Raw genomic sequence first — 133,573 nt, forward strand, 5'->3', positions numbered from 1 at the left:
CTGAATACAACACAGATGGTAAAACAACGGTTTTTAAGGAAAGGCATGTAACGCTGCTTATAGAGCACTGCACTTTACGTTGCACATCTAGGCTCTGTTCCTCTGAAATAGGCCAGCCTCACATTTTAGGGTTCAGACACTTGAATCATTTTTTTGCAACGTCAGTCTTTTTAATGGCCATTGCAAACTATTTTTAAAGTTTTTGTCACCCCCCCTTTAGAAAGTTGTTTGAAAAATCGGGGAGCAAAAAATAATTTGTAGGATATACGTCAAATTTTTTTATTAAATCAGTTGCTTGTGGGCTCTACAGCCTAAAAAACTCGAAAAATGAGTGAAAAAGTGGAGTTAACGCTTCTAACACGAAACAGAAATGGAAATTCGAGCAATGGAATTTCTGAAAATCGGCAAAAAAAATTCTTTCAATTTTATCTATCCTTTTGTAGGATTTCGCAAAGAAAATAATAACGTCTATATGAAAAGCAAGACAAGATTTGGTTTTCATATTTAAACTTTGAGAAAAAATGCATGTTTTTGTTGGTCCAATAAGAAAATCACTATGTTTATCTTTTCGAACCCCCCCCCCCCCCCCTTTCCAGTTGCCCAACACCGGAAGGACAAAGACTTTATAAAATATTTGTAATGGCCTAAGCAAAAGATATGGTACAAGAAAATACTGAAATTTAGATGATCCCTAGTATTTCCAGGACGGAATAAGACGTAACGGGGAATTGTGAGCGTTGAACGCCTCTAGTACAGAATACAGCATATCCTAGCGTCAGAACATGCCTAGCGCAATACACCAACTCGGTAGTGATACACTGTGCTGTTGTTGCGACGAACGGTTTGAATAAATCGTCATCGTGCCGGTAATCATCGGTGTCGTCTAGATTCCGACCACGTTCACCTGATTCGACGATTGTGTTGATTGTGAAAAAATGACTCGGTGAAACGGTTCCATACAACCGTTGAACAAATGACCTGGTGTCAATTTGAAATGGTCTAGTACAACCGTTGTATTCAGGGGCTCGGTGGCTGATACAAAAATAAGTCTTGGAAAATATTTCGGTACGATCATACAATGAAGTACATGGTTCGGTACAACCATAGATAATTTGAATGATTCGGTACGACAATACCTGTGTGCAAAATAATAGCAGTGGTGGGTTTAACATTAGAGTTTATAAAAAAATGCAACGTGGAAATTTAGATATTTAATCATCATTTATTGTTTAATTAAGAATATGTTTTAGTCTTAAATTCTTATGAACAACGTTTAGGCGACCCTTTTTGGTTGATTATACGTATATACCAAAAGTGAACATACTTTTATAAAATGAAAACAGATAATATTTCTATCCTAATTCATTTCCTCCCAGCGTTGCGAAAACGCAACGTGTAGCGTTCAGGGTTATTAAATCGGTTTGCTCTTGTAGTTTCGATAAGCTTAGCAACCTGAACGCTACAAACGCACCCTGCTCTCGATTCTAGAGAAGGCTAGGTATGAGATATCAACTTAGACCCTAACAAAACAATGAAAGATTGGGAAATAATCTAATCGACCTGTTTTGCTCAAAACATAAATGTTACATATAACAAAATTACAGCCGTGTAAAAATAAGAGGTCTTGCTTATTTCCAGTCTGCCCAAACTAGTAACGTTGCCCTCGGATGGCAAAGGTGAAAGCGAAAACGTCAATTACAGTATTTTTGGATTCGAATCTTATGTTTTAAGCTCTCCGGAAGGATAACGCCATACAAAAACAGCACCCCCTGTTAGTCCCTGGGTTTGCATTTTTTCAGGGTTCCGTTGCGGGACATAGGGACGAAATTAAAAATACATCTCTGCGGGTGTTTCTTAGCTGATCTAAATGAAACTTTCAGGCTTTTATCTCTACTGGAAACAGTGTGGGGCTTAATGGCTTAAAAGGTTTATTTCAACGAGTATTTTATAGTTCCTTCGAAAATTCTAATGGAATTGCGATTATTTTAGCATAACACAGGATTAATAGATTGACAAACAAACTCTGCTCTGCTCAATAATGGCAGTGCGACAGACATATTCATGAAACATATTGTTCGGTTCGGTCATAGGTGAATTAAATGATTCGGTACGATCATTGTTGAATGAAATATATGATTCAGTACGACCACAGATGAATTAAATGATTCGGTGCGATCATTTTTGAACGATGTATGTAGTTCGGTACGACCATAGATAAGTTTTTAGTTTGTGAAGCATGAATTTAAATTGTAATTTTCGTCATGTCAATTATTTTCAATTTGTTAAGTGTATGCCTTTCATTGTCGATAGTGAATGTATGTTTTGCAATGACCTCACTTTAAAAATTCATTTAAGAAGCTTAAATCAGCCAACAAGTTAGGGTGCTCATTATGCCGCTAATAGCCCTAATTTATAATATATTTGAGAATCATCATCAATTTTCTCGCACATCAAAACAAATTAATGGTCGCTGCTCGACTTTTTCTAAAATAATCCACGGAAACATTTCTTACGGAAACCACATCAAATAGTCGCAGTTTTTTTAAAATGTGGTGTTGTGGTGCTTCATAATAGGTTTTTCCAACCCCAAATTAGCGACTTTCTCAATGCCGTTTCAGAAAAAGTTCAAATTAGCCAAAATACGACTCCACCTCTAAAAGCAGTACATCCTTTATTCGAAAACAATTGAGCTCATTTTCCCGGCATAAAGCAGCCGTGTTTATAGTCCAAACCGGGACCTCCTGCTTGCAACTTTCCATGCTCAACTCATCTGACCATAGGAGGAGCTGAGACGGCAAAACAGTTTAATTACTTTTGCAAACATTACCCGCAAGACAGACTAGTTTTCGGCTACCTGGCTTGGTGACTTGGTTCGAGAAATAATTATGACATTCAACAGCAGCCGAGGCCGAATCGCCTGACACCGTCCGCTTATATGCAGGGTCTAGGATCTGAGCGTGAAAGAAAAAAAACTACCAGGACCGACCGCCCGATATCGGGCAATATGGACTGCCGTTTAATGAACTCCGTTCTATGTCAAAACAGACAAGGGAGAGAGAGTCCGTCAGCAAAAGAGAACAGCACAACTGCACGAGACCCTAATATGTGGTGTGTTGTGAGTCAAATCATTGCTGTAATAAAATCATAATTTTCTTCTCCCCCTTTTTCCATTCGGCACACAGCCTTTCTGCTAGAGCACGCAGGGTCACGCACACAAACATCGGAGGAGCACAGAGCATATCCTCTGGCTAGGGGAAGAGCTAATGCTGATCCTGATGAACCGAGAACAAAACTGTACGTCAATTTGTCAGCTTTTATTCCATGTGCATTCATTTCGGACAAAAGCGTAAACAGTCGAAAATGATGAGGATTATCTTCTAAGCTTCATTCTGGAAAAATATGTGCCAATCTGGCACGGCACACGGAAACTAGCACAGATCTGGTGAAACGAAAACTGTTTTGCACAGTATTGTGTACTCTGCAGTAGAATGTTCTTCGACGATTTCTTTAGAACCAAATTAGGGGAATTGTGTATAACGTGCCCCCCCTGGCCAATGTGCCCCCCCTTCGTTTTTCGCTAAACAAGCGAAATCAAAATGCAAAACCACCCAGAAACCATAGTATTTGATGGAACTAGCCTACTATGCAAGTATGACAGTTGTCACATGCTGTAAAAACAAAACAAAAATAAATTTGTTTTTGAGCTGCTTCCGATGTAACTTTTGGCGTCATTTCCATAAGCTATTTTCTTGTCAAAATCTGTAAATAACCGGTTGTTGTGATTCGATTGCGTAAAGTGAACTTCAAGTAGACATCCCTGCCAAAAATAACGGTATGAAACGCTTGATTTGCTTTAGCATTTAATATTTTTTCAAATAAGTAAAAGCAGGCCAAAATGCCCCACTTGCGGTGGTGCAATTTGCCCCCCTTGCAAATGTGGCTATAAACATAGGTAAACAGATCTAAGTTGAAGCCAATTGCCATTATTTAATTCAATTAGTATTGTAGAGCAACCGTGGTGGGAATAATTTGTTACCAACGTCCTAATTCTAGGTAATTCAACTACCCGGTACAAAACGCCACAGCTGCAGTATAATGTGCCCCATGCAGAAAAGAAAAACTGCACTAGAAGGCCGAAACTAGGTTTATTTTACATAAAATAACGATATTTTGCAAAACAAAGGAATTAGTTTTACTTTCTACAAAATAGAGTTGGTCTGTCACTGATAGAAATACTCAAATTACCGCATTGGGCATATTATACCGCAGGTGGGGCATTTTACCCCGCGCAAACGAGAAACACAACATTTAGGTGCTTTTATTAAATAATTCCTAGCATGTTTATTCCACAATACTAAATGAAATAAACAATTGCAATTGGTTGTCAGCTTAAATACCAACATATACACGTAGTTGTAACGTTAATTTGGGGAAGTATAACGGAGATATATCCTTTTATTCTTAGGGGGGGCACATTATACACATTTCCCCTAATAGAAATTCAACAGCCGCATATGCCGAACTGGGAAGTGAAAGGTATGGAAAGATGTGATCTATTTTTCAAGTTTACTTCAATTTAGGTTAAACATTCAGGCAGTGTTGATTGTACCCCACGAAACTCTAAGCTCACGTAGCCTTCCATTCTTCGAGATTGGTTGAGTTTTTCGCATGAAAGCCAAAAGCGGTCTAAACGGACCGGATTCCATACAGATATGTGCCTTGCAAAAAGATTATTGGAATGTGCGAACCTGAGAAAACGTAATCGAAGAAGGTCCTACAAATCAACTAGTCAGATCCACACTTCCGTCAGGGGAAAATGCTGAAGTCAGTAACCGAACACCTACCTATGGCATGTGAGGTATACCTTTCAACCGAGGATAGTGAGTGACTGAAGTCGCATCCGTTGGGCCCACTATGGCAACGCCATTCAATCTTGATGATGCGTAAATTTGATACATTTCGAGGATCATCTCGTGCATACGATGCGATACTTTTGGCGATTGCAGGGGGTCGATAAGCCGACGACGATTTGCTGGCATCATGGTGAAAGCCAGAGTGAAAAGGCAATTGATTCCTGCCTGCAACACGACACGTCCGTCGCTCGAAGTCAACGCAACGGAAGCGACCGAGAAAAATCAGCTGCAAAACGACCGGCATTTGGACTGACTGGTGTCTGGTGGTGGTGGGAAAAGTGAAAAGTGACGAAAGTCGGACTTCCGAACGATTAAGGGTAAAATCGGTACAGCTGTTCTTATTCGTCTCATATCAGGCACATTGATGATCTTATTTTGTTCTGTAAAGTAAAAATGGGTTTTTACACTAATTATAGTAGTCGAAGAAAAGATGATTTTGCGTGAAAAACGTTTGGAGATGGAGAAAATTCTACAGGAAAAACGCCAACAAATGGAAAAAGCATTCCGCGAGAAATAATTGCAGGAATAGCGCGAACTTAAAGAGCACCAGCTACAGAAGGAGCATAAGATGCTGGTAAAGGAGTTCGTAGGGAAAGCCGAGTTTCAAGAACGGCGAAAAAAATGTTCGACGAGTTTCAGAAGGCAAAAGATGCCGTCGCTGAGCCGGCTGCCAATGAAGAAAACGTCGAAGTTGATGCCGAAGAGGAAAATGAATTTTCCTTTAAGAGGAAAGTCAAGTTCTGGTTGAAAAGGCAGTCGGTCGGGAAAAATTCTCCGCCGACCAAAGCGAAGCAGGATAACCAGATAGCGTGTTCGTCGAAACAGGTAGTGCAGAATGTTTTGTACCAGCAAGAAGCAAGAGCAAGAGGAAGAAGAAACGAATGAAAGTGACGATGAAGAAGAAGAAAGCAGCGGTGACGTCCGAGAAGAAGAAGAAGAAAGCAGCGATGATGTTCAAGAGGAAAACAAAGAAGATTATGAAAAGTTCCAGCTATCTGAAGAGGAAAGGAAGCTACTCGCTCGCCTGCTAGCCGGCAAGAAACCGAAGAAGTCATCGATGCAGAAGCAGCAGCCTTCGGAGAAAAAGAAACAGCAGCAGCAACAGTTGACAAATGAGCAGCAATACCAACAGAAACACTTGCCGGAGCAAGCTCGCACAGTCGTGCCGAAGCTGTCCAAGGAACAGATTGCTGCACGCCAAGCTCTCTCCAAAAACCTTCCAATATTTAAAGGTGAACCAGAGGAATTCTTCCGGAATCTGTTCCTGACGTTATCAGCGATCTTCGACGACTCTTCGGGAAACCGGAAAAGCTACTCAAGACTCTATTGACGAAGGTCCGTGGCGCACAAGCTCCGAGAGCTGATCGGCTTGACACGTTTATCCAGTTCGGAATAACGGTGAAGCAGCTCTGCGATCACCTCGAGGCAGCTCACCTGTCGGATCATCTCAGTAATCCGATGTTGGCGAATGAACTGGTGGACAAACTTTCGCCTAATTACTAGTTGAACTGGGTCCGATAAAAACGGGGAAAATAGGAACCCCGCTGCGGGTCTTCACGAACTTTATGAACAGCATCGTTTCCGATGTGTCGGAAGTTTCCGAGTTTTCTGCGTTCGGTTTGAGTGAAGCTCCATTTTCGGAAAAGGAAAGCCAAGCAAAAAGGAGTTCATAAATGTTCACAGTTCTACCCCGAGCAAAATTGAGTCTGCGGTGGAAATAAACGGATCGCTACTGAAGCACCTGCCGGTGATGAGTTACGCGCTGCAGGAACCTCGCATAATTATCGGCTTAGATAACCTGCTCGTCTTCGCCCCATTGGAAACCCGTGTAGGTGAACCTGGTCAACCGATCGCTGTGATGTCGAAGCTAGGGTGGACCATTTATGGACCGGAAAATTGCACTGCAGTCGTGGAGAGTTTCGTCAAGGTTCATTCCGTTGAACCAATAATCAACGAGAACCTTCATGAGATGCGGCGTACCCGGTATTCATTGGAGGACACCGGTACTCTCTGCAATGTGGAATTAGCATCGACGGAAAATCTGCGCGCTCGTAATATTCTGCAAGCGACGACGACGCAGATCGGCAACAGATTCGAGACAGATGTACTGTGGCGTGAAGATGAAAAGTGGCATCCAAACAGTTATTCGATGGCGGTCCGGTAGATGAAAGCGCTGGAAAGAAAACTGGAGAAGAATCCGGAGCTCCTGCAATGTGTTCATCATCTGATAGCACTATAGCAGAGTACGAGGCGAAGGGCTACGAGCTTAAAATCACGAAGGAGGAACTAGCAAAAGCGGAAAAGAGTGCGAATCTTGCTGATGTTCCAACAGTGTTCGTCATGGGCGCAGGAATTGTCGGGTCTACCTGTTCCCCCTATTCTGCGCAGTTCTTGAAAAGCTGGAATGCTGCCAAGTTTACAAACGAGATCCACGAGCATCGAATGCGGTAGTTAAAAAGAGCTACGTAGACTACTATTACGGTAGCGCGGACTCCATCGACGATCACATAAAGTTGGCGAACGAGAAAAAACGCATTTTCTCATGACGAGGCTTTCGGATCAGGAACAGAGTGTCCAACTCCCAGCAGTTTCTGGAAGCGATGGACAAGCAGAAGAAGCTTGTCGTCCACTTCAGCAGGGACAAGAACACGCAAATCTAGCGAGTTTCTGGAATCGGCTAGAAGCCAGGAAAAGATGTCTTCATACTTTCGACCGCTGGACGAGAGGAGTATCAACCGGTTCTGCAAGGGGTTAAATGGATAACAAAAAGGATCGTGTTGAGCTGCGGTAGGACGATGTTCGACCCGCAAGGTTAGCTTTCTCCGTTTACTATTTTCGTGGAGAACCCGCTGGGACTGGGACGAGGAAAACGACGTTCCAGAAGTGGATCTGTTGGACGAAAGTACTGCCGATGACTGAAGAAATCAGAATTCCTGGGAGTTACTTCGGAAACGCTGGAATCGACCAGATCAAAGACCTTCAGCATTATCAAACGGTGGTAGGAGATACAGTCTGGTGTGTATTGGTGACGGGACGAGTTAAGGTGACTCCGCTGAAACCGGTATCAGCTGCGGGATTTGAGCTGCAGTCAGTAGTGCTACGGGCCAGGATAGTTTCTGCGGTACGAGATGGTTATGGTTGTTAGAGATCACGCAGCAGTTCGTCTGGACGGACTCGACGATTGTGCTCTCGTGGATCACGTCAGATCAACTCACGAAAGCGGGTGCGGTAGTCTACATCGTTGATGGGGATGGGCAGAAATGCTGGAAACGTGGAGTCTTCGAGGAGCCGATAGTTGCTGGAGATGAAAGAGTACTCCAAGCCTAGGTTCGTACCCACAGTGGAGTGCTGAAACGAGCGACAGCGAAGCTTGTGGTGCTAAAGATTAGTAAAGGTGACGCTGGACCGGATGTACTCACCGGACCAGGTTCACGGGCCGGGGTATGTTGCGGTAGAAACCGCAGGGCAGAAAACGCTGTTGCAACAAAAATAAATAAATAACACAAAATTACATGCAAGTAACAGACAGTGAGTGAAGAGTTGCTCTTAAAAGTAATTTGTAAACCCGCCCAAGCAACCAAAAGTTCGAATTTCACTTAAGGAACAAACTTGAAAGTTCATATTTGGTTCAAATTTAGTTTCGCAGAACTTTCTTGCTGAACAACCAGACACTACATTTGTAAACCGAACTTCATTCTCATTAAAGTACCGTTAATATCTGTAGCAGCTTGAAAGTCCAACATGCAGCTTGAAAGTGCAACACTCAGCTTGAAAGTAACTTAGAGCTCGGATAATGGTGTTTAAGGAAGGTTAACAAGCTTTATGTCTATGGAGCTATAGCTTGCTAAGCAGCTTTATTTGTAATTAACCCAACTTCAAAGTTGCTTCGAGTTCGCTGCATAGAGCGCTAACCAGCTTACGAAGGAACTTTGGCAAAAGTTTATAAAACAGCACTTGTAAGTTCTATTTTTATACTTTTCCATTTTCTACTTCCGCCTCCTCCAAACTTTAGTAAAGTCAGTTCATGCGATTAAGGCGGAACCGAAAGTGGCTAACGTTATTGTGTTAGTGCGACAAACACTGTACTGTACATCTCATGTGTTCGTTAAAAACCTAAACGTTTATTTGAATATTACATTAGTATTGGTAATATATGTCAAATAGCGGAGCTTGCAAACATAAACAGCTGATCCGCAGCCAACCGCACTGACTACAAACATCCCGAAAAAGGGTTTGTTTTCTTATCAAGACCTTCCGATTCAATCAAAATGAACAGCAGCAACTGAATAATGCGTAGGATCACTAGGATGTTTAATTAATCCGCTTGCATCGGATTGCGTTTTTGATTCCTGCTTTTGCGTTTTGTTTGTTTACTTCACTCTAAGCTCATTGATGCGGCGAAAGTTGAAAGCTCTTTAAAAGCTCATTGATGTGACGAAAGTTTGATACTGTGTTGCTGCTTTTTCGGAAATCGCTAGTTCAACGAAATATGCGCGCAACCAAATATCTATTAACTAATTCCAAATTATACATTGGTCGCTTTTATGAACACGTAACGATTATAGTTACTATATATATAGTTCGGCGGATAGAAAATCGGGAGCCAAATAAACGTCAAAAGCGGAGCCAAAAGCTTTTCAAAATCCAAAATGCAGGAGTAATGTTAAAAAAACACACTTTATTTTCATAGAACTAGTCATTTTCAACACCCGCCAGTGATTATTTTTCGTAAAAACCTGCACATTTCACCATAATTTCAAATTTAATTTCATAAATCAGGGATGCAAATTCGCCTGGTTTTCTATCCGCCGAACTATATATATAGTAACTATAGTAACGATCGATATGATCAGTAAAATTTATTTTCCATTAGCAATTATGTTTTACTTAGAGTGACTATATACAGAGTGGCGACAATGTCAAAATTGGAATGATAATTATCTGTCAGTGTCATTCCAATCGAGCAGACGACCTATCCAACGCGCATGCAGGAAAGAGAAAGAAAAACCTTGGAAAAACCGCATTGCATACATTTGGGATGACTTGTCGCCACTCTGTATATAGTCACTCTAGTTTTACTGTGCGTTTATTGATACATAGCAGATCGATAAATTGAACTACAAGTTTTAGGAAATTATAACAGCACTGGAAGCACTGATTACGTGGCGAAAGCGTGCTCTGCCAATACAAATGCATTTTTAAGGCGCAAAACAATACATGCTTCGAATGGTAGCCATTTATCCATCCAGCCATCTTTGAGCCACTTTCGGTTTCCCCTTAAGATAGACCATTTAAAAAAAAGCCTAACTAACACCGACCGCTACTGGATTTGAACCCGAGCGTTCCTCGTTGCAAGCCTATCCTAATGCATTGCGCCATCTCTGACGCCGCTAGTGACATTAATTTTGCCGATGAGTTGTTCTTAAGTGTAAGTTCGTTTCGGGGCTGTGATAAATGAGAAATTAGCACATCGAGTAAAAACGATGCAAATCGCATATTCCAGCAACGGAGCAGTGGTATGCGTCTAAGTCACCGAAAAGAAAGTACTCGAGTTCAAATCCCCGAGGTTTATGTTGGTGGTGTGTGGTAAGTTACAATAAATTAACAGTAATAAAAAAAACAGTCGATTATTAACCGAAATTAAATACCTTAGTTAATTAGAAATGTCAAAACAGGAAGAAGTGGAAATATTCCCCCAATCTTTTTTAATTTGAAAGTTATTGGAGTTTCTTTTTGGGCTGAACAGTGTTCTATATAGCGACTTAAGTGAACTTTTTGCGAACTTTCTAGTTCTGTTAGAAGTTACTTTGCATTCCCTTCGAAGTTTAAACATCAAATACGAACTTGAAAGTACGGTTAATTACTTAAAAATGAAGTTGAATAGAGTTCTATTCATGATCAGTTCGTTGGCTGATTAAGCCAAAAAATCCCCTTTTATCGGAACTTTTGGTTACTTGGGCGATTATTTAAAAACAGAAATAGCAAGTAAGTCATTAAAAATATATTCCTAAATCTATCTACATACTAAATACAGTTAAAATTATGTACAGGCAGGCTATGTAATGGCCATTTGTGCAAAGAAAAAGGAATCCGATCTGCAGGAGGTAACCCGGATTGCGATACTAAATTTGTAGGTTAAAAACCAACGTGTAATATTATGATACAAACTATATACAAAATACATACAATTTCAGCTTTGATCATTCCAAAAATATTGGCTGATTCTTCAAAGAGTTAGTGACTGAAATTCTAACAATAGTATAAAATCAAAACTTCAATGAAGGTGAAATTTGAGATACAATGTATACACTCAAAAAAATTGACACGACGCATCCACGTGAAAAATCATGTAAAATTCTGTACAGCAACTCACGTGAACTTCATGTACTAGTTAATGGGAAAATTGATAAAATTTACCGGGATTGCACGTAAACTGGTTAGTATGAGTGCGAGTTACCAACAATTCACGTGAATGTTACATGAAAAGTGTAGAGAGATTTGTTTGACCAACGATACTAATTTTGGTTTTAGTGATGGCGTTTTGGTCATCGGGTTACTAGTAAACTAGTTTATTTGCTGTCTAGGCCAACGTTTCAAGGACTTTATTTCCTCTTCATCAGGGCAACTACGAAGATACAGTTTACATTTACATTAAGTTACTGTGAAAAGTGTGATGGATGAGAATTACCTATGTTTTCACGTAAACTTGACGTGCTGATTTTTTTGAGTGTAAATCATGTTGCAGTGTGCACTTGATAGTTTAAAGTTTAAGATATTTAAATGATCATAAAAGCTTATTTGGTAGTGCTCCAAAATTATAATTTTTTCAGCGTTTGAGTTGATTTTTTCCATTAGATCCACAATCAAACTGAAAATAATTTGCGATATTGTACGCAAGATGGCTTTTCACTACAAGAAGGAATCAAAGAAGAACATTTAAAACAAAGGCTGCAGATATAATGGCTCACCATGAAACAAAGCCTAATGCGTAAGATTGTTCAAGAACGGATGAAATCCGTCTACTGTTTTACCACTTTTCGCGATCAGTTCAGAAGATAATGGACGTTTTCGACACTGACAACAAATATGTTACACAGCTAGCAAAGCAATCATAGGTAACTGCAGAACGAGAACTAGTCGCTATTCGACACATTAGGCAAATCAGGCAATCGAGCCATACCAGGAAGGACAATAGGATTACGTGTCTGTGAACAACTGTGGCAAGTGTCAGCCAATATAAAAACGGCTTTTGTTATTCTCGCTTCGAAGAAATTTTCAACCGGCTTAACAAAGTTAGTGCAAGCATAAAATTGGATTCAGTGCATTTGCATCATTGAGATCGAAGCATTGTGTAAAATGTAATGTTTCAAGTTTTCATGTTTTTGCACAATTCGAAACAAAACATTGAATTATTACAAGCATAGGCTCAAACAAATACTCATTCAAGACTGATTGTAAACAGCGTTTCGGGAGGTTGATTTGCAATTCGTCATGAAGATTGAGTCAATTCAATTCAAACTCAATTTGTTATGTATTTCGCATAATAATATGAATGTCGTTGCCGGGATTAACATATGAAAGGGCACTAGGTAATTTCAAAAATGGCTAATTTTAGGAAGTTAGTCACTAAGAGAATTTTAAATTAAAATAAACTGTTGATTTCATGTGTTATTTTATACAAATAAATTGAATTGCCTAAATAGTTTTTGCTCTGATAACCTATTTTACTAAAACCTATTTTACCTATGAACTAAAGGAAAAATCTGACTATTGAAAAGAGTTGAAGGTTTAGTTTCAATTTTTTCCGGTAATTCACAATCCCCTTTGATAATATTTTTGCAAAAATCTTTTAGCGAAGGGCAAAACAAATTCAAGAAATTGAATAAATGAACGGAAATAAATCCAAATAAATTCGTTACAATGAAACAGTAATATCATTATTACAATATGCCGAGAGTCAACTTTAGAACAAAACAAAACGATTGGATTGTAGCAGCGAAGGAATCCATTATTCGCTGCCAGATCATTAATTTCCCAGATAACTTTTGTCTGGCATTGATCCTACAAATTACATTTCGCAACTTTTGCAACGACTTTAACCGAAAGCCACGACATCAATTTGTCAGTTGCAATAATAAAACACGGAACTCTTCGGAACATCTGCTCGTTCACCTCGGGCGGGACACGGCGGGAAGACGGATTGACGTTTCATACGCAGTCATATGCAGAGAGAAAAGCATCTTTGTTTGTAAATCACTGTAAAAACCACTCGAAATCAATTTGTCCTTTCATACTCGTCGTCATCATCGTTATTATGCCGATCTTTATTTCCGTTTCTCCCTGTTTCCCGGAACGCACCCTAAAGCACTCCAGCGTTCCCGAGGTGCTCAAGTACCCTATAATTTAATATTAAATATAAATATTATTTTTAATATTTAAAGTGATCTGCACTGATGCTGCTTACCTGAAGGCCTGCATTCGTACATACATTAGGGAAGAGCAGATATGATAATTCTGCTAAACACTGCTAAAGCCGAGCCGTTATGCCGGCAAATAAGAAAAGGCAGCCCATTCCTTTCACTTGGGATTATTGGCAATTTTCCACCGTAAATGATAATAATTGCATTTTTAAGTACCCTGATGGCACTTGCTCCCAGAGTTGAACGGTTTCGAAGTACCTGGCCGTATTAGCATGCCGCAAATTGGAACACAGCCGGCGAAAAGGATGACACTGTATGCAGTCAGTGGTTCCTAGCCCTTCCTTCCCGATGGGAAAAGCGAGAAAGAACCTCGGAACGAACAGGGATTACGGGCTCTGTGTCATGTCCGCCGCTGCTGGCAGTAGGCTGCCGAATTTGCAGCGCACAATGGAAACACGGATGGTTCACGAAGAAAAGGAAGAATTATTTTCCACCGTTAAATAGCTACAACAAAGTCAGCCCATTTGTTGGCTTTAAGCTTCTGCTTCGAACCGACCGACCGAGTGATTTCTTTGAAAAGCAGATGAGCCCCCGGAAAGCGAGGACCGCAAACGCAAAATACCTCACAAGATAAAGAGATGTCAAAACGATGATAAACAACGAAACTGTGGCTCTTTTTACCGCCTTAATTATTTTCAATCCGATCTCTCTGTTAGCTCAAGGATTTGTTTGTGTCGAATGCCATCAATAGGTTCGTTTCTTCTGCGCGATGACTGGTAGCAGCCTATTTTCAGCTAGGTTAGCTGGCCCGACTGACTGATCGGTTCACTTGTTTTGACTCAGCTAAGGAATGTTTTATTCGTAAAGACGCAAAGTATTTTTACGTCGTTAGAATTGCAAAGTTAGCCATTGCATGTCAAAAGTGCATGAATCAAAAATGTCAGTTACGTACCATTAATTGGGCTTTCAGAATATCATAAAATGTCATTTGTCTTTTTTTGTAGTTTTATTGAATTGGTAAAAGGACTTTCAATCTGAATTGCAAGCGGGAATTTGTTAAAGACATTAAAGTTGTTGCTGTTGAATAATTGAATTCGCTTCAACGAGCAAATATGGAATAAGTGCTGTATAGAAGCAATCGGTACTGAATAAACAATCCAATTTTTCATGACTACGGCTAGGGCTAGGGCCTTAACCGGCCTCATGACTATGGCTAGGGCTAGGGCTAGGGCTAGGGCTAGGGCTAGGGCTAGGGCTAGGGCTAGGGCTAGGGCTAGGGCTAGGGCTAGGGCTAGGGCTAGGGCTAGGGCTAGGGCTAGGGCTAGGGCTAGGGCTAGGGCTAGGGCTAGGGCTAGGGCTAGGGCTAGGGCTAGGGCTAGGGCTAGGGCTAGGGCTAGGGCTAGGGCTAGGGCTAGGGCTAGGGCTAGGGCTAGGGCTAGGGCTAGGGCTAGGGCTAGGGCTAGGGCTAGGGCTAGGGCTAGGGCTAGGGCTAGGGCTAGGGCTAGGGCTAGGGCTAGGGCTAGGGCTAGGGCTAGGGCTAGGGCTAGGGCTAGGGCTAGGGCTAGGGCTAGGGCTAGGGCTAGGGCTAGGGCTAGGGCTAGGGCTAGGGCTAGGGCTAGGGCTAGGGCTAGGGCTAGGGCTAGGGCTAGGGCTAGGGCTAGGGCTAGGGCTAGGGCTAGGGCTAGGGCTAGGGCTAGGGCTAGGGCTAGGGCTAGGGCTAGGGCTAGGGCTAGGGCTAGGGCTAGGGCTAGGGCTAGGGCTAGGGCTAGGGCTAGGGCTAGGGCTAGGGCTAGGGCTAGGGCTAGGGCTAGGGCTAGGGCTAGGGCTAGGGCTAGGGCTAGGGCTAGGGCTAGGGCTAGGGCTAGGGCTAGGGCTAGGGCTAGGGCTAGGGCTAGGGCTAGGGCTAGGGCTAGGGCTAGGGCTAGGGCTAGGGCTAGGGCTAGGGCTAGGGCTAGGGCTAGGGCTAGGGCTAGGGCTAGGGCTAGGGCTAGGGCTGGGGCTAGGGCGTTTTACGTGCAGCATCGTAAAAAGATGCGTTCAAGGTAATGACTATTTTTTCATGAAAGTACACTCAAAAGAAGCTCACGTTTTGACTTTGATTGATATAATCATCTTGAGCAACGCTAGGTAAGAAATAGTCTAACTTCCCTTTTTCGTTTTTCATGTCTAACAAACCCAGATATTTTTTAATTCAGATGTATTATAAAATTAAAATAAAGCATGTAAATTACTCATAGATACTTTTTGAGGTCCATCATTTTATTCTAGATGTCCTTTTTCTTCAGAAATAAAAAACGGAATATACGCACAATAACTTTTTTCGGAATTTTCATGGATTTGTTTTGTTGAATGATAATAACGCAAGGTCAGAAAGTTTTGATATTAATATTAAAATATCTAGAAATCTGTTCTACATTCATTTTTCGTACTGTCATTTCAAAACTTATTTCGTATTCAAGGGGGTTAATACCAGCGTAGTGGTTAGCATTCACGCCTCTCACGCCGAGGACCCGGGTTCAAATCCTAACACCGCAGAAGTCACGAATGACATAAGGGGCCATCCAGATACCACGTGGACAGAAAAATACCAATTTTCAACCCCCCCGTCATTTTTACATTATGAAAATTTTGGTTTTCAACTTCATTTATGCAATATTTATTGAAAAAGCTTACGTGAAAGGAAGCTCCAGTCTAAAGTCACCGACACAATGCATACGAATTTTTAGTCGTTGCGGAAATTTGAGTTTTTCCATGGTTTTTCCGTCAATTTTCCTCAGCGTCCTAAAATCCGTATGTAAGGTGTTTGGATCTTAATTCATGTTCTACTGCAAATTATTATTATCGATTGCAAGAAAGTCCGTTTCAGCTTAACTTTCGCTTGACGATTCTTCTTTGTCCAGAGCATCCCCTACTAGCACGGTTGGTACAAAGTTGTTGTGGTAGCCGAAATATGACAAATTTCAGTCTTAATTCGGTTGCTTCAACTAAATGGACCTAAAGTGTGCTACTGGGGTCTTTGTCTAACCAGAGCACTTCAGCTTGGCCGTCTACTTCAACGCAACACGAGATCTTTCCGACACGATGTGATTCGTAAAATTTTCTGAAGGCGAATCCTTTTGGAAATACGTTGCCCATGGATACCTTTTTTGTGGTGAGCTGCATTTGATGTTGAGGCAAAATGCCATCCACATTTGGTACAAGCGATGCAATATTCGTGGATTCATCCAGGCTAGGCAGTCAACATCTAAGTATACTAACGCAGGCTTAATCTTTTCAACAAGATTTATGCCAGATATGTGCTCTCGTAATGCTCGGTTCATGTATTTAGGTCAACATATGCCTCAGAAGATAAAATTTTATTTAAGGTGTAATTAGTCGTCATCGATTCTGCCAATTTCAAAACAAGTTTTTTGTTTGAAACAAAAATTCTGTCCATGAAAATTAATTCACTGTGTTCAGATTGGCAAGAAGAATGCAGTATTTAAGTTTTTATAAACAGAATCCCGCTTTTGGGCCCAAAAACTGCTTCCGAAATTGGGCTCTCCGACGAAAAGCTAATGACTGCTAATTTCCCGTTAAGCTCAAAAACAATCACTGATCAATGGTTAATGTTTTTAATTTCTATTTTTTGTAGGAAAAAAAACTTGTCCACGTGGACATTTTCCATACCCCCTCCCCCCCTTCCGTGGACAAGCGTGGACATTTTTATACTCCCCACCCCCCTCTAAGCTGTCCACGTGGAATATGGATGGCCCCTAAGCTGTTAAAGTGACTATAATCAAACAACAACAAAAAATCGTATGTGGCTGTGAAGCTCCAAAAGCAAAGGCCATAGATCTCAAGTCGTACTTATCTTCAATAAACCAAAAACAAAAATTGAAATAAAAATCGTATTTTATTTTTATTCACGGAGAGATGTTGCTAAAGACTTTTCGATACAGTCCTTATTACGTACCCTCGATACAACGTCGCTCGAAATAACGTACAAATTACCTCGATATAACGTACATATTTTCCAATGTTGCAGAGCTCTTCGGAAACTGTATTTAAAGTTTCTTTTATAATAATTCTTACAGATTCACAATGGTCATCTAGTGCCTCGGTTAAGGTTCCTGAGTTCCAAGGAGGGCATTTCACAGCACAGTGGTGCCGAGTGTCAAAAATGCGACCATTAGCTATTACATAAAAAATGCGTAATTCTTCAAGGGTGATCTTTTTGAGAAGTTTTTTATTAAAATAGTTCACATCTTATTACGCTATTAGTGTGACCGTGAATCTACCTATTAGGATGATACAAAATTTTGTTTTTTTTAAAAAGCATTAGAAAAATGTTTTCATCGAAAAAAATATATAACATACCAGAATCAGCAACTTTGCTGAATAAAGTAACTATCTATATACTTACCATTTGCAAAATATAATGATATCTTTAAAAAGAGTAAGTATACAGGAAAAACACCGAAAAGGTTGCTACACCCTTCTAGTTGGATTATATCATCGTTATTCACTGAACGTAGTCAAGCAGTAATAAAATAAAATAATATGAGCTATATTATTAAGTCCTTTTAGTGTTCTTTGATCAGGGCCGTCGCAAGCCAATTTGTCGCTCCACGCAAATTCTCAAAATGACGTCCTCAGAACAAACGAAAAACAGCCGGCGCTGCTGTGTGCAGACATTTTACTACCTACACACTCGTAAACGCACAGTCTCTTAGCGGCTTTCTGCATAACCACTCACGAGGCAAACAACACATGAGCAGCCAGCTGCCCGTGAGGGCTAGCGTTTTCTTCTTCATCTTACGCCCTCGATTTTACACGCGGACGGGAGTTCGAGTCCTCGCGAGCAGGGATGGAAGATCAGTGATTTTGATAAAATCTATGAGTTATCGCTACAAACACAGAGCACGATCCGTACAGACATGACATGACGTGACATGACAAACAGTGAATCTTTACCGTTTATCATAAGATTTTGTTCTCTAAACAGTGTCAGCAGTCGATCACAGTGTTACACCTTACCTAGCTGCGAGAAAAAAGATCTCACATGTTGTTTGTATTGTGATTCATTCGATGCACACAACCAATCATCTGTATCTGTTATATTTCTCAACGCAATCATGCAATGAACATGATCTGACATAAGATTTGTCATAATCTGTACGGATCGCGACAAAGTGTCTATCGCTTACAAGTAGTGATGTCAATAAATCTGAATCTGATCGCTTCTATGATCTTGATCGCTAGAAGCGATTTTTTTCCATCCCTGCTTGCGAGTGATCGGTATCAGTTGCTCAGGCTGTAATGACATGCGAGAGCGACGACCGTGGCTATTAGCTAAATACACACTCGCAAAAGTCGTTACAATGCCTGAATAAATAAAACAAGAGCGGGAGTCCGAAAGGAATGCTTATGTCGGCCTGTTCATTAGAAGGAGTACGCATGTGTGAGAAAATTAGCCCACACGAGTGTAGGCTTCGCAACGCTGGTCACAGTCAACCGCAATTTCTTTTGAATAATTGTCGGTTTCTTGAAACCCATTATTAGAATGATAATCCTTCAAAAACGAAAAAGTTCGGTTCATATTTCCTGTTACTTCAGAAACTTCGTCCTCATACTTCGCTACTTCATCGAAGAGGAATCTGCTGATTGCGGATTCTGAAGATATTCGAAAATCTCTCCCGAAATATTTCTAAATAATTTAGTATCATCAATGCCACTTTCCCACCACGTTTATCTGAATGTTTTGTGTTGTTGTGTCTTGTTGCGAAAAGATTTTCATCAGAAGGAGGTGGAGCGCAAACGGAAAGCGAAGAATGGCGTAGGCGTATGAACCATGCACTGCAGGCACTACTTGGAATGATTCTCAAAGTACACTCGTCGAAAGTAGGGAGAGTGAATCTGTTCTCTTCTAGACCTTCATCGGCCTTAAGGGCCCCATACACGTACGTATATGTTGGGTTGGAAACGAATAAAATGTTGTTGGGTCATTCCGGTCGAGCAACAAACCCAACATCTTCTTTTGCCTGCTTGGTTCGTGGCGCTCATACACAGGTGAGAATGTTGAACGAACATGAATTCACCAACATTTTCGGCCAGCATGTTCATATTAATAATCAGTTATATGCATAATTTATCAATTAAGCTTTAGTAGCAATGCGCTCTCATCATTTTTTCGTTTACGCTGGTTTATAGAACAATTATTTTGCTATTTTTATAAATTATTCTATTCTAACACTTCGGTAGCTGGTGCGTCTTAGCTATTTTCAGAGAGCGAAATAAGGCGCTATAACCTTGGCCTATTGTAGCCTGGCTTATGGTTGAAATGCCATAAGTTCATCCTCGAGGGTCCGGAGTATTATTTAATCTTTACTAGTTGAATACTCCCAACGAGCATTAAAACTAATCAATAACAATTGAACAGAAACGGTTGGTACGAGACGTCCCCGTTTCTTCCTCCCCTGATGATTCAGAAATGTATTTATGTATGAATAAATTATTCACACAAGATTCATTTCACAGAATCGCCTTTGCGGCAATACCTCACAGTTGGCCTGGCCGATTTGATTTTTGTGATATATCTGGGATATTTTACAAATGTCAATACTGACAAGAAAATAGTTTGAAATATTTCTATGTTAAGAAATAATTTAAATTATTTCCAGGAATCCTTTATTGTGGCTGTGACAGTATTAATGAGTAATGAGTAATGAGAGATGGAGAGGAAATAAATCCTTGAAATGTTGGCCTAGACAGTAAATAAACTAGTTTACTAGTAACCCGATGACCAAAACGCTATCATTAAAACCAGAATTAGTAACGTTGGTCAAAATAGTCGCTCTATTCGATATAACGTACAGCTTGAAAATCGAAATGTACGTTATATCGAAGCTACCCTGTATAACAAAAAGAAATAGAAAAATAAGCAAACTGAAATAGAAAAAGAGGAAAATGGAAGGAAGAAGAAGAAAAGTGAGAGCAAAAGCCAAAAGAACAGGAAAGAAGAGAAACAGAACTAGAAAAGAGAAAAAATGTGTGAGAGAGTAAGACGCAAAATATTAGTCTCAATTTCAAGTAAAACTTCGTATCTAATTTCGTGTTCAAGTCCAATTTCAAGCCATATTTAATTTCACTTAATTGAATTTAAACAATTTGAAGTCAAATCTAAAGTCTGAAGTCAAATTTTTAATACAATTTGTGTTCCAATTTCAAGTCTAATTTCACATCTAATTCTATTCTCTAACCTCTTCTAAGCCTAACCTCAAGTCAAATTTAAATCCAATTTCAATTCCAATGTTAAGTTTAATCTCGAGCTTAACTTGAAATCCAATTACATTTCAACTCAACTTCAATTCAATTTCAACTTCAAGTCCAATACCAGTTCAAATACATATTCAAATAATAACTTCAAATTCTGTTTTAAGCCCGATCTCATGTCTAATACCAAGTAAAACTTCCAGTCCAAATTACTCCAAATTTAAGACAAATTTCCTGTTCAATTTGAAGTAAAACTTGTAATCCAAATTCAAGTCTAATTCAATGTCCTATGTGAAGTCCGATTTCAAGTCTAATTTCCCGCCCTAATATGTACTCTAATTTCTAGTCCAAATTCCGAAGGTAGCAGCACAACCTCCATCTGTTAGGAGAATTTAGGAAGACGTTCCAAACACCTTTCATACACCTTCCTTAGGGTTTTCAACGTATTACATGGACGATACCTTATTTGTTCTGTTCTGATTAAGTTTTCCTACCCAGACGGACGAAGTTGGCGTTCCTATAACAGGCAGTAAATTTTCCTATCCATTCATTCAGAAAATTCACATCCAACTTGATGAACCGCCAACAACAACTTTCAAACCATCTACCCGCGTGCGTAAAGCAAGGTCGTATTAGCTAAAAACCTGTCTTGAATCGTTTTTCTTTATTTTTTCTTTAATTTGTTTTCACGCTAGATCGTTCCACGCCGGCATCCACCAAACATGCGGAACCAACCTGCGTGCATACGCGCGTGTAACGACCGCGTGCATTCACATGCCTTTGCAAGATCGAATAAAATAGCCACAGCCACTACTGGCGGGCTACAGCTTGGCAAAAGCCGGCACCGGGAAGTATAGCAGACAATGTTGTTTACTCAATTTTCAATATGACTTAATAATTCATTCAGTCATTTTTTTTCTCTTTTGGCTAAATCGTTTAGCAAATTTTGTCCACTATTGCTTGCTTGCAGGCTGTGTGAAGGTTAATCGTTATTGTTTACCGCAAAAGTCCGTTTACAGCACTAAGCCGTTCTACTTCTCAACGTTGGCTGGTCGCCGGAGGCGATGCCAGGCTAGTCAGTTGTAGCTAGTAGGTTGATAGGTGTTATGCGATGATGAAACATGAAACATAGACGTATGTACAAAGTGCGGAGGGGGACGTACTGCGCCCTGATCAAGTGGGCAGAATTGGTCGGTTCTTCGTGTTACCGTTCGATGGCATGCGGCTGTTGTGGTTTCGTTTGATGGGATCACTTAATCGATGGTCGGTAAATATTTCTCTAGACGTGAAGAAATTACATCCGCAACTTTTTGGGTTTTCCATAAAATCTGCTAAAATTTCACGGTGTTTTAGTGTCCCAACCTAATCCACTGTACGGTATAATAAACCGCGATTGCACATATATTGAAAGCGAGAGTGAATATATAATTTTGTGTAGATTTTTTTTATTTGTCGTTACTGATGCGGACAAAGTCAGTGCAAAGAGACCGAGGGAGGAAAACAAGTTTTCTCGCTTGTTACACCATTGGAATCGTTCGTTTGTTCAAGACATTTCCTTGTTGCCCTCGTGGCTCCAGTCGACCTGCGGAGCTGCGCGGGTACGATGGGTGGCAAACGGGGAGGGGATCCAGTGGAGGGTTGCTCGACGAAAGAACGATCATGCGCACCAGCACCAGCACCCGAGAACCCGCACCCTCTGGGAGAAATGACAAGGCGCGGAGTCGGGTGGATTTTGTAAGCTTCCGTTTCAGGAAATCGTTCCACGGTGAACCATTTCGACACTCTATTTTTGGTTAGTCATGACTGATCTGTTCAGTTCAATTTGGCGAGGGGTAGGTTGAGCGGCAGGTAAAAGGTAGGTAAAGCCAACCGATTGAGAAAATTGCTCACCATCATCGGACGGACGCTCTAATTAATGCAATTGGCTGGGTGCTAATTAGTGAAGGGGTGCTGCTGGTGCTTCGTGATTAAATGGTTTCTTTTACATAAATTATTGAAAGTGGAGCTGGTATGAGTATTTTTTTTTTTCATTTACTGTTTTCCTTTCAATTGGTTCGTAGTTTGAAAATTTTCCGGATATTTAATTCAGAGAAAACTATAATGAGAGTATCGTATTCAAAATAGAGATTAATGGACGATTAAATAAAATCTAGCTAAAGCAGTGTAGACGTTATTCAATGGTTAAGTATCTCCTACGTACTTATATCACAACAGGCAGTATCTCTTACTCGACTACTAAAACAAACAGTGAACAGAACACGCGCGCTAATCTGAAAGGAGGTTGGTGGGGAATTCCGAAGGATCTGTGGCAGTGGAGGTGAATGGAATCCTTTACGTTTCACGCGTTCTCTCTCTATCTGTCGCTCGCTTGCTCACACACGCGATCACACCGTCTCTCTTTCAATCTCTTTGACTTGCTTTCAGTATCGATTACTTAGACTTTGTTAAAAGAGTAACTGAAGCCGTCAGGGGTTCTGTTCAGCTGCAGTTTGCCCGGAGGCTGGAACCGATGTGGGGCCTGAGTAGTCCATTCCTGATGAGGTTGTGGGGCAGCCGGGGCGTGGTTGTAGTGATTGTACTGCGGAGCAGGAGCAGCTGGTGCTGGTGCAGGGCGATAGTTGTGGACAGGTGCTGGGGCTGGAGCTGGGATGGGAGCGGGAGCTTGACGGGAATGTTGATCGCTGAAAGATGGGTCGTTCCAGCGGGGATCGTACTGTCCATCGTCATAACCCTGGTTATCGAAGCTACGGCCTCCGCTGCTGAATTGGGGCTGGTACTGTGGCTGCGGCTGGTATTGCGGCTGAGGCTGGTACTGCGGCTGGGATTGGTACTGAGGTTGGGGTTGGTACTGAGGCTGAGGCGCAGCATGAGCCGGAGCAGCAGGGGCTACTGGCAGGTGGTCACCAGAAGCTTGGAATCTGAAAGTTTAAGAATGAGAATTAGAATACCAACCATCGATGACGATTTCACTACAAGCTCACCCATTCTTTCCAGCAACGTAGGAAACAGTTCTTCTTTGTCCAGAAGGATCGACGTAGCTGTATGATCCACGACGGTTACCATCGGCATCCGTTTCCTCCTTGAAGTTTGTTCCATCTTCCTGATCGTAGGCAGCGCCAAACTTGCCGTCCCCGGCCAGATAGCGCTGTTCACTCAGGATAGCAGCGGTCTTCGGATCCCGGTTGTATCCGCCTTGGTACTGGGCGGTCGCTGCCACCAGCAACGTCGATAACAAAATCTTCGAAACACAACAAAAAACAAATCATTATTGCATTATTTCAACCACCAACAACAGGCACTCGGTGTCTCCACGACCCGGAAGTGGGATTCCATTAATATCCATCAAATAATTCGCACATCCGGGACAGTTCGTGACACCTGCTTTAAACATTAATCACCAAGCCACATATAAAATATGACACTCACAAATCGAAACATAATGAAAGCTTCTGCCTTTTATTTTCCGTCGAGGTTTCCTTGTGTGGTAAACTGCTTTTCTTCCGGAAAGCCTTTACTCTCAAGCTACACACGCACACTCGCGGACTAGAAGACGACACGCACAGATCCTGATCCGTCGGGCGGGAGGACCAAGATTAGGTTAGCACTGCACTGCAAAGTAAGAACTAACTCTGGTCGGGACTAACTAGTGGCTTTTATACGAGGAACCACCGCCGGCTGCCAGGCGAACCTTGGGAACCAGCAAATAGGGCCGCCCGAGCTCGCATTCGCAACTCGCGAGCGAATGTAGGTACTAGCTAAGTAGAGTCAAAAACCGCCCGGCCCGGTTTCCAGCCTCACCCTCCGCTGCCCTGGTCGGTCGTATCGTTGTTGCCAGTTGCCCTCTCACTGTGGGGAGCCACAGCTTCTTTTGCGCCGCGATGTTGCTTCGCGATAGCCATCGGCTACGGGCTTGAGTCGCGCGAAACTAAAAAGCATTCACATATTTCCGAGCACGACGAGAGAACCACGGAAAAGCACCAACTATCCACATCGTCGGCTCTCGTTGCGCCGGGCGAACCGCGGAGTGGGCAGTTAGTATGAGCTATTAGCTGGTAGTGTGCGGAGGGACAACGGAACATTTTGGCTGTAGTATGCAGATGCATCTAGGATGCAAATATCCAAGTGATTCGACGTTTGATATAGTTGAAGAAAAATTACACTCCGTTACCATCGGAAATCGAAATCGAAATTGATTTTCTTCGGGGCGTTTGATCTTTTTGTTTGTTTCGTTAGTTCAGTTTTAGCAACAAAATTGTGTGCATTTGACTTCGAAAGAGCATGTAATGATGCAAGAAATATTGAAGTTAATTTGATAAATGATTTACTCGCAATATTTACTAAGAAAAGAAATACTTTTTAGCAAATATTTTCACTCTAAAATAGCTATGTCATTAACGTGACTCAGAATAATGACTTGTTTATTTTCAAAGTGTGGAAAAAAAATTCCTTATTACATGAAAACAAGATAAGCATAAATCCTTAGAATTACTGAAGAAAAGTAGACGTTATACAAATCTTAGCTCATGTATAAATGAGTAAATTTTAAAACACTGTTACGTGGTTCTTCTATATTGAATGGTTGAAAATGGTTTAAAACGAGAATTACAAACAGTGAATCTTCCCGATCAGATGCTTCTAACAAAAATATTACAGCATTGTACCTCAACTTGATATTTCTATCAATTTGTGACACACATATTGTTCTATAAAGATTCTATCTCGTTTTGTTACTTATAACACGCTTTGTTACAATTTTGTTATAAAGCAGGGCAGAATGCTGAGTTTTGTAACTCATCTTGATATAAACTGGATCAAATTTTATCATAATTTGATACATTTGTGATATGCCTTGAGCAGATTTTGTTACAATTTTTGTTATTTTAACTACCAGCGAGACCAAATTTATAACAAAATACAAAGAAAATTTCATGAAAATACTTGTTATTTAGAACTCATCCTGTTATAAATTTGATATTTTCATTTAATCGGGTTTCCTTTACCAAGGGACTAGATAACTTTCAAAAAAGTTAAGATTTTATTCCTGTGGTTCCTTAATTTGGTATGGAATAAATAACAAATGATTGATAGGGTAAACGCACCATTAGTGGTGGTAGTACCTGTAGTGGTGGAAACTGGAATTATTCCATTATTTTTGCAGATTTTGGTACAAGTTTGATATTTATCAAATAATACTGTTACTGGTGGTTCGATACTTATCAAGCATGTACCAAAATCTGCAAAAATAAGGGAATAATTCAAGTTTCCACCACTACTGGTACTACCACCACTAATGGTGCGTCTACCCTATATAGAGAGAAAGGTGATGGTTTCAATTATTTTGAACATTTGGCCATCTTTGATTTGCCTATCATATTGGCTTTTAACAAAAAATGTGTACACAAACACAACATTGCTAAAATTTTAGATTTTCTAGTTTACTCTCGGAACTCTTCGATTACCGTTCAACTCTCAGTAGGTACATACTCTTCCTGCGCGAAATACAATGAAAATTTTGTATTTTCTTGGAACTTTCTATTCTATTTCTATTCGAATTTTAAGTTTAGTCAAAACTGCTCATAAATGGCTTGTTCTATAGGAACAACAATAGCATCTAGTTACGTAGCGAATTATGAAGCAGCCTTGTACTCAACCAAGGTCATAATTTCCAAAATTATAATCGTGGTGCACTGAAGTGTTTTCTTTCGTGTGATGCAACAACTTGACCAAATTGCTACGACATTACCGGTCTGTTGTTTGTAAATCAACTTTTTGCGCTATCTCCCGATATCGATCATGTTACTCACTGATTCCTATTTTTATTTCAGGTTCTTAACTTATTATAGAGGAATTTTGTTCTCCCTGATTAGTCAATTGTCATTTGCTTTCAATAGAGTAAGGCGGGGCAAAAGTGCGATGTTTGAAGTTTTCAACAATTTTCACGAGATGTACACTGAGAAAACTTTTCGTATAGTTTTTATGTGTCCACCATAGATTTTTGCAATGTGCCCTGTAAATGATCTTTATGTGCCAAACAGTGCACGCGAAAACTTTGCACATACTACTCATCTGCGTATTATTTTTATGTGTATTTCTGGATTGTGGAGGATTATGTTTATATGCGGCACATAATAATCATATGGGATTTCATATGGAAATCTACTATTAGTTATATGCAGAATATTTATGCAATAATTCAATATCTTCATATTTAACTATAAATCAACTGCAATAATAGTGTTATGAAAAATAAATTCTTCATTTTTCTGATCTAGTGCCGAATCGCTCTTTTGCTCCACTAGCGGGGTAAAAGTGCGAATACCGCGGTAGCTAACAAAACTATAGTATCTTCAATCTGCGATATGTTTCGGTAAGGAATATTCTCAATTTGCACCTTTCCTGTTTTCCGCAGGCGTTTTTTTTTTGTTTCATCCGCGAATAGACACTGTTTTCCTTCGGCCAGCATCCGTAGAGCACATAGTTTTCGGCAGATCTTCCATTTCTAGTCGCTGTAATACACCGTAGCGCAGGATGGTCGGCCTCCTTGCCGAACATCCAAAGTAACGTGGGCGACGGCGGTTTAGAGATCGGGGAGGAAGCGACGGTTACGAACGAGGAACTCATTGAGATCGCTAAATCTCTAAAGGTGAGCAAGGTACCGGGGCCAGACGGAATCCCGAATATGGCCATTAAAGCGGCTATTCTAGAGGCTCCCGAATTATTCGGGGCAGTAATGAGTAGATGCCTGGAAGCGGTCCACTTTCCGGACATATGGAAGCGACAGAACCTGGTCCTATTGCCAAAGCCGAGAAAACCTCCGGGTGTCCCCTCGTCATATAAGCCGATCTGTCTGCTCGATACTACTGGCAAGGTGCTGGAAAGGGTTATCCTTAACAGACTCGTACAGTACACTGAGGGTACAAACGGTCTGTCAAGGAACCAATTCGGCTTCCGAAAAGACAAATCTACGGTGGATGCCTTCTTGTCTGTTACTAAGACAGCCGAGGTGGCAATCCAGCGCAAGAGGACAGGTATCCGCTATTGCGCAGTTGTCACGCTCGATGTGAGAAATGCGTAATAGCGCTAGCTGGGACTCCATAGCCAACTCGCTTCGGAACGTCCAAGTGCCGGTGTCGCTGAACAGGATTCTGGAAAATTATTCCCAGAATCGTGTGCTATGCTACAACACTGAGGAGGGTCAGAAGTGCGTTCCAATCACCGCAGGGGTTCCGCAAGGTTCCATACTGGGCCCGGTGTTGTGGAACGTCATGTATGACGAGGTGTTGAGGCTAAAGTTCCCGGTAGGGGTGGTGATTGTCGGCTTTGCGGACGACATCACCTTGGAAGTCTACGGTGAATCTATCACAGAGGTTGAGTTGACGGCTGCCCACTCTATAAGCATTGTTGAAGATTGGATGCGATCTAAGAAACTGGAGTTAGTGCATCTTAAAACGGAGGTTATCGTGGTGAACAACCACAAGTCGGTTCAGCAAGCAAATATGAGCGTCGGGGACTGCACTATTTCGTCAACGCGGTTCTTAAAACTCCTGGGAGTCATGGTCGACGACAAGCTCAAATTCGGGAGCCACTTCGACTATGCCTGCAAGAAGGCTTCCACAGTTATTTTGGGCATTGTCTCGTATCTAATAGCTCTCGTATGTCTCGTGTCTAATAGCTCTGCGGTATATGGCACCAAGCGAAAGCTATTAGCCAACGCGGTTCAGTCCATACTCAGGAATGGCGGGCCGGTGTGGTCATCAGCGTTAGGTACCAAAAGCCATCTAGCCAAGCTGGAAAGCACCTATCGTCTCATGTGCTTGAGAGTGTCGAGTGCGTATCGCACAGTTTCATATGACGCAATCTGCGTCTTAGCGGGTATGATGCCTATTGGCATCATCATCAGCGAGGACGTAGAGTGATTCAACCAACGTGGAACTAGAGGCATACGGAGTGCTACAAGATCGACCTCGATGACAACATGGCAGCGGGCATGGTCTAACTCCATAAAAAGCCGGTGGACACATCGGCTTATCCCGGAGCTATCCGGGTGGGTCAACAGGCTCCACGGCGAAGTCAACTTCCACCTGACACAGATTCTGTCAGGGCTTGGTTGTTTTAGACAGTATCTGCACAAGTTTGGGCATGCGGACAGGACACTACTCCGGATAACTTACACCAAAGGATGTGTTCCAGCTCGAACGTCTGGGGATCGGTCATTGCGGCTGCTACCCAGATTGTACTTGTGCTACAAAACCGCTGGAGAGCTGATCAACGTCGAATAAACAGCCTAACTACCATAGTCCAGTAGTTATCTAACTGACTGCGTTAAACACAATTGCCCCTCCCTGAAATAATACCATTAAGGTGGTGCCAGGGGGGATTGAGGCTGGAGACTCTAGTAGGGTTTAAGTGGGTGCGGATCCTCACGCCCCATTAGAGGGGTCGGGGTACCAAACCCCACTCCCTGAGTTGTCTTCTCAGGTGTCTGATAGTACCGCATCTTCTAAGGTGTTCAGCTCAGCAGATTTCCCTACTCGTATAAAAAAGTTGCTGTTATAGTGCCAAAAACTGTATATAATTACCTATGCATTTTTACCTCTTCCATTCTTCGCACTTTTGCCCCGTCCGTGAATCGCACTTTTGCCCCGCTAGGCGCTCGTATATAATTACCTATGCATTTTTACCTCTTCCATTCTTCGCACTTTTGCCCCGTCCGTGAATCGCACTTTTGCCCCGCTAGGCGCTCGACGGGCTTTATTCAAATTATGGAGGGGGAATTATTTGTTGTAAATTCTTCTCACAGCATTTTCCAGAGAGATATATGAGTGTTGTAAAACGGTGCTACAATTTTTCAACAAGTAATATCCTCCTGTTGTTATCGAAATATTACATCAAAATCACTCTAAAATAACAATACCAGCAACCATACTTCGCAAACAACAAATGTTTACAAATGTTATGTAGTTGATTTACTCGGAATCTGCACTGATAAATCATTGAATCGCACTTTTACCCCCACCGCACTTTTGCCCCTCCTTACTCTATAGCTAAAGAAAAACAAATAAATGAGCCATCCTATCACGCCTTAACAAATCAATATTCTGCATGATCTAAGCGATAACCATTAAGCATCCCCAATTCAATTGAAATGCAAGTCAATAATGATTAAAACCACCGTAAATCCTACTTAAAAACTACTTTGACAAAAAATACGGCTACTTTATTGCAGACAATGCTTATTTGCAGCTGATTACTGACAAGAAGAATTTGAATATAAAGCAAATAAACAGCAGCGTGCAGTCAAAACTGCCGGAAATGCCAGTAAACGATTTATTTACAGCCTATATTATTGCTTATTGGTGACCTTGTACCATTCTGATTCAAACTTCGAACACTTAAGCTATGCTGCAAGTTTGTTCAAAGTAAAATCTTCAAACACAATTTTATTTTAGTTCCCTAAGTGGCTTAACAGTATTATAATTGATTTATGTTTGTGCGAAAAAGTGTTAAAAATTAAGATAAAATATTACAGTACCACCCCGCTAATCCGACAAATTCATATCCGGATTATAGAATTTTGACTCGATAATCCGACAGTCAAACTAATTAATACTTTACTTTATTTATTTAGTCCTTTAATGGTACTATTGTTCTATTCTTTCCAAATAATTTTATCATTCATTGTTTTTGAGAAATCATTAGTGTCCGCGCATAGAGACCTGTCCGGCCATACAGGACTTCCCCCTAAATACTTCTATAGTGGGAATGCTAATAGTTATTTCTATTTACGTATATCGCCTTCAAAATAATACGAATATGCCAGTTTTTTCGTATCAAATACGATTTATTAGCATGTATATTTGAGCGTAATGTTAATTTTTATCTTTTATACACACATGAAAATGCTTCAATTATTCTCCCCAATATAATTTTCCGCTCTTTTCCCTTCACGACTTGTCAAGCGCTGAAGATATTATCAACACCTTTGTTTCATTACTTTCTTCTTCAATTGCCTTTCTTTCTTAGAAAGAAACTTGTGTATGTTACTTTGCTGCTTTGATACATTTTTACATTAAGGAGACACCGAAAGACAGGAGACAGGACATCAAAATCGCCATCGGGGATATGAATGCCCAGATCGGCAGGGAAGCAATGTATAGTCCGGTGATCGGACCCCATAGCCTGCGCACCGATACGAACGATAACTGGCAGCGATGCATAAACTACCCGAGTAACAATTTGGGTTTTATTACACTCTTATGATGGCATTTAAGACCAAAATTGATCTTGAAGACCATCATAAGAGTGCAATAAAACTCACATTGTTGCTTGGGTATGCAGTGCCCCGAAGCTTAGTGATCAGAAACATTTTGTTTCCCAACAAAGATATCCACAAAGTTCCCTGGAGACCACCTGACCAACGAACTTCGAACCAAATCGACCATATTCTCATCGAGGACCGGTTTTCTCGAGCATCACCAACGTACGCTCCCTACGGGGTGCGGATATCGACTCGGACCATTACCTACCTTCTATCAGTATATGTGCGCTCAAAACTATCGACGGTTTATAGGTACATCGCGACAAAGCCGCCCTCCTCGGTTAAACATTCGGCAGTTTAGCCAGTTCCCGACACCATTACTAGAAACCTTGGGACGACGGAGGCAATCTACGCCAGACTAAAAACGGAGGGTAGAAGGATAGGGTTACAAATCAATGCGTTGAAACCCAAATAAGTATATGGTAGGAAGAGGCTCCAGAGAAAGCAACGTTTATCTCCCACGGACAGTGACTATTGACGGCGATGAACTGGAAGTCTGGTCACCGCCGACAATAATACGAGTAAGAAGAGCCAACGACGCATTCAAGCTGGAAATCTGGCTTACTTTTCCCTCCGCAAGACGCTTCGATCAAGAGCCATACGCCGTCGTACAAAACGCTAATCAGAGCAGCAGTCCTCTAGAGACTCAAGATAGTAACTTTACTTATGGAAGACATACATTCACTTGCCGTATTTGAACGAAAGGAGGTTGCGGACTATTTATGGTAGAGTACAAACGAATAGCGAAGAGTGGCGTAGGTGTATGAACCACCTTGGAAAGATTCCCATCGTACACCTGGCGAAAGTTGGGAGACTACGGTTGGCCGGCCACGTCGCACCGTGGGATGAAACCGTCCTCGTTCGTCCTAGATATATAGTATCTTCGGAGAAAATTTGTTATTTCAACTTCCGCATTTTTTAGTGTTTATGACATTAGGATGGCCATCATAGTAAGCGAGTCCAAAATATAAACTTTTTTATGGCTTAAGTTAGCTGAATAAATTGTTCAGCAAAGTTAAAGAACATTAAATTTTGAGTAACTTTGTCGAGGAAATTAAAATTCTATCTCTTATCGCTGATAGGCTGGAGCGAATTAAAGTTTTTTGGTCGGGGTAGACCTAAAAAATCCGGTTTTTCTTTGTATCTCCTTTCGTGTTTATTTATAACAAATCATGCGTTCTCAGCACTTGCATATCCATCAAAAACGCACATTTTGTTTCAAGGAATCAAGTCGCTATCTCCTTCGGTTCTGAAGCTACAGGTATTTTTTCTAAAAAAAAGGCTTTTTTCAAATGTCAATAACCTAAAAACTGTCAAAAGCAGTCAAAAGCAGCAAATCAAATTTTGTACGGATGTTTGGGGTACCATAGAAATTCATTAAGATCGTATCGGTCTAGGTCAGCCCTAATTTGCTAGACCGTATTGAATATTGAAGTAAAAATTACTGTTTTACTCCTAAAATCATAATTTTTTAAATACGAAAATAAGTCTTTTGTCGATTTTGTAACTGTTATGTAATGTCATAAGTTAAAGTTATATTGTTCATGCCCGTGTACAAACATTTTTAAAATTCTGAGAACCTTCTGCCCATTTTATGGAAAAAAAATTAATAAATGCCCAGCTCAGGGATAAGAAAGCGGACAGGACAGACCACACACCTGGATTAGACAACATCGAGTATTGCATACTGTCGTACGTCTACGTGGAATGCCACAAAAGCATAATTCATCATTCTTTTTTAATACGATGCCATGGAAAATAGACAGGACATACTACGTTTGGACGGAACAGAACAGAATTGGAAAGCATCACAATGATGAGCTTAAAGTTATTTGATTTTTCTTGAAGTTTTCATTAAAATTCCGGTTATTTGAAGTTTTCTTTGTTATTTTTTCCATGGTTTCTGTACTTCCAAAACATAGACAACACATGCATACATGGGCCGCATTCGTTTACAATAACACGTAATAGTTCATCTACTAAATGTACGGCAAAATGCCAATCATTTTCGCATTTTTCGCAAGAAAAAAACATGCAATAGAAAAAGTCACAGCAGTTTTTTCTGTTTTCACTTATTTTATGAAATCAAATTGCGATCATAATAAAAGTCGCCATAAATTACACATTTTTGTTTCGATGAAAAATTTGCATAAAAACTTTAATTAAAATGTAGGAATTGCCATTTTGGGCTGCCAGCATGTGATACACATTTTAATTAAAAAAAAGTCAAGCCAAAATTTCCACTGCCTGAACAGAATCATTAAAGCTTTCGGTGATGTAGATAAGCTGCAATTATACAGGTCTTACGTGTTCGGCAGCATCGAACCGGAATTATCTAATTGAATCTTGCTCCAAATCGCAATAGTTAATGGAATTTTACTTCATTTAGATCAACGTTCCTATTTAATCTTGCTAATTTATTTCTATTTTGCTGTTCCTAGTCGGACACTTACATATGTTCGATGAACGATGGATCACCGATGGTTGCCGTCGCCAGGAGAACAATTCACCTTGACACAGTAAAAATCGCATTTCTGGTTCATGCAATAGCCTCTACATATAGTGACTGGTAGATGAAGCATTGGGTGGCAAGCATAACGAAGCTAAGCTCATGTGGAATGCAGGTTTTCGATGCATTTTTAATCGTTTCGATTTGTAATGGAATTGGACGAACTTACGCAGACCAGTGGAACGAAAAATGGACACACCATAAATTTTAATTAGCTTTGCGGGAGGGAAAACAGTAAGCAATTCGATGTTTCGATTCGAATTCGAATCAGAACTTATTATTGCAACAGCATTACTGAGCGTAAAAAAAAAGTCCCTGGAAAAAAGAACTGAAAGCAGGATGCGGAAGTATTTTATGATAAAAATAACATTGATAGTAATAATCGTTTTAGTCAGCACCCGTTCGTTGCTTAAACAAATGAACTTCATAGTTATTTTTTCCTACGGAATTTCAACCTGATCGTAGAGTATTACAACTTGGTTGTTATTGAACAATAACAATTAGCCTATGACCACCGGTGCAAACTGCGGTCCATCGAACCGTACACCCGTACAACTGGACGGGACGGACAGCTGGAAAAACGACACGAAAAACCTGTTCAACCAGAAAAGTAGATACTTTGTGCACAGTGAGTAACTCGACTAAAGTATACTTATTGATACACATTGGGGGTAGCAATACCACTAATTTGCCATATTGCAGCCCGACTGTTGCGGGCAGATTAGTAACTTGATAGCAGTAATGATAATTGATATTCTATTAGTAGTTCCTACTCGTAGGCTAATTATCATTTCACATTTCTTCAAAACTAGAGTAACAAGCTGTTACGGGGGGTTGCTTTGGGTTACCTTAGGCTAAACATAGCTGAGAGAAGTTATTCTATGAGACTCCATTCCTTTGCTGCTGATTTTCGTATCTGGAGAAAACTAGTGTCACATAAAAACTACGCCTTTCTAATGGTCAACGCAACACCTGCTAACAGTTTGATAAATGATCTATAATTACGTTAATTATAAAGTGTACACTTTGTCATTTTGATTAGTAAATGGTGCACATGTGGGCATTGCATGTTCTTGTACTATTTAAACTTGAATATTTGTATAGTAAATTATTTTGTCGTTAACGCTTTCGAGTCAGGAAAAGAACTCTGCGATAAGCAACGATTGTCATAGTTTTATTCACTTTTGCCCGCGCATAAAAGCCGCGTACTAAGCGTATTTCAGTTTGGTACCGAAGAAAAAACTCTTAGTAATTACGGAACACAAATTTTCGATCGCTGCTACGAGTGGTGTGTGGAAGTCCGAAATGCACCAATCAACTGTGTGCGACTTGTGCAGCGAAAAATGCGGAGGAAACGAACCTAGTTTTGGCTTTACTTCGGTGTTCCACTCATAAAGACACAACTAGGATCAATGAGGTCCTAACCAAAGATCCAGTTACCTTACCCGATCGCTTCCTTGTACGAATGGCGCATATTTTAATAGTATATCGAACTCGTTCTGAGTCAGAACTCGTGAGACAGCTAGGCTTTCATTACCGCACCTACGATACGAGTGTGCGAAAGGGAACTTGTTTTATTTCGGGCTCTGAAATCATACGCCGGTCGCACGAGTAGTTTAAACATACAAATTCAGAGCAGTACGCGCGGATTTCGAAACGTGGGATAGGGTGAAGCATCGATTCATGGCCAAGAAGTACAAATTCTTGAGTATCATTATGCTAGTAATTTTGACCAATCCGGTAAGAAATTCAGTTCGAATCAACCTGACGAGAAGATGTGAAGAAAACATCGACATTGGGCCCTGAACCTTAAGTAAAAAAAAGCTGGCATCAATCCTGTAACATTCTGAACTGAAACTCTAGTTTTTGCACGCTTTTTAAATTTTATCCTTGACATTTACAGCATAAGCACCCTTTTATGCCAGCACTGGACGTGCTTTGCAAGACTCGATTGCACAGATGGATTGCAATAATTCGTTTATGATTCGCTTCCTGTCCATGATTGAAAACAAGTTCGGTGGAGCCTGTTGCCAGTACCTCCAGCAACAGTAGTTAACTACATAAAATATTCCGAGTTTAGTTGCTGACTGAAACTGGCTCGCTGTTCGTTTTGGTTATCAGAACGAGTTGGATTCGAGGTTGACATTTAGAGCGTAGGATTCAAAATACAATGTATAACTATCGCATTGATAATGCAACGGACGAATGGTCTTACTTTCATTTAAAATTTTAACAATTATTTTATTGGAATTCGAATTACTTTAACGCTTTAACGCTATAACGGGTAAGATCGGAAAAGCGATACGCACAAGCTAATAACTATTTTTTCATGAAAAAACACCTAAAAGAAGCTCAAGTGTTAAGTTTCGGACTGAAAGTAGTGATTTGTCCATTCTACAAAAAGGGTGATCGGCTCGCCTGCTGCAACTACATCCTTTTTAAAGAGCATTACTGCTCACTAAGGATGCAATGTATTGTTTGTTAAAAGATGGAGGTTTTTATGCCCTGATTGAGACAAGAAATTAATAGTCCTATTTCTATCTCAATCTAAGTGCTTTTTGCCTCCCACGATACAAGAGAAATAAATAAATTAATAATTCTCAACTAACTGTCGCGGCATAACTAAAGGCCGCCTACAAGGTACTTTCCCAGATCTTGTGACGCCGGCTGTCACCGATACCACAGAGTTACGTAGGGAATTACCAGGTGGGTTTCATGGGGCCAAATTTTCACCATCCGACAGATGTTGCAGAAATATCGGGAGTATAATTTGCACACGCATCACATCTTTATTGACTTCAAAGCACCATACGATACAGTCGCTCGAGACCAGCTATGGCAGATAATGCACGAGCACGGTTTTCCGGATAAATTGACGTGATTAATCAGGATTACATTGGATCGAGTGATGGTTTTCGTGCGCATCTCGGGGACACTCCCGAGTTCCCCCGTGACGCGGTAAGGGTTGAGACAAGGTGACAGCTTAGCCTACATGCTGTTCAACATTGTTTTTGTGGGGATCGAAACGAGAGACACTATTTTCACCAAAGGTAGCCAACTCTTAGACTTTGCAGATGACTTTTATATCATAGCCATGGTTTACGACGGCGGAAGCAATCTAGTGGAGCATAGGAGGATTGGGCTAAAAATAAATGCGTCGAAGACCAAATACATGAAAGGAAGCAGCTCGAAGAAAACAAATGCGTGCCTCCCACGGACGGTAACCATTTTAAATTAGTATTTTCCAATGTACTAGTTCTATTTATTAATGACTATCGATAAAAAAATAAAAAAAAACAGTCGAACGTGTGTTTAATGGATAGTTATTTAATTATAAGTTTAATGTTAATGTTAATTTCTCATTTCCGATGACCCTTGTCGCTTCCGTATAAACTTTTTTTTGTAAAATTTTTTACACTTATTATTTCTTCGTTTCGAGTCATTTTATAACCGCCGAATTCCCATAGCTGTCAAAGCAAACAACAAAACAAAACCGATCTGCATTGAGGAAGCAATCCTTTCGCACATTTCACAAGTGGAATTCAAGCATTTTAGACGTCCAAAGTTGTACAATTTGATACTTTTTGCATGCCTGATTTCTCGCATTCATTCTTTAGTCTACTTTGATTTTTTTTCGTTTATTGATGCTCTAAAACCAATGTTACAAATCGAGTGAGAAGCAAACGATGCCACGAGCAAATATGAGAAGCAAAGCATACAACGCTTACGCCACTGAGGCAAGCATACGACAAACAACAGTCGGTGCTGTGTGCTTATTTTCTGCCACCTACACACTCGCTAACGCACAGCCTTGTAGCATCATTCTGCACAGCCCGCTCACGAGGCGCACAACTTCACAATTCACGGCGACAACGAGATCTGCCATGATCCGGGATAAAATCGATACGTTCAGTGAGGGTAAACCTGACACTGGCAATATGCCTCTAAATGGCACGTGATTTAAGTTTGATACGTTTATTTTTATTTTTTGGATGTTATAAACTAAAGAGTCTAAACCGAAAAACAAATGAAAAATACACCAACCTCGTGCTTTTGTCTTGACTTTTATAATTAGGTCAGGTATTAAATTAATTTTTCTTAATGATAGTTTTTACAACCGACGAAGAGGACGGTAGAATAAAGTAATGAAACAAAGGTGTTTATAGTATCCAAACAGAATGGGACAAACCGTGAAGTAGGAAGAGCAAAAAATTAGGTAAGAAAGAGTTATTAAAGCAACGTTTATCTAAGTATGTCTACCGTTCCTCTTTACCTCAGCTAGGAAATGCTGGCTCAATTATTGACAGCCGCCAAACGGACTCGCTGTACGAAAAAATACAGCAAAAAAGCTTAACGAACTCACCACCAGTTGATGGAGATTGGTATTAAGAAACGTCAAGTATTGCAGATGCTCAGCATTCCGTGAAAAATTATCAAATTGATCAGCAGTTTTCCAAAAATGCTGATCAAATCTGTAAAATAAATTACCAAATATTTAAATAAAAAATAAGTAGGTATGCATGGATAATGGGGTATTACCGTATAAATACTGATAATCATCACATGAACCATTCCCGTGTGACGTTAAATTTTCTACCCATTTTCCAATAGTGGATTTTCAAAAAAATATTATTTTCACTATTTATTATTTCATAGCAAAAATCGGCTTGGCAATTTTTTTTAATTTGTCAACCAGCTTTTTATTGTTTCCAACCGCAGTACCGACCACCCAAATTCTGACTCCTAGAGACCAACAGCTTCCTCTTCCGTGCGCTCAGTGAATGGCCAATGAGAACAGAAAAAAAACGGCGACGATATGTAGCTGTTGTGCTGCACTGACTGTATCCAGGTTCAGGTCCACCCATGCCGGACTAACTGGCATGTCAGGTTTGTTGATTTCTTCACCACGGCCAGTAGATTGCTAGCCAGCTATGAAAACAGGTATTTGCGATCTAGGTACCTACATACTTTCAACTCCGGAATAGGAACCAAACCGAACAAGCAGCAATTTTATTGGCTTTAGATCATTCGGCCCGCGCTTGTGTGATCTGATCTCGCCCAAGGTCACTTGTTTCCGATTAGACGTGTTAATGACTCAGTACGCCTAGTAGCAAGGCGAGCGCAATTGGTGTCCAATTACAATTACGACCACTCTTACAATTGTTTGTGGAACATGGCTTCAAACGGAACCGGTTTCTAAAGTCACAAAGTTCCTTTTTACCAGAAAGAGAGACGTTCGGCAACTTACGAGTCTATTTTTAGCCTAGTTTCCCTTGTCGTTCGCCAGAAAGGCACTGCTTAGTGGCATATTGGCAGTTTCGGGATTAATTTCCATTCTCTTCATGCGTCGCTGACGTTTTATCTGAACGTTCCGATCGGATTTGATCCGTATTAAACGTAGTACACTGTAATTTTGAACACAGGCTGTGCAGAAAACGTGTAATATATTGCTTGTGTCTACGCTCACGCCAGAGTGTACATTAGCTGCAATTTACAGCTGCACATAAAATCGACTGAACAAAAAAAAAACAGAGCAGACAAGAGATCATCATCTATGTAAGAGGGTCCTTATTTGCTCTACATATTACGCTTTTTCTATTGCCCGAACCATACAAAGCGCGCCCGACAGGATAGCAGGGAGCTCCTATCATTTCAACATAGATAGGTACGTTGCGTTGAAAATACAGCACCAAAGCGTTCTGCTTCAGCGAACTTCAATGAGGGAATATTTAGCGATGAGTAAAATAAAGGAATCATCGCTGCCGGGGGAAACACAGAAAAAAAAACAACCGCCACCAGCCAGCGGGTTCCGTTCCGTTCTGATCTTTTGGCCGTGGAATCAACACCAAATGTTGAGTTTGAAAAGTCGGATGCGCAAATCACTGCAAACGGAATAGGAAGAAGAACGATGCAAAACGTTAGGCTATGATAGTTATGCAGTCAGTTGCTGTTAGGATGAATCCGGAATATAGCAGTAATGCATAAGGCAAATGATTTAAAGTGGACCCTAGTGGAATTTTGATCTACAGTGACCCTATCTTAAAACTAATGCTTTACCATATTTTTATCGAGGCTTCTTTTTATTGCAGCTATCTTTGTCATAAATATTAAAATAAAAATTAAGGTATAGTTAAAACAAATTCATTACTGTGAATTTAGAAAATGCCTTCTTGCTCTTACTAAATAGTATTCTACTGATTCCATTTTATCTAGAAAGTTGTTGTTTTTGAACGAAAAAACAATTCAAAAATACTGTACGACACATGTAGGACAAATGAAACTCATACATTTCGCAAAAAGTCTCCGCGCTATTTCGATCTAAAGTAGCCCTAGCATTAATTTAAAGTGACTCTGATAACCCTTTTACGGAGACGATAATAAATCCTGATAGCCTTCGAATGGATGCGGATAAACTAATCAGATACCAATTGAAATGCTTTTGCTATTGACCTAAATTTGAAAAGCGGAAATTCATGATTTTTCTATGTTTATTATCAGACTTAAGCTCGAGCAGTTCTCTAAAGAGAATTTTTAAACTCGCAGCACAACGGTTTGACAAACAACCATGCGTACTCTTTAATTCTGGGCTCGACGGTAGTGCCTTGTGCCTTGCAGTTAGATCAATCGTTTTCGACATTTGTTTTGACTCTTTGACTCTTTGACTCTTTGACTCTTTGACTCTTTGACTCTTTGACTCTTTGACTCTTTGACTCTTTGACTCTTTGACTCTTTGACTCTTTGACTCTTTGACTCTTTGACTCTTTGACTCTTTGACTCTTTGACTCTTTGACTCTTTGACTCTTTGACTCTTTGACTCTTTGACTCTTTGACTCTTTGACTCTTTGACTCTTTGACTCTTTGACTCTTTGACTCTTTGACTCTTTGACTCTTTGACTCTTTGACTCTTTGACTCTTTGACTCTTTGACTCTTTGACTCTTTGACTCTTTGACTCTTTGACTCTTTGACTCTTTGACTCTTTGACTCTTTGACTCTTTGACTCTTTGACTCTTTGACTCTTTGACTCTTTGACTCTTTGACTCTTTGACTCTTTGACTCTTTGACTCTTTGACTCTTTGACTCTTTGACTCTTTGACTCTTTGACTCTTTGACTCTTTGACTCTTTGACTCTTTGACTCTTTGACTCTTTGACTCTTTGACTCTTTGACTCTTTGACTCTTTGACTCTTTGACTCTTTGACTCTTTGACTCTTTGACTCTTTGACTCTTTGACTCTTTGACTCTTTGACTCTTTGACTCTTTGACTCTTTGACTCTTTGACTCTTTGACTCTTTGACTCTTTGACTCTTTGACTCTTTGACCCTTTGACTCTTTGACTCTTTGATTCTTTGACTCTTCAATTCCTTGACTCTTCAATTCCTTGACTCTTCAATTCCTTGACTCTTCAATTCCTTGACTCTTCAATTCCTTGACTCTTCAATTCCTTGACTCTTCAATTCCTTGACTCTTCAATTCCTTGACTCTTCAATTCCTTGACTCTTCAATTCCTTGACTCTTCAATTCCTTGACTCTTCAATTCCTTGACTCTTCAATTCCTTGACTCTTCAATTCCTTGACTCTTCAATTCCTTGACTCTTCAATTCCTTGACTCTTCAATTCCTTGACTCTTCAATTCCTTGACTCTTCAATTCCTTGACTCTTCAATTCCTTGACTCTTCAATTCCTTGACTCTTCAATTCCTTGACTCTTCAATTCCTTGACTCTTCAATTCCTTGACTCTTCAATTCCTTGACTCTTCAATTCCTTGACTCTTCAATTCCTTGACTCTTCAATTCCTTGACTCTTCAATTCCTTGACTCTTCAATTCCTTGACTCTTCAATTCCTTGACTCTTCAATTCCTTGACTCTTCAATTCCTTGACTCTTCAATTCCTTGACTCTTCAATTCCTTGACTCTTCAATTCCTTGACTCTTCAATTCCTTGACTCTTCAATTCCTTGACTCTTCAATTCCTTGACTCTTCAATTCCTTGACTCTTCAATTCCTTGACTCTTCAATTCCTTGACTCTTCAATTCCTTGACTCTTCAATTCCTTGACTCTTCAATTCCTTGACTCTTCAATTCCTTGACTCTTCAATTCCTTGACTCTTCAATTCCTTGACTCTTCAATTCCTTGACTCTTCAATTCCTTGACTCTTCAATTCCTTGACTCTTCAATTCCTTGACTCTTCAATTCCTTGACTCTTCAATTCCTTGACTCTTCAATTCCTTGACTCTTCAATTCCTTGACTCTTCAATTCCTTGACTCTTCAATTCCTTGACTCTTCAATTCCTTGACTCTTCAATTCCTTGACTCTTCAATTCCTTGACTCTTCAATTCCTTGACTATTCAATTCCTTGACTCTTCAATTCCTTGACTCTTCAATTCCTTGACTCTTCAATTCCTTGACTCTTCAATTCCTTGACTCTTCAATTCCTTGACTCTTCAATTCCTTGACTCTTCAATTCCTTGACTCTTCGATCCCTTGACTCTTCAATTCCTTGACTCTTCAATTCCTTGACTCTTCTCTTCCTTGACTCTTCAATTCCTTGACTCTTCAATTCCTTGACTCTTTGATTCCATACTCTTTGATTCCATACTCTTTGATTCCATACTCTTTGATTGCATACTATTTGACTATTTTACTCTTAAATTTTTGAACTATTGGACTCTTTCTTTGACTTCTTCTCTGACTTTTTCTTTGACTTTTTCTTTGATTTTTTCTTTGTCCTTTTCGTCGGGGTTTTCTATGGCCTTTTCTTTGACCTTTTTTGACCTTTTCTTTGAGTTTTCTATAACTTTTCTTTGACGTTTTATTTGACTTTTTCTTTAACTCATTCTTCAATTTTGTTTCTTTGACTGTTTCTTGGACATTTCTTTGATTCTTTCTATAAATCTTTCTTTTACTCTTTCTTGGACCTTTTCTTTGGCATTTTCTATTATCTATTCGTTGACTTTTTCATTGATTTTTGCATTATCTTTTTCTTTGACTTTTTATAAGACTTTTCCTTTGACTTTTTCTTTGACATGTTCTTTGACTTTTTCTTTGTCTTTTTCTTAGACCTTTCCATGACATTTTCTATGACTTTTTTCTGACTAATTCCTTGATTTTTTCTCTGACCACTCTTTGAGTTTTTCTTTAACTCTTCCTTAGATTTTTTTTACTTTTGCTTAAATTTCTGCTATGACTTTTCTTTTGTCTTTTTCTTGCACTTTTTCTTTGATCTTTTCTTTAGCTTTTTCTTTGACTTTTTTGTCTTTTTCTTTAACCTTTCCATGGTTTTTTCACAGACTAACAGACGTAAGAGTGGAGCCTCATTCCATCGTCAATAAAAACGATCATTTCAAATTTTCGCTTAAGTCAAGACTCAAACAATAGTCGCTGCGCGAAGACTGCACCAGGTGATGCTAATGTGTTTTCCAAGTTTTAGGGGTGTCAATGTAACGATGTTTTGTTAGAAAATTTGTTCGAGGTGTTACGTCTGTTGATCTGTGGTTTTTTCTTTGACTTTTTTTGACTATTTCCATGACTTTTTGTCTGAGCTTCAGTTTTTCTTTGACTTTTTCTTTGAATTTTTGTTATGACTTTTTCTTTGTCTCATTCTTTGGCCTTACCACGACTTTTTCTTTGACTTTTTTTTGCTATTTCCTTGACTTTTTTTCTGACTTTTCTTTAAGTTTTTCTTAGACTTTTTATTTGAGTTTTTCTTTGAATTTTTCTTTAACTTTTTCTTAGACTTTTTTTGACTTTTCCTTAAATTAGAAAAGATCAAAGAAAAAGTCCATGAAAAAGTCATAGTAAGACTTTTTCATGGACTTTTTCTTTGATCTTTTCTTTAATTTTTTCTTTGACTTTTTCTTTGTCTTTTTCTTTAACCTTTGCATGGTTTTTTCTTTGACTTTTTTTACTATTTCCTTGACTTTTTGTCTGAGCTTTCTTTGAGTTTTTCTTTGACTTTTTCTTTGAGCTTTTCTTTGAATTCTTGCTATGACTTTTCCTTTGGCTTTTTCTTGGACTTTTTCTTAGACTTTTTTCTGACTTTTCCTTTGACTTTTTCTTTGACTTTTTCTTTGTCTTATTCTTTGGCCTTTCCATGGCTTTTTCTTTGACTTTTTTTGCTATTTCCTTGACTTTTTCTCTGACTTTTCTTAGATTTTTTGTTTGAGTTTTTCTTTGAATTTTTCTTCAACTTTTTCTTAGACTTTTTTTGACTTTTCCTTAAATTTTTGCTATGACTTTTCTTTTGACCTTTTCCTTAACTTTTTCTTTGTCTTTTTCTTCAACCTTTCCATGGTTTTTTCTTTGACTTTTTTGACTATTTCCTTGACTTTTTGTCTGAGCTTTTTTGAGTTTTTCTTTGACTTTTTCTTTGAATTTTTGCTATGACTTTTCTTTTGACTTTTTCTTAGACTTTTCTCTGACTTTTTCTTTGACTTTTTCTTTGACTTTTTCTTCGACTTTTTCGTTTCTTTGGCTTTTTTTCACTGAAACAATAAAAAAGAAGAAAACAAAAAGTTATTTATTTGTTTTCTTCTTTTTTATTGTTTCAGGTATTCTACTAAGACGCTCAAATAAACATTAGTTAATTTTTTTCACTGTTTCTTCGCCTATTTCTTCGACTTTTTCTTTCAATCTTTTTTTGATTTTTTCTTTAACTTGTTCTTAAACTTTTGCTTTGACTGTTTTCATTGAAACTTTCTTAGAATTTTTGTTTGACTTTTTCTTCGGCTCTTTCGTAAAAAATTATCTTTAACTTTGTTAAGATATTTTATATATTTATTGAAATTTCACGGCTTTCCTATTGTTAGTCAGTTTTCTCTTCTCTGTGGCAATTCGTGGATGCAAACACAAAAGAACTGTTCCTCTTTCGAAACAAATCATTCATCTATCCATTTTTCCATATTTTCGTAACAATTGCTGAGGGCAAGTTCCTGTTGCATCGATGAAAATCGGTGGTATTCAAAAGGAGCCAAGTTTGGAGAGAATACAAGCCGCATGTGAAAAAACTTCCGACCCAATGACCTAATGACCATTTCACTGACCGGTCTTGTAGTATGTGATGGAGCAATGTCATGCAGCAAAATCACTTCGTGTCGCCTTTGTTTGATATTGATCATTTGCTGTCGGTTGCGTCCAGTATTATTGGTTTCTCCGCAGTTTTAATAGCTTATACTGTTTGTCTTTCGTCCATAGAGATTTGGCCGTGCAACATGGTTAATGGTTTTCCTGGATATACCCACGATCTTTGTCGTTTAGCAAAAGTTGGCAAGAGTCAATAGCATCGTAGCATTACCCCTCAATTGTTTTGCAGTCTGTTAGAATAAAAACAAAAGATTAAGTCCCGAAAGCGGAATGTAACACCAGCTATGCAGTCGAACAAACAATATCGTAATACAGTAATGATCCGATTTTGTCAGCCCCATGTTGAATTTTGGGCTGACAAAATGGGAAAACTGACAAAATCGGGAAATATTTATTTCGATTTTTTTTTCAAAATTCAAGACTTAAGACCTTGCAATATCGAAGACTTCTACTAAAAACTAAATTTTAACCCTCAATTGGTCAACCGATAAGCTCAATGAACCGGGCACAGCACACTGGTCCAGAACCTTTATTGGTGCGCATTAGCTTTGAGCGGGAAAACTTGGTTTTAGCTTTATGGAACCTTTGAAAGAGTTTCTTAAAATTAAAAGTTCTATCGTTCAGCGGAATTCAAATTTTGATTAATCCCCCTAAAAGTGCAATAAAAAATTTATTTTTCTTCAGTTTCAATATAACACATTAATGTGTTCTGTAACGCTTTACAGCACATTATTACAAGAAATTTGACTGAAGACAGTAACCTTCTATCTCTTCAGCGAAGATAGAAAAATCCTAGTAAAAATCGTTAAAATCAGTTTTTCTATTTTAGCTGTTTTTGTAGTTGTTGTATGACTTTTTCCTGTTTTACAAAGTTGTACAAATAGTAAAAATACACAACATTGATGAATATAGTCTACTTCTATCTTTGCTTGTTTAGGAACTATAGAACTTTTACTATAAAAATACCCTAATTTTGACCCCGAATTACTCGCAAGAAGGCATCATTTCATTCAAAAACTCTTCCCAGAGAATCAGAATAGTTTCAAGCAGGCTGAAAAGTTTTATAAATCATGTTTAAAAGCACAAAAGTTAAACAAAATTTATAGGCTGATAAAATCGGGACAAAAAGCTGATAAAATCGGGGGTAGACAAAATCGGAGTAGACAAAATCGGGAGCTGACAAAATCGGAACGTTACTGTATTAATATTATCCATTATAGCATCGAATATTTAATATCTGCAGCAACTGTTACAAATCTCCGACACAAGAAAGACTGCTCCGCAAGCAGAACGTCAATACAAACATTATTCAATTTACTTCTCAAATCTTGCCATACCATCCAGCGTAAATAAGAAAAAAATATTGTTTTTATTTTATGGCACATTTAGACAGAATCAACAAGCACAATCGCTACGTTAAAATAACAGTAGGTAAGTGAGATGGGAACAACTATTGCAGGCATTTGGCATGTAAATTTGATCGAAAAAAAATGAACATAGAGATATTTCCAATTAATCAACAATGCGGCAAGGAAGGAGTAGATGCCAATCTAGAGTAACCCTAGAACGGCATCATGCAACTTGCTAGCAAAAACACTTATCGAAATCATTTCACGACGTAAAGTGACAGCCGCGGGCACTGACTATTGTCTACAGTACGGACAGAGTAATCGTTCTGTGCTGTCTGCGTCAAAGGACTGTTGTACCTCGCGATGTTTATGTATATAGAAGGAGGGGTTCCAAAAGCACATTAAACCGTTACGCTCTTCACCATTGGCCGGATTAAAGTGACTGGATATTCACAAAGACACGAACGGAACGACGGTGTCATGCAGCCGCCGCCGAAACTAGACCTAGCCGGAAAGCTGACATTTTTATTGATAAAATATGGTCGGTTTGCACAGGGCACTTTAGGGGACGGGGATGATTTACAGCAGCAACCGCTCGGGTTTCTGGATTTGGCGAAAGAAGTGGAAACATATCTATCCATCCATCCAGCATCTGCAGTGGCAGAGGAAAAAAGGAATGAGCGAAACGAGAAACGAGCTATATTGTCCTGCATGACACTGCCCTGATAGTGATTTATGACAAAAATGGAGTTTGACTTTTTGTCGAGAACTGTTCTACAGCTAGGAGGAAGCGGCCATACGTAGAGTAAACATAATATTCGGAAACACGATCCTATAGGTCACTGCTCGAGACAAGACAACCTCCCTTATTTATCTGTTTTCGGTGATTTGTTTACGTGGCGTTAGACTTCAAAGTAAAATTTCAGTTTTCACTTTTCAGAAACCTAATGATCAAATTGTTTTAATTTTTTTATTGAAGAAAAAGTGCATTACATGTATTTTATTGTAATCGGCACAGGAAACTGTCACGAAGGCGCTAATCAAAATTACTTGTTATCTTTTACCATAAGCATTTACTCTCGTTAAACAATTTTGCTGCATGGGATCCGGAGGTTTCCGGATGAGGATTGGAGATTTATCGATAAGAATTGATTTTGAGATCAAAAAGGGACATTTGGGGAGCTACTGGGAAGAGCCAACTTATTAGGTCTTTTTCACCAAGGACACTGGACTTACGCTTCCGCCTAGTGTTGGCGGAAAAAGAGGTTTGCCATTGTGGAGCTTCTGTGCTCATTTCCGGGAAGTCTTCTGTGTGTTTTTTACATCGTTTGCCTCAGGTTTCGTACAACAATTTAAAGATCCTTTCACCGAGCTCCCGTCGTCAACTCCTTGAGCTACCAAATAATAAAGTTCAAAACGCACTGCTTCTCGCGCAAATGTTCTAAAGCAGATCATTCGAGTTGATTCTTAACCTAGAGTTTCACACTTGCGGAGAATGACGATCCTTAATCAAGTAATAATTCAAAATTACCATGGATTTGAGTAAAAGCTAAACCATTACACTTTTTTAAAATAAGTCTCGAAGAAAGGCTCAAACAATTAGAATGAATATGTATTTTAATAACAGTCTGTAGAATTTGGAGAAAACAATTCTGTATTATTTGCCCTTCCTAAACTCTAACTGTAAATTAAATTAGCGCAAATATATTTTTACCAAATTTATTTCTCAAAACAAGCGGTACGAAAAGCCAATAGTTTTTTGTTCAAAAAGTAAAATGTTTTTGTTTTCAGCCAAACGACCGAAAAATTGCACATTACCAATCGCCCGTCAGCAGCAGAAGAATGAAACTTCAAGTGTGTGTACGCAGTATGATGCACACGGCGTTCGCAATTCCCATCCTTTCATAGCCTCTAGGGTGCGGGCCACAATGTGAAAAGTAATTATTGCCAAATTGCCTTTAAAACTTTCTAATCCTCACCGGAGCAGAATGCCCGAGATCGTTTCGACGAGTTTGAATAAAAGAGAAACATTAATTAGCTTAATCTTCTCTAACAAATATATTTCGGTATATCTCCGTTTAGCTTTTCGAACGTTGCATTCTTCAAACGTGTCTTGCGGCAGGAAAATTGCCTCAGGTAAATCAATCTGGGTGCTTATCCGGGTGCACGGTCGCCCCTTCTAACCAGCCCGCAGCAGAGCGTCTTGAAGCTAGAATCAGAAGTAGCTGCAAAATAACGATTGCATTCATGTTCATTACCGCAGCAAATGATATGAAATCACCCATAAAACATTCCCACCTGTTAATAGTCAAATGTCGGATATTTTCCCACAGTTAGGCCGTTCTCATGCAATATCGAAATGCCGAAACAACTGACGGATCGGATGGAGTGCCCATGTTCATCACGATGCGATGATGCGATGTTGAAGATTGTTGCACGCATCGCTGCCACCACCCCCGAACGAGAGGGAGAGTAGGGTAAGGTGGTGCAGAATGCACCGCTTAAGCAAAACATCATTTTGCAGAACAACGGCGTGTTTGTTCCACTTTTTTCAACTTCTAGAAGACTTTGGGATCTTTTTTACACTCACTCCTGGTGAAATTTCCTAACAAAAACCAGTATTATTTGCTATTTTTGACGATTTTTGGCAAGAGTCAAAATCATTATGTGAGGCAGAACGCCAAAGGCCGTGGACAAAACGCTCCAAGTTTGCCCAGTTAGGCGTTAAACGCAACCAAAAAATTTACCATTCAATCACGTGTTGGATAAACTCCTAAACCTAGGCTGCCGAAAGGCGAAAGCGTTCGTTATAGCGTTTGTTGCAAACGCTTGTTTGCTGTGACATAATGGGTTCATATCTCAACATAATTGGCAATAAAATTTAATCATCTACTTTTCTCCAACTGGTGTGTGATGAAATATTGTAAGTTAAACAATGTACAATTAGGTTTAAGGCAAATTCTAAGTCCTATACAATACATAATATTGCTACATTTTTAATAAATAATCCGAAACAAAAGATGTACTGCTAATTAAAAATATTTTATAACTGTTCGATCCCGCTGTGATGCATTCTGCCCCTGTTTTGTATTTTGAAGTTTTTTGCAATATATGTGAAAAATATGCATAGTTAATGCCGTTTTTGTGATGAATGATCGAGTATGACAGTATATCAATTAGATAGACTGTATTTATTATGAAATTTGCATACCGACTAGTGGTAAAAGCTTAAGAGAAAACCGTGATTTCTTACATGTGGAATGAGATCGCGGATAATCGCTTGATTTTATTGGATGTGGCTATGTTTGATGCTTTTACATGCTACATAATTATGAATTAGCGTGTTTTACACCAAAATAAAATGCGCATTCATAATTTTACCAAATAGTTTCCACGTTTTTAAGCAATTAATAGCATGGGCCATTCTACCCCCACGGTGCGTTTTGGACACTCTTACCCTACAAACTTCCGATGATGATATTGCCACCGACGCCGCAATACCACCCTCAGAATCTGTATGATGTTTTTGTAGTCAGTTCTATGCTACGGTTCGATGCTTTCACGGGATAAGGGATGAGAATGTTTCGATTTCGCTGCAAGTTGGGGTTCACTTTTGATTGCACTGTTTTAAATCAACTGGCTGTCATTCCGATGCTCTCACGCATTCAACTACAAAATGCTGCTTTACTTTACTGCTGAAACAGATGACCATTAATGACACTTTAGCATCACCTTTTAGCTCAGGCTCAAACGAGCTCAATGACACTCGAACTTCTTTTGAGGTTGCACGGCTGTGAGAAACCTGAAGCCACCAAGCCCCTCTCCTGCCAGGTAGTCTAATAAATTTGCAGAGGTCTGCCACACTTGAGTGAATGTGTCGATTCTTTCAAGAGACGCGTTTAATAAAATCTTAAGATGTATATATTTTCTACCCTGCGTCAATTGGAAGGGTCGCGCTTTGAATTGGCGGATTGGAACTTACGGGCGCGTGAAGTTTCTATTTTTCCACAGCCAAAATCTGGTGGACCACCAAGAGGTGAGAAAAAATTTGACCCGCGAAAATTGCAGGATGTTGGTTGGCAGCTTCGGCTGGTGTGCAGTGTTGCAGCCAAGTTGCGTAAACTTTTGACAAATAGCTTCTGTGACATTGTCCCACTGAACTGATCGAAGGCGCTGATGCTTTGTTTCTTGTGAGGTCTCGGAGTAGTGTCGAGAGCTGATCGGTAGGAAAAGGTTGAAACTCATTGAACTGTGTCGTCGAACCCGCATCCGTACGATGCAGTACGATAGCATCCCTTTGTTAGCTACCGAGCACGGGCTAGTGCCTCTGATGTCACAGGAAAACCCACCAACGATGATCGGGTGCTGGAGATAGTGAATGTTTGGGAACATTCCGGAGATTTTTATAATCTTTTGTCCTGACATGCTCTACAAAGTAATCGGGTCCATTGTTGAAAGCAAAAGCAGATGGTGGTATTTACACTAAATGAATTGTTGATTCAGGAGTATGTGTCGAACAGATCGATTCTTTATATTGCGATATTGCAATTCCTACCTATCAGTCATGCGATGTGTATTGTATAACTAAATGACTTACTTTAATTTTTATTAGCATTTTATAAACTCAGAAGAAATCACACGTAGTCTTTCCATATATCGTTTAAACGGTATTGCAATCATCTTATAAAAAAGAGATGGTATCTGTATATAATGTGCAATTTTTGTTCAACTCTAATACTTTCGATTTCGATTTTAGAAAACAGCATTTTTTCAAATTCAAAAGGTACCTAAGTTAATATTGTTTTGACCATTTAGATTCATTCTTGTTAGATTTTGGGGTAAAACCAAAACCCTGACACTAGATTCTGTTCGTAATTTGGATTTTTTGTTCAACAGGCTTGTTCAACAGTCGGGATTCTGAGATTGTTTTGTTGTTTATTAAAAAAACGACGGTTCGTCCATATTTTACCAAAAAAATGCATAGCCTTGGACTTAAACATCTTTCTAAGACTTTCTAAGACCGGCTGTTAGAGTACAGGACTATTACGGGGCTAGTAGGATCGTTGCCATTGGCGTAGCCTCCAGAATTCTGCAGGCCCCTCCAGAAATTTTCCTCATTGAAATCGGAAACCGGGAAAAAAAACTCAGTGTATATGTTCCTGCTGTGTAGATATTTTCTTTTTCACCAGGCATCGCAAAAGCGTAGTTGTCGTCGTCGTCAGTAGCTTAGTAGGCACTCCGGCTCATGCTGTTTCAAGTGTTCGACTCCATTCAGCTACATCTTGGGCCACTCGTCGCAAATTTCCCACTCACAGAAGTCGCAAATCACTTTCGACCTGGTCGATCCATCACTTTGAGCGTCCCTGTTCCTGATGCTGGTACAGTTGTTAAAGAGAACTATTTTCGTCGCACTGTAGCCTACTGACTTTCGCCAGATGACGATGACAATCTCTCCAAACAGTGCTTGTAGCTCATGATTCATACGTCTCCGTTACTCTCCGCTTTCAGTTTGTACTCCGCCAAATATCGTCCGCAGTACCTTCCGCTCGAAAATAGCGTATGCCTGGCGTTTTGCGAAGGGTTAAGGAAGCCTAATTTCCCGCTTAAATGCGCAACTAGATCTTCTTACTAGTGTTGTTGTCCGTGTGCACCAGCAATCCCAAATACACGAACCCATCTGCCACTTCTACTTCGTCGCCATTAACAGTTACTGTCCGCGAGAGGCACGCGTTTGTTTCCTTTGAGTCTGGGCCGCATTTACGTTTAGAACACCTGTCCTAGATTCCGATTTCGTCGGATCACCCCTTCAAGTGCGATGTTGAATAGCATGCAAAATAAGCCGTCACCTTGTTTAAACTTTAGCCGCGTCTCAAGGTAACTCGAAAGTATCGCCGAGATGCACACGAAACACAACACTCTCTCCTATGTAGCTCTGCTCATTTGCATCAGTTTATTCGGAAGACCGTGATCGTGCATTATCTTCCATAGCTGGTCTCGATCGACTGTATCGTATGTTGCTTTGAAATCAATAAAGATGTGATGCGCGGACAGGTTGTACTCCCGATATATCGGGTAATTGCGCGGACACTCATCAAGCCCGCCTGGTATTTCCCTACAAAACCTTGTGCTATCGGTGACAGCCAGAGTAACAAGATCATAATCAAAATTTTTTTGGAAGGCGCCCCCTAGGCCCCCTCCAGGGAAAGTTCCTAGCTACGCCAATGATCGTTGCAACGATCCTACTGACTCTATTAGCAACATCGCCTAGCCGAGATTCGAACATATGGCGACTGGCTTGTTAGACCAGCATCTAGCATCATACCTCAAAGCTAACTGGGCGGGCCATATTTTACCTACTTTACACATAAACATAATATCAGAAACTAACTTTCGCTTAGTTTTTTTTCTAATTTATATTCAAAAACAATATGTGACATATGCCATTGCAATGCGTGAAATTGTTCATCAGCCTATTTCTCAAGATGACAAACTAACTAAGCGAGGTGACATTGCCTAGTATCAAACATATTTATTCAAATCTAGTTGAAACTATATAACTTACCTATGGGGAAAATTCAAAAACTTCTAAGCATGAACCATTCTTCAAAGCATGGAGAGAAAATAAGCACCCGTGAAACGCTTTCAAAAAAAAATGTGAAATATTTCCCAAAAGCACACTGCATACTAGCATGCAACATACGAACATTGCATGCAACTTCCAAGCACAACTCGCGTAGAAGTAACCTAAAGCTTTTCAAGCAGTTAACTTCACCTCTAACTGCTTTAACGCTACCGTACCATCTGCAAGGTTCCAGTTTCGGGAAATAACGGAAAAATTGACTAAAGGGACAGCGCGGGTAAACCCGGCACCTCTTGAGTTTTACTAGCAAACATTGATTAACTGGATTAAATGTGTTTTTAAACAGTGAACATATTAGTATTTATTGTTTCAGATATTTTAAAACAGATCGAAACAACCGTTGCTTGTCAAAATGTCAAAATAATGAGCAAAACAGACGCGAGTGCCGCCAATACGCGAGTAGTTTATAAGCTTCAATTCCCAGAAAAAGTCTCTAGAGAATTGACGTAAAAAATTTATTTCGCAAAAAATAGTAATTTTGTGCCAAATAGTGGATGAAAATTAATAAAGGAGCAACTACGGAGAATCTTTAGGAAAAATGACAAAGGCAGCGGTATGGTTTACGATGGTTTCATGGTGAATTTTGCCGGCACGTCGCGACAGTATAATCAATATATGATGTTTACCACGAGCCCTGCATCGACACTGGCATTCTATGTATATTGATTCTACTGTCGCGACCGATGATTCTTTAAGTAATTTGCCGGTAATCGTCTATCCATTGGCGTAGCTAGGAAATTTCCCTGGAGGGGGCCTAGGGGGTGCCTTCCAAAAAATTTTTGATTATGGTCTTGTTTCTCTGGCTGTCATCGATAGCACAAGGTTTTGAAGGGAAATACCAGGCGGGCTTGATGAGGGTCCGCGTAATTACCAGAAACGTCGGGAGTACAACCTGTCCGCGCGTCACATCTTTATTGATTTCAAAGCAACATACGATACAGTCGATCAAGACCCGCTATGGCAGATAATGCACGAACACGGTTTTCCGAATAAACTGACGCAACTGTGCAGAGCTACATTGGAGAGAGTGTTGTGTTTCGTGTGCATCTCGGAGATACTTTCGAGTATCAAAACAAACAAACGCGTGCCTCTCGCGGACGGAGACTGTTGATGACGACGAACTATAAGTGACAGATGGGTTCGTGTATTTGGGATTGCTGGTGCACACGGACAACAACACTAGTAAGGGGATCTAGTTACGCATTTAAGCTGGAAATTAGGCTTCCTTAGCCCTTCGCAAAACGCTACGCATACGCAATGTTCGAGCGGAAGGTACTGCGGACGATATTTGGCGGAGTACAAACTGAAAGCGGAGAGCAACGGAGACGTATGAAAGTCAGTAGGCTACAGTGCGACGAAAACAGTTCTCAGGCTCAACGTGCAAGATAGCTCGACCACGTTGAAAGTGATTTACGACTTCTGTGACTGGGAAATTTGCGACGAGTGGCCCAACATGTAGCTAAATGGAGACGAACACTTGAAACAGCATGAGCCGGAGTGGCTACTAAGCTACTGACGACGACGACAACTACGCTTTTGTGATTCCTAGTGAAAAATAAAATATCTACACAGCGGGAACATATACACTGAGTTTTTTTCCGGTTTCCAATTCCGATGAGGAAAATTTCTGGAGGGGGCCTGCAGAATTCTGGAGGGGGCCTGGTACCCCAGGCACCCCCTCTAGCTACGCCAATGCGTCTATCCAGCTTTTTACGAGCCATACTGGCGGACGTGTTCGTAATATTTGGATAGCATTTTTGACATTTCCCTAATACATCGCACGTTTTCTTTCCGCGCGTTCACGGTAAAACTAAAGGAATGTACGGAAAGAAAACGTGCGATGTATTAGGGAAATGTCAAAAATGCTGTTCAAATATTACGAACACGTCCGCCATTATGTCGTAAAATGCTGGATAAAGCATTGCACGCAGATGTCAGTGCGTTTTTTTCGTCTCAGGTTTGACAGTGTTGTGGGGTTTGTTTTGATTACTTATTTTATTCGCAAGACTCAGAAGCAAAAAAACTGCAAAAATCCAGCTTTTTACGAGCCATAATGGCGGACGTGTTCGTAATATTTGAACAGCATTTTTGACATTTCCCCAATACATCGCACGTTTTCTTTCCGCGTGTTCACGGTAAAACTAAAGGAACGTACGGAAAAAAATGTGCGATGTATTAGGGAAATGTCAAAAATGCTGTTGAAATACTACGAACACGTCCGCCATTATGGCTCGTAAAAAGCTGGATATATGTTGTACAGAACTGCAGACTGGAATGCCCGTCTTCAAAGAATCATTGATGGTGCAACTAATAGCAGTTAAAACCATAAAATCTAGCGCAAGAATAGATGAGAACTTTCTAGTTTTCATATTATTCTGGATATTGTGGATGACTTAAGGAAGATTTAATTTCGTGGTATTTATGGTCGCAGATTGAGTCCTTATATCCAGCTTTTCACGAGCCATAATGGCGGACGTGTTCGTAATATTTGAACAGCATTTTTGACATTTCTCTAATACATCGCACGTTTTCTTTCCGAGCGTTCACGGTCAAACTAAAGGAATGTACGAAAAGAAAACGTGCGATGTATTAAGGAAATGTCAAAAATGCTGTTCAAATATTACGAACTCGTCCGCCATAAAAATCCCATAAAAAGTTTCCAAGAATAATTATAAAAATTCTAACCAGTATTATTTGTCATCAATGAGAATCGAGTTGAGCTAAGTTAAAACAACAAATATAAAAGCGTCATCTCAAAACATTTGTGCTATACGACCCCTTTCAGGGTAAGGGTAACACAAGCATGCTTTCGGGTTTATTGGATGGTACTGAAACCGAATTGTCACCTCTTTTAGATGCGCTGTTACGGTAGAAGAAAAACTAGGCGTGGAAATTGGACATAGGGAAATCTTGCGCTCTTGCGTTCTGGACCAGTGTGCTGTGCCCGGTTCATTGAGCTTTCGGTTGACCAATTGAGGGTTGAAATTTAATTTTTAGTAGAAGTCTTCGATATTGCAAGGTCTTAAGTTTTGAATTTTCGGCAAGGTCTTAAGTCTTGAAATTTTGAAAAAAAATTCAAAAATTTTTTTCCCGATTTTGTCAGTTTCCCCATTTTCCTTCTTTTGTTAGGTACTCTTACCACTCATATGTAGGATAAACGTATTTCGCACATCCATTCTTTTCACATGACAACTAGATTTTGTAGTTATCTGTTCGTATAAAGCGGAAGAAAAACATTTTTCCCCTAAAGAAAGAGAGTTGATAATATTTCGTTTCATTTTTCCCTGAATTAGGGAAATGGATTGGGGGTTTATCCATTCAAGTTTTTACATAATAGCTATGGATAACAGCTATTAAAACCATCCTCCTTATTAGGGGCTTTGGACCCTCTGCTTTGGTTCTTAGTAGTCTTACCTCCTACAAGAACCGTCTTGCAGGCGGAGAGTTTACACTCATCCTTCGCATGAGTGCCCCCTTCTCTATCCGCATACGACCCTAGTTTCCACCGGTTGTTCGATTTCCACTAAGGAACGTCTCCCGATTGGTACCACGAGGAGGTAGAGATAGGAGTTGCTGAATAAGAGGCTGTGGAACTTCGTGGTAGTTCTGGAGCGCATTATTCAACCATTTACCATTCCCCATTTTGTCGGCCCAACAAAATCTGGGCTGACAAAATCGGAACATTACTGTATTAGGGTATAAATATATTAAGGTTGAAAAAATATTTCCATAGGGAAAAGTAATATATTTTCAACAATGTCTTGCCCCTCGATTCCCAACTTTTTACCTATGGCACGATTTGATAGATTTGTATTTTCGATGAATTTGTGCAAATTTTTTTCGCGAACAAACTATTCTTTTTCAGATTCAGGCGCCCTTTTTCAGATCTCTGCGCACCTAATGAAAAAACTCATACAGTATAAACAATACACTTTGAACGTTCTCCACGCGAAATTTCAACTAATTTTACAGGACGGTACAAAAGTTAGAGCAATTTGAGTGTGTTGCACTTGCACCGTGTCCTTCGCAACTGCAAAATTTAAAACAATTATCCTTCTGTTTCCAATTAAGACACAAAAGAAAATAGCGAGAACCAATACCAACATTTTAAACCTAAACTAGCTAACAGTACAAACTGTTTGGAAAATGATGCATCTTATGCCTATTGAATGGGATTCTACTGTTTCCAACTCACGATAGTAAACACTAGCACCTGCGCGATGCCATGCATAACGATAATCGAAATACGTACCTTCAAAAGGATCGTAATGCTCGTTTAGGTAGAATTAAATCGTATTTATGTCTTTTTCAATGAAACCGCTTTCTTGTGACGATTTTCCACGAAACAGTATGTGTTTAATTTAGTTGAGGAATGCAAGTTAAAAATAAATATAGACAAGAATCCGTCTTTAATTATATTTAAAGAACAATATCATAACTTCTAACGGTGCTAATGTGATGGCTGTAGGCCAATTACGAACAAGTGAATAAAAATAAAGGCCAATAACTATTTTTATGAACCCTAGCTCGGATTCTCCAACGCAAAGGCCAAGTTCAATGATAGCAACAGTATCCCGGCGATTCTAGATAACATTCATTCTTCTTCCTGTATTCTAAACTTTATGTCACGTTCGTTTGCTGCGTTTGCTGCTGCTGCACCCTTCGACGTAGTCATTTGTTAATTTAGTGTTAACATCAGTTAGACTACCATCATCTGCGTCACAAGTGCAGTCAGCGAACGATCCGTAAAACACTGCCATTATGCCCGCATGGCAAACGCATCTCCCCGGGATGCACTTTAGAGAGCCGTGCCGACTCCTCATCACAGTGCTCACACAGTTGTGCGGTTGTGGTTAGGCGTTTTTAATGACAAACGAACTAGCAGTTTCCGGAAAATTCATCTCCACAGGCTGCACCAGCAGCCGCAGCATCCAGCCACGAGACGAGAATCAATCAGACAAGTTAAAACAAATTATCGCTAATTTGTCTCTATGCCTCACGTGCCTCACTCGGGGCAGAGTGCTTTGAATGACTTGAATGGTAACCAATGCGTTGTCATGTAGTAATTATTGTTCCAAACATTAGCCATTGGAAGAGAATGATCGCGTCAAAATTCTTGTTCATCAAATAAAAGGTCGTGATTCACAAATACAAAACTACATAAAGATAAAGTTTACTACGAGCTCAAGGATAAGTTTTATCTTCCTAATTAGTTAGAATGGCTCTTAAAACTACATCTATGTCATTTGCTAGGTTCTAGGTAAACGTGGACGGATGGTTTGGTGAAGCAGAAAGCAGCATCACCATCGCAGCCTTTGCCTCTAATCGCTCGGCTGATCGAGATTCTCTAACTCAACCGGGCGAAGATTGGCTTCTGAGATTATATACTCTAGATTAAAATCTACAACAGAGATTCAGCGTACTTTTGCTTCACTTTGTCAGCTTTACACCACGGTGAACAACACCGATATTGAAGGTTGAACACTCATTACTTAATAATGGCACTTAATTTTTACCAAAGAATTCTTGCGCGAAGCGAAGCGATTTACATCCTCTCCACTACTGGCGATAAACAAGCTTGTTATTTTAGACGAATGTGTTATTTTAATTTGTTTATCCACATGCTGGCTGTTGCTGACCGTTGTTGGTGTTGCTGATGGCTAGAAAAATCTACTTTGCCGCGATGAGGCTTCAACTGTGGTGGCATCAATCATTAAATCTGTGAATCGCGTTTGATTCGCCGTCGTAGATCGAACCTTTCCGATGTGGTTACCTCAGCGTAATATTTATTTTTATGTGGTGCTAATAACTACCAATTGAAGTCGAACGACGACGACGACGACCGTGCAACGGCTTCTCCACCTGTTCTATTGCTCGTTGAAGTGCACATCTCAATCAATTGCTTCGGTGAAATCTGTCGGCCAGAAACAGACATTAATTGTTAATGAACAAATAATGATCAATCTTTATTAATGACGGAATTATAATTCAATTATAGTAGCTAACGACTTGACATGTGATTTTTGTAAGTTGTAAATATAGGTACATACTTGCTTGGTTCGCACTGCATCCCAGTTATAATCTTTGTACAGCGCGATGCGCTGCAACTGCAAAACCGAACGAAGCCGGTATTGAGGTTTCGTTTCCAGCAGTCGCCTTAGTAGGTCCTGTTCTTCTGGCGGAAGGGCCGAAACCGATTCAGGCAACAGCTTTGTTGATTCGGTTTGCTTACGACGGGCATTGCCACCCTGGATAAGTTTGTCGATTTCGTTGGATTTGTTCAAAAACATTTCCAAATCGAGCTCCGGATACTGGAAAACATAGATAGGAAATATCACGTAAATGTCTTTAGTTTACAGAAATGTATCTATCGAAAAGGTATAACAACCTGCAAGTGAAGGGCATATGAAAAATCATTTGGTAGTGGATTCATTATAGCTCAATAGTTATATAAAGGCTAAGCTCCGAAAGCCCAGCAAAGCAAAAGAGGTTTGTTTTAATACGTTGCGTTGTTTAGGTTCCGAGAAAAAGCTTGAGAATTAAGAATTTTACAGAATCGGCATTTTATTCCGTCGGGTTTGTTCCGCTTGACACTGAAATACTTTAGCTTACAGAAAACCTTCGAATAAGGCGACTGGTGGTGCTGTAAACCCAAGCAACAATTAGGGTTTTATGCTCTTATGAACGGTCATAAAACTAAAATTGGTCGTGCAAACCACAATAATAGTGTAATAAAACTCCAATTGTTACTTGGTCACCCAGCGCGATCTCACCTGTCCATTAACTAATAAAGTAGATTTTTGGTAGTTGACTAGGTATAATAGATTCTAACTAGCTTCCAAAATTCAGTTTTATTATTTTTCATTTACTTTCCGTGATTGTATCCTTAAAAAATTAGCACCAAAAATAAGCGGAAAACTCTAAAGAATCGAAATTTAAGGTAAAAAAATATCGACTATTTAAAAAAATCGGTCATGACCGCTTAATAGTAAGCAAAGCAAAGCCTAGGTGCTACGAAACTTGACCTTCTGTTTTTATACGACATACTTCACAGCCAACTAAAAGAGTTCAGGACAACTGCGCAGCTAGTGCTACGATCCTATTAACTCTTACAGCCTCTCTTAGTCGAGATTCGAACATGCGACCACTAGTTTGTTAGACTAGTGTTGTATCTCGAAGCCAACCGGATGATCTCTTAACAGTATTTAACCTAAAAGGGCTTCAGCATGACGTAATCCACGGGTTTCTTCTGTTGCTAATCATTTGTTTCTAAAAGTCTTAATAATATTCGCCTCGATTCTACATACCGATCAAACCCGTCCCAATCAACCAAAGTTTCCTTAATTAGCGCCTCAGTAGAATACGAAAATTAAAGAAAAAACTTGATTTAATCCACCTAGTGGTGAAAGGAACCTTTGTTATACGGTCTTACTTGCTATTTGAGATAGAAATCGACACGTTTGGTTTACATGAAATTTTTGGAAATTGAATAAGTTTACAAAATTTGAAACAAATAGAAGCACTTATAAATTTTGATGGTTTCTTTTCTCATGAAATTGCTGAGTAAGTTGTTACTAATGAGGGTAAGTGCAAGTAAAAGTAAGTTATAAGATAAAATATTATTCTTTAACATATACATTGCGTAGTAAAGGTTTAGTTAATAGGTTTTTGAACTATGCATAATTTCCTGCAACGGCATTCTATTTGATTCACAACAATAAGGTTTTCTTGAATAAATTTCATCAATTTTTGAACCTTCGGTTAGTCACGTTGTTGTATTTTGTACACCATATGTAGGTTTTTGAATGCCATATTGTTATATAGTTACAAATCGTATATTACATATATACTAACGTATATTCTTCAATAAACTTGTTATGAGCAAAATGTCAGAATTATTCAATGCATTATTACTTTAAACTGTTAAGAAAATAGATTAGCACAAACCGACATCACATAAACGAAGCAAGTAGCATGTGAGGTGTACCGCAATTGGCCCCAACTGGAATTTTCTTTCGTTTCTTCATATGGAAATATGGTGTCTGTGTGCAGCAAAACTACCAGCAAATGTAAAATGTTTAAAATGTATCCGTCTGTTGGTAGTCGAGTAATTTGGGGTCAAAATCAGGGTATTTTTTATAATCAAAGTTCTACAGTTCGTAAACAAGGAAACATAGACGTATACTATGTTCAGCAAAGTTGTGTATTTTTATTAATTATACAACTTTGTAATGCATGAAAAAGTCATACAACAATTACAAAAAGAGCTAAAATAGAAAAATTGATTTTTCAAATTCATATACAATAAATAAGATCTCTTCGTTGAAGAGTTAGAAGGTTACTGTGCTCAGCAAAATTTCTTGTAATAATATGCTCTAAAACTTTGCAGAACACATATATTGAAACTGAAGGAAAATAATTTTTTAATTTCACTTTTAGGGGGATTAATCAAAATTCAAATTTTACGAGACGATAGAACTTTCAATTTCAAGAAACTCTTCCAAAGGTTTGATAAACTTAAAACCAAGTTTTCCTAGTCAAAACTCTAGTGCGCACGTTTTCTTTGGTTTTGGGCTATTGTGCGCGCGAGTAACTGTGTTATAAAAGTTGGCGCGAGTGTTTGAGGGTTAATATCTTTTGACCGGTAAAACCAATTCTTATGAAATTTTACATATATATTCGTAGTGTGAAAACCTCTCGTTTGATATTAAAATAATTGAAATTAGGTTATTTTTCTTGGTTAAAATCATTATAAATTATTGTTAATTTTGGTGTGGTGTATTGAATTACTCATAACTTTCAAATTAAACATCCAATCAAAAAACCATTCAATAGTGATCTATCCGGCTATATTACCTGCCAAATGAAACTAATAGCACGTAAATCGGTTTGGCCATCTCTGAGAAACAGGCGATCATTTGAACCTTGTCAAAACTGGTTTTTTAAGCATAACTTTTAAACCATTTGTTTGTTTTCAATAAAAATTGGCGTGAAATTTAGCAATAGTAAGAGCTTTTATTTGGTACTAAGATCGATGAAATCGGTTATGTGGTTCCGGAGAAAATCGTGTCACGTAATTTTCACATTTTTGCTTATAACTTTTAAACTAAAAGTCAGACCACGAAACCATTTAATGGTGATATACTAGGTAAAAATACCTTTCAAATAAAAGTTATAACAGACGAATCGGTTTAGCCATCTCCGAGAAATAGGCGATTGAAAATTGAAGCGCACACACATACACACATACACACACACACACACACACACAGACATTGCTCATTCGTCGAACCTGATCGATTGGTATATGTGACACGGCCCTCCGGGCCTCAGATCGACTTCGTGTTTTTCGACCAGTTCCTAAACCTTTGTTATATTGTATAACAAAGGTAAAAACAAATATTTTTTTACTTAAAATCCACTATTTATCTTATTATGACAGATACGTATTTCACCTACGACTTGCAGCCTGTTTAACCGGAAACTTTCTCTTTCTTAACGGTTTAAGAATCAGTAATTATATTCCGATCTGTATAACAACAATTTTAATCGAAACCCAATAACGTGCACAAAAACGGCTCGAAAATCATTTGAAGATGCATTTGAATCGCATCAATGTAAGTATGTTAATTCACTCACTGGTCACGATTTTCGCTAATACGATAAGTAAAATTAAAATAAATCAATATTCGTGAGCAGCAATAATTAAAAGCAAATTCCTTTCAAATGTGCATTTGAATTAATTAAACATTGACGCTATTGCAGTGTCTGATGGCACTCGATGAATCCGATACAATTCTAAAGGCCATAAATTTGGTTTGTAAAATAATTTTAATTTATTTGAAAGTGCACAATGTATGAAAACTACAACCACAGACAAACAGACAAGACACTCGCGATAATTCCGTCGTCCAATCAAAAACCACTCATTTTCCAAAAAAGCATGTTTCGCAACATGGCCACATCGCGGCGCGCGTGTGTTGCTTTGAGTTTTCAGTATAAAACCATTCAAATGTACAAAACCCTACAGCATAAAACCCTGTAAATGCAAGCTACTTCGCAACATGCATAACAGAGGGTGCTAGTGTGCAAGCAAAATGCGCAGGACGATGGTTTTTAAAGGATTTTCTTCTATGTGTCCTGTCAGTTCGTCAGTGCTACAACTAAAATATGGATACTTCGATATTACCCGATACCAAAACCCGATGTAGGGAAACCAATGTATTTTGGACCCCATTAGCAGCTGTACATAATTAGTACACTTACAGCAAAATCAAACAAAAGTGTCCAAATTATGTACCATGTGCTGATGGGTTCTCAGTAGATTGGTTTCCCTATTTCAGAGGCTTCAGAGACGGTTTATTGTAAGCCCAGCGGTGTAGAACAAATATCAAGCACTGGGTATTTACGTCTTTCAAACTCGCTGTTTACAATCCAGTAGTATCAGGGAAACCGTCTTCCGTTGATGTTTTTCGAATCATTGCTCATAAAGATCATAGCATGCATTGGATTTGTAAATTTAAATCGCGCGCTTTTGAACTGTAATGCATAAAGATATTTAAGGTGAAATTAGTCGTCATCGATTCTGCAAATTTTAAAAGCATTTTTTTTTATTTAAAACAAAAATTCTATCCATGAAAATATGCTCGCTGTATTCAGATTGGCAAGAAGAATGTAGTGAATACATTTCTATAAAGAGAACCCCGCATTTGGGCCTAAAAACTGCTTCTGAAATTGGGCTTTTCGACGAAAAGTTAATGACTGCTAATTTCCCGTTAAACCAAACCAGGAGAAAATATCATAGTTTCCCTGGCGACACTGTGCATTTGGAAACAGTTCAACAAAGTCAAGAGCAAAACTACTGCTGTCCTGTTACACTCAAATCTCGCTTTACGTCCACTATTGGGGGGAGGTAAAAAAAATCGATCGTAAAAAAAGTGGACGTTAATTCATTTTTCAAATTTTGGACGTAAAACAAGAAGACGTTGATTCAAATTTTGGACGTAATAAAAGTGGACGTTAATTCAAATTTTGGACGTAAAAAGAAAAGATGTAATTTCTAATTTTCCTAATGATTTTTGATGACGACGTTAAATCAAATTTGGGACGTAAAACGAAAGGACGTTAATTCAAATTTCCGACGTAAAAAAGGTGACGTAAAACGAAATCACGCAAAACGAATTGACGTAAAAAGAGATTCTAGTGTACCTTAAGAGCCAAACAGAATGCTGCGTGAACGCGTCCGTCAGCGTTATTCTGATAGTTTTTCCATTAAATTGTTAACTTCACGCTGGCGGATGCATTGACGCAGCCTTCTGTTTGGTCACCCCATCGCGATGGCAACCATGTCTTTGCCGCCAACATCTTGTAATGTACGAAAATGAAATAGCATTTTACCGCTGTATTTCACTAGACTGTCAGCAACTTGATTTGGGCCGCTGTCAAATTTTGAGCTAATGACATGTGGACGCTGTGGTGTCATTCGCTGGCAGCTTGATATAAAGATATCAATAAAGTGTGTTTGGCCCTTTAAAGAAAACAAAGATTGTGATTATTACCAATTCTTCCTCGCGTTAAAGACATTTTACCAATTCGATCCCATTTTATCAGTAGCACATCGTTGCCGTAATCGATTACCGATTAATCGGTGAACATTGTCCGTACAAATCGATTACTTCAACGCAAAATAGCTCACTTCTCCAACACAGATATAAAATTGGCCTGAGAGGAGAGGGCTTTGTCACTCATTCTGGAGTACTTCCCAAGCACGGACTTCAAAATGGTCTAGGTTTAATCGCGCTATTAAGAAATCTTGTTGAGACGAGGAAACTTTGTCACTAGTTTTGGCGTACTTCCCAAGCACAGATATCAAATTGGTATAGGTTTACAGAATCTTCGACCTGTTGGGACGGGGAAGTTTTGTCACTTTTTTCTAAAATCACGTTAAAACTATGATAGCGTCGAATCCAACCAATCACGAAGCAAGGCTTTCCAGTTAGACAATGTTTCATTGTTTTCAATTTTTCAAAAGTACGTACTTTGAAATCAATAGGTTTTAATATTGGTGGTGATGCGTAGATTTTCCGATCGATTGGCGTAAAAATATTTAAAATCGATCTGGAAACCGCTAAGCTATTAGCGCTCAAAATCTTTCATTTTTTCGAGACGCTCGCGTTTTTCGATTTTCTGGAATGACACCAAACCTTGCCGTAAGACGTAGTCTTCAACCTGTTGAGACGAGTGATTTAAAAAAAAAAAATTATCACTATTTCTGGCGTACTTCCCAAGCCGAGACATCAAATTTATCTAGGTTTAATCATCGATCTGTTAGGACGAAGAAATTGTCACTTTTATTCTAAAAATACGTTAAAAATTTGATAGCGTCTTTTCTAACCAATCATGAAACAAGGATTGGACAATGCTTCATAATTTTCACATAATCATATTTTTTTTGTGCGCTCCTACAGATAATTATTTTTGCATGAAAATCAAAACTTAAGCTGCTTTTGAGTGTAAAGCAAAGCAAAACCTAGGTGCTACATTTCGTTATCGAAACTTGACCCTCTGTTTTTATACGAAAGATTTCGCAGCCAGCTGTTAGAGTACAGGATAATTGCAGGACCAGTTGCTACGATCCTATTGACTCTAATAGTCTTTTGAATGCAGTTTTATAAAAAAAATAGTCATTAGCTTAATCGCGTCGTTTTTACGGTGCTATCCGTTAGAAAGTTAACAGATTAACGTACGTTCGTAAGTGGTGTAATCACTGTGATTACACTCTAAGCTAGTCGAAATTCCATCAATTTCACTCGAAAAAGTTACAAATCATTCAATGAGTCTCGCTTCTTTCGAGTACATTCTTTGTTGGTCCTAGCTTTACATAAATTTGCCTTGGTCGAATCCCAAAACATAACAAATATACGTTCCTTATCGAAACTAGAACAGCCTTGACTCACCATTTTGCATTATCATTACGACTAATCCAAAAACTGTAAGCATTGCGTATACAACTGATTAGCATATTGCGAAACTAGTAGTTGATAGAAGTGAACAGTAGAGTAGAGTAGAGCAGAGTAGTGAACAGAATATTGCTGACAAAGTTATCAGTTCAGAATCAACACCGTAGGGTAAATAACCGATTAATCAGCAGTCGCCTATTTTAATCAGCTGAAAATAAATAAACGTAAAATGCCGTATTTTGTTCTTAATTTTAGAATGTTTTGATCATCAGAAGAACATCATCTTGAATCACTTAACCATAGATGTAATTCATTCAAACACAATTTTCTATGTTTTCGACAAGAATTATGATGAATTATAAATCGTTGTCAAAAAACTTACATTTTTCCAGCTGCTGAAGAGAATCGCCACTTCGCTACTTTGAGCACTGATTACAGCATTTCTGATAATCAAGCACTCATTTTTCACATACTATATTGTAGTAGACATGTGAGTGCTTGCGTCATTTGACACCAAAGTCCGAAGCTTATTACAGCGATAATTTGGGATTATTTTGCAATACGTCAGTAAAATCCAGCAGTCGCACCTGCTGAAAGCACCTTGATGGTTAAAATGCGTTCGGGCTGATTAAATTAGTACCGGCGCCTTAATTTTCCATGTAAAATATCGGAAGCATATAAGTAGTAACAGCTTGAAGCACTAAAGTCAACAAGAAGATTGATATGCTGATATTCCTCACTTAGTCAACCCATCGCTTAGAATAAGGTAAAATAATCAGTGATCTGATTACTGCGTAAAGTAGGTTCCCTACCCTATTTGAAATAATGTTTTTATTCCACTAAAGTGTTCAAATTACATTACCCTGTGACCGCAAAATTCGCAGAAAAATATAATTTGCACTTTCCTATCGATAAAGCGCAATTAACAATCCAAAGTGCAGAGGAATTCTTCACAGCCAAGGATCAACTTTCGAGCAGACATCCACCGCTGCTACCGTCGTCGACTGCTAATCAACCTAAACAACCGGAAATTCTAAATTGTTAAATTTCATTTCATGCCGCAGGCAGAGGTGCATACGACGAGTCACACACGTTCCTAACTTCTTCTACCTTTCCACCTATACCTGACGTTGCTTCTCGCAACCCGGGAGCATAAGAGTATCCCGGAGGGATACTCGGTGGCAAGCTAATCATGGTTTTATATATTTGATTTATTGCGGTCATATTATTCGCTCGTTGTTGGTCGGTCTTCAGCCGAACCGTCCCAGACTGCTGCTGGATGCAGTTCGAGTCACATACACAGTCACACAGCTGCCTGGCAGGACGCTTCCGTGTAAGAACCTGATGCACGGACAGATTCAGGCCCCAGCGAACGGAACAACTGTGGGTAGCGGAATAGAGGAGTTATTCGGCGAGTTGCATTGGGCTGGTCAAGAGCAACGCTTTCGAAACCCGGGCAGATAAAAAAGTGCCACATAATGAGATAAATGCTGTCTAGCTGACTGTTTGAAAATTTTTTATGAATTTTTGTTAACATAAATTTCATTTTTTTTATTAGAACAGAGTTCGTTTCGTGCTTCTTTTGTGCAGTTGAATATTGATTATCACTTCAAGTAGCGCACAATGGACACAAATGCATTCGTTATCTTAATCGATGAGTGGATGCGATGGTTGCTGATCGATCACTTCCTCGCAAAATTGCATTCCAATCACATAGCAAGGAACCATGGCAAGACACGTACTTTTTTCGAATAGATAAGAGCAGACACAGACGGCAAAACGGTAAAGCGAGTGAGTGTAGGTAAGTTCCGGGCTCGATCTTCCTCGATCGGCGAACGACGGACAATATGCGTTCACCGTCGACGGACGGACGAACGATGCAATAATGGTCCGTTCAGTAAATTGAGCTAGAACTTGAAAATTGTCAAGTTCTCGTTGTTGGTGCCGACGACTCACGGCGAATTATCCAATTTATCGCGGGCATTGTGCAAATCACATTATGCCTACGTATGTATGTGGTGCGTAGAGAGTGATTGAGTTAAGTGACTCCGCCGCTCGATCTAGCAACAGAGGGGTGGTTTCTGGAATGTTGGCTGCTTCTTCAATCAATTGCCAGTGCAGTAAAGTGACGAAAGAAAAGTTTCCGCTGCTACTTACCGGGCATTTATAGTTTATTATGGAGATTTTATAGACGCTACGGTTCAACTTGCGGAAGACACGAACAGGGCAATTTGAATGGTTACGTGTTGTGCAATATTATAATGTTGTATTAAACGAAAATTCAGACTGGTTGAACTACACTTATGCAAGTGTCATGACTATCAAAATGTCACCATTAATAATTTGATTAAACGACAACTAAAATTTCTCAACGACAATCGGACAAGAGATCGCAGCCGGAGTTCCGACCTTGCCGGCTTTGGACGTCACATCGGCCCAAGATCTTTACATGCGTCAACATCATGCTGAAACCGGGTAGCGCGTTTCGCGCAAAAGTGTTGACAGCAATGACTCATTCGATTCTGATCGGGCGCCGGACGCAATAAATAGCGAATGCCGCCCTGCCTAGTCATGTTGCGATCCGGTGCGGCGCACCGTTCGCGGTTCGGTTGTTTATTGTTTCAACCAGATTAGAATAATAATGCAACTGTCCGATTCTGGAGTGAGTAACCATTCAAAATTACGATCTTGTGTGATATGAAACCATTCGGACACTTGTTGTTTGAAATGGTAAACATTTAAAAACCAAACCTAGACCAATGCTGTTCCCACGAAAAATCACGGACGATTACATATGCAGAATAACAGCCAGAAGACTATTATTGTGATTTATGCGCTGGAAATATGCGAATGATTCACATGGCTCCAGGTACTAATTAAACAATTTATTTCACATCTTGCTAATTGCTATCAGTCGCGATAAGAAAGCCCAAACGAGAAAACACTTCTCCGTATTCTAAATTTACAAATATATTGTACAGAACCCCCGACACCGGTGATGATGAAGATGATGATGCCTGCTGTTTGCGAATTGCGCGAATTAATATGTAGATTCTCAGTATTGTACTGGCTAGAGTTAGATCGGAAGAGCACTTCCAACAACCAGCCCGGCAGACGATCGTTTGTGGTTGCATTAGAAAGTCTAATAACATCGTCATCGCTAAGGTCCAGCAAATCATCACTAGCAGCCGAATAAAATTTCACCCTGAACTTGAGAGCTGAAGGTGAATATGCATTCCCTTCATGAAAAATTACCGTTTAATCAAACACATTGTTACAAATACGGTTCGGGGCTCGGGATTTTGATACTTTAGAATTCAACATGCGGATTCTACTAAGACCCTCTTGGAAGGAACATTAAACGAAATAACATAAAACAGATACAAACATACATCGCGACTGACTGACACACAAATTACACATAAGTATCCAAATGACACCTCAGCAAACAATTTGGTTTGTATATTTCGGTTGCAACTGAGAAATACGAAATAATATACGCACGAAAAAGTTATATTTCATACCACATAAGAACATATAAGTACCAATGTGGAGGCAATATACGCGCATAAATTTTGATAATCCTATCTTGCATTCTATACAACAATTTTCGGAACACGCAACTTAATACTCCTTAATATACGATTAAGATATACCTAGATGTTACAATCAACTATACTACTTTATAACTCACAGCCATAAGTAGTATATGACGACACGCATGACTGCAAAACAACTTATTGTACACTTCTCTTTGACATACTCTAATCATTATGCAATTCCAATGTAAAATTGACATTTATACGGCTTAATGTGAACTTTTTATTACGATCTTGTGATATCTGGGACGCAAACGTCATATAATTGTAACTATATTAAGCCAAAACTAGCACCAGAATGATACAAAAATGACAGAAAAAAGATTTTTAAATGATACAAAAATTACCCGAAATGATACAAGAAATGTGGTATGAAATGGCAAGCGTTACCTGTAAGGAGCGTCAAATATAACTACGGTTCTTTCAAACCCCTACTTAGTGCCGCCTCGCAGATCAAAGTCAAACGATGATGATCGATGGCCGTCCCTGAAAATGCTTCAAATGCATACTGAAGCAGCTAAGCGCCTGTTCTCCATGCGAAGGGCGGTTCAAACAGCGTCTGTTTTGCAGCGAACAGCTGAATATGAAACGCATCATCCCGCAAGCTATACCTAAGAAGCCAGTCCCATCAGCGAGACATAGATATCGGGAACCCAGCAAGATAGTATACCAAAACTCTCATCTATCACGAACAACGAAAATGGAATCACGGAACGGATCAATCGGTAAAGGACACGGCAAAGAACAAGCAAATGATTGTTGATAACGTCTGGAAACTTGGTACCTGGAATGTCCGAACTCTCCTTGAACCGGCCCAAGTTGGCTCTCTTGCTCGAGAGCTACATCGATTCTGGCAATACAGGCGATCGCTGCTATTCAGGAAGTTCGGTGGCCAAATTCCAGAGAAAGGGATTTCCGTAAACCCTATTGCAGGCACTTCTTTCATGTACCATATCTACTACAGTAGTGGTAGTGAGGCAGAACATAGAGACGGTTTCGCAGTGTTGTGGAAAGCAAACGCAACGAGCTATTCGGAGAAACCCCGTAAATGTACGATTTTTTCGGGGACCGAATATCGACTCTTACCAGAACAGCAGGAAAAAAGGGAAGAAGATATAAGTGGACTGTCGCGAAAGGCCCATTAGAAGAACCAAGCTAGGAGTCAACTCCCGTAGCCTGTTCTGTAAACAGAGCCCGTTAGCGGAGTCCTTCGATGGTGAGCACCAACCTAGTTTTCGTGAGGGTCGCTGTTTGTGGACTTTAAGGTGGCGTGCAATCCAGTCAAATAAAATGAGCTGTGGCAAATAATGCTAGAATATAGTTTTCCGACGAAACTAGTAAAGTTGATTCATGACACGCTTTTCGACTGATCAAATTCATGCGTCAGAATAGTGGGCGATATATTCTTCGACCGCTTTCATAACCTGTTGTTCAACATTGCCTTGGATGGTACAATACTAACGGCAATTGTGAAAAGGAATCAGGGTTGCCACATGCACAGATTATTCTGTGTTTAACAGATATTTGAAATAAATCGCTTGTACAGAATCTGCATGCATAGAATACAGTTTTTCACCAAATTTCACAGATTAAACAGATTTTTGAGCTTTTACATGAGGGTGAAAGAGAAGGAAATAGTTAGCAAAATGGTACTCCGTATGCGTTTTGCACAGATATTTTTCCTTGCTGTACATATTGCCAGATTTTTTCAACAAAAAACACAGTAGACTAATCTCAAGTTTTTAGTCTTGACCTACCCCGTAACAAAGTGACAGTTATTAACAGTTTTCCATAACACCCGCCAGTGTCAAAAATGTCGCGACGATCGTTTTTACGTGCCGGTCAAAATTGACGCACCTTCGATTTCCAAAGAAAATGTTCACTTTTGTTACATTAAATGTGAACGCAAAAAGCTGTCTGGACAACGATTCGAAAAGTGCGTACTAATTCGGCATTATTTCATGTTTTCGGCAAAACTGTTTGAATTCTTAGTGAGTTGCTTGATTAATTTTTTACAAGATAAAAAGCGGTATTTATTACAAGATTGTTACTCTTGTGTACGAGTTGTCTGGTCTAAAGTATTTAAATATTGCGTGTTTCATTGAAAGTTATCCGCTGCGCAATTCAAAATGAGCAAGTTAAACAAAATTCAAGAATAGATCCAAGCTATAGAGATTGTTTCAGTTGTATAAAAAACACTCTGTTACATGACAGAACCAAATAGACCATTTTATTATGACAGAAGAACCAGTTATGCTGCTATTGTCATTACCACGGAAACGTTTTGGTACTTGACGTAATGTTGTCAGTTCGTAAAATGCTCTATTGAAATAATAAACCAATTCAGTTCTTATATGCACAAGAGATTTTTTGCCAAAAAAATGATAATAAGCTCTTTCTTTGATTTTTACGCCGCTTTCAAATATCTGTCGTGAACCATGAACCAGCAGTTTTAGGTACGTTTGATTTGTATGGGAGCTGTCACATTGTTACCGGGTTGGTCTTGACCTTGAAATGCGGTCATACATATATATTAATATTTTTTGAAACGATGGTTCTACAATTGATGAAAAGAAGGTAGGGTAAAGAAATGAAAATTTTTGGTGAAGGAGGGGAAGAGCAGAAAGGAAGGGGGGTGGGGGTATACGTGGCATCCCTAAAAGGAACGGGACTACATATAATGGCGAAATCTCTCATGCTTCTTTAGGCCTTTTAAATTGGAAACAGTGCGATTAGTAGGCTGACATAACGCCTCTCTCTCTCTCTCTCTCTCTCTCTCTCTCTCTCTCTCTCTCTCTCTCTCTCTCTCTCTCTCTCTCTCTCTCTCTCTCTCTCTCTCTCTCTCTCTCTCTCTCTCTCTCTCTCTCTCTCTTTCTCTCTCTCTTTCTATCTGTCTGTCTTACGTTCTGTATTTCTTTCTCGCTCGTTCTTTCTCTCTTTCTCTCTCATTATTTATCACTTTATTTCTCTGTGTATCTCTGTATTTATACTCTTTTTCTCCTTCGTTTATTCACTCTATCTCTTCCTGTCTCTACATTTCTATTTCTCTTTGTATCCATCTTTCTATTCCTGAGTAATTCTCGTTCAAACGATGTCACTACTAACACAAAATCTTCAAAGTGTTGTGCTTGATTGGTTGAAAATAGTCTCATTCACCAAGGGGCCAGACACTCGGACAGTTCTAAAAAAGTTGAATTTGACCAAACCTTGATGTTTTTATCATATGATATTTGCCATTGGAACTAATAACAAGTGACATGGTTCTGGAGAGTTGAGAAAAAATGCTATAAAATGCATTTACCAAATTAGGAGTGCATTACTAAATATTAACAAAATGAAAGTGCTTTCCAATGGCGATCTTAAAATGAAAATCGGTTGGTGCGCTCTTGGAGAGAAAGGCGATTGTCTGATAAAATTCAGTATCGCGACCATATCCAAGATGGTCGCCAAAAAAGTTTAACTTCGTTGGAAAACCGGAACCACGTCATTTCTTATTAGGTTCATTGCCAATTTAGGAAATATCATATGATAAAGATATCAAGGTGTGCTAAAAATTCAACTTTTTTTCAAATTTGGTGAACGAGAGATATATAGATGTTTGATGTATTAAAAGTGTAATTCTCATTTTTAAACCATTTTCAACCAATCAAGTTAAACTTTCAATATTTGAAGACCGCGGGTCAGTAGCAATCCCGTTTCTACGAGAATTACGCTTCTGTTTCTCTTTCTGAGTCTGTTTCCCTTTTTATTCGTCTGTATTCCTCTGCCCTTCTCTCATTCTTTTAAACTCTCTTACTTTTTCGTTGTGTCTCTTTCTCTTTCGTTGTATCTCTCTTTCTCTTTTTGACTCACTATCTCATTATATCTGGATGTCTCTTTCTATCTTACATTCTTTTATATTCTATATATCTCTTTGTATCTCGCTTTCTCTTTCTATTTCTCTTTCGTTTTCTACCTGTCTTACTCTTTCTATCTATTCTCAGTCTCCTATCTCTTTTTATTTCTCTCATTTTCTTTCGCTCTGTTTTTATGTCTCTCTCTCTCTCTCTCTCTCTCTCTCTCTCTCTCTCTCTCTCTCTCTCTTTCTCTCTCTCTCTCTCTCTTTTCCTACGGTGAAACATGCTATTTGCAACAATTTTTCTAACGCAATTCTTCATTATCAACTAAAGAAATTCAACTAATAAATACTCAAGCAGCATTGAAGGTTTTATGACGGATTTTATTACTAAATTGGTCATAACTACCGTCACAAAAGAGCAATAAAACTCAAAGTGTTACTTAGGTATAACAAATAAATTTAATAATTCCTTCAGTTTTTGTGTATTATTACTTCCATCGAGGACTTACACTATCGAGGAATTACATTGCTCAATTCTGCCTACAAGGTGCTTTCCCGTATCCTGTTCTGCAGACTGAGACCGTTAGCGGAGTCCTTCGTCGGCGAGTACCAAGCGGGTTTTCGTGAGGGTCGCTCCACGACGGATCAGATGTTTACCCTGCGCCAGTTGCTAGACAAGTTCCGGGAGTACAACTTGCAGACACACCATCTGTTTGTGGATTTTAAAGCGGCGTACGATTCAGTTAAACGAAATGAGCTGTGGCAGATAATGCTAGAACATGGTTTTCCGACGAAACTAGTTACGCTGATTCGTGCGACGCTGGATGGATCCAAATCATGCGTTAGAATAGCGGGTGAGACCTCAGCTGCTTTTGTGACGTTGGATGGACTGAAGCAAGGGGACGCACTCTCTAACCTGCTATTCAACATTGCCTTGGAAGGTGCATTACGAAGAGCAAACGTGGAAAGGAATGGAACTATCATCACGAAATCTCACATGCTTCTTGGTTTTGCGGATGACGTCGATATCATCGGAATCAACCGTAGAGCAGTAGAAGAGGCCTTTAGGCCCTTTAAAAGGGAAGCAGCGAGATTGGGACTTACCATTAATACCGCCAAAACGAAGTACATGGTTGCTGGTAGGGAACGTGGGAGCTCAAGTGGTGTTGGTGCCGAGGTGGAGTTAGATGGGGAACGATATGAAGTAGTGGAGGAATTTATATACCTTGGTACACTCGTGACATGTGACAACGATGTAAACCGCGAAGTGAAACGACGAGTTGCAGCCGCGAATCGGGCTTTCTACGGATTACGTAGCCAGCTGAAGTCCCGTAGTTTGCAAATTCGCACAAAACTGGCGCTCTACAGAACACTAATCCTCCCGGTGGCCCTTTACGGACACGAATCATGGACGCTAAAGGAAGCTGATCGGCGAGTGCTTGGGGTTTTTGAGCGTAAAATTCTGCGATCTATACTTGGTGGCAAAATGGAAAATGGAGTGTGGCGCAGACGCATGAATCACGAGCTGTACCAAGTATACAAATATGCTGATATAGTGAAGGTAGTGCAATGTGGCAGGCTGCGGTGGGCTGGACACGTGGCCAGAATGCCCGATGAAAGAGTAGCCAAAACTATTTTCAGCAGAGAACCAGGAAGAGGCCGTAGACTCCGAGGCAGACCCCGCACCCGGTGGGTGTGTGCTGTCGAAGACGATGCACGTTCAGCTGGTGTTCGTGAGGATTGGAGAACGGCAGCCCAGGACCGACGGTACTGGAGGACTATAATTCGTTCGGCGCAGGATCGGTAACGGACCGTTGCCACTAAAGTAAAACTAAAGTAAAGTAAGTACTTCCATTTTATATTCTTTTTAAAATCAACTTATACTAATGTTGTTGGTAGTGGGTGTTTTTATTTATTTTCAGAGAGCAAAATAATGCCTCATAATCATGGTCTATTGTAACCACTCCTTGGTCTATTGCTCTAAATGCCATAAATTCAACCCTGAGGGTCAGAGTATCTCTGAATCGTGATATGCAATGATCCCAAGCGTTCAAGATTAATTTTCTTTCAAAAACATCTTTCAGATTCACAAAAATTGCAAAAAAAAAATTGGTGTATTTCTTACTTCTGAAGAAAAAGAACTTTGAAATTTTTCTTTGATTAGTTTACTTGCTTTATTTGAATTTTGTAGAGGGGTGATTCTATATATAAGTGTTAAGTATGTAAGTGTTTGGTACGGGAGGTCCCGGCTTACTTCAGCATCCCATGTTCAAACTATTACAGATGGCGGCACTTGACTTCTAATAACCATCCTAACATTTCAATTCCCAGAAAATCACTCTTTTAGGTAAACACGATCATTTCGATCGTTTACCTTAGTCAATCACGAATAAGTTTTTCTTTACATAACTAAGAGAGTTGTTGTCAGTAGGTGGAGCAAAATATGGGCTTTTCCTTATATTATCTATAGAAAAATGATTTGCTAAAAACGAACCGAAAATCGAGAAGTTTGACTTAGAGCCTTTGTAGTCCAATATGGCTGTGCGGTCTGATTAAAGATGATGATAGAGAAATCAGTTCCCAAGTAACGTTTTGGGTTTTATTACACTCTTATGAAGGCATTTAAGACCAAAATTAGTCATGAAAACCGCCATAAGCGTACAGTAAAACTTACATTGTTGCTTAGATTGGAATGTGGGTGACTTGTATTATATTTGAAGGCATCACCTGGCCATTACGAACGAACTGACCCTAAACCGTGCCCAGTCAGGATGAGCTAACATAATTATAACAGGTTATGAACTGTTTTGTTACCAATTTTTGTAACAACGGTAGTTGTAAATTAGATAAATTACGAATCATAATATGTTATAAAACTGATATAACCCTGTTATGATCGCCTGATCGGGTCTGAGCAAATCGATCATGTGTATGACCTATGTAGAATTTTACAAACCCTTGTGAAAAGGGATAAATTAAACAAGTTAAACCGTAACAAAGCACGGTTTACCGTCCAGTTACACCCGTATCATGATGAATTAAATTTCATTGAGAATAGCGCAGACCGTATGCTCGAATCCCAACGAGTACAGCAAAGTAGCATACCATAAACTTTCAAGCTGCCCGCATATAAGACCGCCCGGAAAAAAAATCACCCACTTTGAACAACTGTTTCGAACGTGTTTTATCTCTTGGTTCGAGGCGAGAAATCAGGACTCAAACGGTCGTCCAATATTGTATACGTTACGGGATTCTCGCACAGTTCTCCTGCAAAGCACCTTACACTTACATACGTACCGTGCAATGAAATCAGTTAAATTAAACAAAGCCAACCTGCTTTCCGCACGACTGCATCTTTTATACGCAGTGAACTTTTGACCTCCAGTCAACGCAATCGCGGCTCTCAGTGCGCATATATATTTATATTGAGACACGCACCAAAATTATTAACGTGAATAATGAACACCGAGAACCGATTTATGCGTCTCGCAATTATCATCCTTTTCAGGACATATTGCCATATATTAACAACCCGTGTCGGGACCATAGGACACTACATAGCAAAGACGCATAAATACCTGCATATAGATTTAAGCACAGCAAAAAGTGCAATTCTCACCAAACCACCGACCGTCACGGTGTGCAGCAGCACCAGCATCAGCCGGCAGCACGAAATTGGCAGCAGAATGATAAACTTAAGCTGGTTTTGCTGTTCGCCACGAGCCACACCACGGCCGGCAAACTCAACGTCTGGCATGCAGCACAAATTCCCCGTATAAATCAGCCATCTCATTTGGCATTCTTTCCAGGCAGACTTGCTATCCTGCCGATTTGTCTACGACAACGACGACGATCCTCCTTTGCATAGCAGTTTGTCCATATCCGCCGCCCCGGGGCGGACGCAGCAAATTATCTTACCTTTTCCGGGTAGTTCTGCTCTTTTCTACGGCATGCATGCGGAGATGGGACAAACAGCAAATCGATACAGGCTGATAACCGCACTGATTATCTTGTCCGGTTGTAACTGATACAACTGGTCATATAGTTCTTCACTGAACGCTTTCTCTCTTAGGGACGCTAAAAAGTCTCGTTCCTGTTCGAAGACTCTATATTTTCATTTTTTATTTCCTCTTTCTCAAACGGAAAAGGCTATTCTCAAGGCTCATACAATATTACAACTGCGAACGGACCGATGCTATTTTTAGTGCCAACCACAGTTGGAACAACAAGTTCAAGTTCGTAATTGAGTTTCACTGAACTTTGACCATCGTTACCGGCCCGGCCCGATACGGGCCCGATAAGTATCCTACCGCGTTGTGTTCATGTTGCCAGCATGTTCTTCCTTCTTCTACGTGATTTGTCGCACGTGGAATGCCGTTTAGAACCTAAGGTATATTACATTTCAATTAAATTTATTTCGGTTCACGGTATGGATTCCCTTCTCCTCATGTAATAAAATTTGTATTGAATGAATTGAAATAACTTCTGCCACGTACTGAATTATTGAATAAAATTGTATGAAACAGCTGTACAATTCGCAACAGATTTTTCGACGACGTGTAAAGTGCATCGTACATCATCATGTAGGTAAATGAACAGTAATCCTCCAGCATATGTAGATCTATGTACCAAATAGATTTTAGCTTTCGCAAAATACGTCATTAAAACCTATGTTCACACAAAAGCAAGCAGCCTGCATCATCTTCATCATCGTTTCCACTAATTACTGAAGAGCTCGTTCTTCTGAACCGCCACCACCCCACTACAGGAATTCCCTTTATAATGAGTTTATTTTGCGCATAGTAACTGCGAGCTATTCTTTTAATACCATTTGCAACAGGTATCAAACAAGTCGTCATTCTGCCGATAGAATGGATGCTACAAAAACTGAAACTCTGGTCCACAATGGCTGCTGCGCGTCGAGTTGGCAAGATAAACACACGATGGTAAGCGCCAACTTAGAGACGAGGATGAATCATTATGCAGCGGCAAGGAAGATGCAGAAGCCAGCAAGCTCGCAATAACAATCTAAATGCGCTTCGGGACAAGCTATGGAATGTGGAATAGAAAAGACTATTTCCATTCACATTCACATTCTTTCATGTTACGTAAATTATTCCACCCCTGGTGGAAAAAAAGGAAACACAAACGATAAGAGCTATGCAGGATGTAACCTAGCGCCTATCGCTTTCAAAACAATCTAACAAATGCGATGCTTACATATTGTTAAGTGGATCGTTTGATCGCGGGGAGCCTAGCCTAGCCATTACCAAAATTGAAACTTTTAACGTAATTTGGTACCGTATCATTATATAACATAGACGCTTCTCGGTGAAGATTTTAAACTAACAAAGACAATACGTGTGAAGTATTGCACAACAGGTCTACCGCTAGTTATTTTACCATACACACGAAACAATTGAAGCCCAAAGTATGCAACTTAAACATTAAAGTTGAAAAGGTCTACACCGTGCTACCGCGGCGGCAGCAGCAGCAGTAGCAGCGAGCGATAATGATGCTGTGGGGCATAATTTCCACTCGACATATAGCTAGAATCGTACAACCGCCGAGTGGGCCTCAGTCAGAACAACCGAGCATCGAACGAAACCCATAAAGCATGATTGGCGCATGAGAGCGCAGAGAAAAAGGATCCTCGCGAAACGCGAGAGAGTCAATCAATTACAAACAGCATGCAGCAGCACCCGCACCCGCCGCGGTCGTATGAGCAGCCGAATGGGCACCTCCATCACCAACGCAGGGTAGCCAGATTTGTGAATATCAGCTGAGGCTTATTGTTTTAATGTCATGAAATGATCTGCATAGAAAAAGTTATCAGCCGAGTGGAGACTTCTTTTTATATTACAAGCGCTCAGCGTAAAATGGCGTCGAAAGAAGAGCAGGTGCGAAAAGCAATTGTGTGCGGTCGCAATGAAAATCCGGATCTCTCGTTAAGGAAACTTGCCAAAAAGCTTGGATTTCCACCAAGCACTGTTCACAGTGTTTTAAAATGGTTCGATACTTGCTTGACAACAGCTAGGAAGAAGGGAAGTGGAACAAAAATGGATCTGAGGAACCACCTAGAGATGGTCGGGTAGCGGAAAATTTGCCCGAAACCCGCACCCGTACCCGTACCCGCCGGATTCGGGTCGGGTTCGGGTATTGAAAACAAAAATTTGCGGGTTCGGGTCGGGTACGGGTTCTTAATTTTTGTTTTTGAAACCGGGTACGGGTCGGGTCGGGTAACTCTATTGACCTTTTTAACACTAAAGATGGTCGGGTACCCGGGACCGTCCCGTACCCGTCGGGTTGCGGTCGGGTTCGGGTATCAAAAATAATAAACTTGCGGGTTCGGGTTTTTAATTTTTTTCTTGATCGGGTACGGGTCGGGTTCGGGTATTCAAATTTTCATACCCGACCATCTCTAGAACCACCACAAGGATGCGAAGGTAAAACAAATATTACCGAGGAAACCAGATCTTTCTGTACGTACCGTTGCTCGTAAAATAAAAATGTCGCCAACATTCGTGCACACTTCTGAGCAACAACAAGGCATGAAGTCTTGCAAGGTGAGGACTGTGCCAAACCGTAATGATAAGCAAAATACGACGGCCAAAACACGCGCTCGTAAACTTTATCGCGAATATTTAACGAAGTAGTTTCCATGCGTTATAATGGACGATGAAACGTATGTCCTAGAAGACTTTAAACAGCTTCCTGGTATGTCTTTTTACACTTCCATGAAACGGAATAGCGTTGCAGAGCATTTTAGGACAAAGAATTTCTTCCAAGTTCCCCAAAAAATATTTAGTATGGCAGGCCATTTGCAGCTGTGGTCGAGCAAACAAAAGTTACATCACTACAGGAACGGTTAACAAGGAAATATACCTTGAAGAATGCCTGCAGAAACGATTGTTACCGTTCCTACACAGACAGGATGTACCCTCACTGTTTTGGCCTGATTTGGCATCCTGTCACTACGCCAAAGATGTTTTGGAATGGTATGATGCTAATGGAGTCCATATTGTACCGAAGGAGGCGAATCCACCTAACTGTCCAGAGTTACGCCCCATCGAGCGGTATTGGGCTTTGGTGAAGAGAGAGCTTTGGTCCCAGCACAAACAACAAGCAGCAACTATAGATAAATTTCGAAAATCTTGGATAAACGCAGCTAAATTGGTTGCCAACAAGTCTGCACTCACTTTCGCCAAAGTTCGCCAATTTCTCATGCAGACCAAATAAGTACCTAATGTTAATTTGCTTGATAATTATTAACGATACACACATAAATGATATGAAATTGTTTCATGGATTAAACTTCTAGCAAATTTGTTTGTTTGTAAAATTGAGGTATCCAGATTTTTTCGCGAACAAGCCTTATATGCAGCAAAGTTGCTTATTTTAGTGTGTTCTACAATTTTTGTAAAGATGTGATATTTTGTGGGTGCATTTAAAATAACAAAAATTTGGTCCACTCTATTAGGTGGATTCACGGTCACCCTAATAGTATAACAAATTGTGGTATATTTTATGAATTAAACTCCGAAGAAACACATTTTTACGTTATAGTAAACTAGCTGACCCGACAAACTTCGTATTGCCACAAATTAACCTGTGTTGTACATAAATCATGAAACTCGGATGATCTTTGTCACAATCTCGAGTTTTGCAAGCCCCCAGTGGGCGGCGCTTCCGACGGCGGGTCACCGGCAACACTCGCGACCGTCTCGTCCTGAATGATCTAGTGTTACTATAGATAGTTTTTGTGGTCTTGTATTGACTAATGTTTTATGGAAGAGTCTCGAATTTCTCGAGTTCGATTAGTTTTTGAGTTTCGCAAAAATTTCTGTTTTATTTGTATGAGAGTCCATATCCCCCTACCACAGGGGTGAGAGGTCTCTAACTATCGTAAAATAAATTCAAGACTCCAAAATCTCCCACATGCCAAATTTGGTTCCATTTGCTTGATTAGTTCTCAAGTTATAAGGAAATTTGAATTTCATTTGTATGGGAGCTCCCCTCTTAAAAGGGGAAGGGGTCGTATTTCACCATAGAAAAAATTTCTGCCATCTAAAACTGCCACATGCCAAATTTGGTTCCATTTGATTGATTAGTTCTCGAAATAAGAGGAAATTTGCATTTCATTTGTATGGAAGCCCACCCTCTTAAAGGGGAGATGGGCCATAACTCGCTTTCTAAAGAAGAGAGGGGTCTCAATTCACCATAGAAAAAAATCTTGCGTCCAAAACCACTTACATGTCAAATTGGGTTCCATTTGCTTGATTAGTTCTCGAGTTATGAGGAAATTTGTTTTCCATTAGTATAGGAGCCCCCCCTCTTAAAGTGGGGAAATCCATAGAAAATATACCATAGAAAATATTCTTGCCTACAAAAACACCCACATGATAAATTTGGTTCCATTTGCTTGATTAGTTCTAGAGTTATGAGGAAATTTGTATTTCGTTTGTATGAGAGCCCCCCCTCTTAAAAAGGTAAGAGGTCCTAATTCATTATAGAAAAAATGGTTGCCTCCAAAAACACCCACATGCCAAATATGGTTCCATTTGCTTGATTAGTTCTCGAATCATGAGGAAATTTGTATTTCATTTGTGTAGAAGCACCCCCTCTTAAAGTTGGGAGGGGTCATAATTCACCATAGAAAATATTTTTGCCTCCAGAAACCTCCACATGCCAAATTTGGTTCTATTTGCTTGATTGGTTCTCGAGTTATGAGGAAATTTGAATTTCATTTGTATAGGAGCCCCCCTCCTAAAGTGGGAAGGGGTCCCAATTCATCATAGAAAAAATTGTTGTCTCCAAAAACACCCACGTGCCAAATTTGGTTCCATTTGCTTGATTAGTTCTCGAGTTATGAGGAAATTTGTATTTCGTTTCTATAGGAGCCCCCCCTCTTAGAGTTGGGAGGGGTCCTAATTCACCATAGAAAATATTCTTGCCCTCGAAAACTTTCACATGGCAAATTTGGTTTCATTTCCTTGATTAGCTCTCGAGTTATGAGGAAATTTGTATTTCATTTGTATAGGAGCCCCCCCTCCTAAAGTGAGGAGGGGTCCCAGTTCACCATAGAAAAATTTTTTGTCTCCAAAAACACCCACGTGTCAAATTTGGTTCCAATTGCTTGATTAGTTCTCGAGTTATGAGGAAATTTGTATTTCTTTTGTATAGGAGCCCACCCTCTTAAAGTGGGGAGGGGTTCTAATTCACCATAGAAAATATTCATGCCCTAGAAAACTTTCACATGCCAAATTTGGTTCCATTTGCTTGATTAATTCTCGAGTTATGAGGAAATTTGCATTTCATTTGTATAGGAGCCCCCTTCCTAAAGTGGGGAGGGGTCCCAATTCATCATAGAAAAAAAATTTGTCTCGAAAAACACCCACGTGCCAAATTTTGTTCCATTTGCTTGATTAGTTCTCGAGTTATGAGGAAATTTGTATTTAGTTTGTATAGGAGCCCCCCCCCCTCTTAAAGTGGGGAGGGGTCCTTATTCACCATAGAAAATATTCTTGCCCTCGACAACTTTCACATGCCAAATTTTGTTCCATTTGCTTGATTAGTTCTTCAGTTATGAGGAAATTTGTATTTCATGTGTATAGGATCCCCCCTCTTAAAACGGGGAGGGGTCCCAATTCATCATAGAAAAAATTTTTGTCTCCAAAAACACCCACATGCCAAATTTGGTTCCATTTGCTTGATTAGTTCTCGATTTATGAGGGAAATTGAGTTTCTTTGGTACAGGAGCCCCCCCTCTTAAAGTGGGGAGGGGTCCTAATTTACTATAGAAAATATTCTTGCCCTCGAAAACCTTCACATGCCAAATTTGGTTCCATTTGCTTGATTAGTTCTCGAGTTATGAGGAAATTCGTATGGAACCCCCCCCCCCTTTTAAAGAGGAGAGGAGTTATAATTCCCCTTATAAAGAGGGGAGGGGTCTCAATTTACCATAGAATAAATTCTTGTCACCGAAAACACCCGCATGCGAAATTTTGTTCTATTTGCTTGATGAGTTGTCGAGTTATGCAGAAATTTGTGTTTCATTTGTATGGGAGCCCCCCCCCTCTTAGTGGGGGGAGGGGTTTCTAACCATCACTAAAACCTTTCCTGGCCCCTAAAAACCTCTACATTAGAGTGTCCCAAAATAGCACTATGTCAGAAAACCCGGAGGCTCAACCCTCAAATGATAGCTTAGGGTGTCACAACAAAACTTTTATATGACGTCAACATTGGTTGCCGCGATTTAGGGGTCGCACATTAGAGTTTTATGAAAAAATGGCATTTTTCAGGAGTAAATTCAGAAAAATATTTTTAGAAATGGTAAAGTGGGTAAAAAAAGATACTTAAATATTTTTTTTCACAATCATTGGGATCTGATACATTCATAAAAAAGTTATGGTGGCATGTCTGGAGTCATATTTGGTTACAAAAATTTATTGAATTTGGCAAAAATTTAAAATTTTTGAAATTTCATTTAAATAAACGTCAAAACAGGGTATCGAACAGTATATCAGAGTAACGTACGTATACTGTATAGATGAGAAATTTTATGACAAACAACTTTGCCGAAGAAAATACGGACGTATGTTCAAATCTCGCTGAGGTATTCACGTTTTTCTGAAGGCGGGACCAAACATATTTCCGAAATTTTCAAATTTTAGTAGTTCCACGTGAAAAAGGTAAATGATAAAACGTATTTATTCTAAACGTTACCTACGTGTTTGATAGGAAGAAATATGCACCTTCCACAGAATTTAGCACCATTTAGGATCAAGAATCACTTTAAAAAGGACGTACTTATTTTTAAAGGTACTATGTTTGAAAAATCTTATCTCCCGAAACTAGGGTTGCTCCAAAGTGATGCCTAAGCGTGAGTTGTAGAAAGTTGATTTTTAAACCTGAAAAAATAAACACTGAAATTTTTTTGACCCTTTTTGTACTATCAGTAGATGGTAGAATCAGCAAGGTGTATTCAGACAAATTGAAAGGTAATATTTATTCTAGTTGCTAACTTGGTAATATAACACGGATAACATAGGAAAAGGGCACGTTTAAAATAAAAAAATAAAATCTTATATATCAAATATCTTAAATCAAATATCTTAAATACGGCTGCATTTAGAAGCTAATCATTATTTTGAACACATGTTGTCAAGCACATACGAAGTTGTTCTTCAAATTCACATTACATATATGTATAACGAGAAATATAAGAATAGTAATAAGAAATATAATAATAATCTTAGGTTACAAAATATTCATAAAGGTCATTGTTCTACAAAATCCTTTGATAAATGTTGCACCATTTCAGAAAAAGTCTCAAAATGCATCAAATCACCACTATTTTTCCAAAAAAAAATCGAAGTTACCATTTCCTGTATATTTTAATTTTACATTTTTACCTGACGTTAGAACACAGTGAATTTTTTTCAGTGTTTATTTTTTCATGTTTAAAACTCAATTTTCACAAACTGACGCTTAGGCTTCATTATGGAGCAAACCTAGTGTCAGGGGATACAATTTCTCAAACATAGTACCTATTAAAATAATTACGCCCTTTTTAAAAATGATTCTTGAGCCTTAATGGTGCCAAATTCTTTGGATGGTGCATGTTTCCTCTTATCAAAAACACAAGTGACGTTTAGAGTAAATAGTTTTTTCATTTACCTCTTTCACATGAAACTGCTAAAATTTAAAAATTACAGAAATGTGTTTTGTTCCGCCTTCAGAAAACAGTAAATATCTCTACGAGATTTAAAAAGACGTCCTTACTTTCTTCGGCAAAGTTATTCGTCATAAAATTTCCCATCTATACAGTATAGCTACGTTGCCCTGGGACACTGTTCGATACCCTGTTTTGATATTTATTTAAATGAAATTTCGAAAATTTTAAATTTTTCCCGAACTCAATCAATTTTTGTAACCAAATATGACTCCAGACATGTCATCATAACTTTTTTATGAATGTATCAGATCCCAATGATTATGAAAAAATAGTTAAGTACCTTTTTTCACCTACTTTAACATCTCTAAAAATATTTTTTTTGAATTTACTCCTGAAAAATGCCATTTTTTCATAAAACTCAAATGTGCGACCCCTAAATCGCGGTACCCATTGTTGACGTCATATAAAAGTTTTGTTGTGACACCCTAAGCTATCATTTGAGGGGTGAGCCCCCGGGTTTTCTGACATAGTGCTATTTTGGGACACTCTACTCTACATGCATATTTTCATGCCGATTGGTTCAGTAGTTTTCGATTCTATAAGGAACATACGGACAGACAGACAGACAGACAGAAATCGTTCTTTATAGGTATAGATTATCGCGTTTTTGAGGTTTGGTCCTACTGATTCACATCAGTAAAGTTTTCTTGATGATGATGATGATGATGATGATGCTGATGATGATGATGATGATGATGATCTTGAATAAACTTCATCAGTCATTTTTACATATCTTTTGACCGGTAAAACCAATTGTTATGAAATTTTGCAGATATATTCGCAGTGTTATAATCACTCGATCAATATTAAAAGGATTGAAACTAGTTAAATTATTTTGGCTAAAATCATTATAAATTAATGTTAATTTTGATGTTTTGTACACGATTGCTCATAACTTTCAAATTAAGCGTCCAATAAAAAAACAATTCAGTAGTAATCTATTAGGCTACGTTAATTTTCAAATGAGACTAATTGCACATAAATCGGTTTTGCCATCTCTGAGAAACAGGCGATAACTATTACCTTGTCAAAAACCGTATTTTAAGCATAGCTTTTAAACTACTTATTTGTTTTCAATAAAACCTGCTGAAAATTTGTATGATAGCAAAAGCTTTCGTTTGGTACTAAGATTGTTGAAATCGGTTGCGTGGTTCCGGAGAAAACCGTGTCACGTTGTTTTCACATATTTGCTATTACTGAGGAATTTGGCTCGCATTTTCATCAAAATATTTGTTTTACGATGCTTGTTTATATATTTTTTTAAATGCAATGTCCGAGAAGATCGGAAAATTTTCTTTGGAGTTTTTTAGGAAAATAGGACCTCTAATTCTTTAATATTGTTCTCGTCCATAAGTCCTCTATTCCGGCGTACCACATTTCGTGAAATTCTGGGAATCTTTGTCCTGTGAAGCCTACAGGCTTTGAAAAATGTTCTTTTGTAATATAGGGTAACGGCACAAGTTTTCGCCAGTTTAGCGATTCTAGAGTATTAAATAGATATTTAGTTGATGCTATATTCAATAATTTAAACATAGTTATGTATTGAAGCAATATAATACGACTCCAAACCCTTAATGGTTATATAAATCAAATTGGCATTGTGTTTAGTTGGTGTCGTCAGATTGAGATGATTTGAACGTGATCCACTTTTCGCCAACTATGGTTTCCATAGTTTTCAATTTAACAACGGTTGCCTTCATGGTGACTTTTCTCAGATGTTCCGCCCTAAGTTATACATGGTGAGATACAGCAGAATTTGATTGACAAAAAATAAGTGAGATTAGCTGCTCATAGTTGAGCTAGATAAAAAAACTGTTTTTAAGAGTGTCCCTAAGAGTTTGGCTCTATAACTTCTTTCATTTAAGAGGTAGCAATCTTCAGTATTCAACGAAGTTTCTCAAGAATAGTTTAGCTACAACTTTTCGGTAGGTAGCAATCATTTCTGACTTAAAATAGAGAAAATATTTTTTGTATCTGATTAAGTACACCCTAATTTCCGAATATTTTATCACCACTAAAAAGTGCTTTTTGAATGAAGAAACTTCTCTGAAGCAACTATTACGCTATGTCTTAAGGTTTCGATGCTATTATTTATGTCTCACTACTTTTGAAACCGTCCCACTGTGCGGTGTCTTGTCCGACCCCATAAGGGTTACTGCTGGCGTGAGACAGAGCTGCATTTTATCACCGCTTCGGTTTCTCATCGTTATGGCTGAGATATTAGTTGGAGCAATTGACAGTAGACCAAATCGAGGATTGCCTTGGAATCCTCTAACGATGGAGCAGCTAAATGACCTCGACCTAGCCGACGACATTGTCCTGCTCGCAAAACGCCGAACTAATATGCAGAGCAAGTTAGATGACCCCTCCGAGAGCTCCCTGGCAGCAGGTCTCACAGTCAATGTAGCAAAAACTAAATCTATGGTAGTGAACACTGACAATTCCACCAACTTCACAGTAGCGGGACAACAAGTTGAGCAGGTAGACGCCTTTCAACAGCTTGGTAACCAGACAACGCCCGATGGTGGTACCAAGACTGATCAGGAAGGCCAGGGATGCCTTTGTACAGTACACTGAGGGTACAAACGGTCTGTCAAGGAACCAATTCGGCTTCCGAAAAGGCAGATCTACGGTGGATGTCATCTAGTCTGTCACTAAGACAGCCAAGGTGGCAATCCAGCGCAAGAGGACAGGTATCCGCTATTGCGCAATTGTCACGCTCGACTCCATTGCCAATTCGCTTCAGAATGTTCAAGTGTCCGGTGTCGCTGTACAAGATTCTGGAAAATTATTTCCAGAATCGTGTGCTATGCTACAACACGGACGAGGGTCAGAAGTGCGTTCCAATCACCGCAGGGGTTCCGCAAGGTTCCATACTGGGCCCGGTGTTGTGGAACATAATGTATGACGAGGTGTTGAAGCTAAAGTTCCCGGTAGGGGTTGTGATTGTCGGCTTTGCGAAGCTAGCGCATCATATAACGGAGGTTATCGTGGTAAACAACCGCAAGTCGGTGCAGCAAGCAAATATCAGCGTCGGGGACTGCACTATTTCGTCGACGCGGTCCTTAAAACTCTTGGGAGTTATGGTCGACGACAAGCTAAAGTTCGGGAGTGGGTCGACAGGCGCCAAGGCGAAGTTAACTTCCACCTGTCACAGATTCTGTCAGGGCATGGTTGTTTTAGACAGTATCGGCACAAGTTCGGGCATGCGGAGTCCCACGCGTGTCCCGAATGCGTCGATGTAGAAGAAACTGCAGAACATGTTTTCTTTATATTCCCTCGTTTCGTGGGGGCGAGAAGCATGCAGGCAGTGATCGGACAAGACACTACTCCGGATAACTTAGTCCAAAGGATGTGTTCTAGCTCGGACGTCTGGGGAGCGGTCAATGCGTCTGCTACCCAGATTGTACTTGAGCTACAAAACCGCTGGAGAACCGATCAACGGCGAGTAAATAGCCTAACTACCATAGTCCAGTAGTTATCTAAGAGGGTGCGTTAAGCACAATAGCCCCTCCCTGAAGTAATACCAATAAGGTGGTGCCAGGGGGGATTGAGGCTGGAGACTCGAGTAGGGTTTTAGTGGGTCTGGATCTTCACGCCCCATTAGGGGGGTCGGGATACCAAACACCACTTCCTGAGTTGTCTTCTCATGTGTCTGATAGTACCATATCTTCTAAGGTGCTGAGCAGATTTAGATCACTCTACGTACGAAAACCCGAATGGTTAGTTCAAACGTTAAATCCGTACTGCTGTATGCCTGCGAAACGTGGTGCGTCTCAGCGGAGACAACGCAAAAACTGCAGATATTCATTAACCGGTGCCTGCGATAAGTCATTCGTGCCTGGTGGCCTGTTAACTGGATATCCAATGAGGAACTCCATCGTCGGTGTCATCGACGGCCGATAGCCTCAGAAATTCGTGAACGTAGGTGGAAGTGGATCGGACACACCTTGAGGAAAGGAGCGAACGACGTCTGGAGAGAAGCACTCGACTGGAATTCGCAAGGACAACGTAGAAGCGGCAGACCCAAAAGCTCATGGCGACGCAGCTTAGCCAACGACATCCGGGCTGTAGACGAGAATCTGTCCTGGCGACAGGTAAAAGCCATGGCGGGTAACCGTCAGCAGTGGAGATCTCTGATTTCATCCCTTTGCAGTCACCATTCAAACGCAATAATCACGAAATTGTGATAAACAGTAAAAATAGTATCGCAAGCAGCGGTGAGTGACCGGCTGACTAGATAATAATGCTATTGTTTATCGATATACACACACATTCGACAGATTAATGAGATTTCTTTGCTTGCTTTTAGGGACAAACAGCGTTCTATCTCCTAACCAAAACGTTTGTTTAAAAATTATTAATGAAGTTTAGTTGTACATAAGGTAAAAAATATATAATAAGGTAAAATAAGTTTCATGAAACCGATTTTGTATGACATTGCTCAATACAAGTTGACAAAACTATCCAACACGGTAGAAGAATTTATCACCGATGTCTTCAAAGCATGTATGATTCAGAGCGCACGTAAGGTACCTGAAAGCCTATCTTTTCCGGACAAGGTTTATTTTTTACTTACTTTCGAAAATAGACTTCATTATCTATACCGCTGGACAGAAACTTTTGCCACATCCGGACTGCCAGCACTGTTGCTGCTCTCACTCGCGCCGGAGTAGATTCTGCAGGCAGAATATAATAAATGCTGGCTGGCGCTGGTACGGCTTCAAACAGAAAACATGACGAAAATTTTCCATTCAACATGACGACGAGAGAGAACGCCGAACCGACTGCCACGGTCTCATAATAAGTTAAGGGTAGGCAGCAAGAGCAGGCAGGCAGCCGCCCGGCCCGAGTGCAGTTCTTCAATTTCGACCAGCACCAGCAGGAGCGTACCGTACCGAAACCTATAAAAGCAATGGAGAGTGCTGGGGTACGCGTCAAACTCTTCCTCGTTATCAAAGCGCAAAGAAGGTGATTGTCGTTCTCTGGTGGAGATTTATTTTTTTGGTGTGTGATTTTTGTCCTGATTCTAGTGGTGAGATTTTTTTTCTGTTGTTCGCTAGTTATGTGCTAAATCTAAACATTTGCTTTACTGTCCTGTGCGGCTGCAGTTAAGCTTAGCAAGAGAAAAAAAAACCAGACGTTTTGTGTTTAGTGAAATTGCACAAAAGAACGAAGCAGTGATTCTAATCAGTATTTTTTCCCCTTTTTGTTTTCTCGGAAAATCGAACCAAAAAAATCATCGAAATATTCAACCGGTAAATTTGGATTATCAACACGGCTCAGGCAGCTGAAATCCAGTGGAATAGCCGACGTTCGAGAGGATCGAAACCGGAATTCTTAACAATTTAAAACTTTGTGATATTAATTGTAGAACAGTAACATAACGTGAGAAAAAATCTCAGGTGAGTTATGCACTTGTATTATCATAATTAGAACAAAAAAGAGTGAAGAGAAAGAATTTTATCGATTGTTCTTTCAGTGTTTGATTGATTCCATAAAGCATGTAGTGTTTTTATAAAACTGAAATTTGATTAAATTTAAATTTTTATATTTCACTTGGTACGATTCCATGTGAATAAGATGGTGCTAAATATAACATGCTTTTGTTAACTATAGTTTAAAACTCACAATTGTAAGATTTAGTGCAGAAACAAACTGGCTCGTCTTTCTGTTTTCTTTTGTGATATTTCAACAATAGAGTTGAAATTCTATAGTTTAATATTTGAACTTTATTATTCAAATGGTTCTCAACCTATCATATTTATTGGGGGAAACAACACCCAGTAAATGAATAATTTAAACCACTCCAGCGCATTATTAATGCAATAACGAATTGGCGATAGTGAGATACCGATAGCAGATGCAGCAGCAGATTCTGTTCAATTAAAGTTTCACTCCGCACTGGAGTCCCGAGCTCTCAGGTGTCATGACCTTAATTAAACGCGTATTGATAATCAATTTGTGTTTGAAATTTAACATTGCCCAAGCCGAGCCGTGTCCCGTGAGTCACACAGCTCGAGCGTATGCGCTCAAATGACCGGACCGGACTGGACCGGCCACCAGAACAAGAACCTACCCTATCAGCAGACACGATTTGCCAAAGTTCAGAGCTAAATCATTCGAGAAGAAAAAGCATGCGGCGCGGCATATAATGGCGCAGAGCAAATCGGCGGGAAAGATTCAGCACCACAAAAGTCCGTGGAGCCGGTTGGAAATTTGCAATGCAAAGCACGCGTGCACCACACCGCCCCCCGCTGACCGGCTGCTGCTGCTGCTGCTGCTGTCGATTATTGTGGTGTTTTGTTAGTGAATCATTCATTCTTTCAATAGGCACGAATATAAAAGGGCAACTAAGTCAATGACAAGAAAGGAGATAATTTTGCGATGTTTCAGAAACTTCTACTCGACAGCTTCCAGTCACTAAATTACCGCTTGCAATCCAATTAACGAAAGAATAGAAACTTTTAATGTCCAGCTGGTAGCCATTGTGCATGAAAAATTTCCCATTTTAATAAACGCTAGCCATTGAAAGCTAATTTTTATGAGCAGAGTTCGAATTCTAAGAAAAAATCAGAACACCTAATTAGCCATCGACATTTCGCATCGTTAGTGCCAATGACACCTGCGGTGAACCGCAAGCCACTCCTTAGTGCGCTAATGGAAAGCCATAAATTTTCCACCGGACAACCATAACGTACATTGTTCCTAGAGTCAGTCGAGGCGCAAATGCGCACACCGCCACCGCGCCAATAGAGCCACGCTCCGCGCTCACAGGCGTTACGTACTGGCCCAAGGCCACGATCATGATCCGCGCGCACATCTTCACAACCCAGAAGAAGTACAAAAAAAAAAACGTAACAACAAGAAGAACGAGATGAAATACTAATTAAACTGATCATTTATTCGAGGCTCAACCTTCCGGCTGGAATCCCCTTCTCAAGCATCTCTCGAGGAAGCAATTTAGTCGTTGTTTTTTCGCGCCTCTTGCTCCAACACCGCCGCGCCACACCGCGGCGTAAGAACTCAATTGCAAAGGTCATGCGGCACGGCACGGCGCGGCGGCACAGCCGATTAACGCGATTCAATCGAACTGAAAGCTTGACTGGGGCATGCCGCCGCACCGCCGGTTCGATAAAGTCGTCGATCTTCTTCGATTCTCCAATCGTTTTGCCACTAATTGCATACCGGGGCGCGCAATCCGAAGCCGTCAAGTGCTTGCCAGTTGAGAAAAAAGGCCCACTTTTTTCGCTCTTTACTGCCTACCGCGGCTACAGACCCAACATCGGATCGGCATCAGATGGACAACAATAATAATTCGGCCACACACGGGCCCGCGCGATCGGCTAAGAATTCGGTTTCAAGTTCAAGCCAGTTTGGATATAATTGGGCATGATGAGTGCACAAAAATTGTTAAACTTTTCAATCAATGAACGAGAATAATTGTATTCGCCGGCAAGGTTTGGGAAGTGAAAGCTTCCGAATTCGGATGTAGTAATTACGGTGTGACCGCGTGGTTACGATCTGTAGTAATAATTGTTGGACACATTTAATCGATTAATCGTACAACCTTAATTGATGCCTTTGTTAATCATTTGACTAAAAGATCTTTGTATAATACAGTAACTGGGTTAACAGGAAAGTATTATCACTTTCTTCTGTGTAAATTTTATCAAACATGTGAATCAGAGTCACAAACCGAAGTTAATGATATCATCGTTTAGCATTACCACGTAAATTAAGAGTGCATATTTACTCACTCTATTTTGTACGACAGTCATTAACTTTGAACCCACGTTTGAATTTGCCTAGTGGTTGATAAACTGCATCTAAACTGCGTCTATTACCTTATCATTGTTGTCTGTTTCTCCTAAATACCTAACTGCCGCCACCAAAAACAGGTTTTCATAATTATCTCTATGATATTTTGTTTGACCTTTCTCTGCATTATTTGATGTGTATTCACGGGAAAAGCAAGCTTCAGTCTAATGAATGGTGATAGGAACTGATAAATTTTGTGGATCAAAACCGAAAGTAATAGGATATTGCACCTCGAAATAATATTCACACAATAATTTCCACTAAACATAAGAAATTAGTATTATTAATAGAAACATATAAAAACAATAATAGTAAAAAATAAAATCCAATGGAAAATCTGCGTCTTCGAGTTTTTCGCAAGGAACAGCAATATTTATGAACATATTATCACACTTTTATTTCTGGCAAGTTTATCTATGCAAATCAGTGCTTAGAAATCTCATATTCAATTTATGTAATACGCCTGAATTGATGCATAATACTGCTCATTCATTATTGTTTCTAGTTCAGATGAAATGAACTCAGCATTGCCAACCTAAAGTCAACGATTCAATCGAATCACATCTGCATTCATGTTTGTGTTGTTCTCTACATTCATTCATTCTGGACAATAGTGAACAAAAACCGAATGTGAATCCTTCATTCGTTTTGAACTACCGACTGAACGGCAAACGAAATTACAACCAACGTAAACATTGCTTCGAAGTTTTAATTTAGGGTAAGGAACGAGTTAAGCAGTGTTACCTATTTTAATCAGTTGAACATAAATGATCCGAAAATGCACTTTTTTATTCATATTTTCAAAATCTTTTGACAGGATCATCTTCACAAATCACTTAACCATACATTTGATTCACACAAACACAATTTACTGGGTTTCCGACAAGAAATATGATGAATTAAAAATTGTTGTCCAAAAACGTACATTTTTCAGCTGCTCTTCAGCAATCGCCACCTCGCTACTAACGAATTCATCAAATTTTCAGCACTGATTACAACCACTCTGAAAGTCAAGCACTCAATTGTCACATACCATATTATTCAGTCTCTTTTTTTTCTATTATCTAAGGCTTTGTCACTAGCCAAAAGTTTTATTATTTTCTAACAAAACTGAAAACAAATTCTGAATTGACGGAACCTGTTCACCACTAGCAGCAGCTGCAGCACAACTGATGAACTATCGTGTTGCCAAGACACTGTTTCGGTTCTGGAAATAAGAATTTTAAGTTTGAAATTAACTGAAACCTCCTATGGTGAAAACGTGGTTCAATACTTTCAAGAGAAATGTATGTTCATAATTAATTTTTCTTTATTAAAAACAACACAAAAGACAGCTTTTTCAATAGCTTTCGAAGATTTTCTCAGTGATTTAATAAAGCAACGATGTGTTTCAATGTTATTTGCTTTGACAACACTGTTCTGAGTCGGATCGTTTGTGCTGCTATATGTTTACCTCTTTTGTTCTCCCACCATCCTTATGAACAGCGAGTGAGAGGTCAAACTCGCAGTTTCCCATAAGAACACCAGAGAATAAAAGAGACGACGAATACCGTTTGCCAAACGGTGCGGTGAGTGTATGCCCCGATAAACAATTTAGACAGATGGCATTTTACGCATCTATGCCGATACGCTATGCCGATTACGCATCAGATGCCGATTAGTAGGTCGCGGATAGGAACGCGAACTTACTGAATGGGGGGAAAAGTTCGAGGGATTTTTTAAGGGGACGTAAAAAAATTCAGATTTCAGGATTGCTTAAAAAAGCACCTTGCGGGTGAAAATGGGTTCGGTCTGTTCAAAATTAGTTCCGTCGCTCCAACTTTTAAAGCGAAAAATCAAAAGTTTAGTTCAACAATAGTGTCTTCCAATGGTAACAGCTTGAAGAACTAAAGATAGCAAGAAGATTGGTATGCTGATATCCCCCACTTAGTCAACCCATCGCACAGTGGTTCAAACAGCGAAATACGTGATCGTGTGATATTGCGCCAAAACGTGAAGTTTTTCGCATGTAGTGTCTTTAGGAACATTTCTTGGTATAATAAGCCCCTTCTTGTGAGAGAAATCTTTGGGTGATTGATTCCCTTAAAAGTGAGATACGAAATTTATTTTCTCATATATTCGAGATACAGGTGTGGTACTTTCGGCAAAGTTGTTGTAAATATTAATACAAACAACTTTGTCAAAGACATCATACTTGTATCTTTTCATGGAAATTATCTATGAAGCGTTATTCGTGGACAAACCCTTTAACACAGTTTTTAAACCCTGACTTATTCTGGTCAATTTTGACGTGTTCATAGTGTTCTAGAAAGTTGTTTATCTTGCTAAAAACAACGTTTCTGTAGAACATTATTATATGTTATTTTTCTAAAGTTTCGGAGATTTTGAGCTTTTTTGGTGAAAAATAGTACTTCTTTGAGCTTAAATATTTCCCTAGCTGGCAAATGGTGGCAGATCAATCAACTCCTACCTAAAAGTACAACAAAAACCCTGTAAAAGCAAGTGTCAATTGACTGTATCCGTTTGTATCCTCAAAAGTTATAGTTGTTTTAAAAATCCATCTCAGTCATGTTTACAGAACCGTTAAACTTTACTTCGGATGCAATAAACGCCATTTTGTTTACGTTGACAATCGCTTTCTAACAAGTTAAGTTAACAACAATTTTTCCGCCTATTTCTGATTCGAAAATGAATGTAAACTTAAAATGGACGCAATTAATAAGAGAAAAGCTTCCAAATAACTAACTTAAGTCTATTTTGTTCAATTTTGCATTGATCTCTCCTTCCGCATTTTTTCAAAACAACATTTGATGATGAGTCGTCTCACCTACACCTTTATTTAACATAATTAACTATATATGACGTACTGCTTACTTAGTCATTCCGAGAAAATTCGGTCTTTCATGACTCGGCCTTTTGTGACTGTTGTTGAAATTCGGCCATTTGGATTTCGGCCATTCGTGATTCGACCATTTGTGTTTCGGCCATTCGGACCCAGCCAGAGTGTGTTCTTTTGAAAAGACATCAATCGAAGAAATTGAACAAAATAGGCATAGGTAAGTTATTTGGAAGCTTTTCTCTTATTAATTGCGTCAAATAATTTTAAATCTACATTCATTTTCGACTCGAAAATAGGCGAAAAAATTGCTGGTAACTTAACTTGTTAGAAAGAGATTGTCAACGTAAACAAAATGGCGCTTATTGCATCCGAAGTACAGTTTAATTGTTCTGTAAACATGACTGAGATGGATTTTTAAAACAAATATAACTTTTGAGGATACAAACGGATACAGTCAATTGACACTTGCTTTTACAGGGTTTTTGTTGTACTTTTAGGTAGGAGTAGTTTGATCTGCCACCATTTGCCACCTTGGGAAATATTTAAGCTCAAAGAAGTACTATTTTTCACCAAAAAAGCTCAAAATCTCCGAAACTTTGAAAAATAACATATAATAATGTTCTACAGAAACGTTGTTTTTAGCAAGATAAACAACTTTCTAGAACACTATGAACACGTCAAAATTGACCAGAATAAGTCAGGGTTTAAAAACTGTGTTAAAGGGTTTGTCCACGAATAACGCCTAATAGATAATTTCCATGAGGAGATACAAGTATGGTGTCTTTGACAAAGTTGTTTGTATTAATATTTACAACAACTTTGTCGAAAGTACCATACCTGTATCTCGAATATAAGAGAAAATAAATTTCGTATCTCACTTCTAAGGGAATCAATCACCCAAAAATTTCTCTCACAAGAAGAGGCTTATTATACCAAGAAATGTTCCTAAAGACACTACATGCGAAAAGCTTTACGTTTCGGCGCAATATCACACGATCACGTATTTCGCCTTTTGAACCACTGTGCATCGCTTGTAATAAGGTAAAACAATCAGTGACCCGCTTAGGCTGCTTAAAACTAGTTCTTTACCCTAATTTGCTTCTGTCAGGTTTTGGTTGATTTTAAAAAGCGGGCAGTTTAAAAAGCTAAACTTCGAGATCTAAAATATCAGTCAAGAGCAAAAAAACTGACTGACAGATTATTCAAGCAATCATTCAGCACTGCAATTCATAAATGAATTGTTTTGAAGGGTAGAAAACTGAGAAAGATAAACACTGTCAGCTGTTCAGTAATCATGTCCATGGCGATAAACTGACAGATCAAATAATACTACCAGAAGTAAAACTGTATGCGCTGAATGCATTTTATATTCGCCTTGATGCAGGGCTCCCAAGTAACATTTCCAAGTTTTATTACGTTCGTATCAGGGTTTTCATGACCAATTTCAAAAACCGCTAATAAAACTATGAGCTCTATCAGAGCTTTCTGATGACCGCTATAACACTGCTTTCTGACCAAGTAGCCCACTTCTCAGAATGTTTTCATAACCTCTTTAAGAATCAGGTTATTAAGCTCAGGTAGTTGTATCACGCTCTGCTGAAAGCAGCAACAAAATCGATTATGCTTTCGCTGCTTGACAGCCAGCCACCGCCATAATTTAATAAAACTTTTTGCTTTTCGCCCTGAACGATTTGGTTTACAGCGACCATAATAAAATGTTCCATAGAACAAATAATGAATTTTGAACAGCATTCGTTTGCAGCATGTGCGCATTAAATTTTATCGTGCATATTGATATGATAGGTGGATAAAATCAACGCGCCACTGAAATTTTGCAATTTTCGAAAACTGGTTGTATTAACAGTATAATCAATATATATAGAATGCCAGTGTCGCTGCAGTGCGCGTGATAAACATCACACATGTTCAGATAATGTATTTACATTATATATGCAAATGTGTGTGTGCCTGAGATTCATCAAAAGGGGAATCTCATTGTCAAACTTTGACAGCCAATTTAAAATTTCAACTATGGCTGCCAAGTAATGTGATTGGAAACTTCGCTTGCTTCAAATTTCTGAAAAAATCGGTGCAAAAGGGTGCAGTTTTGGGATTTTATTCATCCGGATAAAAAGAAAAAGAACGTTTAAAACAATTTCACTGGCATAAAAACACAGCGGAGAGCGCACTGATGACAGCACCAACCAGCGCACAGATAAAGAACAGATAAATAACAATGAGCAATTTTGACATTGAAGTTCCCGATGCACAGACTTGATACAGATTGTTAGCATCATGTTTACCACAATAAGTCCTGTATAAAAACAGCGACACTGGCATTTTATATATATTGATTCTACTGTTTTAACAAAATAAATATATTCAGTTAGTCAATCTCAATTTCTAGCAAAATCAGTTTAGCTAAGCTCAACATCTTCGCCATCCATTACTTGACTGCGTGGATTGCATGAGTGTACACCTCTTGCGGTTGTTGGTCGAGAGTTACCGTCCGTATTTTCGATATCAAAACTTACGGGAACAAGCCACGCTTATTCTTGCGCTATGTTTACTCACATACCTGCTTGTAATTTTACTTTAATTTTTATTTATTCCGAATCCTTTTAACGCATTCAAGCCTTTGAGTGCATCGAATACTCAACATCTTTTGCCATTCTGTTGAACATAATCTACGTTTAACGTCTATAAAATTTGTTTTCTTTTATTAAGAAACTTCTTATTCCAAACCAGTATTTTGTGAAAATGTGTGAAAATTGAGTATTCGGCTACTGCGTGAAATGCTTCTTTTTTCCATAAGGGAAATAGTGAAACATTCACAGAACAGTCGTCTGTACAGTTTGTGAAAAATAAATCCAAATAAGCGTTTTATCTATTTTTGGTTGAATTTATTTGATGATGAAATTTGGAGGTTAAATGAAATTCAACAACAATTTAAGGCAGAATGCCACTGTGAATGTTTCAGAAATTACCATGATTTTGTTTATTTCTTTAGCATAAAACAACATTTATACGGAAAATAAAAAGAACAAGTCCCAAATAGGAGCCTTGAGGGATGCCAGAAAGGATGTCAACTACATTGAAGTTTTTCCCATGGAATTTAATCACATATTTGCTAACGACTAGTACAATATGATTCAAACCAAATCAGAACCCCTATATTGATTTTAAGAGTAGCATTGGTATGTGCATTCGATCAAATGCGTTGTTAGTCGATTGCATTTTCGTTATTGTTTGTTAAGATTTTATGGGCTTTTAGTTTACGGTTTTTAAGTTTACATGCTAAACCAGACTGGACTTCTTGTGTTTCTAACTTTTCTTAAAAGATATTTTCTGTATCAATAAATCTAAGCAATTTTCTAGAACATGTCGTTGGCAACTTCTTTCTTGAGAATAAGCCAGAAATAAGCAAAAACACTTCATTCAAAATATATTATACAAAGAAGAATCAGCATTTCAGGCAAATGGTACAATGTGCCATTCTTTACTATGTGTGATAAAACATACTTCAATCCGTGATGAAAATTGACGTTTGTCGCCGGAAAGTCTAACATCTCTTTTGTTCGAGAAACTTGAATGTAAAAGTAGATTTTCCCCTGAGCTCCTCACGGGCTCACCCAGTTCATCCTTTGAAAATTGGTTTTGCCTACGATTGCATCCTGGCTCCGCTATGAAACTTGACAGCCGTAATGGCGAAGTAGAAAAGCCAACCCGACGCTTTTGTCGCCGATGAAAAGAACCGGTATCGGTTCTCGGGAAATGAGCCAGCAGCTCGAGTGGAATCTACTCCTTTTCCCGTGCATCCTGCCCAGCCCACCACGCCCTACGCCAAGTACCTACGTAAAACCACATGCGAAGCACACAACAATTGTAGCATGTTTCAACACGCTAGCTGTCCGCTCGTTCGTATGTGCATAATCCAATTGATTCCGATTCATTCAACTGTGTAGAATGATGCTAGAATTTACCACACAACAGAAAACCCATTGTAACCGATGAAGATTGTATCTGATTGCCGTTATGCTGTAGGTGTATGTTGCCCGGCTGCTGATCTTCAAATCCATTCAAACGGTGGAATGTTCCGAGAATCCACATAATCAAGCGAAACCATGCGAGTGTGCTGCTGCTGTGCGCGCATAATAAAAAGCATTGTGCGAGTTCATCTTCTGCTGGAAATCTACAAAAACACGAATGGATTCACCCGGTGAATGTAATTATGCGAGTCCTACACAAGTAGTGCGCACTAAATTGCGCTCGTTCACTAATTGGACCGTGAAAACTAGGCAACCGCCAAACATCATCACGGGATGGAATCCCGTTCTGCTAACTTTTGATTTTGTCCTGCTTGGTGCGAAACATCATACCAAATGAAATTCGAATGTTTTGGTGTTAGCAGTCAAATGACAATACTTCCAGCAGTTAAACAATAGAAGCATTTCACTATTGTTTTACTAAAAAACCTTTTTTTTGGTCACGACACTAATCATCTGTCTAAATTTTCTTTCTTCCAGAATGAAACTCCAGCTGGTATTGTTTGTAGCACTGTTTGCCTTCGCGTATGCATCGCCGCTTCCGCAGGCAGCTGAAAATGTAAAACCCGTGGAGCCGTCCGCTGACGTTGCTGCCGAACCGGCGCCAGTTGCAGATGATACGGAAGCTAAAAGTGCACCCGCAGCTACGGAAGCCAGCGTTACGGATGTACCGACCGAAGCTGCTGTCACGACGGAACCAGCTGCCGATCCGGCACCGGTAGAGAGTGCCGCAGCTCCGTCTGCCGACGAAAGTAACACTGTCGAAGAAGTCCCAGAGGTGCAAGCCAAATCCGGAAGCGACGCTGCCGCTGCTGCAACGGTTGCCGAGGTAAAGGAAGAATCCGCTAAGGTTAATTCCAACGCCGTAGACACTGTTAAGCTAGCTGATGCCGTTGAACCCGCTGCTATTGCCTCCGATGAGGTAGCCCGCGTCGTTCGCACTAACGCAGATGAACCAGAAGCCGCAGCACCGGCAGCAACTACTGCTGCTGTCCCAGTCGAGGAGAAAACCGTTGAACAGCCAGGGGCTAAGTCTGCACCGGTCGTCGAGGAAGCAGCTAAGCCTACGGCAGCTGTAGCGGCCGAAACTACCGTCGAATCCACCGCAGCCGTTACAACTGCCGCTGCTGCAGCCGCCGAAAACAAAGCAGAATCTACCACCGCTGCCGTGACTCCCGCTGTTACAACTCAACCCAAACAGGACAGTTCGGAGGAAAGTAAAGAAAGCCAAGAATCGGACGAGCAAAAACCGTAAACTTAGCACATACTGATTGAACGAAGCCACAACGAGAGTTATTGTGCCAATTACACTTACCTCCTGAATTGTATTTTACCCTTTCACTCAACCAAAAGGCTTTGCTCATCCACACCAGTTCAGAGAACCCATTCTTAATTACACATTTCACTATCCCGATAATGCCTTAGAATGCAATTAGCTGTTATTGCAGTAAATTAATCGATACAACGACACCCATGATCACCTCTAGCTGCACTATCATACGATTGTTTATTGGGTGCAATCCGGTACATTTACCACCTAAATGGCAATAAAAGCACAGCAGTTTTAATCGAAAACAACAACACTTAGGCGTAAAGCGAGCACAAAACTTTCTACAAAACAGCTTAGGAATACGATAACATCCTAATTGGAAGCATGAAGCAGAATTTGTCTAGCAAGATGCAGTTAACTTAACGAATGTTGAAGCAGAATCAACTTACACAATTTGAAGGCTTGTGAGTTTGCAAATTACACAAAAGCCGAAAGAACGGAAGAACTGAATGGCAACGGAATGCAACGGTGCATCGACTGGCACAGTATCACTGGTATTTTCGTAGGTACTCTCAGTCCTAGTGTGGTCAACCCAGACTACCTACTTAGAACAAACAACAACAGGCGAGTAGCGCTGTAGTACCGAGCCAAACTTTCTCCCAAGTCATTTGAATTCGAACCCTCTAATAGCGAACTTCTGTGTAGACTGAAAATTATACAAAAAAAAACTACATGACAAATGTAAAATCAAGGTGTAATAAGTTAAATACATTTTAAGTTATTAATTCGCGAGGTTTATCATTCGAAAGAAATACCCGAATCTTTAATAGAGCCAGTATTCCCAACAAAATGAAATCGAGTATCGGGAAGAAAATAGTATGGGTCACATCGCTCTCTTTCAACGTCCGCGCTTCATGGCCATAGAGTACCACCGGGAGAATTAGTATCTTGATAGAGCCCGACTTTTGTACGGGACCTCAGCTGGCTACGTAATCCTGTTGGCAGCCGCTATCCGCCTAGCCCAAGCCCTATCCTCGCAACTCCCTCCTTAAGATGCGTGTACGCCTCTTGCACAGCTCTACGGTGTTACATCGGCGATATCGATGTCATCCACGAACCCTTGGAGCATGCGAGATTTAGTGATGATGGGACCGCTTCTCTGCACGCCTGCCCTTCAAACGTCGCGGCGAACCTTCCAATGCAATGTTGAACAGCAAATTCGATAGCCCGTCACCTTGCTTCAAACCATCTAACGTCATAAAGGAGTCCGATGTCTCACTTGCTATTCTAACACTTGATTTTGGACCTACCCTTGATGGTATCAGCATAGTCAGTTTTGTTGAACCACCGTGTTAAAACATAATCCGCCACGGCTCATTTCGGTTAACTGAATCGCACGCCGCCTTGAAGTCTATAAACAAATGGTGAGCCTGCAAGTTGAATTCTCAGAATTTATTAAGGATTTGTTGCGCCGCAAGGTGAACATTTGGTCCATCTTGGACCGTCCCTCTCGAAACCCGTACTGGTATTCGCAAACAAAGGATTCCTATATTCCTATTTTATATGCAGAATTGAGGAGACTAATGCCCCGAGTCGATAGCCTCTTTTTGTAAATTGGGCGTATGGGACCTACCAACCATTTCATAGGTAGTTCCTCCTCAGTCCATACCTTTAGTCTAACCCAGTCCGCGGGCCGTATGCGGCCCTTTGTGATAATTCGTGCGGCCCGCGGACTGGTTTGAGGGATGGCGGACTTATGAATAATTTTTTTGATTACACAGAGGTCACTCAGATCAGTCATAATATCTCGTGCATGTTGTAGATCTGATTGCTTTCCAGTTTAAATTTTGTGGTGATTCCTAAAAATCGGCTTTTTCTGCCACCTATGTAACATCTTGTTATTCGCAGAAATGACCAGAGGTCATTGCGGCCCGCGGACTCGTGGGGCGATCTAATTTGGCCCGCACCACGCCTATGCCCGGGCACCACTGGTCTAACCTAATGGATTGCACAATACAGTCGTTCCCTTCACGATTTTCAAACGTTCGGCGGGGATACTGTCCTTTCCAGCTGGTTTGCCGCTTTTCAGCTCTTTAGCTGCATTTTTAAACTCATACAAATTAGATGGATCCACTACTTGTCCATCATCCTTAAGCATTATCCTGTTTCAGTTGATAGCTTTATCTTGTTCACCGTTCAGCAGTACATCGAAATGTTGTTTCCAACGCCTGGTCACCTCAGATCTTATATGCTTATATGCTTCCACTGCTCGTTCAGGTTCCCTTCAACTTCTTCACTGATCCACTCATCAGTGTTCCGAGAGTATTCTGCAGCAACTCCTTCCGCTGATAATCGCCGAATGTTCAGTCGTATCTTTCTCGTTGGTCTCGATTTGAATACGTTGGACAACCGGACGCGCACCAGTCGCTGTTGTACGTTGTCCTTAACCTGGGATCGAGCCACGTACTTGGTAAGGAAACGACGATCCGTGCAGTGGGATCATCATCATTAGCCGCTCCTAGCCTGGAGACAGGCGCTCACTGCCGGCAAGGCTATTCCTAATATTTTTTGAAACGATGATTCTACAATTGATGAAGGGACGGTAAGAGAAAGTAATGAAAAAGGATTTTTTTGAGAATGGAGGGGAAAGGAAGGGGGGGGGGGTAATAGGTCCATTTTCGGAGCAGCGGGAAGTTTCTGATCTTATGCCTACGGGTATGCACTGGCACTGATGGTACGCGTTATCCAGCCATTTACCAGCACGTTTAGCGGTCTCAAAACCAGACATTGTCCAAGAAAATATTATCTTCGAAATCTCAGTTTCGTACAGTTTAGTTTCGTATCTTCGATACATTGTAAAACCCTGCTTAGTAAACTCTAAGTAAATCTAATTTGCGACGCTAATCACGGTAAGTAACTAGTAATATAAATCAAGTTATTCTCAATTCAAACTTCCCAGTTAGCTCAGAAGTGCGATACTGATCTAACAAGCTAGTTGTCGTAGGTTCGAATCGCGGCTGGATGGTTATTCTGGAGTCACTAGGATCGTCGCCTCGTAATTGTCCTGTACTCTAATCACCGGTTACGAAATCTGTCAATAAAGAAGGATCAAGTCTTAAAGACATTTAAACCCAAGGCTTTGCTTTTTATTCCCACAATAAAAGGTAGATAAGCTTGAAGCCTGAAGATAAAAATGGGTCGTAATAATTAGACGGCGCACAGTAATTACTATTGGACGCAGTTGTTCGGCACTCAACAGAAAAGAGCCACCAATCAAACAAGGATCCATCGACATGCATACGTACGCGGCGCGATTTTCTCAAAAATAGCGTTACTTCTAGGTCTTGCAGATCACTTAACCATCATAGTACGAAATTTTCTGGTGTTGGAGGACATCTTACTTCTTACTTCTACCAGCAGAGCGCTCGGATCGCTCTTGCCGTATCAAAAATTCCTCTACACCGTACTCGGTCCTGGGCTACTCGTCGCCCATTCATTGAGCGTCTCGACACACGCAAGTCGGCTTCAACCTGGTCGATCCATCTATCACCTTGGGTCCTCTACTCATGGTCCCGGTGGGATTGGAGGACGTCTACACCGGATAAAAAGCTAGAGGTAGTCGAAGCCAGAAAGTCCAAGGAAATCAACACCCGTCTACCACCAAGAATCGTAGCAGGCGATTATCTTGAAGTGGTCGACGATACTTGAAATCAGTGGTGACCAGCCAGCAGAAGGATACAGACACGCATTCAATCTAGAGTCGGAAATACAATGTGTCCACGCATCATTCATATATTTATCGACTTCAAAGCAGCAAACGATACAATCGATCGAGATCAGCTATGGCAGATAATGCACGAAATCGGATTTCCGGACAAACTGACGCGACTGGTCACAGCAACTTGACTTCGGATCGAGTGAAAATTTCGTCTCTAGGGCGCTCTCGAGTCCATAGGACTACAGATGACTTCGATATTATAGCCAGATACTTTGGACGACGGAGATAATGTACACTAACGGGTGAAAGGAGAGTCTACGAAGAAAAGCGTTGAAGAACAAATACATGAAGAGTAGAGGCTTAAAGAGAATGAACGTGCGCCTCCCACGAACGGTAACCGTTGACGGCGACTAACTAGAAGTGGTAGATGGGTTCGTGTTTTTGGGATCGCTAATGGTTGCAGAAAACAACACTAGCGGCGTATTCAAGCAGAAATTCGGACTAACTATGCCCTTTCTTGAAGAGGACAGGTTTCACCGCACAATATCATCCTTGCAACGTGGCGAACCCACCCTAGTCTCGCACAGTTCACATGACGCAATCTGCGTCTTAGCGGGTATGATGCCTATTGATATCATCATCAGCGAGGACGTAGAGTGCTTCAACCAACGTGGAACTAGAGGCATACGGAGTACCACAAGATCGGCCTCGATGATCACATGGCAGCGGGCATGGTCCGATTCCACAAAAGGCCGGTGGACACATAGACTTATTCCGGAACTATCCGGATGGGTCGACAGGCGCATTGGCGAAGTCAACTTCCACCTGACACAGATTCACACAGATTTAGACAGTATCTGCACAAGTTTGGGCATGCGGAGTCCCCCGAGTGTCCCGAATGCGCGGACGTTGAGAAAACTGCAGAACATGCTTTCTTCATATGCCCTCGTTTCGCGGGCGTGAGAAGCAACATGATGGCAGTTAGCGGACAGGACACTACTCCGGATAACTTAGTTCAAAGGATGTATTCTAGCTCGGACGTCTGGGGTGCGGTCAAAGCGGCTGCTACCCAGATCGTACTTGAGCTACAAAACCGCTGGAAAGCCGATCAACGGCGAATAAACAGCCTAACTACCATAGTCCAGTAGTTATCTAAAAGTGTGCGTTAAGCACAATAGCCCCTCCCTGAAGTAATACCGATAAGGTGGTTCCAGGGGGGATCGAGGCTGGAGACTCGAGTAGGTTTTTAGTGGGTCTGGATCCTCAAGCCAGTAGGGGGGTCGGGATACCAAACCCCACTCCCTGAGTTATCTTCTCAGGTGTCTGATAGCAGATTTCCCTACTCGTTAAAAAAACCCATAGTCTCGCAACTAACTTTCGCAATGTGTACGATGGGAATCACTCCAAGTAGTGCCTGCAACTCGTGGTTCGTGCACATACGCCACTCTCCTTTATCCGTTTGTACTCCACCAAAAATAGTCTGCAACACCTTTCGCTCGAATGCGGCAAGTGCACGTATGTCTTCCGTAAGCAAAGTTACTGTCTCAAGTGCCATTGACCCGATATTGCGGTACACAGAACAACTTATTCAAAACAACTAAAGTGAATTAATTTCATCATTCAGATTTCAAACAAAATTATCAAACAACAAATCCTCTTACGCTCAGGTAGTATATACAGTTATGTTTCCAATTACCGTTGCGTTGGAATACAACACATGATACGTTTGACAGATTCACAGATTGAACAAATCTGTTGAATGAGAATGAGTCGCTGTATTCTAAGTTTTTCGAACGATTAGAAAAATATTCTTTCCGCATAAGCGGCCACCATATCGTCACTCATATAAGTGAGTGTATATATCGCATGTCAACAAACAGATATCCGATAAAAAATAAAACAAAAACGACTCACCTCACCGGTGTACATGCGACAGGCCAGTACTCCCATGGCCCACCAGTCGATTGCGTGGCCGTATGGTTCACCGGACAGAAGTTCAGGAGCTGAAAAGCGAGCGAGCAATTGTCGCGAAAAGAAAAACATTTATTAAACATTACAAATAAAACTGCTACTTACCTGTAATAGAAAAAGAAAGTCGGGTTAGCACGGGTAACAGTTACTAGCTGCTCTTGCACAATTCTACAACAGTTCGAACTCTTCCTATAGGGCCTTCTTTTGATAGGTACACATTGCGGACGCCGACATTCATAAATTTTTCATTTTTATTGTTCTTTCATACTCAGTGGTTGAGTTATATTTTTTTCTAATTTCTGTTTGTTTTATAGTTCCCAAGAAAATACATTTACATTGAAGTGAAACTCAGCACTATTCTAATCACTAATTATACTACTTTATCAATGGATTAAAAAAAATCTACAGATTTTGTCGTGTCTGTTTTTTTTCTCTTTTCTCACCTATTATACATTGCAGTGCATTAAGACAACATGGATTCCGCTTAATTGAAACTTTTCTTTCGTCCATCCTCCTCCTTCGGTTACAACATCATCGAGCACTAGGGCTGTTTCTCCATCCTTGCTAAATCACGCTCACCACTATCCCTTCTGCTGCTGAATCACAATAAGCTTTTGTATTCCCTACTCTGGGGCTTAGTAAATAACATTAAAGTCACAAGCTAACCTTTTCGAAAAAAATAGCCTTAGGATGAACGCCTCTAACGAAAGGAGACAGGTGCGAAAATTGAACCTAACTCAAGCGTGAGTTGCATCATTTTTTGTGTTGCTTTTTCGAAATGTTCTCCTATAGGGTTATGCTCTACTTAAATTACTGAAACTTTCGGATATTTCTAGTTTTAGTTTTTTACTTATTTGCCGTCTTCTTTGGCTGGTAAAACGTTCTTAACCGACATAAAACCTGTTCTATGCAGCAGTTTATCCTTGTTTACTTTAAATATACATTCATATCTACAGTTGGGACTCTTCATACGTACACAGATAGTTCTGAAAATTGCAACTTTATAGTTTAAAGTGTTTTGATTTGTAGTCTGGGTATGCATATATGCGATGCGAAGTGAATGTTGTATAAAATAGATGCCTACCAACGTCGTGACACTGAGCTGCAAATTAAAACTAACGCATCCGAAAACCAAACAAATGGTGTTGCATGACATAGTCTATGTAATGTGTATTAGATCATGCTAAATATTAAACTTAAACGTCCAATATTCGTCGTTACTGGTTGAAGTTATCGAAAAACGTTCAAATTATTACCATTCATTAGATTCCCAGCCTCTATCACCGGCTGAGAAGTGAACTTCTCTACGGTAAAGTTAGAACACACTAGAACTAATACCTATCAGCTTAACACTTATCAATGCGAACATTCACGAACCTATCGCAAAATCTTTCCAACCGAAAAACATAAATTTCAAAAGCTCACCGAAAGCCTGGCATGATACCGAATAATCTTTCTAACGAACGCAGTCGTTATCATCACAATCATCGCTGCCTTCAACAGTCACAACGAGAGTGTTTCCTTGAATAGCTTCTTGACGGTTTTTCCCACCGAGTTGGTACTGGGTCCGGTGGTGGTGAATTTGAACTGGAACAGATACGGCTGCACATCGGGGTAGGACGTGTCGAACACCGAGTCCAGCTCCATCTGATTGGGCGTCTTCGGCAGGTAATCATGCCGATTCATTACCTCGCTGATGTAAACGATTTTATCCGATAGCATATCGCCGACCCGTTCCCGACACATCTGCCGATCGTCTTCGTTGGTGAGATTGATGAGTTCCAACCGAATGGTCCATACCTCCCAGGGGATGCTTTCCGTTAGGAACCAGCGCGCCTTCTTTCGTTGGAAAAATTCCAAACTGATTTGGCCAGTTCCGCAGCTTTCGTTACTACGCAGCTGCCGACTAAATTCGCCGATTTCACGCTTGATTGTTTCATCCAACCTCGGTGACGTACAGCAGACGTAGGTGAAATCGATGAAATCACAATCCACATCCATGTAACCAATCGTTCCTACCGAGTATCTTGCCTCTCCTTTGTACATAAACTTGCCGAGGCTTCGATGGAACAGGATCGTATGAAAGATGCTTGAAACGGCTTCATCCACTTGGCGACCCTCCATCGTGAGATCGAAAATTTGCGAGCGTGCATTCATCCTGCTTACCGTTACTCGACACAACCCCCTCTTGACAATCTTTAGGCACCTCTGGCGTTCCGACCTACACTTTTCGTTTCTTAACCATTTAATCAATCACGCCTTTAGCAAACAACACGCCAACGGATGCAAGCATCCACGGAACGGAGGTTTCGGTGTTAGCAGATTTAGCGGTAGCAATAACAGCAGTAACAATACTCTATACTAGTCACAGTAAACGAATGAATTAAAACAATGCTTTACCCATGTACTGCAACGTGCCGCACAGTGTCTGCGTACGGGAACCAATGCTCAGCCACTTGCTCAAGCCGAAATCGATCAAGCGAATGTGGTAGTCCTGGTCGAGCAGTACATTTTCCGGTTTCAAATCACGATAGATTATACCGGCCTGGTGAAGAAAATCTGCAAAAAGATTCAGTTTATCAGTTGAATAGCTTGCACTTATGAGCAGCTACGTTGTGTTTGTTAGAACCTACCAAGGGCTAGGGCGATTTCCGCGACGTACAATCGAACCAGCTCACGAGGAAAGTCCTTCAGCTTCTGGAATAGCTCACCGTTGGGATAGAAGTGTGACACTGGAAAAAGTTGATAGAGATTCTTATTAGATTGGTTGTTTCTCTAAATTTTTGGATGAATTAATTTTATAATTGTATCTAATGGGAAGCGTCAGTTAAAAGTCCACAGAAAACGATGCGTCCGATGCGAACGATGTTTTACGTCCACTAAAGAAAGAAAAAACCACGCTCACAATTTCGATGGCTATCTTCGTCATCTTTTCGAAAGCCAATGTTTTCCCTCCAGGTAACTAGTTTATCGCTATCTACCATCATCGCATCCTACCTGTCGGAGACATCAGCTGATTGCTGTTGTATTCAGGTACCTGATGATGTTTTCTACTAATGCATATTCCCAATATTTTTTGCTACCTGGTTCCTACTACAGTAAAATCTCGAAAAAGTTAGGCTATTGACAGAAAAGTTAATCATTCGACAAAATGAAGTGATCTCGAATTTTGGGTTCCCTCCCATTCGTTCACACGTGTGCAGTTCTACGTGAAACAGGCAGTGACAAAATCTGTCCTATTTATATTCATCTACCGATAGGAGGAGCAATGCGTGCTGGACTGTTAGTTCGAAACATACAATAAATCTCCTATGTTTGCGTCAAGTCGAAGAATTTTGCTAGGTCCGCTGTAGTTCGTAATGAGTCGGCCATGACTGTTTCAGGAGAAAAGATGGTCAAATATAACGCCCCGCTTCATCCTCCAGTTTACCACTGAGAATTGATCGAAGGATCTCAATTTCAAACCTCTAGAGCCGCCAACCTTTGGTCATTTAAGTTTCATGGCCCTATTATAGCCCAACCGAGGAAAAAACTAATTTGCAAGCACGCTTACGGGACCTCCCCTGCACTTATCTTACTCACTTAATTGAAATTCTGTTCTAAGGCAGCCTGATAAATAAAATTCCTCCAATTAACTCAGTGGTCGAATGTTGCTCTCCGATTCCTTGGCCTGTTTTCTACCGAATTTGAAGCAAGCGCCATCTTTCCAGGGTTATTCTCCCATAACCCGTTTCGGTTAACTAAATCGTACAGCGCATTGAAGTCTATGTGACTGCAATGTCACATAGTCCCGTGAACATCTCTAAAACTATTGCGCAGACCAAGCCATTTTGTATGTTACCACAGAACGGAAGATCAACTTCAAGTAAAAGCGAATTCAAAAACTGACCACAAAAGGAATGCAAAAAGCAGTAACGATTTTTTCTTACTTCGAGTAAGTTTCTCAGACCGTGCACATTTATGCCACTTTGACTGTGGTATAAAGTGGTATAATATTTTTCTATGTTTTGAATTGACCGTTAGCTCTACAGTTCTACCTGGCTAATACGGATTGTTGTTATTAATGACAACTTAAAGAAGATATTATTGAAAAATTATAATCGGAGCAGAAAAGTGATGCAGTATAATAAAGATTTTACAGTTTTGAAATCTAAAATAAAATATCGGCTTGGCACATATCAGTAATTGAAACTGAAATTAAGATTTCAGTTCTTTGGAACGGAGATGATTTGGAACTTGGAAGCCGTTAATAGATAAAATGATTTCAGTGAAAGGACCTTCGAATACAGATTGTTCCTCTACCCGCTTACGAAAATTTCGGATGCCTGGCAGAAATCGAACAGAACCAGTCTTCATTTTTCGCTCGATTCTCTTTATGTCAAATGTGACACTTTGAGGTAGGAGAAAAGCGGTTCATCTGTTTTGCAGTTTCGGGCAAAAGGTAAGAGAATAATATGGAACATGACAAAGCAGGTATAATTTAATTGTTAACCTGTTTATTGCACGCGTCCGCTGCTGCTATCCTTCAAAAAAGGAGGGAAAGCTGATTAGGGAAGATTTTACTTAAAACCGGTTTTTATTCGAAACCTCTGTCAGAAATCGAACAGAAACCCGGCAGAAAAACCGAGGCGAAATTTCTGCCCGAATCGGATGTGTCATTTCTGCTAGTTTTCACGGGTGACGGCGGCCAGAAATCCGGCAGAATGTCTGGCGAAAAAAGTTTTTCGCTGCCAGATTTTTGTTCGATTTCTGCCGGACGCGCCTAAGCGGGTACCTGCTACCTATCAAAATTGCACAACTTAGACGTTTGGCAAAATGGGACCTGCTTGTTTTTTCCCTAAGTTCAATAGATCAGTTCGTTTCATTTTTGGCACCGATCATTTTTGGTTCATCACTTCATGTGTCTAGACCAATCAGCATCTATATTAACGCACACGTGTATTAAATTTGACACCAATAGAGCCTCTTTGTTCGAAGTACAATTCTCCGATAAGAACGCTAAGACGGACCCAAGGGTCAGTCGCACAGAACATTGTTGCAGGCCCAATTTACGGAACAGCTTACCTCATTGATTACAATTGCGGTACATTCATTTCACAGTTCATGGCACACTGTGGCCCACCTTTTTGACATTTAAATTTTGAAATGCTAGAAATCGGCAGCCCTGCCATTGTTTGTTATTGTCAAAACGATCAAAACAGTCTGGCTGGACGCAGACGAGTTTGACAGGTTTCACACGATCAGCACCTCAGCGGTACAGTAAGGCACAGACTGAACAACATTTCTATGAATGAGGTGAACGGAATGTTCTCAACGACTTACCCTTGGACGGACCGCTTTAACGACTGTAACGCTCTGCGGCTGGTTCGCCTTAGCCTATTAAATGGATGTAATTCGACCCCCGGTACATAGCCATTTTTCTGTGGTTGAAGTCTAGACGTGAAAACACTGGACGGGAAAGAATTTCATAGAAATTCTATGGAGCGGCCATTGTTGTTTCGGAGCCAGCATCGATGGGCCAAGCAGTATGGGGCTATCACAGACTAACAGACGTAACACCTCGAACAAATTTTCTAACAAAACATCGTATCAATGACACCCCTAAAACTTGGAAAAACACTAGCATCACCTGGTGCAGTCTTCGCGCTACGCAAAGCAGCTTGCTATAAATTTAGCAATGCTATAAATTTACTTGTATATTATCTAACAACAGCGCCAATGCAAGCGAGCATCGTTCTCGCGCAGCGACTGTGGTTTGAGTCTTGGTTTAAGTGAACATTTGAAATGATCGTTTTTATTGGCGATGGAATGAGGCTTCAGTGTTACGTCTGTTAGTCTGTGGGGCTATTGTCAAATCATATGTGAGATTGTATTGGTGATACAGTGATTTAATTGGTTCCAACATGTGTGTGTGTGTTTGAAAATATTTACGTGCTTATGGTAACTTTGCTCACCGCAATTTGACACTTTGACTCATTAACAAATCATTGCGTACTGCTGTCACTTTAAATGTAACATTTATGTACGTTATTTTCACAGTTTAAAATTATGCGAGGAACCGTCGCTCATAACGATTTGTATCGGATCGATTTTAAGTGCGAACACAAGGTATATTCATTTTGCTTCTGGTAGAATTGAAGTAGTTGTGTGAAAAAAATTATAAACATCTACAAAAAAAATTCACGCAAAACACAAGCCGCTTTACAAGGGTGAACCTGTTATCTCGTACATCGTTAATTTATACCAGAATATTTGACAGGTCTATTGAAAGTGGTATAATTTTTTCCGTGTAAAAAGCGTTCCTGTTACCACTAGATGGCAGTCAAAAATGAACTGAGTTGTATCCAGTTTTCAAATCGAAGATGATATTCCTTTCTTTGCGTGTGTTCTAGTCCATTGATTACAAAGGCGTTTAACCACAGAACGGAAGATCAACTTCAAGTAAAAGCGAATTCAAAAACTGACCACAAAAGGAATGCAAAAAGCAGTAACGATTTTTTCTTACTTCGAGTAAGTTTCTCAGACCGTGCACATTTATGCCACTTTGACTGTGGTATAAAGTGGTATAATATTTTTCTATGTTTTGAATTGACCGTTAGCTCTACAGTTCTACCTGGCTAATACGGATTGTTGTTATTAATGACAACTTAAAGAAGATATTATTGAAAAATTATAATCGGAGCAGAAAAGTGATGCAGTATAATAAAGATTTTACAGTTTTGAAATCTAAAATAAAATATCGGCTTGGCACATATCAGTAATTGAAACTGAAATTAAGATTTCAGTTCTTTGGAACGGAGATGATTTGGAACTTGGAAGCCGTTAATAGATAAAATGATTTCAGTGAAAGGACCTTCGAATACAGATTGTTCCTCTACCCGCTTACGAAAATTTCGGATGCCTGGCAGAAATCGAACAGAACCAGTCTTCATTTTTCGCTCGATTCTCTTTATGTCAAATGTGACACTTTGAGGTAGGAGAAAAGCGGTTCATCTGTTTTGCAGTTTCGGGCAAAAGGTAAGAGAATAATATGGAACATGACAAAGCAGGTATAATTTAATTGTTAACCTGTTTATTGCACGCGTCCGCTGCTGCTATCCTTCAAAAAAGGAGGGAAAGCTGATTAGGGAAGATTTTACTTAAAACCGGTTTTTATTCGAAACCTCTGTCAGAAATCGAACAGAAACCCGGCAGAAAAACCGAGGCGAAATTTCTGCCCGAATCGGATGTGTCATTTCTGCTAGTTTTCACGGGTGACGGCGGCCAGAAATCCGGCAGAATGTCTGGCGAAAAAAGTTTTTCGCTGCCAGATTTTTGTTCGATTTCTGCCGGACGCGCCTAAGCGGGTACCTGCTACCTATCAAAATTGCACAACTTAGACGTTTGGCAAAATGGGACCTGCTTGTTTTTTCCCTAAGTTCAATAGATCAGTTCGTTTCATTTTTGGCACCGATCATTTTTGGTTCATCACTTCATGTGTCTAGACCAATCAGCATCTATATTAACGCACACGTGTATTAAATTTGACACCAATAGAGCCTCTTTGTTCGAAGTACAATTCTCCGATAAGAACGCTAAGACGGACCCAAGGGTCAGTCGCACAGAACATTGTTGCAGGCCCAATTTACGGAACAGCTTACCTCATTGATTACAATTGCGGTACATTCATTTCACAGTTCATGGCACACTGTGGCCCACCTTTTTGACATTTAAATTTTGAAATGCTAGAAATCGGCAGCCCTGCCATTGTTTGTTATTGTCAAAACGATCAAAACAGTCTGGCTGGACGCAGACGAGTTTGACAGGTTTCACACGATCAGCACCTCAGCGGTACAGTAAGGCACAGACTGAACAACATTTCTATGAATGAGGTGAACGGAATGTTCTCAACGACTTACCCTTGGACGGACCGCTTTAACGACTGTAACGCTCTGCGGCTGGTTCGCCTTAGCCTATTAAATGGATGTAATTCGACCCCCGGTACATAGCCATTTTTCTGTGGTTGAAGTCTAGACGTGAAAACACTGGACGGGAAAGAATTTCATAGAAATTCTATGGAGCGGCCATTGTTGTTTCGGAGCCAGCATCGATGGGCCAAGCAGTATGGGGCTATCACAGACTAACAGACGTAACACCTCGAACAAATTTTCTAACAAAACATCGTATCAATGACACCCCTAAAACTTGGAAAAACACTAGCATCACCTGGTGCAGTCTTCGCGCTACGCAAAGCAGCTTGCTATAAATTTAGCAATGCTATAAATTTACTTGTATATTATCTAACAACAGCGCCAATGCAAGCGAGCATCGTTCTCGCGCAGCGACTGTGGTTTGAGTCTTGGTTTAAGTGAACATTTGAAATGATCGTTTTTATTGGCGATGGAATGAGGCTTCAGTGTTACGTCTGTTAGTCTGTGGGGCTATTGTCAAATCATATGTGAGATTGTATTGGTGATACAGTGATTTAATTGGTTCCAACATGTGTGTGTGTGTTTGAAAATATTTACGTGCTTATGGTAACTTTGCTCACCGCAATTTGACACTTTGACTCATTAACAAATCATTGCGTACTGCTGTCACTTTAAATGTAACATTTATGTACGTTATTTTCACAGTTTAAAATTATGCGAGGAACCGTCGCTCATAACGATTTGTATCGGATCGATTTTAAGTGCGAACACAAGGTATATTCATTTTGCTTCTGGTAGAATTGAAGTAGTTGTGTGAAAAAAATTATAAACATCTACAAAAAAAATTCACGCAAAACACAAGCCGCTTTACAAGGGTGAACCTGTTATCTCGTACATCGTTAATTTATACCAGAATATTTGACAGGTCTATTGAAAGTGGTATAATTTTTTCCGTGTAAAAAGCGTTCCTGTTACCACTAGATGGCAGTCAAAAATGAACTGAGTTGTATCCAGTTTTCAAATCGAAGATGATATTCCTTTCTTTGGTTTAACCCTAACTTGACTCTAACAGCCTCTTCCAGTCGAGGTTCGAAAATACGACGACTGGTTTATTAGACCAGCATCAAAACTCGAGGCCCAATGATTACCACGTTATTAAATTCGTTTCCAGGCTCGACTCCCATCCTCGAGATTGATCACCATTAACCAAACTACCATTAACCACGAAAATGACCTGGAAACGATTGTTGTTTACCTTAAGGCCCAGGCACAATTTTTTTCATGGATTTTCTGACAAATTGCCGCAACGTAGTAAAATCCGTATGCATTGTGTCTGGGTTTCTAGCGTCGGTTTCCATTCCATTCAAAGTTATAGAAGTCTTTCCGAACAACTGCTTGCATTTGAGGACCACCTCGGGCATGTTTGCAACAATTTTTCCTTCTTTAGTTCATCGTGAAGCCTCCTCCTCCTTCATCTCCGGCTTAGAACCGGTATCCGAGCGTCTGGATACTCGCAAGTCAGCCTCAAGCTGGTCGAGCCATCTAGCACATTTGGCCCTTTTTATTCCGGATAACGGTTGGGTTCTTGAAAGCAACCGAATTCGCTGCAGTCGTCTAGAATTCACGCGACGTGGCCGGCTGGCTGTAACCTCCCAGCTTTCACCGGAGTACGATTGAAATCATTTCAAGTAGTACCTGCAGCTTGTGGTACATACACCTGTGCTAACATTTCGCGGAGGAAAAAGTAGGCCCCACTTTGAGCTTGAATGCATCGTTGAATTTCCCTATCCGTAATATTGTCGGTGGTGACCAGCGATCCCAAATATATAAACTCATCAACCAATTCGAGTTGATCGCCATCAATAATCATTGTCCGTGGAAGACGAACGGTATCTCTGAAGACTGGTTCCTGTCATATATTTGATTTCTGACGCATTACTTTGCTGCCCAATCCTCCTAGCCTACGTTTTTAGTCTGGCGTAGATTGCAGGTTTCTTATAATGATGTTAACATCATCTGCAAAAGCCAAGTAAACTACTTTGATTAAAGATCGTTCCCTTAATTTCGATACTCGCTCGCCAGATTACATTGGCGATGTTAAATAACATTCAGAACAGTCCGTTCCCTTGACGCAACCCTCTGCATGATTCGACATACAGACCATCGCCTTGTAGATGTCCTCTGCAACGTTCGACTGGGTCCAACAGTCCACCCGAAACTTTCACACAGCACTGAATCCCATCCATCGTAACCATGATCAGTTTAATTTCCTTTCCTGAAAGCCATTTTCATCTAAAAAATTCCTTAGCTTCTGTTGGCATGGAAATCGGCACATGGTTCCAGTGTATAAAACGGGAAATAGGAAAAACGTAGATAACTATCAAGGAAACTCTGCTCTAAGCACGACTTCTAAACTATTTAAGCTTGCCGTGTTTGAATCAGTTTTTGGATTCTTCAAACAGTACATCTCTGATAACCAACATCGGTTTATGCTCAAGCGACTATCTATTCTGGTATCGTACCAGAAAACCATCTCGGTCCTTTAATATTCTGTATCTATTTCAATGACGTCAACTACCTGCTTAATGATCCGCGGCTCTTGTTTGCAGACGACCTCAAATTGTACTCAGAACAGAAGTTGAAAATCTATCCGACGCCGCTGTCCTTCAGGAGGAATTATCGACCGTTGTGAAATGGTGTGTCGACACTCGACAACCACATGCTGCTAAAACCCAACAAGTGTAAAGTCATCACATTTTTTAGAAAGTTGAGCCCATTCGCTTTTGACTATAAGCTGTCAAATATGCCATTACGTCGCAAAAACTGCATCGAGGATCAGGGTAGACTGCTCGACTCTAAACTTACTTTCACACATCGCGTTTATCATGGACAAGGCTTCCAGAAACCTTGGTTTCATTATGCACATCGGAAAGAATTTCAATGATGTTTACTGCTTGGAAGCTCTTTATTGTGCATTAGAACGCTTCCTTCGAGTTCCTACTATCAAAATGAAGCTAGCCGAATCGAGTCAGTGCAGCAAAGATTCATTCGTTTTGCTCTTTGGAGACTTCCGTGGAACAACCCTTTCCAACTGCCAAGTTACAAACAACGCTGTAGGCTTTATTTGTTTATCAAAATGCTAGCTATATTAGGGTAGTGTCAAATCAAAATAGCTCTGTTTTTATCGGGAGTGTTTCCTCCATTTTGATGGTGCTAAAACGTCCAATCACCTGTTTCACATTGTTATTCAGAGTGTCTTATGTTTCCATTCTTACACTTTAGGTGTGCTCAATGTTATTCCATAGAACGGATCTGCGCCAATTTTTCATTGAATAATTGACTTGCCATCCTAAGGCATAGACTGATGAACAAAATATCTTCAATCCACTCGTTGTTGACCGTCGCTCAACGAAGCCGGCTTGATAAATTCCCAAACATCTGTTCACAATTGCGATAGTCGGCGCTAAATGATTTGGGACAGCACTTTGTAGGCAGTGTTGAGACAGGTGACCGCACGATAGTTATCAATCCAACTTGTCGCCCTTCTTGATAGATCGGATAGATAACTTCATCTTTCGACTCTTCTGGTAGCTGTTCTCTATTTCAAATTCTAACAATTAGGCGATGCAGACAAGTGGCTTGCTTTTCTGATCCCATTTTAATAAACTCCGCTCTAATGCTATCTGTCCCAGCCGATTTATCGTTCTTTAGCTGCATGATGGCATTCTTAACTTCGCCTGCCATTCTTCTCTCTGCACATTTCGGTCAAAAGCCGTAGGCTGGCGTCGATACCGAATGTTTTTCACAACGGAGAGTTTTTGGCGCATCTGAACCATCACTAGTCCGGGTTGTGGTCCGAGTCAACGTTAGTGCTTCGATCTGACGTCAATGATGTCTGAGAAATATCGACAGTCGATCAAAACGTGGTCGATCTGTGATTCAGAGTGCTTGTGAGAAGTCTGCTAAAAAAGGTAGGTATTGCTTGCGACCATTTTCTTGGAGATGGCAAAGTCGATGAGTGTTAGGTCCATTTCGTTGGTCAGCGGGTATACACTGAACCTTCCGGTTCCGGTGCAACCGGTGTGTATTTATCCTGGCCGACCTGAGTACTAAAATCCCCGATGACGATCTTGATATCATGTTTTGGACAGCTAGCGGTCGTATTCACGCTCTAGCTGCGCATAGAATTTCTTCTTATCGTCATCGGTACTTCTGGGGCGTGGGCTCTGCACTTTGATTGTGCTTATGTTGATTCCTGCACATTCGAGGAATAATTTGCAACCATCCAATTACCCGTTTCCGCATCTCCCTCATTACTAAGAAAGCTGTACCCAACCCGTGAGTGTTGCCACAGTTTTGGTAGATGGTTTGGTCATCTCTGACCGTACGTACGTAGTTTCACGTCCCGAGTTTTCAATCTATAGTACTTTTCCGTCGCATGGGTCTATGCCGAATGTTCCAGTTCGCATTTCATCTCGTCGGAGCACCAACGAAACTCGAAGGGCCTTCTTTCCCTGACAGCATACGACCTTGACTTCCACCCGATCTCCACCAATGTTGCTGATATTCCGGCTGGTACCACGAGGAGGTAGGAATAGGAGTTACTGAATAAGAGGCTATGAGCCCCTGTATGGTTTATTGTATACCTACAGGTGCGCAATGCACCGACGATACGCTTTATTCAGCCGTTTGCCAGCAGACGTACTCATTACGACTTTTAATAACATATTTATAAACGCAATATTTATAAATATAATACCAACTTTAAATACGTCTTCTGTAATGTCTGTCTTCTCATTCTTTTCTTCCAGATTCCCAGCAATTTGAATAAAAATTTGGTGTTCAAAACTAACATTTCATCGAATGTTTCTTCGAAAGTGATAAATCAGCAAAACCCAGAATTTCAATCTGTCCCCGTATAAAAACTTTAATTAAATAGTGAAATACTTACACAGATAAATCTTTTTCTTAGTCTGCCAATAGCGTACACATTTAGCCAAAAACGGATGATGACCGCATACGGTCTGTATATCTACTTCGTCCTTCAGTTGCTTGATAGCACTGCCGTTGATAATCTGCAAATAGTATGCGAACCGTTGCATGCGGAAATACCGTTTTCCAAACATTACAATGCTTCTTACCTCTGCCTTACTGAGCACCTTCAGCGCATACACCGTCTTTTTATCGTCGTCGTCGTCGCCGTCGGTGACCGTTTGCACCTTATAAACCTTACCGAACGCACCGTTTGCTATATGGTCCAAGAATCGATAGTGCCGCTCGGCGTTGCAGTTGACAGGAAAATGCGGCAGGAAAAACGCTTCAGCATTCGTTACCGGCCAGCAGGTTTTCGACAGCAGATGCTCACTGGCTAGCGTCGATTCATGCCACCTTTGAAAATATAGAATATTGCGATTCAGTGATAAGGTTTTCATTTTCTGTTTACACCTTCGATGTGGCTTGCGAGCGCGAGGAGCGAATTTTTATCAGCTGATGAAAGCGCTTCGATTAGCAGCTCGTCAAAAACAGCGTGTGTCTGTCGTTCTTTCGGCAACGTCATTATAACTAGGTCAATCAAAATTACAAACAGGTTTATGTGAATCATGCAAATAAATAATACGTTGTTCTTCCACGCAAATGCTGTAGGTTACTATTATTGCGCAGCTATTTTTTTAAGAAACAGTTTTAAAAATGCTGTGTTTTATTTCACTCTTTCGTGAAATTTGCCAACACAACTATTAAAATTAATTAGAGTTTAAAAAATAGTGATATGTTTGAACCACAAGTCCAAGTATCTACTTTCATATTAATTAGAATTCTCAGATTTATACTTCCGGGAAGGTAACATACGAAAGAAATTAACATGTTCAAATATATAAAGTACAGAAAGTGGAGACTTGAGAATGACACTCTGGGTTAAAACCACTTTAAACAAAAAAAAAGTACAGAAAGCTTCAAAATTACATCCAACTGATAATTCCCAATCGCAGAAAATCCAAAATTTCGACCATTTCCATTGCAGTACATACCTTCTACGCGACACACGACACCAAGGGCGGATATTGCTGTTTGGTTGACGTTTCCGTTTAGAATCGACCCCGGGTAGGGCCGAACAAGATAACGAGCTGGAAAACTTGTGAAAACTCTCGTTGAAACGGCCAAGCACGCCGTCCAGACTGCTAGTAGAATGTCTTATTCTTATCTGCGTAGAGTGTGATAGAAAGAGAATCAGCAATCGAGAGAAGAAAAACAGAAATGACGTCAATTTGTTTCGCACAAAATTCTAGCGTTATTTTATATTACAACTCGCTTAAAAATTAAATGATATTTGTGCATTTACACAGGCAGTTGAAAAATTAGTTTCATCAATATTATCTACAATTGTTACACTACAAAATGGAACGTTTACGTTGATGTAACAATTTTTTTTCTTAAAATATCGCTTCTACGCGCCGAGTAAAACAGCTTAGAATACACGATATAGGTAGGTAGATAGAGATACACAAAAAGAATTAGAAAGTGTTTAGGCAAACCAGCTGAACAAACCTGTCTCGGGTGTTTTGGTTCCTTGATCGTAAGCAGCGATGATGGTAATGAAGATGATGACTTTGACGATGACGATGATGATGGTGATAATGTTGATGACGGTTTCACAGCAGCAGATTCCTCCTTTGATTGAATGATGGTACTACTGCTGCTAGCGTTTCCCATACAAATGAAGAGAAGAAAAACCAAACTCTACTTCACCTCTTTGTGAGGGGAATGAAAAACCGAGAAAACTCGAATATTCTGGCGTTTTCGAGGGAATACTACATCACTAAAAGAAATCACACGTTTTTATTGAGAATTTGGCGATAACTGCTATAACTTTCACTAAACGATTGCACTAAATTCTACGGAATAAAAATGTCCTTTCTTTTCCGTATCACTTTACACTTTGTTTTGTGCTTTTAGCACTAGCAGCTTGTTCAAAGAAAAACGTCGCAAGCCCAAGCAGGTAGGCAAATGTTTTTGTCATCCGTCAGCCATATTTGTGACTGACAGGTACAGAAGCCATAATCGCCATAATCCCATCAATGTACTTTGGGATTTGAATAAGGAGCCTGGCATTAAAAGAGGCGCAGCATAACCTGAGAGATATTCGTGATGAAGAGGAAAATATATCTAACGTCAAATGCATCCAGTACGATCTGCCAAATACAGCCAGTCGTTATCGTTGGTCAAAAATGGAAAAGTATTGATAATTCTGATGAGTTTGCTGCTGGTGTTTTTTGTGAAAATCACACATTTGGAATTGTATTAGTCTTGTTTTTCTCAATTGTAAAATTAACTATTTTGCAAAAACTGAAATACCCGCGGGCCAATTACTGTGTTGCCTGACTCACTGCGAATATGCGCTGTGTTCGCGGGATCGTGTTGGTTCGAAAGGTTTTCGAAAAATATCACCCTTGTATCGAAAATATCGTTAATTTTGATAACTAAAAATAACATACTAAATCGCTATCCAGCTTTTTACGAGCCATAATGGCGGACGTGTTCGTACACACAGAAAAATTTCATGGTAAATTCTACCATTTTAGGGGTAAGCTTGACCAGAAAAGTATGGTGGTTTTCAACCGACTGGGAAAACTGGTCTAGACAACATTTTCATGGTTATTTCGACTATAAGCTTGAACAATGGACGCATGGTACGGTTGACCACGCATAGTAGGCATAACTATAATCTGTATACCATAAAATTGTCATCATTACAATGCTTTAGTTATCATAACCACTTTTTGTATAGTTTTACTGACAAGAAAATAGTCATCTTGGACAAAAAAATAAACGGAACTAGCTGGTTGCAGTGACAATTTTATGGTAAAAATGACCATGTATGGTTGGGACAACTATAATTTAAAACTATACAATTGTCATCATGACAATGGTTTTGTTATCATGACCAGGTTTTGTATGATATTGCTGACAAGAAAATAGTCATCTTAAACACGCAATGAACGGGACGAGTTGGTTGTCGTGACAATTTCGTGGTAAAAATGACGTTATTAACTATTGTTGAAATAACCATGAACGTAGTCATCTCAACTATAAATTTTATAGTTTTTATCATCATTCACGTTATACTTACTCCGAAAGAATCAAACGAATCTTTTGCAATAAATGAATGTGGTGCACCTGCAGGTATACTTGCAGAGAAACTTTCAAGTATACTTGCAGATGCACCACATTCAATTATTGCAAAAGATTCATATGATTCTTTCGAAGTAAGCATAATGTGAACGGTAATATATAAATAAATTAGACGGATTTCTCATTATTTCACAATCCAAATAACAAACAATCGGTTATGTCTATACATATATATCGTAGATTACTATAATTTTAACAGGAATTTTACGTACGTTTTTGGTGTGGCTCTGCAGTGTAGGTTTGCTGACTGTGGTTACCTGCATTCCGAGTATAGATTCATCCGCGGCTAAAACCACAATTTGCGATGTTCAGCCTGCAGCAGAGCCGGTCAGATCTGGCATATTTAGCTGGAATATACTGAAGTGAAACCACTGGCTACCTATTAGTTTGAACAGCCTGAACATTAATCGAATGTGGCATAGACTTCACGTTATCCTATTTGGGATGAGAAGCGGTTTTAGACGTGTGCTAAACTAACACATACCAATACTTACCTCAAAGTTGTCGAGCCCGTGTAGCTACTACTCTAAAAATCCTTATCATGATGGCACATCCAATGACGATCATCGGTTATTGGGACTTCGAATAAATTGGAAACATCTCCCGGGGGCATTATGCAGCAGAATCCTGTACGGATGGGAAAATCGATAATCCTGGAAATAGTTTTCTGGACATATGCCGTATTCTTGACTGCAGACAACACGTCTAACTTAAGCCTATCCATGATGCCACAGGACAGGATATGATCTTAACTACAGGATAAGATTCTCCACCGTGCACCATGCATTGAAAATATTGTTATTTCATCTGTTATAAACGGCAAGCAAAGGTGATCTCCGTCAAGTGATTTAACAATTGGTTTCTGATCAATTTCATCAGAACAGGTTGATACAACCGACATAATTAGCATTTTATATATGTTCGGTTCTAAGGGAAAGTCTGTCATACGGCAATCTAATCATGCCGGCTGTCTTTCGTTGTCTAATGCAGATAAAGAGTGCAATAGGTCTGAAGCAGGCAACAGTAATTCAACTAGCGGAGCATCCATAAAATCAAACTGCAGGAAATCGTTAATTCCTAGCTGAAATATCATTGTGGTCAAATCGGTACGCTAAATTTTTGGAACCAGCATCGGAAGCGTTTTACGTTCCATTCTAGTTTTTGAGATGAAGACTTTTTGCTCAACAAATCCTGAATTAACCACATAATAAATACCATCGACTGTGAGCGATGTTTTCGTTATTGCCGTTCGTAGTGTGTCAGCAACTTAAATAACAGACGACTGAAATGAACAAAATTGAATAAACATTGAAATACGACAAAAATTAAATACTCACTTCGTTCGTTCGTTGGATATGCCGTAGTTTCGGGGTAGTTTAAAGGCCGGCCGAAATCTTCCGATCAAGTAGGACGTCATAACTGCTGGTAGAAGTAGATTTTACGATTGAAATATTTCAAAGTCTCGGAGTTGCTAATTGTGACTCTGATCGGTTTTAGAAGTCTATTGTGCTCCAGTGTCTGCTGACGGAAATAGTTTGACGATGGTCTAGCTCAGTGGTGGCCACGGTACAACCATATTGCGGGCTAAATCAGATCTCCCCAATAGATCCGCGGCCCTAAATAACTTCTGACATTAATAAATTCAACCTATAGTGTCCGTCCGCCATCTATCAAACCAGTTCGCGGGCCGCAAAGGCCAAATTCAAGAGCCGCAGTTTGGCCATCACTGGTCTAGCTGGTGTTACATAGGATGTCATTTTGAATTATTCGACTGAAGGTACCGAAAGTGTAATCCTCAATTCCCGACACGAATCAGCCATCGTTGGCAGTTCCAGAACCTGCTTTTTGTTTGTACGTGTGGCAGGATGTTCGAACTGGTTTGTCTGATCATCTGGATGCTACGCTTGTTCCGCACCTGCCACTCTACCGGTCAGGAAAAATATGTACTAACTTTTGATTCCTGTCGGTCTACTATATTGCCGCTTTCCTCTGTCGAAACGTATTTACTTCTGTTTTTTTTTGCTGAAATATCCAGTAAAACACTGTACCTGGAAAACAACATATTAGCCTCAACCGTTTGAAACAGTCCTAATCGAGTTCATTGCTGGTCCTAAAAAGAGTTATTTATTATGGTGTATTTGAAGATAATAAAAGATGATTTTTCTATTTCTTTACCTAAAGCACAAATGGTGCTTCCTATAGTCCGTACGGTATGGAGTTATGATGACGACGATTAAAACTTTGGATTGATTCTTTTTTTTTCACTGGCCTAATAAAATAAAAAGTTTCACTGGCCTGTGGATTCCGATATAAAACATCTGTTGGTGAGCAAACCGTGATCATTGTATTGTATTTACGACGAATCAAGAAGATCTATGACGTGGATCTTGGACCCGGCAACAATACCGTTCGCACAATAGAGGCTAAATGTGATTGCTGGATGGTGTTGGCTCATTCCTAGTTTTTGTAAAGAGCTGCAATCCGGTTATGTTCGATATTTCGGAAGCAAGTAACAGATGCAAATTTTCTTAAAAATATGTTGCGGAAAATATAAAGAAAAAGAAAATATTGTACCCAACAAATATTTTTGTTATATAACAACTTATCAGGCGTTTGCTACTCGGTATTAGCTATACAATGGTTTTAATAAGGTATACTATTAAACAAAAATGTTTGTTGGGTATACAGAAAAATGAATTTTGTCTGTTCTGCATGTGCCTTATAGACTAGGAAACTACTAAACCGATCGGAGTGAAAATTTGTATGCGGTTTTTAGGGCCAGGGAAGGTTCTTATTGTACTAGCTAGTGCTGCTAATGAAAATACGTCTGTGCCGCCCAGTTGTAAAGTTTGTACTTCCCAGTATGTATATTAAATAGCATATCCAAGAATCTATGTTTACTAGATCAACGGATAATAGAGTTTATAAATATTTTACTATACTACACAGGGTGGCTCCCATACAAATAAAACCCAAATTTTACATATCTCGAGAACCAATCAAGCAAATTGAACCAAATTTTGGATGAGGTGGGGTTTTCCCTTCTCTGGAAGGGGTTGTACTCACACAAATAAAGCGGATATTTTTGCAAAACTCAAAAACTAATTGAACTCGAGAAAAATTCTTCCATAAACATTAGTCAATATCAAGATCACTAAAAACTGCTTATATGCACTAGATGATTCAGGGCGAGACGGCCGCAGGTCGCGAGTACTGCCGGCGGAAGCGCTGACCACTACGAGGGGGGGCAGTCCCCAGAGAAAACACCTCTGTCTAGGTTTATTTGTTTTCCTAGGTCTACTGCCCTCTATTACTTTCTTTCAGTTGGGTCCGAACGAGCGACGGCGGGTAAGTGAGGATCGCACCCGCGAAATAGTACTTTTCGCTAAAAGGGTTTTCGCGAAATGGTATTCCGCTAACACTATATTCCGCATTATGGTCAACTGAGAATTGGTTTTCCGCGAAAATTCGGCGAAATGTTATATAATCACGGTGAATATTTAAATACTATTAGCTTTATTTTATCTGCCGTAATAATAATGGTGGGAGCAGCCACGTAGCCAGGGGGGCCTGGCGGCCTTGGCCCATCCCCCGAAATATTTTGGCTCACATTTTTATCGCGGCACTGCAAGAGATCTGTCGCAAAGGCGAGAAGGTGTGGAGGATCCGTGGCGGTAAAGCCAAATTTTTCCAGAGCGGTGGAGCGATCGACGAGCTGGGAACGGGTTTCGTAGTATTAGGAAAAATGCAGGATCACGTAATGGACTGGAAAGCGATCAACGAGAGGATGTGTGTGTTGAGAATAAAAGGCCGTTTCTTCAACTACACCATCATAAACGAGCATTGTCCATACGAAGGTAGACCCGACGACGAGAAGGAAGCGTTCTATGTGCAGCTGCAGGCAACGTACGACAGCTGCACACGACAGGACATCAAGATCGTCATCGGCGATATGAACGCCCAGGTCGGCAGGGAAGCAATGTATAGACCGGTGATCGGGTCCCATAGCCTGCACACCGATACGAACGACAACGGCCAGCGATGCATGATCACCAGCGATGGTGATCAGAAGCACTTTCTTTTCCCACAAAGATATCCAAAAAGCCACCTGGAGATCACCTGACCAATGAACTTCGAACCAAATCGACCATATTCACATCGAGGGCCGGTTTTTCTCGAATATCACCAACGTACACTCCCTACGGGGTACGGATACCGACTCGGACAATTACCTAATAGCAGTACACGTGCGCTTAAAGCTAGATGCTTCGACCCTCGAAAACGGGTGGAGTATGATACGCTCGGCCGTCAACGGGGTCGCAACCTCGGCGCTAGGAGTGGAAACCTCGAGCGGAACCAAAAAAGTGGTCTCTAGGAAACTCCGGTAATATACGTGGGAAAGGCGAGACCACACGAAGCCAGCTCCCCCTCGATCCAAAGTGTGTTCGGCTACTGGTAGTAAGAAAACTACGGCCTCCATGAGGCCAAACCTCCGGTAATTCCGTCTCTCCTAAATGCCAGTGAGCGGAAAAATCACAAAAATACAGTGCAGATAAACCTTCCACTTGCGAAAGCTGTTTCGGGCGTAATTTTCAGGAGGTTTATCGAACACGGCGTGGACCTGGCCCTGGGGTGACATTGCGATTCTCGTTTCGAGTGATTTTGGTTCGTTTCGACCACGTTAAATGAATGGGCGAAACGAACTAAAATCACTCGAAACGAAAATCGCAATACCACCCCTGATTCAAGAGCCCTGGGTCTACAAAGGAAGAATACAAGGTATTCAAACAAGAACATGTAAGTTCTTCTATGATGACAAATATGATCCTCCGAGAGCTGCTGTCTTGGCCAACGCAAACATTAATTGTTTGCCCATTACAGAGTTCATCAAACGAGACATAGTGGCGATCAGAGTTGAGGTATCAATCGCCAAGGGAAATCCGATATTATCGTAGCATCGCCCCATTTTCCTGGAGACGTTCCTAAGGTTGCAACTCAAGAGGTTGCGGCGTTCGTCAAATTCTGCATAGAAGTCAACACAGACTGTATTATCGGCTGCGATGCCAACGCTATCGCATTTTGTGGGGAAGCACCGACCAGGGGTGTGAAATTGTCAAAATTTTGCGGACTAAACATCCATGAATGGCGACAATTTGGAACCAGCCAGCGTATCGAAAATAACAGCTAATAATAGTTAAATTATAACTAAAAGGCTACGTTTAACTGCTTTCTAATTAATTTCAGTTGTTTTAAAACGAATCAACCTTTAAGTAGGTCCCAGCACCAAAGGTATTAAAACCAATGAGTGGGACATGGACAATGTATGTGATTTGACAGCCACACCACCTCGCTGGCACCGACATCAACAATCGAGATGAGTGCCTTTTAGAATTTCTCTCGTTAAACAATATCGACATTGCTAATAAAAACAATGAACCTACATTCATGAATGCTATGAGGCAGGAAGTCTTGGACCTGATCTTGTGAGAAGCTAAGAGGCAAAAGGTTTCGAATATGTGGGTTTTGCTGATGATTTGGTCATCATGGTTCTTTGAAAATTCGACGACGTGATATCGGATAGAATGCAGAGGGCCTTGGTGTAGTAAAGAAGGCCTGGGCATCAATCCCTCTATAACAACAATTGTTTGTGTTGTTTCACTAGGAAGAAGAAACTGAAATTACAATCTCTACACCTTAAGGAAGAAATTAAATGAAGAGTCTCGTCTCGTCCTATACGCTAAACTATCTTGGCACGCACACTTAGATTTAATAATTAGCAAGGCAGACTGCCTTATGGGTATGTTCTAGACTGGTAGGAAAAAAATGGGTCCTCAAACCAAAAATGGTGATGTGGGTCTATACCGCCGTTGTGAGACCTAAGATAGCTTATGCCTCGTAGGTATGGTGGCCAAAAACTAATAAAAGCCACAGCTATTGAAAATTTGAACAAACTTCAACGATTATCATGCATGGCCGTAACTGGAGCAATGAAAAGCACACTTTCAAAGGTTCTAGAAGCTATCCTCCACTTACTACCCCTGAACCAACATGTTCAGTTAGAGGCTAAGAAAAGTGTCCTAACACTTAAACGATTGAAGACAATACTCGACGGAGATAAAACCGGTCACTTGAGTATCCTGAATCTTCTACCTGTTTGTCGGTCCAGCTGCGGAAATGAATAGTGATTGGATGGAAGCTAGAATCAACTATGATATCCCATACACATTAAACGAACCCTCACGTTCGGTATGAGTTGGGGAGGGACCTAGCCTCCACAGTGGTTCAATCAAGTTCTATACCGACAGGTCAAAAATGGAAGTCAAAATGGGTGCTGGAGTGTACTGTCCCAGAACAAGAATATCTGTAGCTATGGGAGACTGGCCCACAGTCGTCCAGGCAGCGATACCCAAGTAACAATTTCAGGCTGATCAAACGCTTTTATAGCTGATTTTATTCAACCTGTGGCTGGTCTATGGTTTAGGTTTAGAAATGAAAACCTTTTTTCAGCTCTTAAACATCTAAATCTGGTGATTTTATCAAGCTTCAGGCTAATTAATAGCTGCTCTCGAAGCTGCAATGAAGCTTAATAGAAACTTTTTTGCACTTTTAAATAGCCAATTTGCGCAATGCTGTCAATTCTATTTTTAGAACGAGAAATAGTTTTGCAATCTACTTTTCCAGTCGCTTAATCAACGCTTCATCAAATTTTATTCAGCCAAAAAAATCTATTTTTAAAAATTTAATAAAATGTGGAACGGCGTCACTATTTTTTATTTAGCCGTGAACGCGATATTTTTAGTTTCGAATAACTTTCATTCGTACAAGTCAGTTAGCTAATTAAAAATGCATGTCTTTTTTCCGGGAATTGAACCCGCCATCTTTTGATCCATAAGCACTCACCGTATCATCCGCCCCATTTGCACCTGCAGAACAGACAGTGAAAATATCTTTACACCTGAAGCCTAGCCCGCCTAGCGTGAAGCAGTCGATAATGTCGATAACTGACAAACTTTTGCTGTCAGCCGAATTGCGAAATTCTATGATCTGACAGTATGTGTGCTGTGAGCCGAATGAAAACTTGGTAGAAGTTTGTAAAGCCACTTTAACATCCTTAAGCAGACTTAAAGTTGTTTGAGCTGTAAGCCTAACGAAAGCTTCCACTCTACATTTTAACACCTTTAAGCAGCTGTAAATCGGTTTGATGTTTACGGCTGTTTAGAAGCAGATTGTTTAGCAATAAAATCCGCTAATAAGCTTTTTTATCAGCTTTTGGGAGAGAACTGGTTTGAAAAACTTAAAGTAGCTTAAACATCGCTTATTTAAACACCATTTGAGTGCTTACTTTATGCAGCTTTGATCGCCTTAAACCAACCCGTAAACAGCCATTGCTCTTGTAATTCAGCTACCGTTGTTACTTGGGTAACAGCTATAATAGAATATAGGGTCAGGTGGAGCAAGACGGGTCACCTAAGGAAAGTACCCGATGCGTTTTTCTACGAATTCAATTTTAAGCAGCTTATCATTTATTTAGATAAATCACTAATAATATAAATCCAAAAATAACCAAAATAAATAAAACGAAACAAAATAAAAGTTATATCAGACAAAAAGTGAAATGTCGGAAAACTACCCTTTTGCCGCATTAACTGTTTTGTGGATAAAATATATGCCGGGCCAGCTAAAAACTTATTTAATAACAACAATAAATAAACTCAAAAATATAGATATATGGACAAACATAGAGTGCCACACAAGTCTTTTTCAGTCTAACCCATCTTGCCCCTATTGAGCTGGTAGAACAAAATACATGTTTATTTAAAACTTTGTAGTATATAACAAACTAGCTGACCCGACAAACTTCCCCCATTGCTTAGCCTGATAAAATAAAGCGGATAGCATTTAGATATTCGCCATCATTGCAAACCATTTAGCCGAATACCATTTTGCGGAACACCAATTCTCGGTTGACTATAACGCGGAATATAGAGTTTCGCAAAATACTATTTCGCGAAAAACCTTACGCGGGATGTACCATTTCACGGAAAATCTTTTCGTAGAAAGTACCATTTCGCAGGGGTGACCCAACTGAAGGAAAGTAATAGAGGTCAGTAGATCTAGGAAAATAAATAAACCTAGATAGAGGTAATCTCTACGGGGGGCTGCCCCTCACAGTGGCCGGCGCTTCCGACTGCAGGTCGCCGGCAACACTCGCGGCGTGTGGCCGTCGCACGCTGAATTATCTAATGTTACTATTGATAGTTTTTGGTGGTTAATCAATAACAAGATTAATGTTTTATGAAAGAATCTAAAATTGCTCAAATTCGATTAGTTTTTGAGTTACGCAAAAATTTCTGTTTTATTTGAATGAGAGTCCTTGTCCCCCTACCACAGAGGTGAGGGGTCTCAAACCATCATTAAAAGAATGCTGGCTCCAAAACCCCCCCACATGCCAAATTTGGTTCCATTTGCTTGATTACTTCTCGAGTTATAAGGAAATTTGTATTTCATTTGCAAGGGAGCCCCCCCCCCTCCTAAAAACCGAGAGGGGTCCAATTTCATCATAGAAAAAATTCATGCCTCCAAAAACACCCACATGCCAAATATGGTTCCATTTGATTAACTAGTTCTCGAGTTATAAGGAAATTTGTATTTCATTTGTATAGGAGCCCCCTCTCCTGAAGCGGGGAAAGGTTTCAATTCATCATAGAAAACATTCTTGTCTCCAAAAACACCCATATGTCATATTTTGTTCCACTTGCTTGATTAGTTCACGAGTTACGAGAAAATTTGTGTTTCATTGGTATGGGAGCGGCACTAAAAGCCTTTAAAGTTTTTAAGTGCTCCTCAAAAATTGTCTGGGATTGCAATTGCTTCTTACGGCAACTAAGCCAAGTGAACTCGGTAAAATTGTACTAGGTTCCTGGTCATTGCGCTATAGAGTGGAATGAACTTGCAGACGAACCAGCCAGATGTGGATCTAACCCTCCATTCACGGTTCCAAATCCATTTCGCTGCATCCCTGACTGTGTGCTGAAAAGTGAGCTGACACAACGGGAGAGCCGAACAGGCATGGCCAATTGGATGGCCGTACAATCCTTCAAACAATCAAAAAAATTATAACGCCGTGTATTAGGGTTACTCAAAAGTTGACATCAAGAAATCTCAGCACGCTTACCGGTCTTGTGACAGGACATTGTGCGAGTAAATACCATCTTCGGAATCTCGGTTTCGTACAAGATAACATTTGTCGCTTGTGTAATGCCGAGCGTGATACCTCGGAACACTTGCTCTGCAATTGTGGAGCACTAATAGGACGTAGAGTGCAGTATCCCAAAAATGGTCTACCAGAGCCAAGGGAGATCTGCTTTGCGTCGCCGATCAAGGTAACAACGTTCAAAAACCAAGTCATCCCTGATTGGTACCTGTCTCGCTCCAGCTACGAGCCTATTACTTAACAAGTGATAGGTAAGCTTGAAGCGTACAGTAAAAGAAATAAACGGGGCATAGCACAATAGTTCAAAATAATGGACGCAGTGGTAAGAGTACTCAACAGAAGAGGGAGTTTCATAACGCAATTCTTGACAGTTATTCAAGATCAGTGTTATCGCTCAGAAGTACGAAAAATCGAGCAGATATAGTATAATGGGGACATGGCAATCGTTCGCATTATTCCAATTTTTCTCGGTGACGGTAATTGCGGCTTTTAAAAGTAGAGAGTGTTGGTTATTGGGTTATTAGGTTAGGTTACATGCTATACATGAAACTAAAACTGGCGGTTGCTGAAGGACTCAACAAACCACCTACTCATGGAAGAGAAATTAATGTATCTAAAGTAATTGCTCAGATTGAGTAATTTTTATAAAAGAGAATTTGAAATCAAAGCATATTAATAGCTAATACCATAAAAACATTAAATGCATACCTGTCTGCAAGATTCTTGTGTTTCGCAACTTTTGATGCAATTTGCAATCTATGTTCAGTAATGATTCTCTGCTCAATCGCTTGCGATAGTGCTTTTCCACTCGCGCCTCCACATATTGCGATCTCTCTAAGGCCTAACTCAAGAGCATGTTTGTCGCTTAAGGATTACTCGATCTGTATAAAACATTTCAATTAAATTATGACTATTAAATTTTCAACCGTTACTCACCAGGTCATTGACTAATTCACAAGGGTATATTTTACGCTCAAGGATTGCAATTGGCAATCGTAAAGCCATAGCTTAGCCAGTACATTTCCTAAAAAAGTTATTTATCACAATTTGCTCCTAGTAGTTTGCGTCTCATGTGTAGTAATCCAAATATACCTGACGAATATTAAAGAAAAGATAATACCAATAATTCATACAATCAAAAAATATCGAATACTACCTATAGATGATGGTCTGCATGCAGATAGGATATATAAATTGCCTTTATTACAGTTCCAAATATACGTTTCCAACAGTCTATCCCGCAGCTCCCTCGCCGCAGTCAAGTTAAATGGAAATATTTGGACATCATTTCGCGTTTTATCCAAAAACACTTCACGGACATGTCTAAACCACCGATTGAACTGTTTAGAGCGGAAGTCCAGCACCATCCGCAATTAAAAAAATAAAACAGACAAGCTATAAATAACACCGATTACACCATAACAGTTTAGCAGTTTGTTTTTGTTAGTACACTACACAGTAAAATAATTCAACCTGTTTTCACGTTCACAGAAAATAATTTAATACAATTTGTCACTTAAAGATTAGATTTCTTTTATTATTTGTTTTGCACTAACAAACTGTTCATAATATCAAAAAAATTTTAATAAAAACAAAAAAACTCACAACTAAGCACATCACTCGTGACTCAAATTTTTCGTAATGGCGGTGCGGTTTCAAATGACAGAAAGAAAAAGGGCAAAATAAACATAAAATTGTCATCAAGAAACGCGTTTCCATAGTCGGTTGAAAAGCACTAAACTTATACTGTTACGATAACCCATAAAAATGTTAAAACTACCATGATATTCTTACAGTTAGTAAGTTACCAATTTTATGGTCCTGTTGACAATTCAATATTGTTATATCAAGCTGCAAAAATATTGTCATTAGAAGTATGAGAGAAAAGTCAATTTAACCACGGAAATAGTCAGCGATTTGCTTGTTGTCATAGTAGTTTTAACCACGAAACTTCTCAAGTTGACAATAATCATGGTAAGCG

At 40.0% G+C, this 133,573-nt stretch overlaps 4 protein-coding genes across 5 annotated transcripts; 1 reads left to right on the forward strand and 3 right to left on the reverse strand.

Annotated features, from left to right (window-relative positions):
- Window positions 1-22,633: 22,633 nt before the first annotated feature.
- LOC128741769 (cuticle protein 2) lies at window positions 22,634-24,171 on the reverse strand. Its single transcript, XM_053837798.1, has 3 exons — window positions 24,014-24,171; window positions 23,569-23,825; window positions 22,634-23,505 (listed from the first exon to the last, which is right to left on the reverse strand). Exons 1-3 carry the CDS (start codon window positions 24,023-24,025, stop codon window positions 23,022-23,024), a joined length of 753 nt encoding a protein of 250 aa, XP_053693773.1. The 5' UTR covers window positions 24,026-24,171; the 3' UTR covers window positions 22,634-23,021.
- Window positions 24,172-57,672: 33,501 nt separating this feature from the next.
- Window positions 57,673-121,193, reverse strand: LOC128735324 (serine/threonine-protein kinase S6KL). The gene is made up of 9 exons (XM_053829818.1): window positions 120,735-121,193; window positions 120,218-120,390; window positions 119,333-119,579; window positions 119,143-119,266; window positions 108,915-109,013; window positions 108,682-108,840; window positions 106,225-106,313; window positions 58,534-58,794; window positions 57,673-58,397 (listed from the first exon to the last, which is right to left on the reverse strand). The coding sequence occupies exons 1-9, from the start codon at window positions 120,897-120,899 to the stop codon at window positions 58,293-58,295; spliced, it is 1,422 nt and encodes a 473-aa protein (XP_053685793.1). The 5' UTR covers window positions 120,900-121,193; the 3' UTR covers window positions 57,673-58,292.
- On the forward strand, window positions 89,573-101,364 carry LOC128735335 (nematocyst expressed protein 3-like). 2 transcript variants are annotated; one of them, XM_053829828.1, is made up of 3 exons: window positions 89,573-89,651; window positions 89,903-90,021; window positions 99,803-101,364. In XM_053829828.1, exon 3 carries the CDS (start codon window positions 99,804-99,806, stop codon window positions 100,575-100,577), a length of 774 nt encoding a protein of 257 aa, XP_053685803.1. In that variant the 5' UTR covers window positions 89,573-89,651; window positions 89,903-90,021; window position 99,803; the 3' UTR covers window positions 100,578-101,364. The 2 variants fall into 2 exon arrangements, with proteins under 2 accessions (XP_053685803.1, XP_053685809.1); XM_053829834.1 differs by having other exon boundaries at window positions 89,594-89,623.
- LOC128735348 (autophagy-related protein 101) lies at window positions 106,535-108,651 on the reverse strand. The gene has a single exon (XM_053829841.1). The coding sequence runs from the start codon at window positions 108,436-108,438 to the stop codon at window positions 107,785-107,787; it is 654 nt and encodes a 217-aa protein (XP_053685816.1). The 5' UTR covers window positions 108,439-108,651; the 3' UTR covers window positions 106,535-107,784.
- Window positions 121,194-133,573: the final 12,380 nt, after the last annotated feature.

Source organism: Sabethes cyaneus, chromosome 1, assembly GCF_943734655.1.
Source record: "Sabethes cyaneus chromosome 1, idSabCyanKW18_F2, whole genome shotgun sequence".
NCBI lineage: Eukaryota > Metazoa > Arthropoda > Insecta > Diptera > Culicidae > Sabethes > Sabethes cyaneus.

What these genes read in the sequence shown, in the direction of transcription:
- LOC128741769 (XM_053837798.1), bottom strand. An exon ending in TACGTTGCTGGAAAGAATGG is followed by an intron (nt 23,506 to 23,568) that starts GTGAGCTTGTAG and finishes TTAAACTTTCAG; the next exon opens with ATTCCAAGCTTCTGGTGACC.
- LOC128735335 (XM_053829828.1), top strand. Translation starts at nt 99,804, where the DNA reads ATGAAACTCCAGCTGGTATTGTTTGTAGCACTGTTTGCCTTCGCGTAT.
- LOC128735348 (XM_053829841.1), bottom strand. Translation starts at nt 108,438, where the DNA reads ATGAATGCACGCTCGCAAATTTTCGATCTCACGATGGAGGGTCGCCAA.
- LOC128735324 (XM_053829818.1), bottom strand. Translation starts at nt 120,899, where the DNA reads ATGGGAAACGCTAGCAGCAGTAGTACCATCATTCAATCAAAGGAGGAA. An exon ending in AGGTGCTCAGTAAGGCAGAG is followed by an intron (nt 119,267 to 119,332) that starts GTAAGAAGCATT and finishes TACTATTTGCAG; the next exon opens with ATTATCAACGGCAGTGCTAT. An exon ending in GTCGCATGTACACCGGTGAG is followed by an intron (nt 58,795 to 106,224) that starts GTGAGTCGTTTT and finishes TATGTTTTCCAG; the next exon opens with TATCCGGAGCTCGATTTGGA.